The following is a 144,179-nucleotide window of genomic DNA, read 5'->3' as shown; positions in this document are numbered from 1 at the left end:
AAGAGCAGACAGTGCTTTTAACCACTGAGCCATCTCTCCAGTCCCTTGGGTCTTACTGTTTAACAAAAATGTTTAAAAGGTTTTTAAAAAACTAAGAATAGAAGTTTCTGGAGTAATGGCAGAGACAAAGATTCTGATTGGCCCATCTTGTCCGGTTGTTCAAAGACATGCTGTGAGTTACTAAGCTGTCTGGGAGAGGGTCTGTCCAGCTTAATCAGGAGTCGGCCTCCTGGGACACCAAGGTCAACAAGTCTAAAGCAATACAATGGCATCTGATTTGAGGACTGATCCTAACATCTCCCTGTAGGACTACTCCATATGGTCACAGTTACTCATGACATTCCTTAAATTACTCACGAGTTTCTGTATTATAGAGTACTACCTATCAGCCAATTTTCCTTCCAGAAAGGGGACAGATGGCTGTCTCTCTGGATGACACCAGATGAAGTAGAATGCTTGCCTTATGGGTCATGTTGTTTGAAAAATAGAGATCTGTCGACATAAGAGCCCCACTTCTCTTGAAGAGCTGCTCCCCATGTGAGAAGCATATGAGACCCACACGGAGTGCCTGGGAGACGCAGGGAGGCTCCCACCAGCCTCTGGGAGAGGTTTCCATGGCTTCTGTCCATAGACTGGGGCTTTCTCTCTTGGTGGAACTATAATCAGGGCCTTCTCTGAACTTCTTCTTCCTCTTTATTTCCCTCAGTCCCCTTCTGAACATGGCATTAAAAACCATCACCCCATTGCTCTCGTTGGGTTTACATACAGTTAGAGGGAGACTGGGTACAGGAAGAAAACTAATCTGGTCTCTTCAAGAACAAGAGGAAAGTGGTGTGGTGATCCCCATCATCCTGTTCCCTGAGCCTGATCCCTCCTGTGGGGAAGCCCTCAGGTAACTGGGGCATGCCCTTGAAGGGGACCGTGGGACCCCAGCCTTGCCCTCTCTGTCTTTTGCTTCCCTGCCATGGGGTGATTGAATCTGTTCAACCACAGGCTGATGAACTGCCTCCCTGAGGTCCAAAGCAATGAGACCTTTGAAACGGTCAACCTCGATGACACTTTCCTTTTGTAAGTTGATTGTCTCAGGTGTGGGTGATGGTTACAGAAAACAAACACATACACAGTTGCAAAACCCCCAAGGACCGAGTTTATGTTTCCTCCACCCAAGGTGGTGCACTCACTCACCTGTGTCCCACTTCCGAAGCCCCAGGGGGAGGGCCACTGGATGGACCTTGAAGTGGCTCCCTCTGCATCCCAGCCCCTTTGGTCCTGTGACTAATGTGGATGGGAGCATAGTGTTTCATGGGGACAGAGCCCACTCTGGGGAGTGGCAATGGGTTTGGGAATTCTCAGATAAAAGGGCAAAATGTGGAACATCCTTCAAAAGCTTCTATTTAGGGCTGTTTATGTCACTGTGTATTGTTCTAAACCCTTAGAACACACACCAGGGGGACCTGAATGTAATAGAAACTGAACTCAAATGCATTGGTGTGGGCTGTGCGTATAACAAATGGCCATTTCTGGGGCTGGAGGTTTATAGAGAGCATGCAGAGGGTCAGAGTTTAGGACAACCCTGTGCCTTCCTCTCTATTTTTCTATATAATAATTGGACAGGTTCCAGGTCTCCAAAGAGAGATGCAGCACCAAGAAGTCCCCGGGGAAGCATCTCTGTGCACGCTGTCTGGGGCCCTGCACTTTCTCTGAGGGATTTTATAATTATATGTAAATTCCGGAGGCTGGACAGAAATTACCTCCACTCGTGCCTGCAAATGAGGTGGAAGGTGTCCCTGTGCCCCCGGACTCAGGCTGAAAGGCTTGCTCAGCTGCACATGCTGCGGCAGCATCTCCACACAGCTTCTTCCTCATTTCAAGATACTATAATTATATATCACGTCCTGACATCGCTGAGCGGCTATGTAAAAACTTGGCCCACGAAGAATCGAAACACGATATGCACTTTCCATGATTTAATGTGGCCAAGATTTTGTCTAAAAAAAATAATAATAGTAATAATAATAAACTGCATGTTGTCAAAAGCAGCTCCAGGAGCAGAGCTGTCTCGGAAGACGCCCTCCATGGATCTCAGTGAGGGACCGACAGGGAAGGCTGGTGGGCAGCCAGCAGAAGGCACTTCCCAAAGACACCGCTGCTGGAGTGGCGGTTCATCGACCCGGGCTCCGCCACAGAGAGGAGACTCCAGCTTCTGGCTTCTGATGTTAAATAAACCCCAGAAGACAGGGATGCCTGCTTTGGCCTCTTCATAAAAACCAAGTGCAGCCGAGTTCCTCATCCGAACATCGTAGAAATCAGCTGCTGTCCAGATGAGGACCTTGCCAAGGTCGGGTGGTGGCCTTGTCCCTTCTCAGAGGCTCTGGTGAGTGCATGGCTTCTCTGTTTTCAAGCTGTACTCTGAAAGACAGGTTCTGGCATTCAGGGCCTGCCCTCTGACCCTAAACAAAGCAGCTTGAATTGGCTCTGGTTGATTTATCTCCCTAATTTAATTGTTGTTTGATTTGTTGTATCTTAAATATCGGTTAAATAACAGCTCTCTCCTAACCCAGCCCTTCAAGGGTCAGACTCAAGTGATTTACATGTGGCTGTTTATTTCTTTAACTCCAAATACTACGCTTCTATGACCTTTGGGGTCTTGAGGGTTTCCTCGGCTTACGGGGGCGGGGCACACACCACGATGCTTGTGTGGAGGTCAGAGGATGGATGACCTGTGGGAGCTATTCTCTCCTTCCACCACGAGAGTCTCAGGGATAGAACTCGGATGGCCAGGCCTGTCGACGGGCATCTGTGCCCACTGAGCCAGCTCGCCAGTCGGTGTGTTTACTTCTTGAGACAGGATCTTATGCCGATGGGGTTAATCTGAACTCACCAGGGAGCTAAGGATGACCTTGAATTCCTGATCCTCTTGCTCCCACATCCCAAGTGCTACAATCACAGGCTTGCACTCCCACCATTCCCGATAGACTATGGGTTTTCGTCTTGTTTCTAAGCCAGCATCTGATTCCTGACTTAATTTTTAAAAAATCATATATTCTGTCCCCGTCTACACTCCTGCTCCGACACACAAAGACATGATTCCCCTCCTAGCGACCCCAAAGAGTAAATATCATGGTGTTTAATTAAGTCAGCAGTGTTTATATTATGAACATAGAAAATGTCGCTAGACTCTGTCCATCATGGGACAAGTGAGGGATACAGGACAGATTTCCAGAAGAGGTAACAAAGAAAGCGACAAGGTTGTGATAGAAAGTCAGGGGACGAAAGGACAGAAGAAGAGACAGCAGCTGTCCGTTGGTGTGAATGAGAACGGTCCCCATAGGCGCAGACCCTGGGTAAGTTTAGGAGGCATGTCAGTAGGAGCAGGCTTTGCAGTTTCAAAGCCATGTGTCATTCCCAGCTTGGTCTCTCTGCTTGCAGTGTGAAGACGTGAGCCCTCAGCTTCCTGTTCCCGCCGCCATCACCATGCCTTCCCTCTACCATCAGGGACTCCATCCCTCCGGAACTGTGAGCCCAAATAAACCCCTTCTTCTCTAAGTTGCCTTGTTCCTGGTATTTTATCACTGTGATAGAAAAGGAACTAATAGCCGTGTGGTGGCGGCACATGCCTTTAATCCCAGCATTCAGAGGCAGAGCCAGGCAGACATCTGTGAGTTCGAGGCCAGCCTGGTCTACAGAGTGAGTTCCAGGAAAGGTGAAAAGCTACACAGAGAAACCCTGTCTGAAACAAAAAAAAAAAAAGAAAAGAAAAGGAAGAAAGACAGAAAGAAAGAAAGAAAGAAAGAAAGAAAGAAAGAAAGGAAGGAAGGAAGGAAGGAAGGAAGGAAGGAAGGAAGGAAGGAAGGAAGGAAGGAAGGAAGAAAGAAAGAAAAAGGAAAGGAACTAATATAAGGCACAAAGACCTAGAGAGTGACAGAGTTTGGTTCACAGGGACATCGTGAGTAGCTGGGAGCTGGTGTAGGGTGTGAGACAGAAGCGGTGTGGACAGCATCAGGGAACCGGCTGCATCCTGTGGACGGTGGGGTTCCGCGGTGCTGAATACAGACAGAGCTTTGTGTAGAGCTGTGATGTGAGGGTCACGGGGAAGCCGTTCTCAAGTATGCAATAAGGCCGGCCGGCCTGAAGGTGGCAGTCAGGCTCAACCCAGGAACCCAGGCCAGCGGGTCGCCAGTCAAGAAAGTGAAGGGAGGGGGTGGCAGGAGAGGGCTGTGACTCAGACGCTCAAGTTCAAAGTGCCTGTGGAGTATGTGGGCCGGAAGAGGGGAGTAGAAAATGGGGCTGGAACAAGGTGGGGAAATACTTTTTTGTGGTGATATATTGTGTATCAAATAAAGCTTGCCTGAAGATCAGAGGACAGAACAAGCCACTAGATTAAACATAGAGGCCAGGCAGTGGTGGCTCACACCTTTAATCCTAGCACTTGGGAGGCAGAGATCTGTCTGGATCTCTGTGAGTTCAAAGCCACCCTGGGCTATATGAGATTGAGTCAGTCTAGGAGAGAAAGAGTTAGGCAGTGGTGGCCCACACCTTTAATCCCAGTACTTGGGAATCACACACCTTTAATCCCAGCACATGAGATCTCATGCCTTGGCTTGGGAAAGGACACACACCCTTAATCCCAGGAAGTGATGGCTGGTCAGAGAAAGGTATAGAAGGCATGAGGAGAGAGGAACTAAAGGCGTTTCAGGCTGAGGAGTCCCAGAGGTAAGACGTGGCAGTGGCTTGTTCCTTTGTCTCTCTGGTCTTTCAGCATTTACCTCAGTATCTGGCCCTGGGTTTTTTATTATAAGACCTTTTAGAAATTCGAGAAACACTTTTTAAAAATAATACCTGGCTTCTGATTTTCTGTGAAGAAATTGGCTTTGTGTGGGAAAGTGTCATGCTAGAAGTTCACCCTAACTGTGAAACTCCCACTCCAGAAAGCCTCGGAGTTATCTCAAGATTCAAGGAGGAGAGATGCTTCGAGGACAGAGAGGATGTTAGAACTGTCATGGCAAGTTGTACGTGAAGGATGAGAAGCTAAGTGAGAATGAAAGAAATCCAGATGTTGGCTGGCCAAGGCCTCAGAGCCTCAAGCCTTGGAACACTCCCTGGCAGCACAGGCCAAGAACCCAGAGTGTGCCGGGCGAATGCCTTTAATCCCAGCACTCGGGAGGCAGAGGCAGGTGGATCTCTGTGAGTTCGAGGCCAGCCTGGGCTACAGAGTGAGTTCCATGTCTTGAGAAAAAAAAAAAAAAAAAACAACAGAGTGGAGGGGACCACATTCTTCAGGAGAACTGAAGCAGAGGTGAACTGTCCGTCCGTTCCCCAGGGCAGACGCACAGGATGGTAAGAAGAGATTGGGCCAGGGGACACAGGCATCAGAACACCAAGGAGACCTTGAGTTCTCCCAAATGCAAGACGGTTGGCTCCCTGGAATTCTCTACCTGAATTAGCCCAGGAAGATAAACACAGTCCCAAGACGGAAGTGGAATGAGGCGGTCAGCCTGAGGAGGGTGGGCACAGAGGGGAAGGACATTTCAAGGAAGCAGAGGTCCAGGTGGTGCCAGGAAGCCCAGAATGGTGAGACCTGAGGAGGGCTCTCAGGGGCCGTCTGCTTCAGGAGGTGAATGGATACCGGACAGGGGAGAGGAGAAACTGCATCATTGAGTGTGTGCCTCACCCCTGTGTTCGTATGTCCAAGTCCTGATTCCCTTGAGCCGGGCAAGTTGGCACAGTCCTATAGTCCTAGCACTTGAGAGTTAGAGGGGGGAGAATCAGGAGTAAGGTCATCCTTTGCTACATAGCACGTTTGAGACCAGCCTGTGCTATAGGAAACCTACAAAGTAAAATACCCCAAAAGAGGACCCGAGAGACAGCTGTAGCCATCAAGGCTGGCTGCCTAGATTTGGAGTTCCAGAACAGCCAGAGCTACACAGAGAAACCCTGTCCTGGGGGCGGGGGGGAGGAAGAGGAGGAGGAGAATACCAAAAGCCCTAAGTCCCACGGTGATAAGGTCATGAGGATGAAGCGCTCTTGAATGGGATTCCTGCCATTATGAAACAAACCCAGAGATGATCTGCCTCTCCTGTCTTCTCTACCATGTCGAGGACACAGTGATAGATCCGAGTTCTGCAACTCAGATCAGGACCCTACCGGAGCCAGACTATGTGCCAAACTGTTCTCATCTCCCACTGCTAGAGCTGTGAACAGAAACATCTGTGTTTGTTTATTTGGACAGAGTCTGACCATGTAGTCTAGTATACTGGCTAGTTTTATGTCCACTTGGCACAGGCTCGAGTCATCTGAGAGGAGGGAACCTCAATTAAGAAAATGCCTCCAGAAGACCAGGTTGTAAGAGGCATCTTCCTAATTAGTGACTGATGGAGGAGAGCCCAGTTCATTGTGGGTGATGCCATCCCTGGGCTGGTGGTCCTGGGTTCTATAAGAAAGCAAACTGAGGGGCTGGAGAGATGGCTCAGAGGTTAAGAGCACTGGCTGCTCTTTCAGAGGACCTGAGTTCAATTCCCAGCACCCACATGGTGGCTCACAACCATCTGTAATGAGATCTGGTGCCCTCTTCTGGCCTGCAGACATACATATATAATAAGTAAGTTTTTAAAAAACTAATGTGTAAAAAGAAAGAAAGAAAGGAGGAAAGAAAAAAGCAAACTGAACAAGCCATGAGGAGCAAGCCAGTAAGCAGCATCCCTCCATGGCCTCTGCATCAGCTCCTGCCTCCAGGATCTTGAAAGTTTGAGTTCTTGTCCTGGCTTCCTTCTATGATAAACAGTGATACAAAACTGAAAGCCAAATAAACCCTTTCCTCCCTAACTTGGTTTTGGTCATAGTGTTTCATCACAGCAGTAGTAACCCTCACATTTGGTTCTGAGTGGAAACACACACACACACACACACACACACACACACACACACACACACACACGGGCATAAAGTATAACACAAACACCCTCTTTAAAAAAGCCTTAGCGGGAGAGGTGAAGAGCCCAGGGCAGCCCCTCAGTGCTCTGTTCCCTTGCTCTGGCCCACAGTGGCTCTGGATTGCATTCTGCCGCTCCCTTCCACCTCTGCTTAGCGAGATCCTGGCGGGAGTGGGCAGCCTCGCGATGCAGACGGGGAACAGGCGACAGCGAAATACTGAAGGAACAAAGCGCGAAAAATAGAAAGGGATGAAAACTCTACTCTAGAGACATAATACAAGCATTAGCCGAGACAGGGGCTAACCCCTTCTGTCACAGAGTGTTAGCACACAGAGTGACAGCCTGTAGGACAAGGTCCAACTAAAGGGGGCGAGGGAAGGACTGACCCCTGCCAACTGTTTCTGACTAAGGTTTCGCCAATATTCAGGTGAGGGGAGCTGCCGCTTAACTCCAGGGCAGAGCTGTGTCCACACCGGGGAAGTCTCTCCAGAGCCGGCTGGTCCTTTACCAAAAAGCCATTCCAAAGTGTGGGTGGGTTTTTCCTCACAAGTCAGTGCTCAGATGGACCTCCCCACCAGGCTCACATTTGGACCAAGAAAATAAAAGGAAAGCCCTGATGGATTGTTGGACGTCTTGACGCGCTTTCTTGGGGACAGATGGGTGCGAGGCTGTTGGTTGACATTTAACTATAGCTCCAAATTGATCCAACATCTCCCTGCAGGCTGTCCAAGTCAGTTCGGACATGGGCTCCACTCCGCTGTCTGGCCTCCAGGCTGTCTGTGAGCGCTGGCCTCCCACTCACATGGGCACAGATCTCTAGTGCAGAGTATGGTCAGCTACCCGAGCTCCTGCCAAGGGCAATTCTTCGTTAAAGACTTTCCTGTCTCTTTGTTCTCACCACAGGCCACATGGTATTAGTCTTCTCGGATCACAAGAAGACATCATTACCCGGGCAACTGAAGTACCAGAAATTAATTTGAGGAGGTAGTGGTGTCCAAGATCAAGGTTCTGACGAGCTGTTTTATGCTGAGGCCTCTTCTTTCAGCATGTAGATGGCTGCCATCTTGCTTTGTGACCATGTGATCGTTCCTTTGTGAATTTCCACAGAGATTTCTGGCGTCAGTGTTCTTATAAGGCCCCACCCTTATGACCTCATTTAACTCTAATGCTTTACCAAGCTCTTATCTTCAAATACAGCCACACTGAAGGGTAAGGCTTCAACTTACAAAGTTTTTTAAAAAAAGGGGGTGGGGGCTGGAGAGATGGCTCAGAGGTTAAGAGCACTCTGCTTTTCCAGAGGTCCTGAGTTCAATTCCCAGCACCCACATGGTGGCTCACAACCATCTATAATGAGATCTGGCTCCCTCTTCTGTAGAGATAATAAATAAATAAATTATACATTTGTAATAGATAGAAATAAACCAGAAAACAAGAAGGAAAAAAAAAAGTGGTGGAGGAAAAGGTGAACACTGCAAGAATACTCAAAAGGGCTGAGAGTTGCAAACGCCAAGATTGGCTTTGCATATTAAATGGAATAGAACAGCTCTGAACTATAGCTTACTTTTCCTGGTTTGGTCTGACAGAATGATTGAATGCTTTTGTACAAAAATCAGAGCCTTAAAAACAAGGATTTGGTGAGATTGTAAAATGGTGTGCCACTTTGGCAAAACAGTCTGGTGGTTGGTCAAAATGCAAAACATTGTTACTCTGTTACTCAACAATTCTACCCTTAGGAATATAACCTCAAACTACTGAAAATGTGCACCTATGAAACATGTATGAAGGTTTACAGCAGTGTGTTGCTAATAGTAAAAAAGTTAAAACAACTCAAATAGCTATCAAATACTGGAGAGAAATAAAATGTGGCTTATTCATACAATAGAATATTATTAAGACATAAAAATGAATGAGAAACTGACAGATTAAATGACTTTGGTGAACCTTCATAATTTCATTTGTAGATCTTTCCATTTCTAATTTATAAATACATTTGGGGTTATAAATTATAAATGTACTGCCTTCTGTCAACATTGTATACTTCTATTTGATGATTTCTGTTGTCAAACATTATATGGAAATGTTTCCAAGTATTTTCTGTATTAACTGTGAATGAATAGAACAAAATAAATTGCCTGTGATGGAAAAAAAAAATAAAAATAAAAAAAATAAAAAAAGATGGTGATGATGATGATGACAGATAGATAGATAGGTAGATAGATGATAGATAGATAGATAGATAGATAGATAGATAGATAGATAGATAGATAGATAGATAGATAGACCATATGACTGTAATTTAGGAAGTTAATCCTATTTCTCATCCTGCCTTGGGGCTGCTACATGCTAGGAGTTTAGTGCTTAAAGAAGGTACTGAGATAGAACATAAGACATGCTGACCTCTACAGGAGCCTCTGTGATCTAACAAGCTACTCCCTACCCATTTATTTACTCCAACTTTGTGTGTGTGTGCGTGTGTGTGTGTGTGTGTGTGTGTGTGTGTGTGTGTGTGTGTATGCCATGTCTCACATGTGAAGGGAGGTCAGAGGTCAACCTGCAGGAGCCAGTCCTCTCCTCCCACCATATGGGTCCCAGGGATCAAACTCGGGTTGTCAGGTTTGGCAAATGAGTGCCTTTACCCACTGAGCCATCCTATCGGCCCCATGTTGTCTTCTTAAACAGAGAGGTCTCATGCTTTTTCATGTTTTCACCATATCGAGAGGGTGGCCTGGGGACCAGGTGTCACTTGGGCACTGGGGTCAGTTTGGGTTAGCGCCTGGTTTCTCAACCTCTGCCCTCCAGACATGTGAGCCCCGACCAGTGTAAGCAGCAGCAGCGGCCCTTCCCTCCCAACACTGGATGCCAGCTGCCCCTCCCCACTGTGACAACCAAAAATGTCCCAGACATTTCCCAATGCCCCTCAGATGGCAAAACCCTCCCTCATTAAAAACCGCTGGCTGTCCGCTGGGATTCTGGGAAGGCTTCCTGGAACGGGCCGAGGAAGAGCTAGCTCCTTGGGTGACGGTTTCATCGCTGTCTGGTCCATTTCCCTGGCTGTGTAATTGGGACAGCAGCTCCAGAGTTTACTAAGACATCACCGACGCTGTTTAACCTGCAATGAGACGCCTGTGAAAAGAGAGGCGTGGAGACTGTGCCGCCAGACCCAGCCCAGTGCTCAGAGGACAGACCACAGCTGACCCGGGGGACTCGCCGTCCCCAAGATTACTCAAACGCCTGAGTGTCCTCGGGCTTCTTTGTGCTGTTCAGCTTGTTTAATCTTCGGTTTTACTGTCACCGAGAGAAAGTCCCATTTAATTCGGACCAGATGCTGGCTGAGTCGCATGAATCAATACAGCATCACTAGAACCCACCAAATGAATCACAAGGACAGACCGTGTTTTTTCCTCTGTAAAACAGTCACTAAAATAGAGCCTTGCCATTTAGGGGGGGGGAAATTGTACAAGGTTAAGAAGAGGCCTGCAGGGCCTGCTGTGTGAGCCACGTGTTTGTGAGTGGGAAATAAACCGTGGGTCCTGAGAGAGACTCGCAGCTGAGCCAGGTGGGCGCCTGCTGGAAGAGAGAGGCCCACTGAGGAAGGTCGAGACCGAGGGTCCACCAATGCCCGAATTGTTTATGTGATCTGTTTTCATCTGGGTCTCAAGGGTGTCTGAGACTCAGACCTTTGCTCACCTCCTGCTGAGGGTTGCATGCCATTTGCCCCCGAAAAGGTCCCCTGTGAGAAGCTTGGTTCCCTGTGGGTTAATAGGCTGTGGGGACTGTTGAGTATGTGACAGAGGCCTGTAATGCCCACACTCCTGCAGAGGCAGGAGGAGCCTGAGTTAAAGGCTAGCCTGGCCGGAGCTGAATAGCTAGCTGGTCTCAGACTGAAAAGAAGAGGAGGAAGAGGAAGTAGTGGTGAAGGGGAAGGGGGAGGAGAAATGGGAGGGGGAGGAGGAAGAAGTGGGAGAGGAAGGAGAGGGGTAAAAAGAGAGAAGGGGGTGGAGGGGGGGAAGAAGTGGTGCCTGAAGATCATTGGTGCACTGCCCTCAGAAAGGGTTAACACTGATGGGCGTGAACTGGGAATTGAACCTGGGTCCTCTGGAAGAGCACCATGCTCTTAACTATTGAGCCATCTATCCAATCCCCATGTTTTTCTCTTTCCTTTCCTTTTTCTTTTTTCTTTTTTGAGACAGGGTTTCTCTGTAGCCCTGGGTGTCCTGGAAGTCACTCTGTAGACCAGGCTGGCCTGGAACTCACAGAGATCCGCCTGCCTCTGCCTCCTGAGTGCTGGGATTAAAGGTATGCGCCGCCACCACCCAGCTATTTTTCTCCAATTTTTTTTCTTTATAAAGTTACTCAGCTATTTCATTATAGTTTAATACATACATTTGGCTGCACATAATGGCACACGCCTTTAATCCTAGCACTTGGAAGGCAGAGACAGGTGGATCTGTGAGTTTGAGGCACACACACACACACACACACACACACACATACACACACACACACTCACACATTCGAATACGAAGGAAGACTCCTGGGAACTGGAGAGTACCTTCCAGAAGCTGATCACCCTAGACCTCTCCTGGTAAAGTTGACATGGCCCAGGAGCCTCCTGCATACTTGCTTTCTTGGCCTTGCTTCTCCTTCCCTGACTCTGGGAAGCGCACTTTGGTCATCTCGGGAGTCAGAAACAGTAGAGTGGACAGTGAAGAGGGGGCACCAGCCCATCTGGACACAAGGGCTGTGACCCTTGAAAGGAAGGGAAGCAAGATGTTGGGGCGGGTTAATCCCTGTAGGACCAGATAGGACACTGTCAGCTACTGGTGAGGGCAACGGGACCTCTCTCGTGCCTACTCTTCCCAGGCCCAGCTCTCCAATGCTCCTTTTCACTCTGAAAGGGACTCCACATCCTTGCGATCAGGGTCCACATCTGCTGCTTGCCACCTCAGCCCCAAGTAGCATGTCCCCTCCAAAGTCCCTGGAGGCTGCATCTCACACATTCCTCGCCCCTCACATTGGCAGGGACAGCTAGGAACACGCAGAGCCAAGTGAGTAGCAGCCTCAGCAAGGCCCCTAGGTGCTGTCTGTCTATACCTGGGCAGCCTTGTCATGTACTACAGACTTCTCTGTTCCTAGGATTATTGCGATCTTCCATTTGCTCAGGTACCCAAGGCCCTCCATCCGCCGGACTCCCAGGAGATGAGGCTCTTATACCACAAAAAAGTTCAGGCCATCTCAGGAGCCCCACTAGCTTCCTCAGACAGACTCCACACCCTCCTCCCCTCCTGCTGCCTCCAGCCTGCACACTGTAGGCTAGTTAGCAGCCTCGCTGCCCTTTCCACACTCGACAACCACACTAGTAGTACATCCTAGTCACGACCATCAAAAAACGTCTCCAGACAGCGGGGCATGGCGGTACACACTTGTAATCCCAGTGCTCCCAAGGCAGAGAGGCAAGAGGGCTGGTTAGCCTGGACTATATAGTGAGGCACTCTCAGACACACGAAGGGTGGCCTCATAGTTCACTTGCCTACTCTTCACACAGCCCTGGGTTCCATCCTCAGTACCACATACACCAGGCCTGCTGGAGCACACCGGTAATCCCAGCATTGGAGAAGTGGAAGCAGGAGGATCAGAAGTTCAAGGTCATCCTCAGCTTAATAGTGAGTTTGAGGCCAGCCTGGACTACGCGAGGGCCTGTCTCCAAAAAGGATTGAAAATCAAGTAAGAGGGAAGCATGTAGTTCAGTGACAGTGTACAGGAGGCAGGGCTTTAATCCCCGCACTCCATTGGGGTCCTATTACTGAATGTGGTGGTGATTATGAAAAACTTGTTAAAAGGTTGCTGGATATACAACCACAAACTAACCCAAAGTCAGACATAATGGACTCGAGATGCTTCCGGCAGTGCTCACCCGTACTGCATCACGCAGCTCCACAGCAGCCTCCAATCAGAACACAGGGCACACTTGGCCCTTTGCACGCTGGCACACCACGTAACACTTACCACAGTTAGTGGCCAAAAACACTCCGGCTTAGTGGCTTTACTGTGCACACAAAGCTTTCTGCTCAGATCGAAACCATAGCTTTGTTATAGAATGAAAAGGCCAGATGTGATGGCGCACGCCTTTAACTCCAATACTAGGAAGGCAGAGGCAGGTGGACCTCTGTGAGTGCGAGGCCAGCCTCTCTATAGAGAGTTCCAGGCCATCCAGACCACATGGTGAGACTCAACAACAAAAAGAGATAATATTTTCCTGTTGTCATTTCTCAGCATGTAAGTTTAAACTCAGTAAGTTTTTGGATTGTATTGTGTAGAATGCTTAATTTTAAAAACTGCTTTCTCGGGGCTGGGGCTGGAGAGGTGGCTTAGCAGTTAAGAGTACTTACTGCTCTTCCAGAGGACTTGGGATCAGTTCTCACCACCACATTGGGTGGCTCTCAATTGCCTATAATTCTGCCTACTTGGGGCCTAATGCCATCTTCTGATCTCTATGGGCATGCCCACACACGCGGCATAAAATAAAATATGCACACACACACCCACACACACTCGTAAAATAAAAAATAAAATAAATCTTTGAAGAATTGCTGTCTGAGGGGCTGAGGATGTGACTCGGTGGTTCAAATGCTTGTGACAGCGTGAGGACCAGAACTCATAAACCCACACCCACATAAATGCCACCATGCCTGCCCATAATCCTGCACTCGGTAGGTGGAGACAGGATCCCCCAAGCAAGCTGGCGAGCTGGACCAGCCAAATCTTAGGACCCTGGGTTCAAGCGGGACTCTGCATCAATAGGTAAGGGTGGAAAGCAGTCAAGGAAGACAACCGACTTTAAGCCCTGGCCTCCGCATGGCTGTGCACACATGTGAACCACACACATGAAACACGCATAAACACGTATACGTGCAAGACAATAAAAAGTGCTGTTTGAGTTGCTGGCTCGAGTTTAATAAAGAGTCGTTTTAATGAATCCTGGTTTGAGATCAGCACAGGATTCCCAACAGTTTTTGAGATGGCCTTAAACATACCTCTGCCATTTTGTACTGCATATTTATGTGAAGCAGCATTCTCAGCCTCGGCAATCATAAAATCAAAATGTCAATCAGCTCTGAAAAGTGTGGAAGATGCTCTTTGGCCTACAGCATCATTCAGCCCAGATTTTATTTTTTTTTTATGTAAAAATGAGCAGACACATCCCTCTCGTTAGTATGCAATTTTCTTTCATCTTTGATAAGTGGTAAAATGATACGTATGCCACAAATTTTAAAAATACAATGATTTATGATTTATTATCAATAAATGTTTGATTTGTATGGATATAGCTATAGACCAAGGTCCCACACAATTTTCTCAAGTACAATGGGGGCTATGAGTGGAAAAAGTTTAATTATTTTACTTTGTCTGTTTGTGGGGAGGGGGTTGCAGTCCATGTGAGGAGGCCGGAGTGACTTTTGCCACATAGATTCAAAGGATCAAACTTCGGTTGTCCCACTTAGTGGCAATGCCTTTCTCTCCTGAGCTGTCTCTCCAGCCCGGTTGGTGTCCCTATTTTATATATTTATATACCAGGGTCACATAAACATTTCTTGAGTTAAAAGGGGTTGTAAGTACAAAAATTGGAGACACCCTGCTCTAGACCAGCTTCTGGCCACGCCCTCTCACAACTGTGACCCCGGATCCATTTGCTCCATGCCCATATGATCATCCCTCTCAGAACACATCCCTGTGTCCCTGGCTCCAGGAGCCACTCTTCAGGTTCCCCCGGTGTCCCATGGGAGGCTAAAGCCAGTGCCAGAAAATCTTCTTCACCCTGAGGCCTCTCTGGGAAACCTCCCTCCTCTTCACAAGTTGGAAGTGGGTGATCAATGACTCAAACTCATTCTGGACATTTCTCTTCCAGGTCCTGTGTGGTGGTCTAGCATCCCATGACGGAAGTGGGGGGAGGGTAAGCCTCGCCGGGTGGGACCTCAGCCAGTTCTGAGCCCGAAAGACCAGCCAGTTAATGAGAACAGGCTCTGAGGGCTGTCTCTTTCTCCTGGGATTCTTCTCACTACTGGTCATTCCATCTTCCTTTCTAGCTGGAACCTTCCAACTGACCCTTAAATGCATTTAAATCACTAAAACAAACAAACAAAAAAGAAGACAAAAACAACAACTCCCCCCAAAAAACTGCCTTGACCCCAAATCATCACCCTAAGTTTCCACTCTCCCAAAGCTAAACTTAAAAAACAAAGCAAAACAAACACCCCCCTCCCAACCCCCCCTCCATCCACCTCGCTTCCCACCCTGGCCAGTCTGCCTTCCCACCCGGGCCAGTCTGCTTTCCCACCCTGGCCAGTCTGCCCCCCCCTCCCCCCGGGCTAGTCTGCCTTCCCACCCGGGGCCAGTCTGCCTTCCCACCCGGGGCCAGTCTGCCTTCCCACCCGGGGGCCAGTCTGCCTTCCCACCCAGGCCAGTCTGCCTTCCCACCCGGGCCAGTCTGCCTTCCCTGCCACTGCTCTTTTCAGGAAGCGGTCCGGTGACCTCCAGAGAGAGCAACTGAGCTGAGCTAAGGCTGGAGAGCAGAGACAGCAATGGCCCCATCAGGACCCTGCCCTGGGAAGGCGCCACCGGGCACCCACCAGAGGCATCAGTGGGAACTGCAGACAATAAAATTACACCCTCCTAGGGATTTCCAGAAAGAATTCGGGGCCTGGAGTCCTGAGAGTGTGTCAATGACTCTTCCCATTCATTCATCCATCCATCCATCCATCCATCCATCCATTCATTCATTCATTCATTCGTTGGTTCATTCATTCATTTACCCATTCACACACTCAAGCTATAGTGAGCCCAACTTGGCCAGACACTGAGGCCGGCTCTTGGTACTCTGCAGATGACCAAACACAGTCCATGAAGGACAGAGCTACCTAAGTTTTGGTCACAGAGTCATGAAACTATACAAAAACAAGGATAACATTTTCAGGAAGAAAAGTCCAGAGTGCACACAGAGGGGCCTGATGTGACCTGGAACACCGAGGGCTGAGAGATGGCTGCTGGTAGGAACAGCTGGTGCAGAGCACAGGGCCCAAGATTAGTGGGAAGGGATTCTGGGAGTGGGCAGGGGTGAGGCGAGCTGGATAGGAATTCCAGTTTTACCATGTTTGCAGCAGGCTGTTCTCCCTATTCAGAAGGGCCACAGCACTCCCCTCCCTCGCTCTCTGTGGTCAGCCCCTTTGATTCCCTTCTCCCTGGCCTACCTCTTGCATGCCCTGCTTTTAACATGAAGGCACGTGTCACAGAGGCCCCCCAGGCCTTCCTAGCTTCCTTAACTTTGTGTCTCACTTGGGGGGACTGTCACCATTTCTCCTTTGCTCCTCTTCTCCTGACTCGTCCTCTTCCTCTCTGTACCAGGTGCTGAACCCAGGGCCTCATGCTTGCTAGGCAAGGGCTAAGCTATGACCTTAGTCCTTCTTCCTTAAAAAAAAAGTCTTGGAGACAGAGTCTCACCAGGTTGCCCAGGCTGGGCCTTGAGCTAGCTCTGTAGCTCAAGCAGTTTTTTGTTTGTTTGTTTGTTTGTTTGTTTGTTTGTTTTTGAGACAGGGCTTCTCTGTGTAGCTTTTGGAGTCTGTCCTGGATCTCACGCTGTAGACCAGGCTGGCCTCGAACTCACAGAGATCAGCCTGCCTCTGCCTCCCGAGTGCTGGGACTAAAGGCATGTGCCGCTACTGCCCGGCTAGCTCAAGCAGTTCTTGAACTCTGGATACTCATGCTGCAGCCTCTCCAGAAGCTGGAATTGTAGGCCTGTGCTCCTGGCCTGGCTGTAGACTATCACTTCTAATAAATCATGGCCCTATTCATCATCTTAAACCCAACAGATTATAGAATTAGGAAAATCCCTTTAAAACAACTTTGTGTGTGTGTGTGTGTGTGTGTGTGTGTGTGTGTGTGTGTGTGTGTGAGAGAGAGAGAGAGAGAGAGAGAGAGAGAGAGAGAGAGAGAGAGAGAGAGAGAGAGATACTTTTTAAGAAAATGTTTATGTGTGTGTGGGTATGGGTGTGTGTGGGTGTGGTGTGTGCCCCATGTGTGTGGGGTCCCTGGAGGCCAGAAGAGGGTGTCAGATCCTTTGGAATTGGAGTGACAGGCAGATGTAAGTCACATGACAGGGGTGCTGGGATCCTGAACTCAGGTCCTCTGAGGAGCAGCAGGCACTCACTCCTAACTACAGCTACCTCTCCAGCCGAGATTAAATACTTCCTTTTAAAAGGTTTTGTGCTGAAAACCTAAGGGGGGGTGTTCAGGTCCCAAAGAGGATGTGTGGGAGTGGAGGGTTCAGGTATGTGGGGGTCAGGTCCCAGAGAGGATGCGTAGAGTCATTGGGAGGGTGGGGAGGACAGGGATATGAACTGAGAGCAAATCAGGATGGCTCCCAGCAGCCTTTAATTGAAGAAAGACCACACTTTTGTTTGTTTGTTTTGTTTTTGTTTTTCAAGACAGGGTTTCTCTGTGTAGCTTTGGAGCCTGTCCTGGAATTCACTCTGTAGCCCAGGCTGGCCTCGAACTCACAGAGATCCACCTGTCTCTGCCTCCCGAGTGCTGGATTAAAGGTGTGCGCCACCACCACCCGGTGAGACCACACTTTTTATACTGTTTAGTTGTACATAGAATTAAATGGGAGACGAGGGGCATGTGAGCTGGGGTGTGGCTTGACATCAGGAGTTGAGGAATCTAGCATTGGCCTTGACAATGGTCACCAGTCATATATTAATTGAAGGGCCACAAGTTCCTCTTGCCAGAAATAAGAATGACTGCTTTATCAAGCAGGAGCTTTCCTCAAGCCCCCAAGGGAATGGAGACCCTCACTCAAATATCTGACCTTGGGAAAAGAACTTCTGGGGAGCAGACACTGAAATACAATTTCTTAGTCTTACTATATCCTGTTTCCCTCACATGCTCCCCAAAGGGAAGGTCCTGATGTCTTCCTCTTTTCCCATTATACTGTACCATTCTAATTTCTCTACGTTTATTTAACTGAACTCTTGTCCTTAATGGCCTTAGGCTCTGGATCTGAATTATAGGCATTTTAACCTTAGGATCAGGTGTGTCTAGTAAATCTCTAATTCTCCTAATCTTAGTATAATAAGGAGAGCACAATGGAATTCCTGGTTCCACAGTAGCAGGGATTTTTTTTTCCTAAAGAATTATTTTGTTTAGAGAGGCTATCATTGTTGTATTTTAAAAATGGTGTGTGGTGGTCACAGCAGGTGGAAGCTGTGGAGAAAAATAAATCATGCAGACTGTACACATGGAGAGTTTTATTGGGGAGAAGGAAGAGAAAGGAGCTGAGGAGAGAAGAGGAAGAAGAAGAGGAGAAAAGAAAGACGGGGAAAGGGGGAGAGAGGAGGTGCAGACGTGACCTCGTGGGAATAGAGAGAGGGAGGGAGAAAGATAGGCAGAACCGGCTTCTTAAAGCAGGCTTAGCGAATGCACAATTGTGTTACCAGGATGATGTCAGGATCCTGACAGGTACTGCCTGATTACTGGCTAGGTCCCCAAGGGCCTGCCTGGTAATGTCTAAATGCTAACAATCATAGTACACAGTTTTTAGCCTTTACCAAAGCCTGCACAAAATTTCCCAAAGGGAAAGTGTTAGGATCCTGCCCTCATTCAGGCACATGTGCAGCTCGGGGTCTTGCCTCTTACGTCATCAATGTAAGACTACGTGTTGGTTAAATCACACTGCTGCTCCTCATGGCTGGCCACCGCCCCTCGGTGGCCATGCCAACGGAGGAGAGTGCTGGTTGGAAGAATCACAAGCCATAGTTACCTCTTTAGAGCTTTATTGGGGGGGGAGAGGGAGAGAGGGAGAGAGAGAGAGAGGGGAAAGAGAAGGAGGAGGTCCAGACGGAAGGAAGAGCGGAAAGGAAAGAGAGGGACACACAGAGGGCCCACCTGCTTTTTAGGCTGGGATGCCGTTCCAGGCTGATGATGTAATTAAGGACAGAATCCTTACATCCCAGACTTTCAGTTATTATAAAAAAGCAGGTAGATGGGAATAGGGGTGTTGTTCCTCTCAAAAACTGCTTCCAGCTGACAATTGGACGTTAGTTGGCTCTTGGGGGAGTCTTCCAAGGTAGACAGGCGTTGTGGGATGCTGTCTGTCATCCGTTTACTCTGGAGACATGTATCCCTCTTGGCTGTGGCTGGGAACTTTCTGTTTGACAAGATGTTGATGATCTCTGGACTCTGGTTCTGTGGTGGTCCTGTATCATTGGCTGAACAGTGAGTTAGAACAGGGAACCGGGAAGAGAAAAGCTTGTGGTGCATGAGAATTTATTTTTTGGAATTAGGGACAAGGCAAAGATCAGGGCCCTGTCTGTATGCACGTGAGAAACACAGACAGTTTGAGAATGAGTGGGTAGAGTTAAGGTGAGTTAGGGCAAGTTGTAGAAACCGCCCAAGCCCGCCCATTTGGACCCGCCCACTGCCAGCGAAGTCAGACAGAAAAGGTTGCATGTGGCAGACGCAGAAGTCGGGAGGGAGAAGAGTTTAGGGCTTTAGCAGAAAGCTTGGGGATAAAATAACTCTTATTTGCCCATTTGCTGGCAGAAGTTCCTGCGATGCTGTTATGTGGCCAGGTTTACACTGTGCCCGCCCCATCCGCCAATGTAGGTGGTAAATGTATCGTATCCGCCCCTTTGTCTCATGGCTGTAGCTGAGAGAAAAATAAAAAATTAAAATAACAAACTGGGATCAGACTCCAGTCTCGGGCATCCCCGAGAGTGAAGAGAGATCTAAGAATCAGCTCAAGTTCACCATCCTCTTCGTCAAGGGATGGGAAGGGCTGCAGCTGCACTGCAGTTGGTCCTCCTGGTAGACCCGAGACAGCATTGACCCCCTCGTCACAAGTGAAAATGTGCCTGCTGTTGCCAGTACAGCAAGGACAAACCCTGGGATGCCTATCACAAAGAATATAGCCCAGACTACAGCCGGGAGAACTGCGGACTCGCTGTGAAGAATCAAAAGCATCATGGCGGTAGCAGTAGTGGAAGCTGTGTAGGGGTCCAGCAGAGGCGAGGGATGTGCGCACGCTCTTGGTCTCGCAGTCTCACTGGATGGGGGAGGAGGTGGCAAGCGGCAGCAGTCAGCAGATCCTCCGTGGTCTATCTGAGTCACGGCACCAATGTTGGTTAAATTGCGCTGCTGTTCCTCATGGCTGGCCACCACCTGCGGTGCCTATGCCAATGGAGGACAGTGCTGGTTGGAAGAATCACAAGCCATAGTTACCTTTTCAGAGCTTTATTGGGGGGGAGAGGGAGAGAGGGAGAGAGAGAGAGAGAGAGAGAGAGAGAGAGAGAGAGAGAGAGAGAGAAGAGAAGGAGGAGGTCCAGATGGAAGGAAGGAGCAGAAAGGAAAGAGAGAGACGCACAGAGGGCCCACTTGCTTTTTAGGCTGGGACGCTGTCCCAGGTTGATGACATAATTAAGGACAGAATCCTTACACTATGTAGCCGCTGCGTGGTCACACAATCTGTACCTTAAAAAATCCTGACAGGGGCTGGAGAAATGGCTCAGCGGTTAAGAGCACTGGCTGCTCTTCCAGAGGTCCTGAGTTCAATTCCCAGCAACCACATAGTGACTCACAACCATCTGTAATGAGATCTGGTGCCCTCTTCTGGCCTGCAGGGATACAAACAGACAGAACACTGTATACATAATAAATAAATCTTTAAATTAAAAAAAAAAAAAGCCTGCCGGGGACCCCCACCCTCTCTCTCTGCGCTCTCTCTGTTCCCTCTCTCTCCCTGCTCCCTGCTCTGCTCCCGCCATCATCTCTCCCTCCCCCCAGGCCCGGCTCTCCCCCCTCCCATCCCCTCCTTCCTTCTAATGAAGCTCTTTGTAACTCTGGTAGTCGTGGCTGTGGCCCATGACTTTTTTGCTGGTAACCAGCGCCATCACCCTTGCTGTTTACCTATCAGAGAGGCATTAATAGTGAGACTCATTTAAAACTGAAAGTAAAAAGGGGCTGGAGAAGTGTGGTCTGCAATGTCGAAAATGCTGGAACATTGTCCAGCAGCAATGGTCGCCATGTGGTCCACACCAGGCCAGACTTGTTTATTTTTTACTTTATGTGTATGCGTGGGTGCTTACATGTATATGGGTGCACCACGTACATTCCCATATCCATGAAGAGGCTAGACGAGGGCATGTGATGCTCTGGAACTGTGGTTACAGGGGGTTGTGAGGCACCATGCGCCTCCTAGGCTAGAAGGGCTAGTGCTCTGAACCGCTAAGCTGTCTCTCCTGCCCAGAGTTAGAAACAATCTTGTCAGGTCTGCTATCATAGACCTGTAGTCCCAGCACTCTGGAGAAGGCAAAAGGATTAGGAGTCCAAGGCCATCTTCAGCCACATAACAAGTTTGACACCAGGCTAGACCATGTGAGACCTGTCTCAAAACAACACAAATGAGCTGGGCATGGTGATGCATGTTGCTACATGACCGCACATGCGCTGTCCAGTAGCCAAGCAAGAGGCTCAGTCATCCCTTATGTCCTACGTAATCTGTGCACTACGTGATCATGTAATATATGCACATGCGTGGCATAGTTACGTAAACCCATATGTGCATGTGGGGGTGGATCCATAAAAAGCGGGTCACAGACTCCTGCCCCTTCTTCTTCTCCCTCCCTCTTCTGAACATGTCTTCCAAATAGGCCTAAGCACCGCCTTCTGTCTCCTTCCCCTAATAAACTCTCATAGTGGGTTTTGTTGTACCTCATGGCTTTTCTCCCACAGTAAACAGCGCCACTTAATGAATAATATTGAGCCACATAATAACTAACAGTGCATGCCTTTAATCCCAGCAGAGGCAGGCAGATCTTGAGTTCAAGGCCAACCTGGTGGTCTACAGAGAGAGTCCCAAGACAGGATCCAAAGCTACACAGCGAAACTCTGTCCTGAAAAACAAACAACAACAACAAAAACAACCCAACACAAATAAAAATAGAATAAAACAGCTTGCTTTTCATGAAAAAAAAAAACTATAGAAAATAAAATAAAGCCTTCTTTTTATTCTTAATTAAAGAGGGACCACCCAAGCTGTACATAGTAACAAACAAATATCTATAATCCTAGCCCTATGAGGCTAACACAGGAGCATCAGGAGGCAAAACCAGCCCAGGCTACAAAACAAGACCGAGGAAAATCAAACATACCATCACCTAAGACCACAGAACTCCTCCACAGAAGCCTGAGAACTTGACCTACAGAGCCTACAGCACATGGCGACTTGTGAATAGCTTTCCTTTACACGATAAGGAAATTGAACTTAAACAAAGAGCTCTGCTTAGCCAGCTAATCAGGTTGACGCTGGCTCCCAACAAAGCCGTGCTCTAGCTCCCAAACTACAGACTTCCTCTTTTATAATTCTTTCCCACTGCATGGAATTGCATTGTTCAACATGGGTGATGGGTGTGGGAAGGGTTCCACACACTGTCCTCTTGTGTGAGTTTGAACTTTTTCAAAATAAAAACAAGTTAGAATTACCTTTTTTTCTTTTCAGTGTGTGTGTTGAAAGCGAAGGACAACTTGCAGGAATTGGTCCTCTCCGTCTATCATGGGAGTCTCGTGGACTGGCTCAGGTTTTTAGATTTGGTATACGGCTCCTTTCCCCACTAAAGCATCTCACCGGCTCCAACTTTTTTTTTTTTTAAAGGCAAACTGTCACTCTGTTGCCCAGGCTGGCCACTGATTCAGGACAATCCTCCTGCCTCAGCTTCTCCAGTGCTGAGGTCACAGGTATGAACCACTGCTCCTGAAAAAGAAATGTCTGTTTCTTCTCTCCCACATACCAGCCCCGGCTCACTAATTAGTTCTCACCTAAAATATAACCCTTGCTCTGAGAGTGTTCTCGATGAATTAGTTTTCGTTTTGCTCCTTTGTTCTAACCGTGTGTGTGTGTGTGTGTGTGTGTGTGTGTGTTCGCCCGCGCGCGTGTGTGCTGCTCTGAGAATTTCTGAGCAGGAGGAAGTGGTTCAGCCCGCACGTCTCTGAGCAGCTGTTGGCTTTTAGAAGGAGCGGCTCTGTGTTGTTTCCGATTCAGATGCAGCATGAGGCGTGCTTTCATCCACATATCTAAATTTAAACGCCTGTCTTCTCTCCCTGGAAAGCTCTGTCCTCTCCCTCCATAGTATAGCAAGGGGTGGGGGTGTGCACAGAATGCCTTTATGTGGTGCTTAGGTTAGACCGTCAAGGGGCGCTGGTATGGAGAAACCCCAAGGAAGGGCGTCGCGATGGCTCAGGAGGTGGAGGAATGTGCTGCTGAGACCTGAGCTCAGTCCCACACTGTGGAAGGAGAGAACCAATGTCCTCAGTTGTCCTATGACTCCCACACATGCCGTGTGGCAACTCCCTCTACCCTCCCCCCACTCCATTCCCCCCACAAAATAAGATACAGAAAAATGTAAAATAAACAAACAGATTCCAAGGGGAAAGCGCTAACTGGTGTGTGGGGAAACCCGAAGCAGGTCAGAACGCTCCAGGCGACAAAGACATGGCCCGTGTAGACATCGAGGTCAGCCGGAAAGTGTACTGGGACCACAACCAGCCAAGGTCATGTGCAGCTAAGGATTCATCCTTTCCTCCAATACAACTCCGTCCCTCAGGCACCCCTTCCCGCTCCTAGGGTCACATGAGCAGAAAAAGGCAACCTCTCTGCCTGGAAACTTGCGGCCTGTGTTAACATCGGTTTGCACATTTCTCCCACTTTGTTTAAATGTTTATTGTGATATAATTTCAAACATACAAAGATCTTGCAGTAGCAGTCTATAAGAGACAAATGGCCTTTTATGCTGACTAGGGTTTAGTTGAGTTTAGTTTTTGAGACAAGTTCCTGTTATGAAGCCTCAGGCTTGTAATTCCTCCGCCCGAGCCTCCTGGGTGTGGTGCCTTTTCTACACTCAGTTAGGTCCACTTCCTTTCCCCCACCTCAATCCCCCTGCCTCCTTTTGTAGACTCTTGCTGGAGTTTATGAACCTTACCAATCTCTTCAAAAAGTTAAATTGTAATTTTCTTTTGTTGGTTTCCTTTTTTTTTTTTTTTTTTTTTTTTTTTTTTTTTTTGAGACAGAGTCTCTATACATAGCCTTGCTTGTCCTGGAACTCACAATGTAGACCAGGCTGGCCTTGAAACTCAGAGACTTGCCAGCCTCTGCCTCCCTGAGATTAAAGGCGTGTGCCACCATGCCCGACTGTTGGTTTCCTGTTTTGCTGTTTCTGCTCATTTTTATTATTTGTGTTTTTCCTGTCACTTTGGATTAAAATTAGTTTGTTTTTCGAGACAGAATTTCTCTGTGTAACAGCCCTGGCTAACCTAGAATTTGCTCTGTAGACCAGACTGGCCTCAGACTCAGAGATCCTCCTGCTTCTGTCTCCTGAGTGCTGGGATCAAAGGTCTACACCACCTTCCTTCCTTCCTTCCTTCCTTCCTTCCTTCCTTCCTTCCTTCCTTCCTTCCTTCCTTCTTTCCTTCCTTCCTTCCTTCCTCCCCTCCCTCCCTCCCTCCCTCCTTCCTCCCTTCCTTCCCTCCTTTCTTTTTATGATCTAAGCCCAGAAAGCTACAAATTCTCCTCTGAAATGAGTCTCATCTACATCTCATAAATGTTGATGTGTGGTTAGTTGATCCCCTCCTCATCTTCATCATTTTACTCATTACTATATTTTTTTGAGACTTGGGCTCACTATGTAGCCCAGGCTAGCCTTGAACGCTCCTCCTACATTTACCTTAACCAGTATGGTTTTTTTTTCCTTTATCTATAAGTAATTTTATAGCAAGAGGTTTAACTCTCCAAATTAGGCTTCATTAGATTTCTGTGCTGTTATTTAAAATACTATTCTATGGTGGTGAGAGAATCTATCATCTATGTAATCTTTATAGATGTCAGCCTTTAGGCTTTCTTGACTTATTTTGTAGCCCAGCTTGTCAGGGGAAACCTCCCATGTAGCCTTGGGAAGAAAAGTTTGTTCTTCAGGTACTGGGCATAGAGTTTTAGAAATGTCAGGCAGAGCAACCTGGTGGATCATATACTGTTTTCCGTATCTGTGATGGCTTCTATAAATCAACTCGACAGGTTCTAGAATCATCTTGGAGACAAATTTCTAAGGATGCCTGTGAGGGTGTATCTACACTCTGTTCATTAGGGTGGGAAGAAGACCCACCCCAAATGTGGGTGGCGTTACTCCATATGCTGAGGCTTCGGACTACATACAAAGGAGAAAGCGGGCTGAGCATGAGCGTCCATCACCCTCTGCTTCTTGGCTGCAGATGCCATGTGACCAGCTGCCTCCAGCGTCTGTTGCTGTGATTTCTCTGCCATGATGGCCTGTGACCCCAAATAAATCCCCCCTTAGACTGCCTTTGTGGGTTTTCTGCCACAGCAACAGGACAAGTAACAAATACAACCTCATGGTAGGTTTTTATTTTCTTAGTCCTTCCATGATTGACAGATGCTAAAATCTTCATCAATAAACTGGTCTTGGTGGGTTATACCTGTAATTCCAGCGCTTGAGAGGCTGAGGCAGGAAGATTGTCCAGAGTTGAGGCCAGCCTGAGCTATAGAGTAAGTGCCTTGTACTGGACAGTTTTATGTCAACTTGACAGATGCTAAAGTCATTTGAGAGGAGGGAGCCTCAGGTGAGAAAATGCTTCCATAAGATGCATTAGATGTCAGCAAGCACATAGGTCATTTTCTTAGTGATTGATGGGGGGGGGGGCAGCCCATTGTGGGTGGGGCCATCCCTGGCCTGGTGGTCCTGGATTCTGTAAGAAAGCAGGCTGAGCAAGACAGGAGGAGCAGGCCAGTAAGCAGTCCCTCCATGGCCTCTGCATCAGCTCCTGCCTTCAGGTTCCTGCCCTGCTTGAGTTCCCACTCTAAGTGCTCTTGATGATTTGTGCTGTAGAAGTGTGAGCAAAATAAGCCCTTTCCTCCCCCAGTTGCTTTGGGTCATGATATTTCATCACAGCAATAGTAACCCTAACTGAGACAAACCCTACCTTACAAGGATAAAAATAGTCCAGCATTTAGGAGGCTGAGGTTGACGGATCTCTGTGAGTTCAAGGACAGCTTGATCTACATAGTGAGTTCCAGGTTAGCCGAGGTTACATAGTGAGACCCTGTCAAAAGACAGGAAGACAGACAGAAATGAAGATATCAAAATAACAAAAAAGTCTTCTAGCCTGTTCAGTTGGAAGCTCGGCCTCAGTCCCAAGACCCCATTCCAAACCCCAGCCCCCTCAGAAACCCTGCCAAGCGGTGGCTCCTCCCCCAGAGCAGCTCAAGACTGTGCCTACAGAGTATTTAAGCTCCAAGCCTTAGCCCTCCACAGGATTTCTCCTTCCCCTGCCTCACCTCTGAGGGGCTTGAGAGTCACCGAGAGTGCTCTGCTCAGGTCACACCTAGTCCTTTACTTTTTAATTCAGCTTGATCTGGCTTACTGTGTCATCGGAGAAACCCATCACTGGGGATTCAAAAACACCTATCATCTGGTGCTGAGCCCGAGTAGAACTGTGCCTCTCGCCGCCCTCACTGGCTACCAGCAGTGTGGGCACATTCCCTGCTGGTCCCCTGGCAACCTGGGAAGCCACTTTCCCTCCTACCCAGCCTGCCTCTGCCACACTGAACCAGTTTTTGGCTTGTTAAGTCACCCATTTCCAAACCAAAAGGCTATAAGGCATCCAGGATGTCTTCCGAGTCTTTGACCCTTTCTGGGTCACCTGCCAAAGCCACTGCAAGCGCTGGGCAATCCCTGACCATTTCCGAAGCAGGGACAATCCCTGCCACTTGGGTTCCTTTGTTCAGGAGGTGTTCTGCACAGAGGCAATCCCCACACCGCTCCCAGTCATAGGCTTATGGAACTGGACGTGGTTCTGTACCCTTTGGTCTCCAGAAAAAGGCTTGTGAATGAGTACCTGCAGGTCCAAGTTCCATCCCCAGACACCCTTGGGGTGTCTCCTACAAAATTTATCCAAACTGGGGCTATCAGACCGCACGATGGTTTGAGCTCCCTCATCCAGGGTTACAAGCTTTGCATCCCCAACCCTTCCCTGTTGGCATCTCTGCCCCTCCCCCACTCTCTGCTTCTGTCTGTTCCCCTACCCCGCGCTGGAACTCTACCCACCCACTTGCTCCACCTAACAAATCCATTCTCCTTGAATAAACTCTGCTACACCTTCCTCTCTCCTAAAACAATCTCTTCATCCAAGTCCGCCGCTGGCTGTTCCAGCTTGCTCATCCGGACTTGCTTTAGATCTCAGGCAGCCTGCACCGCTACTCCGTTTTCAATTTCCTCCACAGCGCCTTTTCTTCCGGTAACAGGTGCATGAGGTACCGCTGCTTGCGAGCCTGCGGCGACCCTCCTACCTCAGACGCTGCTGCCTGTGAGTCCGGGTACCACGAGTGGCAGCATCGGGCCACCAGCAGTGGGCTGGCCGGACAGGAGCCATGCTATGGCCAGGAAGAAGTGTCTTTCATTCCTATGGTTTCTTACATACTGCTCCCTCCACACCGTAAACTCTTATCTCAGCATTTGTAAGTTGCTCATCTGATGTGATTTTCTAAGAAAAGTCTTGTTTGTCTTTCTGTTAAAAATGGCCCATCTAGCGGTGGTGGCGCACACCTTTAATCCCAGCACTCGGGAGGCAGAGGCAGGCGGATCTCTGTGAGTTTGAGGCGAGCCTGGTCTCCAAAGCGAGTTCCAGGAAAGGCGCAAAGCTACACAGAGAAACCCTGTCTCGAAAAACAAAAAACAAAAACAAAAAAAAATGGCCCATCTATTTTGTGTATGAATGGAAATGTATGTGGCCACTGCATGCTTGTCTCTGACTGGTCTTGAATGCCTGAGTTTACATGTTCTGTGTGTTAGCTGTTGTTATTACAACTAGCTGCCTGGGCTCAGAATTTGCCTCTGGGATTTTATGGCCCTGATTCTGATGTAATGACAGAGAAAGTTATTTTATGCTGTTCTATCTCATCATTAACCAAAGAACAGCTAAGAAATTGGGTATGGTTGAAAATCTATAACAAAAAGTTAACTTAAAACTGGTAACTCCGGGGTTGGGGATTTAACTGAGTGGTAGAGCGCTTGCCTAGCAAGTGCAAGGCCCTGGGTTCTGTCCTCAGCTCCAGGAGGGGGGAAAAAAAAAAGACAAAATAACAAAAACTGGTAACTCCAAATTGGAACTGCTCTGGAAAACAACACATGGTCTGCCAGCACCTTAATTAAGTATAACCACATGGGCAGTCACCATCTGACTAAGAATGGAGAAAAAGGGGGTCATATGACTTCACTGCCATCTTGAATAAAGGTGACCACATGGAGTGGGTCCACCAAGAGACAATAGGTCTCCATGATTATTTTGGATTAGGATAGATTTCTGTATGATAATTCCTTTCCTGTCCTGTCCTAAAAACAAGGTTTATGAAAGATAGCATTTAAAAATAATGCTGGTTTACTGAAGTTATACCTCCATACATCCAAGTTCAGGGATGTATCTTGCTGGCAACCAGATTTTGTAACATAAGAGCAATCCCCTTGATATTGATTTTAGAAACACTAAATTGTTTACACTATGAAAACTGGGTTTTGCCTTCTAGAGACACTGAACTGCTTATGCCTGATAGATAACGATCCTCTGATTCTCAAACACTTTAGAGATCTGAGAATATGACATTTAATAAAAAAAAAAGCTTCTCATAACAGAGACATGCCATCTCCCGGCAGCATCCTGTATCTCCTCCATGGCCACAAAAGAACTTCCACCTGGAGCTTGTTTTAAATGTAGCAAAGCCCGCCATGGAGCAGAAAACTGCCTTGCACCTTAACTGCTGCTAAGACCCTGTTTAGACTGCGGACAAGCAGGACACTAGGGAATTGATTGCCCCACTTTGCCAAGACAAGATAGGCCAGTCTCCCCAAATTCCTACTCCACAGGAAAGTCTGTCAGATCTTCTGGGCCTGGCAGCTGAAGACTGATACTGCCTTGGGACCTGTGTCCCCAATGACCATGGAGAAACCTGGGATAGCTGCCTAGGTAGCCAGGAAGCTGTCTCACTTGTGTTTACTCAGGTGAAATTTATCCTTCTTGGATCTGATGGTGTTTGATGACTAGGGTATTGATAGATTTACTAATTTAACAGCTCTCTCCCAAGCACCTCAAGGCTACAACCACCTTGCTAGCTCATTAGTTAAGTTTCCTGTCAAAAATACACACAGGTTTGCCTTGTTCACAGACTTCATAGTAAAGGATAAACAGGATTCAGATGCAACTTCCCACGTAAGGCATGTAAAGCTGTTTCAGACTTCTGTCTCCTTTCTATGCTATTATTGCACTGGAAATTGGAGGTTCAGAGTTTTAGCACTGAGAAATGCAGTTTTGATAAACTGATAGAACACTGACTAAGTTCTTAAATTTCTGTGGATTTTACTAGTCCCGGCTTTTAGGACTGCACAGAGGCTTTTTCAGCATTACTGTATTGTCTCCAGCCACATATGGCAAAACTGCTAAAATGCCAGCTCCTTTTCCTCTGAAACAGGTTAGCATTAAAGAGGATATGGAAGCCTGCAGGCATATTCAACTCTGTTCCTCCTCCCCCACTCTCCCCCCCTCTTCCCTCCTCCTCCTTCGCTCACTCAACCTCTTTTGTTCAGTAAATTTCCTCTGGTTGTCTTCTAAGTATAGACTCAAAGGTATGTTTCATTGGGCTAAAACCAGGTCCTACGAAAAATGTTTTAACTCAAAGCCATAGCTTTTTAAAAAAAAAATTATTTATTTATTTTTCTATTATCAGCTTGATACAGTACAAATTCTTTTTTTACTTCATTATTTATTATTATTATTATTATTATTATTATTATTATTGTTGTTGTTGTTTTGGTCATTCGCCTCAGCAGAATGCCGAATGCCATTTATTGAAGGAGGGAGGAGGTCTTAAATACAGGCTTACAGCACAATGGGAGAACCCCAGAGGGCAGAAGTTTGCTACCGATGTTTTACAATCTTGCATCTAAACTGTTAATGCCCATTATGCACGATACACAGACAAGGAACTTCCTTAAGCATTCAGGAGGGTGGAACCCAGCAGAGAATTAGCATAGGGAGGATATCAAGGTCAAGGTCAGCAAGCAAGGAAATAGCTACCCAAAACGGGGATCAGGGCCCTGCAGGTCCCCCTTTTATTAAAAATGAGCTTCTGACTTAGGTTGCGTGGGACGTCAGCAGGTCACCTTACCCGTCATGGAGACACCTGCCCAGGCCACACAGGCGCTCTGTCTTAGGTTGATGAGCACCCCCCAGACATTACCTGTCTCTGAATTACAGTACAAATTCTTATCCTAATAGTGAAATGTTTCACTGAGCCTTGCCTAGTGATTGAGTAAAACCAAAACGTATTATAAGCCACAGTCATCCTAGGGTCCCCCCTGCTATGTAGCCTCCCTGGTTCTGTGGGTTGCAGTCTGATTGTTCTTTGCTTTATATCTAGAATCCACTTATGAGTGAGTACATACCATGTTTGTCATTCTGGGTTTGGGTTACCTCACTCAGGATGATTTTTTCTAGTTCCATCCATTTGCCTGCAAATTTCATACTGTCATTGTTTTTCTCTGCTGAGTAGTACTCCATAGTGTATATGTACCACATTTTCTTAATCCATTCTTCAGTTGACGAGCATCTAGGTTATTTCCAGGTTCTAAGCCATAGCCTTTTACTATGACACCATGATGTAAATCTGTTCCAGCTGTTTTACAGACACCTGCATGTCCCTGGGGAAAGAGTTCTGCTACTGTATCAAGGCATCTGGCCTGGTGGAAACTGGTATCAGTCTCCAGAGCCCCTCTTTGAGCCATCTTTGAGCCTATATTTTACAGGTCCATTCCTCCTGCCAGATGTGTGCCAAGGTCAACCCATAGGGCCCTCCAGACACCAGCCCCTGCATCAGTTCCGAGGACACCAGCTGGGCAAGTACTGGCAGGTTGACTTCACCCACACGCCCACTCATTAAAAAGCTCCATTATCTCTTAACTCTTGTTGACACCTTTACAGGATGGATGGAGGCACTCCTTACTTCCAGGGAAATGGTAGATGTGATGGCTCAGGTACTCCTGGAGCACATCATTCCCTGATTCAGTGTGACATCCCCCCAGGCTCCTGAGATATCAATGCTGGTACCACCTTTCCATGCTCAAATGGGAACCTATCCAGGATAAATGGTCCATAAAGCAACTGGGACCCTCCACCCTCTGGTTTTTCAAAATATCACAGCGAAGGGACTATCTGCTCTTCTGTCTTGCTCATTCACCTTGGCGTTTCCAGGATAACCAGGGCACATCTCTGTTCCATTCTTTCTGGTAGTCTTCAGCCTTCTCATGTCTAGATAGTTCATAGGGCCAGCTTTAATAATCTATCTTTTTTCTCCTAGCAGCTTGCCTTCTCTGCTTCAAGGAACAGATTTCTGAGGTCATGGCAGTTAACCAGATGCTTCTTCACCCACACCTCCCACTGAGCATGAGCCCACCGACTCCCAACTCCCCTCCTCATATCTTCCCATGCCAACAGGAAGTAGCCAGACTTGAACCAGCACCCATACATCCAAGAAGATCGGGATGTTCAATTGGAAGTTCCACCACAGCCCCATCCTCCCTCTCCAAACCCTGCCCCCTCAGAAAGACTGCCAAAAGGCCAGGCTGCTCCCCTGAAGCTCAAGATCACACCTAGACCTGCCCTGTGATTTCTCCTCCTCCCTCCCCTACCTCACTTCTGGGGGCTTGAGAGTCACCCGAGTGTGCTTGGCTCATTAAACCTGGACTTTGATTTGGCTTATTGCATTGGCAGAGAAACCGAGTATCAGGAATTCAAAAATGACTGTGGATTTGACAAATACAATTTTATTAATTTTTGCCTCTTCTGACTTCTATACCAGGCACTCATGTGGTGCACATGCAGGCAAAACACCCATATGCATAAAAGCTGTTTTGTTTTTAAAGAAGTTCAAGGTCATTCTCTACATGGCAAGTTTAGGCCAGACTGGGATACATGAAACTCAAGAACACCAAAAGAAAAAAAAAATCTCTTCTTATGTCTGGTAACAAGTCTTATCTTGAAGCTTACTTTATTTGGTCTTATCACCACACCGGCTTTCTTATTTGTTCTTATTCCTGTTTGTATTTCTTATGATTATCTTATTATATCTACATAATATACGTTTTCCCATTCTCTTTTACTTTATCTGTTCATTTGAAGTAAGTCACTTCAAACTGAATACATTTGAGTCCTTCTTATCTAGTTTGATAGTCTCTGCTTTTTAACTCAAGTGTTTAATCTACTCACAGTTAATGCAACCTTTGGCAAGACTGGGTTTAAATCCATGGCCTTGCTGTTTGTTTTCCATTGGCCCTACCATTTTTTCCAGTGTTCCTTTCCAGCCTTCAATTAACCACACAGTTAATCGCCTCTGTTATGTTTCCGCCATTTGTTTTGATTAGCTCAACCTTGTCACCAGGTTGTCATTTCCACACCAGGTGATCAGAATGCTCATCCTTTATTGATCATGTTTGGCTTGAAACTAATATATACCAATTTCCATAAAGATGTATATTCCCAAGAAAAGTTCCACTTACTCTCCTATCATTCTGCCATTATTCTCATGCATTTCACTTTCACAGATTTTTTTTAAAGCTTATAATAAATAGTGGTGTTTTTGCTGGAATTATTTTCCAAAAGAATTCCAAGAAAATAGCAAAAATACAGTGTTTCATATTTTTCCATTCCTTCCTGTATATATGAACATTATCATTTTTATTTTTTGAGATTGTATTTATTTTTTTTTTTAATTTTATTTATTTATTTTATTTTTTAAGATTTATTTATTTTATTTATGTATACAGTGTTCTGCTTGCATGTGTCCCTTCAGGCCAGAAGAGGGCACCAGACCTCATTACAGATGGTTGTGAGCCACCATGTGGTTGCTGGGAATTGAACTCAGGACCTCTGGAAGAGCAGTTGGTGATCTTAACCTCTGAGCCATCTCTCCAGCCCTTATTTTTATTTTATGTGTATAATGTTTGCCTGAATGCATGTCTGTATACCACATATGTGCACTGTCCTTGGAGGGCAGCAGAGGGCATTGGATCCCCTGGAACTAGAGTTAAAGATGGTTGTGAGTCACTGTATGGATGTTGGGAATTGAACTTGGACCCTAGCTTTATCATTTTATATTTATGTGTGCTAGTGTATGTATGGTGTGTGTGTGTGTATGTGTGTGTGTGTGTGTGTGTGTGTACAAGCCAGATTTTTCCTTAGTCTCTTCTCTACTTGGTGGGTGCTGGGAGTCTGAATTTAAGTCTTCAGGGCTGTCTCTTTACTAAAGGCACCACCTCCACAGCCCCAAGATCCAAGACTTTATTGGGTGCCCTTGTCTGATGAGGGTGAGCTCTTTGAGCTTTTTTTTTTTTTTTTTTTTTTTTTCTCCTGAAAATATCTAGGTTTCCAGGACCCATGGATCTGGTGTGACCGTAGCCAAGCAGGAAAGATGTACACATTCTTAACACGTGTGTATGTCAGTCAAAACAAAACACTGCTTTCTCTTTCTAGTGAGATAAATAGTGAGGAAATTATGAGTGCCTGGGGCTGGAGAGATGGCGCAATGATTTGGAGCACTGACTGCTCTTCCAGAGGACACAGGCTCGATTCCCAGTACCCATAAGGTAACTTACACCTTCTTCTGGCTTCCAAGGGACCAGGCACACATGTGCTACACAGACATACATGCAGTCAAAATACCCACACACATAAACTACCTTTTTAAAAAGTTATAGTAAGTGGCCAACATGTCAGGAGACATGGGTTCTTTACAAGCATGGTAAAAATCTCTTTGTTTTGTGGTTGAAAACTCTCTTCAACTGGGTAAGAAGTTAACAGTGATCCAGAACCACCCCATAGTGCTCAAGAAGAACACAGCCATACCAGTAGCCTCCCGTGACCTCCCTCACAAAACAGCCATGGCTCTGTGTGTGTGTGTGCGTGTGTACATACTCATGTGAATGCATGCTTATGTGTGTGTGTATGTGTGTGTTGTGTGTATGTACATGCTCCTGTGTGTGTGTGTGTGTGTGTGTGTGTGTGTGTGTGTGTGTGTGTTGGGTATATGTATGTGCATGTTTGTGTGTGTGTGTGTGTGAGTGTATGTGTGTGTAATCAAGTACCTGTAGGGGCCAGGCATCAATGGCAGATGTTTTCTCTATTACTCTCCACCTCAGTTTTTGTTTGTTTGTTTTTGTTTTGTTTTGTTTTAACAACAAGATCTCCCACTGAACCTGAAGCTCATCAACTTGGCAAGGCTAACTGGCTAGTGAGCCCCGGAGATGCCCCTTGGCTGCACCTCCCCAGAGCTAGGATGACAGGCATGTGCCATATGCCTGGCCTATTACATGGGTACAAGGGAATCCCAACCCAGGGCCTCGTGCTTACCCAAAAAGCCTTTCGCCTACTAAGCCGCCTCCTCGGCTCCTCGGTTCTTGGTTTTCGTTTTTAACTGTCAAGGGCCGAGCTGCTCTCGCCCACGCCCTCCCTCCAGCTGTACCAGAGCCGCAAGTCCTTGTGTAGTACTGGGTCAAAGATGCTCTGGCCACAGCTCCGCCAAGCTTCTTCAAGGTGAGCTTTGACGTGTACCTCTAGGCTGTACCCAGCAGCGGGGTTCATCTGGGAAGGTTTCTTTCTTTTCTTTTTTCCTTTAGGCTGGGGTCCTGAAAACAAATATTGAGACAGGGACTATGGGTAAGTGACTTAAGGAAGGCTCCCAGCAAGGACAGTGAAAGGAACGGGGACAGACATAAAAGGAAAAGAAAGTAGAAAGCAAGTGAGTGATGCTGGCCAGGCCCCAGCCTCAGCACCATGGAGGGAGCTCTGCCAGGTCAAGCACACTTCAGAGCTTGTCCAACTTCAGATAAGGGAGCTGGGCTTTCCCACTCCTGACTGTCAGAGACCACAGCCACAGCGAGGGAGACTCACAAACCCGTGGGTAGCACAGCCATGTCAGTGCGAAGCAGTCCAGGAGCCTAAGTGTGACCAAACAGAGGCACAGGGTAAAGCCATTCAAAACGGGGCTCAGCTGGATCCAACCCTCAGCACCAAAAGGAAAAGACAACTAAAAAGAGAAAACAGGGCTGTGTGTTGTAGCTCAGTGGTAAAGTACTTACTTAGCATGATCCAGGCTGTAGGTTCAATCCCCAAGATGGAAGGAAGGAAGGAACGGAGGAAAGGAGGGAGGGAGGGAGGGAGGGAGGGAGGGAGGGAGGGAGGGAGGGAGGGAGGGAGGGAGGGAGGGAGGGAACAGGTAAAGAAGGAAGGGGGAGAAGGGGAAGGGAAGGGAAGGAGAGACAGGGACAGAGAGGCGGGGGAGGCGAATGAGAGAGAGAGGCCCGGAGGTTAGAGGATGACAGCAGGAAGAACAGTAATGGAGGAACACACAGATGAAACCCCAAGCATTTGCCACCACAGGTTCCGGAGCGGAAGGCTGGACACACCTCTCAAAACGATATTTTGACTAAGTTAGGAGTCAGTCCTTTAAGACATGACTTAAGTGTGTTCTCCTGGAACCTACTGGGAAGTTTCCTGGGCCTGTCTACTCGTATTTCAAGATAATAGTCTTGTCTTTTTGATGGTGGTGACGCATCTCATATCGACAAGAACCCTGAGTGGCAACTAGGTGGTTGAGTCAGGTTTCTACACATATCTTGACCAATTTAGTTGTCCAAATCTTATTCTGTCTTTTATTTTCTGCTCTTATTGGCTGAATCTATCATGAAATGCTCCTCTGATTCAGACTTTACTTCTTGTTTGACTTAGATGTCCAGTTACAAAAAAAAAAAAAAAAAAGAACAGGGTGCTGTAGAGTAATTCTTCTGTACACTGTGAATATGTATTACTCTCATTGGTTAATAAAAAGCGGACAGGCCAGTAGCCAGGCAGGAAGTTTAGGCAGGACAGCCAGCCAGACACAGAGGACTCTGGGAAGAAGGGAGGAGTCAGAAGAGTCACCAGGAGCCACAGAGGACAATGGAGGACAGGTAAAGCCACGAGCCACATGACAGAATGTAGATAAGCCTAAGCTCTTGACCGAGCATTTATAATTAATATAAGCCTTGGTGTTTTTATTTGGGAGCTGCTGGCAGGACAGAAACTTCACCTACAACAAGGATGCTTCAAATATGAGAATGAGGGGGCCAGTAAGACTGCTCAGCAGGTAAAAGCACTTGCCTCACAAGCTACAACCCGTGTTCAGTCCCTGAAACCCACAGCAGAAGGAGGGAATGACCACTAAAATTTGTTAGTTTTTTTAGTGCAGCCTCCACACTTGCACCGTGGCATGTGTGCACCACCCAATAATAAACAGTCACCTGAGGTTTGGACAGTGAGGACTGTGTGGAGCGTCTTGGGAATCCAACATACAGGAAAAGACAGGATTGCCAGGGCTCATCCACGGAGCTGGTGGATAAGAAGGAGCTCTCCTCCTCCTCCTTCTCCTCCTTCTCCTTCTTCTCCTCTTCCTCCTCCTCCTTCCCTTTTTTTTTGGGGGGGGGGTTGAGACAAGGTTTCTCTGTGTAGTCCTGGTTTTCCTGGAACCCACTCTGTAGACCAGGCTGGCCTCGAACTCAGAGATCCACCTGCCTCTGCCTCTTGAGTGCTGAGATTAAAGGCTTGCACCACCACTGCCCGGCACCTCTCCATCTTCTTAATCTACTTGGCAAAAGCAGATCTTTCCTGAGGTCGAGAAGTCTGGCGAAGGCACAGAACCCAGGCTTCTCAGGAACAGAAGGAAAGCCGCAGCTAGGACAAAGCCAGTACGGTCTGTGTCAAGTAAACTCACCGCCTGACCTGGGAGTGGGAGGGTGGGTGGAAACCGCGAGTCTTCCAATGGTGATGTGTCTGTAAATCTTGAAACATGCATTTCTAGTCACGTGCTCAACATTTTTTCATCTGGGTGACATGGACAGAATAATGCCATTGTAGATTGTGTACCTTCCACTACAGGCTTAAAAAGGGGGCAGATGGAGGTGGTGATGGCACCAGGATAGCCAGGGCTACATAGAGAAACCCTGTGTGTGGTGTGTGTGTGGGGGTTCTGTGTGTATGTACAGTCCACTGTAGAACATACTGAAACACATCAGTACTATCTAATGACTTAATCAAAACTCTTATCTTGCCCCTTTATTCACCGGAGTCAGTCCAAGAATCCTGTGAACACAGCAAATACTCTGGAGCGCCACCAGGAGGCTGCCCGTGGCGCCTGGGGATAATAAGGTCAGGTGGTGTAAGCCATTCTACCTCAACAGTTTCCTCCCTGTATTTGGGGTCTGGTTTTGGAGTGTAGAAATGCTCAAGTCAGTTGTCAAAGAAGCCTGGCCGGTAGGTAAAAATAGAAATAAGCCATGGTCCAAGAAAGGAAAAAATTGCTGCAGTAGCCAGAACTTTCTTTTTTTTTTTTTTTTCCATCACAGGCAATTTATTTTAAAAAAAATTCTTTTTTTAAAGAATTTTTTTTTTTTGAGAAAAATGTGTTTCATAGCAAAATTAGGGTAAGGTACCAAGATATCTCATCTCCTGCCTACCCCACATGTGCACAGCATCCCGCACCAGCCGAGCAATATCCTCCGCTAGAGGTAGTTTTCTACAGTTGATGAGCCTTGCCTGGCATATCTTCCTCACCCACTCTCTAGGTAAGGGTTTGTTCAGGGGCCTGGAGAGATGCCTTGGTGACTAAGAGCACTCACTGCTCTTATAGAGGACCCAAGTTCGGTTCCCAGCACCCCAATTAGGCAGCTCACAATCACCTGCAACTTCAGCTCCAGAGTGATCTGATCCTCTCTTCTGGACACACACATTCACACACACACACACACACACACACACACACACACACACACACACAACTCCTAAACTGTCTTTTAGAATAAAGGTACCATTTTGCAGTCCTAGCAGCAATGAATGAACTCCATATTCTTGCTAGGATCTTGTACTGTCAATGTTTTAGATCTTGGTCATTCCAGTGTATGTAGTGGTATCTAATTATTGCTTAATTTGCATCTCCCTTGTCACATATAACGTAGAGCATCTTTTCATATACACAAAAGTGTGGCAGTGTGTGTAGGTGGTGCATGCCTGGATCCCATCAGTTGGAAAGTAGGAGGTGCTGGCAGAAGGATCAGAAATTCAAGGTCATCTGTGGCTACACAGTGAGTTTCAGACCAGCTTGGTCCACATGAGACCGTCTTTAAAAAAATAAAATAGAAAAGAGCCAGGAGATGGTGGCACACACCTCCTAGCACTCGGGAGGCAGAGGCAGGAGGATCTCTGAGTTTGAGGCCAGCCTGGTCTATAGAGTGAGTTCCGGGACAGCCAGGGCTACACAGAGGAACCCTGTCTCAAAAAAACAAAATGAGAGAGAGAGAGAGAGAGAGAGAGAGAGAGAGAGAGAGAGAGAGAGACCTAGTGGAAGGTAAATAGGCCTTTTTTTTTTATATATAAAGTGCTCAGCCTCAGTAGGTGTTATAGCAACAGAAAACAGACTGAGACATGTGACACCTGGCATCAGTGACAGCCTTAGTCAGTGTCGTAACCACTGAACAGTGGCCTGTCTGCCCACGTGCATCTGCTGCTGCTGGCTGCCATTGGCCAAATTCACCCCCTGATTGAGGAGAGAACTGGAAAGATGCGAACAGGGATGGGCAGGGGGAATCTTCCTACATTCAATTTCACACTCACTTAGTAAGATGCCCGAGGTCAGGTGACTTCACCTTCGCTATAGTCAGCAACATTGGAGAGGACCTGCAGTCTTGCATCCTTTCGCCCTAGTTTCCCCAGGCTAAACGCTTTCCTGGTCCTAGAAAGGCTATCGTGATAAACCAGCCTGCCTCCATCTTGGTCTTAAAAACCACCCGATAGTAAACTCAAACTAGATTAATTCCTGTTTATGGTTAGATTTGTTTTTCAAGGATTGACTATACCCCACCTGTACCATGAACCGTACATGGTTCTGTACTGCCTGTTCCAGGAACGGCAACCACGCCTTTGTTTCAGAAACTTGTTATGACCACCTTGTTATGACCACCTTGTTATGACTACTTTGTTATGACCACCTTGTTATGACCACCTTGCAACCAGGTCTTTGTTCAAGACATCCTTATGACCAACTTGTTAGGCTTATGTTTTGCTTTTGAAACAAGGCCTATTTGCCTGCCAACCACCCCCCACTTAGGAAACCCAGTTCTCCTGACTATTGAAGCCCTTATCTCACCTGGGCAGTGGTGGCATACATCTTTAATCCCAGCACTCAGGAGGCAGAGGCAGGTGGATCTCTGTGAATTCGAGGCCAGCCTGGGCTACAGAGTGAGTTCTGGGACAGCTAGGGCTGTTACACAGAGAAACTCTGTCTTCAAAACAAAACAAAACAAACAAAACCTGTTAACTCACCCATGTCCAGTGTTAATCTCTTGAACTCTACCTTTGGGGAGAGCCTATGAACAACAACAACAACAACAAAAGCTTGCTTTAATTGATTTGGCCACGATGATTTGGATCTGTGATCCTTCTCCGCACATCTGTTGGATTAACAGCTGTAGCTCCAGGTACCACATCAAGGCCCAACAATGATGATCAAAAGAGGATGACTCTTCCTGGGGATCCCTGTCTGGGAAACAGGAAACCTTTCTTGGACACCTCCATGTGACGTCTGAGTGTCTCATGGGTCAGAACCCTCCAACCCGACGATGCTGGACAATGCCCATCAAGGAACGGTGCCTATCTACTCCAGACTTGCCTGAGCAGGGCCGAGTATCAGCTAGGGTGGGCACACAGATGTACGCATGGGTATCAAGGCTTTTCTTAGCCAAAGTGGGGGGTGTGCTGTGGGGTTTTTAGTGTTTTGGAGTTAGCAGTAGAGAGACTGGGTTTCTTTAGAGACCTGTGTAAGGATGATGTGACCAGTGGAGATTAGTAAAATGGAAGCCAACTACTTGGAGAGCCGACTGCAATCGTCTTTGGGTGCTTTACAAATATTATTTATTATACTTTCTTTTCTTTTCTCTTTCTTTCTTTTTTTTAAAAATACAGATATCTGTATATGACCCTGAACTTCACATCCTCCTGCCTCAGCATTCTAAGTGCCGGGACTAGGGAGGACATACTCCATCACACTCGGCTTTGTATTTGGGTTCTTTAGACAGGACCAGACCTGAGGAGCACAGGCTGCTTTAGAAAGGGTCAGGAAGAAAAGGGAAGCAGCTCCACCAGGACAGAGGTCCCCCCACATCAGATGCCACACACGGTTAGGAGGGCTTCACTGGGCAGTAGACAGTTGCTCCATTAGTCTGGGCTTGCAGAATTACAGTGAAGTCTTTTCTTTCTTCCTTTCTTTGTTTCTTTCTTTTTTTTATGATGGAAGAGAGCAAAGTGCTTACTGTAATGGGGTACCTACCAGGACCTGTTTAAAGGCAGGGAAGCCTTTTAAGGTTTTGAGACCAAGGTAATTATTTAATGGTGTTACGTTGGGTTAGCTGTAATAGCGGCTTTGTATTGAAAGCATATTTTAACATTTCCTGCCAGCGAAGGCCAGACATGGGCTAGAAGGCACACATTAGTGAGACGGCAGTGGGTTCAGGTCCCCTGAGAACAGCTGCTTCTCCAGAACAGAGCGTGTCTGGTTCGTCCATACATTGTGTACACCCAATGAGCTGGGGCCAAGCATAATTGTAATTTATTTTAGCAGCCTCATGGCCCCTAAGGACACGGAAGAAAGGAAGATTAAGAAATCTTTTTTGAGGCCCTTTAATGAGGAGGAGGCTGACAGAAGGCCACTAACATATTAGATAAGAACACAGTTTCCAGGAAATGTTATCTAAATCATTTTTAAGAAGCGGGGAGTACCGCAGTCCTGGCCGACTTGCAAATTAAATATGCACATCTGAGTTCATTCCTTCCAAGCCCTGACCTGCTATAGGTAAACGATGTTTTAACTGCAACAAATCTACAAGGATGAGAACAGAATGGACAATGACAGCAACCTTGTGGAAGGTCAAAAGCAGAAGACAGAGACTGTTAGCAGTCAAGAAATGACAGTTCTGGGGCCACAGGCAGGGTGAGGGAGAGCTAGGTCATGAGATCACTGGGCTGATAAATTCATAATCTGTAAAGCCGCCTCGTGGTACAGCAGACATGGAGAGAATAAATATTCTGGTTTTTGTTTTTCTTTTCTTTTTTAAATTTACTTAGCTTTATTTTATGTGCATTGGCGTGAAGGTATCAGATTCCCTGAAACTTTAGTTACAGACAGCTGTAAGCTGCCATGTGGGACCTGGGAATTGAACCCTTTGGAAGAACAGCTAGTGCTCTTAACTGCTGAGCCATCTCTCCAGCTCCCTGGTTTTTGTTTGTTTTTTTATTATTTTGTTTTGTTTTAGATTTATTTTTATTTGTGTGCGAGTGTAAGTGCTTATATGAAGTGTGTACCATATGAGTTTATGGCACTGGGAATAAAACTAGGGTCCTCAGGGGAGCAGCCAGCACTCAGTCTTCAAGCCGTCTCTACAGCCAGTGCTCTGGTTTCAGGGCCCCCAGGAGGCTGGGGATGTAATTCAATTAGGAGAGTGCTTGCCTGGCTTGCATGAGGCCCTGGGTCACATCCCCAGTGTGGCAAAAACTAAGCATGGTAGCAAAAGCATCTCATCCCAGCACTCAGGAGGTAGGGCTGGAGGAATGGAAGTTCAAAGTCATCCTCTGCTACACAGAGAGTTTAAGACCAGCCTGGGATATAGGACCTCTTGTTTATAAGTAAGTAAGTAACTAGATACATAAATAAATGCCATCAGGAAGAAAGACCCAGGCTGGCTAGTAAAATCTAAGATGGTCTGTTGTAAAATTCCTCTTGTATGAGAGAAAAGCCAATCTTTGGTTCTTTTCTGGCTTTCAACTGCTTAGCCAAAGCCTGCTGGTGTTATAGAGGGTGTTATGACCCGGATGTTTATGTGCACCCCAAATTCATATGTTGAAGCCCCCACCCACAACATAATGGCATTTGCAGAAGGGTATGAGGGATGACTGAGTCCTGAGGGAGCCTTCAGGCTATTCATGTCATAAGAAGACACACAGACATGTAAAACCAGGTGTGGTAGTCTACTCCTATAATTCCTGTACCCAGGAAATGGACACAGGAGGATCAGAAGAAGTTCAGGGTCACTCTCAGTTACATAGAGAGTTTGAGGCTAGTCTGGGCTACATGAGACCTTTTCTCAAAAAAAAAATTTTTTTTGAAGTTAGGCATGGTCTTACATGACTTTAATCCTAACACTTCAGAGGCAGGCAAATTTCTATGAGTTCAAAGCCAGACTGATCTACATAGCAAGTTCCAGGCCAGCCAAAGCTATACAGTAAGACCTTGTCTCTAAAAATAAAAATTTTATATATATAAAATATATGATGTATCTATATTTCCATTTTGGACTAGGGGCTTGGGACTTGCCCTTTAGACCAGACTAAAAATCAAAACGGAGCCACAAATGGAACTCTACATCTGACCTTCCTAGAAATCCAGAGAAACAGCCAAGTCCCCTCAACCGGCAAGTTTGTGTTGGTATTGTAATGAACTTCCCTCTGCTTTAACTCTCTATCCTTTAATCCTCTAATCCTCATAAAGGAACCTGAAGAAACCCAACAGTGGCCACTCAGTTAACTCTTTTACTGCTCCCTTGTAGCTGGCCTTCTCTTTGGGCCGCCAACCAGCTCCCAAAGACAGGGAGACTTCTTATTTATTATGAAAGCTCGGCCTTAGCTTACGCTCGCTCATTTCTAGCTAGCTCTTATAACTTAAATTAACTTATTTCTCTTCATCTACTTTTTGCTTCGGGGCTTTTTACTTTTCTTTCATTCTCTATGTTCTACTTTCCCCCTTCCTCCGAGTCATGATTTGGGGGCTAGTGGTCTGAGAAAGCCTGATACACCTCCCAGTTTGTCCCTGTCTCACGGGGACATTAACTTGGAAGGGCCTTCTGTTTTTTGTTCTGTTCTCTTTCAACGCTTCCCTGTCTACACAAACCTCTCTCTGCCCTGCCCAGCAGAATACTCAGGCTCTTGTATGGACTGAAGCAACACCAGATTCTACAACCAAAAATATAAACTGAAGTGTGGTTGCTCATTTCTAGAATGCCAGTCCTTGAGAAACTGAAGCAGGAAGTTTGCCTTGAGCTTGGGGCTACCTTAGGCTACACAGAGATCTTGTCTTAAACAAACACACTAACTTTAATTAACGTGATAATTAAAGCCCATCTTGTATGTTTTTTGAGTCCGGGTCTTCTTACATAGGCCAAGCTTGTGATCTCTTTCTGACTCCACCTCCTAAGTGTGGGGGTTTCAGGCATGAGCCACCACACCCAGCTCCATCCCCCTCTTTCCAGGATTTCATGTAGTCCAGGCTGGCCCCAAACCTACTAAGTAGCTAAGGATGACCTTGAACTTCAGAATCTCCTGCCCTTACCTCCCATGTACTGGAATTACAGGCATGAGCCAACACAAGTGGTTTATGTGGTGCTAAGAATCAAACCCAGGGTTTAGTGTATGCCAGGCAAGCGCTGAGCACAATCCCCAGCCTCAACTTCCTCTGTAAAAATGTTAGGCTTGCCTAAATTCCCAATAGTATTTGTTTCCATTGCCCTAAAGCTATTCAGTGCGGAACTGGGATTGTAGCTCAATGATACACCATTGGCCTGTCATGAGCAAGGCCTTGGGTCCAATCCCTAGTGTTCAGGGGTTTGCCATATTGGGCACAGATTCTCCAATGCAATCAACACAATGCATAGTAAATTCGAATGTTTTATGTGAGAGAAACAGAGATCTCTCCTGTGAGGACCACAATCCTGTCAGAGTTGGGGCCTACATCCTCATGTAAGCTAGTCTACTCCCTAAAGTCCCAAACGTATAAAATCTCCAAATACAGTCACAGTAGAGGTAAGGACTTCAACACACTTGGGATTTTTGTTTGTTTGTTTGTTTGTTTGGGGGTTTGGCAGGAATGGGGTGGGGAGATGAGCATTCAGTCCATAGCAGGAATCTCCTTGTGGAAAAACTACAGTCTTAACGGTCTGGTTCCATTCTTTGGAGTTTCTCACACCCGCTACCCAGAGCTTTTAGAATTCTTGACTATGTGTCAACAGCAAGCACATAACTCACCTATTAGTGCTTTGCCCAGTGTGCTGTGTTCAGTGTCTGTTTCAATGCTTTGCTACCGTCTCTCAGGTGACACAATCCATCTTTTCCAGGCAGGGTGTTATTCATCAGCTTTGTTACTGTACACTCAAGATTTTTCTGCATCCACCCTTCTGGGTTCCTTTTTGGGTCCCTGCTATGGGACGGTCTGTATGTCAAATTGCTCTGATTGGTCAATAAATAAAACACTGATTGGCCAGTGGCCAGGCAGGAAGTAGGTGGGACAAGGAGAGAGGAGAGTTCTGGGAAGCAGAAGGCTGAGGCAGAGAGACACTGCAGCTGCCGCCATGACCAGCAGCATGTGAAGACGCCGGTAAGCCACCAGCCACGTGGCAAGGCATAGATTTACGGAAATGGATTAATTTAAGCTATAAGAACAGTTAGCAAGAAGCCTGCCATGGCCATACAGTTTGTAAGCAATATAAGTCTCTGTGTTTACTTGGTTGGGTCTGAGTGGCTGTGGGACTGGCGGGTGACAAAGATTTGTCCTGACTGTGAGCAAGGCAGGAAAACTCTAGCTACAGGTCCCATCTCTTAAATCATTTACAAATCAACAAGCCAGGCCCGGAGATACACAGCTGCAATCCCAGCACTTGGAAGGTGGAGGCAGAAGGATTAAAAGTTCAAGTTTATTGTTAGCTACATATCCAGTTCGATGCCAGCCTGGGATACATGGGACCCTGTGTCAAAAACACACACAGAGTTAACAGGCAATGCCATCAGTATCTTTAGAAACAGAAGAGGCTTTGGCAACTTCTGATCCTCCTTCAGTCTCAGACTACTTAGAGGCTTCTGATGTGAAAGACCCCATATTGTACATTCTTAAAATGGCCAGCAACTAGCTCCATTTCAGAGATTTCTAGGAAATAAGGGCTCTCATTGTCCCTGAGCCTGGGACCCTCTATACCTAGTTGCCAACTGTACTTTAGGTCATGAAAACTGTACCCCACAAGCTTGGCATTGTCATGAAGTCCTCTGAAATCAATATGGTGGACTGGGAATGTAGCCTAGTTGACAGAGCACTTGCCTGGCATGTGTGAGGCCCTGGATTTAGTCTCTAAACACTGCCTATGAAAACCAGGCATGATGGCCCACGCCTGTAATTCCAGCACTTAGAGGCTGAGGCAGGAGGATTATAGATCTTGAATTCAAGGCCCACCTGGGCTACCTAACAGGCCCCTGTCTCAACAAACAAACAAACAAAAAGCCAGTGTGGAGTCTACCCTGGGCTCTCTGCTATAGTCCACCTGTGTGGGGGGGTTCTCACTATCCTCAGCTCCTAGCACATGCTATGTCCCTAGACGAAGTCCACCTCTCAGCATCCAGTCTCCTCTCAAATCCTCCCAACAATGTCCACTGACCTCAAGATGGAATCCAAACTCCGATGAGGCCCCTTTCCCTTTCCCATGTTGTTTATCACTAACCTCCATTTTCTTGCATTTTATCAAAGGTGCCTTGTGGACTTTCTAGTTTACTGAGGCTTTTTTTGGGGAGTGGGGCTGCGCTGGAGATGGAATCCGGAGCCTCATCCACACGAAGCTTGTACCACTGAGCAGCAGCCACCCTCCCGTTTTCCTAGCCTTACCCTCCATCCTCAGCACACCTTCACTGCAGCCTCCCCTGGTCCTCCACATCTGCAGGCGCCTCTCTCCTGCGAAGCCGCCACCCCAGCTAGCACATGCATGACTTGGATTGTTACTGTTTGGTTTTGAGACAGGCTCTGGCTGTGTACCTCAGGCTGACCTCTAACTGGAGATCCTCCCGCCTCTGCTTCTCTGGTGTTTCAGTTACAAGCACGCACCACTGCAGTCAGCTTGCAGTGTTACTGTGAACATTAACTTACATCTCCTCCTCCTCCTCCTCTGAGTGGTATTTATTCTGGGCCTGTCTAGCACAGTGGCTTGACTGGGGGCAGTGATTGCAATGAAGATAAACACAAAGGAGAACTCAACACGCGGGCATTTCAGCTGAGCTCTCTTCATGACTTTGTGAGCACCACACTCACGTCTCGGCCTCTAGGGTTGTTGGTTTCATTCCTTTGGTAGATTGTTCTTATCTTCTCCTTACCTCTATTCTGCGTGTTTTACCATTTTGGTATTGAAGAACTGCTCAATTATTGGGGCCTGGTGATTCAGGCCTGCTTCTTGGAAGGCAAAGGCATTGAAATTTCAATGCATAGCTGGGTGGTGGTGGTGGTGGCGGCGGCGGCGGCGGCGGCGGCGGCGGCGGCGGCGGCGGCGGCGGCGGCGCACACCTTTAATCCCAGCACTCAGGAGGCAGAGGCAGGCAGGTCTCTGAGTTCAAGGCCAACCTGGTCTACAGAGCAAGTTCCAGGACAGCCAGGGTTACACCTGAGAAACCCTGTCTCAAAAACAAATAAGGACAACAATAACAAAAACCCCAAAGAAAGAAATTTCAAGGCATGCCTAAATATAGTGTGAATTCAAGTCTACTTTGGGCAACTTAGTGAGACCCTGTCTTAAACAAACAAACAAAAGTGTAAAGGGTTGGGAGGTGAGTGTAGTGGCATGTGTCTATAATCCTAGCAGTCAAGAAGTAAAGAAAGGAGGATCAGCAGTTCAAGGCCAGCCTGGGCTACATGAGACTCTCAAAAAAAGATAGTTCAGCAGGCATAGGCATTTGCTGCCAAACTGGATGACCTGAGTTTGACCCCTGGGTCGCACAGGGTAGGAGAGTTGTCCTCTGACCACTACATGCTTGATGTGCTATGCACACGCCCCTACACATATAAACAAAACAAACAAACAAACAAACAAACAAACGAATGAATGAATAAATGTAATAAAAATATCAAAACTGGTCGGGCGGTGGTGGCGCATGCCTTTAATCCCAGCACTTGGGAGGTAGAGCCAGGCGGATCTTTGTGAGTTCCAGGCCAGTCTATTCTACAGATCGAGATCCAGGAAAGGTGCAAAGCTACACAGAGAAACCCTGTCTCGAAAAACAAAACAAAACAAACAAAACAAAACAAAAATATCAAAACTGGGGGTGGGGAGAGGTGAGGTTGGAGATATATGTAGCTCACTGGTAGAGCATTTGTCTATCACACAGGAGGCTTTAGGTTCACGATGTGGTGCTGCCAAACAAAACCAAATTTCTTCTTAGTTTACTACAAAGAAGGGCCTCTAAGAGACTATTGTATGACTGGTTTTTAAAAAAATAATAATTTATTTAATTTTATTTTATATGGATTGGTGTGAGGGTGTCAGATCTCCTGGAATTAGAGTTACAGACAGTTGTGAGCTGCCATATGGGTGCTGGGAATTGAACCTGGGTCCTCTGGGAGAGCAGCCAGTGCTCTTAACCACTGAGCCATCTCTCCAGCCCAGATAGGCATAGTGTTTGTTTCTTTTTTTGGGGTGGGGTGTTCAAGACAGGGTTTCTCTGTGTAGCTTTGGAGCCTGTCCTGGAACTCACTCTGTAGCCCAGGCTGGCCTCGAACTCACAGAGATCTGCCTGTTTCTGCCTCCCAGTGATGGATTAAAGGCGTGCGCCACCATCGCCCGGCGGGTTTTGTTTTGAAACAGCAGTTTTGTTTATTCACTATTTAAAAATCAGCAGAAGCTGAGTGTGGTGGCGCATGCCTTTAATCCCTGCACTCAGGAGGCAGAGTCAAGGCAGATCTCTGCATGGGGCTAACCTGGCCTAGGTAAGTAAGTTCTAGGCCAGCCACAGCTACATAGTGAGACACTGCTAAAAAAAAAAAAAAAGTACTTTGTATCAGTTTGTCAGCATGATGCCTGCAGATGCAGACACGTATAGATAGCCAGGTTACTATAACAAAATAGATGAATTTAGTCATCATCTGCAGTCATCCTTTCTGGGTTCTTATAAAACCTAATCATCTAACAGACATGCAATATACAGGACCTGCATATTGTGTATTGGATCTCTAGATATTTTTTTCTTACGTGTCCTTTCACCGTCTCTCCACCAGTTTTCTTTAGATACGGATATTGGGATTTTGTAATGACTCCACATATAAAATCATGCAATGATTTTCTGTGCCTAGCTTGTTTCACTTAGCACAATGTCTCCCGAGCTCACCCATATTGTGGCAAATGGCAAGATCTGGTTCTTTTTACAGGGTGCATATTCTACTATGCATGTGCTAGAAACTCTTCCCACTCTCTCCCCCGACGGCTTCTTTTCACATCTTGGCTATCGTGTTTCATGAGGCGATGAACAAGGGAAAGCAGATGGCTCTAGGAAGGTGTGACTTATTAATTTTGAGGAGTATATGTCAGAAGAGATATTGTGGGGTCATGCGGTGGCTTAATTTTTAGTATCTTTGAAATCCTCTGTACTGTTTTCCATATGGCTGAAACGATTTGAATTTACTCCCTTTTTCCTTTTCTTTGGTTTAGTGAGACAGGGTTTCTTTGTGTAGCCTTGACTGTCCTGGAACTAGCTCTGTAGCCCAGGCTGGCCTCAAACTCAGAGATCCACCTGCCTCTGCCTCCCAAGTGCTGGGATTAAAGGCAGAATGTACTCTTTTTTTTTTTTTTTTTTCCATCACAGGCAATTTATTTTGTTCTATTCATTCACAGTTAATACAGAAAATACTTGGAAACATTTCCATATAATGTTTGACACAGAAATCATCAAATAGAAACATGCAATGTTGACAGGAGGCAGTACATTTATAATTTATAATCCCAAATGTATTTATATATTAGAAATGGAAAGATCTACAAATGAAATTATGAAGGTTCACCAAAGTCATTTAATCTGTCAGTTTCTCATTCATTTTTATGTCTTAGTAATATTCTATTGTATGAATAAGCCACATTTTATTTCTCTCCAGTATTTGATAGCTATTTGAGTTGTTTTAACTTTTTTACTATTAGCAACATACTGCTATAAACTTTCATGTACATGTTTCATAGGTGCACATTTTCAGTAGTTTGAGGATATATTCCTAAGGGTAGAATTGTTGAGTAACAGAGTAACAATGTTTTGCATTTTGACCAACCACCAAACTGTTTTGCCAAAGTGGCACACCATTTTACAATCTCACCAAATCCTTGTTTTTAAGGCTCTGATTTTTGTACAAAAGCATTCAATCATTCTGTCAGACCAAACCAGGAAAAGTAAGCTATAGTTCAGAGCTGTTCTATTCCATTTACTATGCAAAGCCATTCTTGGCGTTTGAAACTCTCAGCCCTTTTGAGTATTCTTGCAGTGTTCACCTTTTCCTCCACCACTTTTTTTTCTTCTTTCTTTCTGGTTTATTTCTATCTATTACAAATGTATAAAAAATCCTCCATCAACGCTGCTGTTAGCAGCAGAACCTTGAGAAATATACCTTTGGTTTGCCTCAGAAAAGGAACACATATTGCACTGTAAAGTTTATAAAATTGGCGCAAAACATTGTGATAATGTTACAATACCAGTTTTAAGAGTTCAGTCACTAATGGGGAGCCGATGGGATACATGCAGAACTGTGAAAGCGATCTCACTTAGCCAGCTGTACACGTAGACTGTAAATCTACATTCAGATCATTTCTGAACTAAAACTATCAGCTCAGTTTATCTGTTGAGGTCAACCAGGAAACCCAAGAATATACCTTGATTTTTGCAAAAAACAAAATAGGGGGAGGGGTTTCTTCAGCATTTCAGTCCACGAGTAACAGTATCCTAACAGGCAAAGTGTTCTCTCGCTGTCAACATAGAATGAACTGCTGCTGGAGGTCAACTTGGGTTTTAATTTGCATTAGCACTTACAAGCATAGTAGTCCAAGTTGTTGACCTCATGACTTTAAAAAGTAACTCTAAAAAAGTAAAATGGCCCTTCTTGGAAGACTAAAGAAAGACATCCAGCCACAGTTGTAAAAAGTCTCATCAAAACAATTTTTTTTAATTGAGGCGTAATTCATAAAAGGGTATATTGTTTTGATGAGACTTTTTACAGAATGTACTCTTTATAAGACGGTAAGGACAGAAGAAAGGGTGGGAAGACAGTTTTAGAAGAGCACAGCATGGTGGAACAAGGCTGTAATCTCAGTCCTTGGGAAGTGGAGGTAGGTGGATCAGGAGTTCAAGTCTTCTGTTATACAGTTAGTGGGAGATTTGAGGTCAACCTGGTCCCGTCTCAAAAACACTGAACATTACAAAACTAGAATATCAGGCATCACCCAGGGCCGCGTCTCTTTTATTAATATCGTATTGGTGTTTTGCCTGTATGTCTGTCTGTGTAAGGGCGATGGATGCTGGAGTTGGAGACAGTTGTGAGCTACCATGTGGGGGCTGGGAACTGAATCCTGTCCTCTGGCAGAGCAGTCAGTGCTCTTAGCCACTGAGCCATCTTTCCAGCCCCAAGGGCCACATTCTTAGTGGCACCCACCTATCCGCTAGAACCGAAGCTTCGCACTCAGGCACTGTGCATTTCCCTTGAAGCATCGGAGCTCGAGACCCCAGTTCCTCATCAGTCACAGCAGTGGAAGACCGCCGAAATCTCACAAGAACGGAGCATCAGATCCAAGAGAAGGAACACAGACACTTCGCTTGCCTTATGGGAACTGGCAAGTCTCAGGTGCCTCCAAGCACCAGAAAATTCCTATCATGTCAGAGATTGAGCTCCAGGTGCTTTTCCCCCAACACTAGAAAAAAAAAATACCAAACAAACCCACAAAAACAAAGCCTTACTAGCGCCGGAAGCCCGGTAGGTTTGCCACAGTCACCTGACCCACCAGCTGGATTCTAATTGGGCTTTGGGAGTCTGTGCTCGGGTGATCCCGCCCCAGCGGCTCTAAAGGGCGGGGCCAGCTGCCAGAGGCCACGGTATTGGTCAGTCCCTTCAGGGCTCGCCCAATCAGAACCATCCTTCTTGCGGCGCGAAGCGAGCGGAGCGGGGCGCCGGAGGGCCCTGGCGGCGCGCGGAGTTTGGATGGTGATTCAGCCTGGCGCGGCGTGAGCCCGAGTGAGGTGAGTTCCGCGGAGTCGGGGCTGCGGTGGCTCCGCCGGGTAACCCGCTCCCCCCGGCCCGGCCCGGCCCGGAGCCGGAGGCCTCGGCCATTCCCCTAGTCCGCCCCAGTTCCACGTAGCCTCGCTGGTGGCGAGAAGCCCAGTGGGGAGAAGAACCCCGGAGCCCCAGAAAAGGCCGTGTCAGGCGGCCGAGGCTTGAGCCTTGCTGTCCACACGTTCCTTAAGGTCCAGGATCTTGCTTTTTGTCTGTCACACGCCAGAAATGATCTCACCCCGGAGTGTGCCTAAGGCTGCAACGACCCCTCATCAACACGTTTTCCCGAGACTTTAGAGGAGGGGAAATTGAATTGCCCCGGTTTTAGACGTCGAGAATCCGAAGCTCAGACCTGGTGGGCTTGGATGCCAGAAATAAGATTTGAATAAGACCTGCACAGCTCGGAAGTACATCCTGCCTCAGGCTTTCCCACTCCCGCAACCTGCTCACAGGTCGCTTGATGGCTGAGATGGTCCGGCCTCCCACCTGACAGTTCCTGGCGCCATCCTCAGCTACACAGCGCTCCTGGGCCTACCACTTTAAGGGGCAGGGGTAGGAAAGACTGACTGAGGGATCCCAAGATGGAGCAGCGGAGAGGCAGAAGCCTGGGGAGTAGAAAATCAATTGGTTCTGTAATGGAACTTGAAAGGCGCTGCTTGCTAGTCTGAACATCACACCTAGCTTGAATCAGCATTTTGTTACTTTGTCTGAAGGTCGCTTCAAATCGACTTGAAGGAAATGAAATTTCTAGGTGTCAAATCACTTTGGGTAAGGGGGGACAGTTTTGAGATAGGGTTTCTCTGTGTAGCCCTGGCTGTCCTGGAACTCACTCTTGTAGGCCAGGCTGGCCTCGAACTCAGAGATCCACCTGCCTCTGCTTCTCGTGTGTGTGTGTGTGTGTGTGTGTGTGTGTGTGTGTGTGTGTGTGTTTAAAGATGTGTGCCACCACCACTGCCAGGTCACTTTCAATGCTAGTTCCCAAGATAGGGAATGGATACCAATTTTTTGTTGTTTTGGCTCTTGTAGTCCAGGCTGGCCTCAGACTTATGCGGCTGAGGATGACCTTAGACTTCTGATCTTACTGCCTCAGCCTCTCAAGTGCTCGGGTTACAGGCCCACGCCACCAGCCCAGATATTTTAAATGATATGTTTTGAAATGTTTACCTTTAAAAGAGAATAGCACAGATTGTAGCATCTTAAACTTGGTTGATGGTTATATTGGTGTCACTCTGTTTTCTGTACTTTTCCTTTTGTCTTTGGTGGGGAGCGGGGATGAGTGTGTCCTTGTTCGTGTTTGTGCAGGGGTGTGTGTGTGTGTGTGTGTGTGTGTGTGTGTGAGCAGGCAGATATGTCTTCTTTAGTTGTTTTCCATCTTAGTGTTTGGGACAGCCTCTCTCTGAACCTGGAACTTACCGATTAAATTGGCAAGCCTTCCAGCACTGGCATTATCGAGGCATGTCACCATACCTAACTGTTCAGGTGAGTTCTGGAACTCTGAAATCAGGTCCTCATGTTTGCACCACTGGCGCTTTACTGACTGAGCCATTTCACAGGCCTTTTCTGTCTTATTGGGTCCAATAAATAATCTGTACAATTAGTGTCTAAAAGCCTCTGAGTGTTCGGGCTACCTGTAGAGTTAAGATCAGCTCCCACCAGGAGTGGTGGCTCACACCTATAGAACTCCAGCACTTGATTGAGCAAGACAGGAAAATGGAGAGTGCGCAGCTGCGTGGAGACTACATCTCAAAAACAGAGACAAGCTACCTGCGGCAGCGCAAGCCTCTAATCACACACATGGAAGGGGAGGCAGAAGGATCAGGAGTCTTCCTTAGGGACATACTGAAGTGGAGGCCAGTCTGGACTACGTGATGAGACCCTATTCCCAAAACCCAAAACAAACATCAAAATGCTGGTTACATTTATAACATCTTTCCATCTCTTTAGCTATTTTCTTCCTTCCTTCCTTCCTTCCTTCCTTCCTTCCTTCCTTCCTTCCTTCCTTCCTTCCTTCCTTCCTTTCCTTCCTTTCCTTCCTTCCCTTCCTTCCCTTCCTTCCCTTCCTTCCTTCCTTCCTTCCTTCCTTCCTTCCTTCCTTCCTTCCTTCCTTTCTTTCTTTGTTTTTTTTTTTGGGGGGGGGTGTCTTTTTTTGGTCTTTTTGGTTTTGTTTGAGACAGGGTTTCTCTGTGTACCCCTGGTTGCCTGGAATTCACTCTATAGATCAGGTTGGCATCCAACTCAGAGATCTTCCTGCCTCTGCCTCCCAAGTGCTGGGATTAAAGGCATGTACCACCACTGGTACATGCTCATTAAAATATTTTTCATGATAGTTTTTATTTGTATGTGCATGGGCTTGTACCATGCTGTTGGCGTCAGAGAACAACTCACAGGAGTCAGGGGATTTGACTCAGGTGATCAGGGTTGGCAAACACTCTTTTTTTTCTCCCCAGACAGGATTTCTCTCCATAAAAGCCCTGGCTGTTCTGGAACTCTTGATCTGTAGACCAGGCTGGCCTTGAACTCAGAGATCCTCCTGCCTCTGCCTCCCAAGTGCCGGGATTAAAGGCGTGTGCCACCACTACCACCACTGCCTGGCTTGGCAAGCACTCTTACTGGCTCGGCCGTTTCACTGGTCGTATTTTCATTTTTCACAAGTTCTTCCCACATTTTCATTATAAAATAAGCTATATTGACTTTCTAAGGTAACTGTGATTATAATGTACTCATAGTTGACTGGTTCAAATATTTTTGAGTATTATTCTATGTAGCATACAAGGTCTCTAACTATGAACTATACTACTGGCTCTTGGTTTTTGAGACAAAGTCTTGTTATATAGCTCAGGCTGGCCATGAACTGGCTATCCTTGACTCTGCCTTCTGAGTGCTGGGATTATAGTTGTATGTCACCATGATCAGCTCTTTTTTGTGTTTTATTAATATTTGTTGTTAATTTTCTTTCCTTTTTTGCTTTGTGTGGTGCTAGGAATTGAACCTAGGGCCTGGCAAACCCCAGGCAAGTGTTTGACCACTACTGAGCTGCACTCTAGCAGTTGATAATGTTTCTAAGATGCCTCTGGGTGAGAGGGGTGGTTCTTTTGGTAAAGCGCTTTTTACACAAGCATGAAGACCTAAGTTCAGACCCCCAGAGCCCACAAAGAAAAGCCAGTTCCAGTGCCACAAACCTGTAATCTCACCACAGAGGTGAGACGGAAGCGTGCTGGCCAGCCATACCAGCCAAATTGGTGAACTCCACGGTCAGTGAAAAGACACTTAATGTTGACTTCTGGCCTCCACACTCGAACTCCCATGCATGCACTTGTGAATACACACACACACACACACACACACACACACACACACACACACACACACAGTGGTGGCGCACGCCTTTAATCCCAGCACTCGGGAGGCAGAGCCAGGCGGATCTCTGTGAGTTGGAGGCCAGCCTGGGCTACCAAGTGAGTTCCAGGAAAGGCGCAAAACTATACAGAGAAACCCTGTCTCAAAAAAACAAAACAAAAAAAACCACACACACACACTTTGTCTTAAAAATTACATTATTCATAAATTGTTAATAAGTGGTAAATTTTACTTACATCTCAGAGTTTATTACATTTTTTTTATTGTGTTTTATGTATGTTTTACCTGCATGTGTGGATGTGCACCACATCCATGCTTGGTGCCCAGAGGTCAGAAGAAGGTCTTGAATCATCTAGAACTAGAGCTATAGATGGTTGTGAACCACTTTGTGGGGGCTAGGAATCAAACATGGATCCTCTGTAAAGGCAACAAGTTCTCTTTACCTCTGAGCATCTCTCCAGCCCCTTTTTTTTTATAATTAAAAAAAAAAATGTATGTTTATGGGTGTTTTGCCTGCATGCATATCTGTGTACCCCTTGTGTGCCTGGTGTCCTTGAGTGACAGAATAGGGCATCAGATCCCCTGGAACTAGAGTTATAAATGGTTGTAAGCTGCCAGGCCTCGCCCCTCAGAAAGCCCACCAAGGGTTGGCTCCTTCCCTGGAGATGCTCCAGGCCACACCTACAGGGTATTTAAGACAGTCCCTAGACTGGCCACATGATTTCTCTCCTGCTTTCTTCCCCTGAGAATCACCTGGGTGTGCTTTGCTCATTAAACCTGGACTTTTAATTCGGCCTGATCTGATTCATTGTATCTGCAGAGAAACCCACAATCTGGGTATGGAAACCTTTCAGTAATCTAGTGTTGTGGTGAGTTATTGTAGTTGATTTTCTAATGCTGAACTAGCCTTGCATTCCTGGGACAATAGAATATGGCCATGGTTTTATATAGAGCTAGGTTTTGTCTGCTTTCATTTGGAATTTGGACACCTCTGTCTATGAATGAGAATTAGCCTGGGTGTTTTCAGTGTTGAACTGGCCTGCAGTATTCTTTGTCAGGATGAAGATGTAGAGTAAGAGAAGCGAGAAGCTGATCTTTGCTTCATACTTTGGGGTTGTCTGTGTGAAATTGGAGTGCTCTTACTATAAATGTTCAGAACACTCTTTGTTTTCACCTTCTTTTTTTTCCTCTAAAGACAGGGTCTTATGTGGTAGTCCAGACTACCTAGAACTCACTGTGTAGTTCAGGCAAAGCAGGCCTGAAACTCACAGCAGTAGTCCTGATTTAACTGCCTAAGACGTTAGCCATCATACCAGCACTTCCAGTTGTTCTGAGACAGGATCTCATACACCCCAGGTTGACCCTGAACTTTTACATAGCTGAGACTTGCCTTGAATTCCTGCTTTCAATGCCTTACCAATTCCAGTTATTTAATATTGTATTGGCAACTTAAGACGGTGAAATAAGGTAAGAGAAATTATTCAGAGGCACAAAGTTTGGAAAATAAAAAAAGTACACTGTTATTAGCTGCAGATGATAATGGAATGTATTTAGAACACATAAATAATAATCAAAATAACTAAAATAAAAAAGAGTTTAGCCTGGCCTTATGGTACATGCCTACAATCCCAGCACTCAGATGTGGCTGCCTAAGAATTGGATTCAAATTTGTCCTAGCTACATGGTGAGTTTGAGGCCAATCTGAACTATGTGAGACCGTCTCCAAAGCAGCACACACAGAGGACAGAATTTAGTAAGATAACAGTGTACAGTTGACATGCAAAACCAATTGTTTGACAAATAGATTATATAAGGAAGGGGATAGTGTCATTTATAGTAAAAATTAAAAGATTAAAATATTTAGGAATTTTAAAGCATAATTTTTTTTCCCCGAGACAGGGTCTCAGTTTAACAGTCCTGGTTGTCTGGATCTTGATTTGTAGACCTGGATGGCCTTGATCTCACTGAGATCCGCCTGCCTCTGCCTCCTGAGTGCTGGGATTAAAGGCGTGTGCCACCACCACTGGCTAAAACATAATCTTTAAGACACTAAATGTTATAAAAGTTTACTTCATCAAATGCAAAGTCCTTTTCCCAGGATAGAATAACTTAACATCCTGAAAGCATTGGATTTACATAAGTTAACACAAATTTAATGTAGTTTCAGTAAAGATATCAGCAAGGCTTTCTTTCTGGTGCTAGACATGTTGATTCTAAAGTTTACACAGAACAAACAAAATACAGAACCATAAAGCCGGTATGGTGTCACACACCTGTAGTTCTAGCACCTAAACCCATAACTCGCAGAAGGAAGGAAGTAATAAAGATCACAGCAGAGACACACAGCTGGGATTAAAGGCGTGTGCCACCATGTAATATAGAAAATAGAGCAAGTATGAAGTGGACAAAATCAAGAGTTGGTTCTTTGAAAAGATGTGGAGTTCAGAGGACAACTTGAGGAAATCGTTCTTTCCTTCCACCATGTGGGTTCTGAGAATCTAAGGTCATCAGACTTGATGACAAGTACCTTTAATCACTGAGCCATCGTTATAGGCCCCTGGAAAGATATATTTAAATTGATTGTCTTTTAGCTAGATGAACAAGAAAAGTATCTTAGTTACTTTTCTATTGCTGTGACAAAACATCATGACCAAGGCAACTTATAAAAGAAAACATTCGGTGTGGGGGTCCATGATCCCATAGAGTAGTAGAGTGCATGACCATCATGGCACGGAGCATGGCAGCAGGCACGCAGGCAGGCGTGAGCTGGAGCCGTAGCTAAGAGCTCACATCTGATGGCAAGTTGGGGCAGAGAGAAGGAGCCAGCTGGAATGATAGGGACTTTTGAAATCTCAGAGACCCCCAGTGACGCATCTCCAACAATGCCACATCTCTTCCAACAAGGCCACGTCTCCTACTTCTTCTCAAACAGTTGTACCAACTGTGAACCAAGAATTCAAATAGATGAGCCTGTGGGGGCCACACTCATTCAAACCCCACAGAGAGAAATCTCAGAGATTCAGATAACTGAGGAATGAAAGAAGGACTGTTATAACAATTGTAGGAGTAAAGGACTTTTATCCTGGTCTGTAGTACAGTCCCATAAATTCAACCTCTCAGGAGATTGATGCAGGAAAATTGTAGGTGCAAGGCCAGCCTGGGCTACAGGGTAAGTTTAAGATAAGCCTGAGTAACTTAATGAGACCTGTCTCAAGATGAAAAGTGAAAAGCTAGTTGTAGTTCAGTGGCAATGCTGTGGGTTCTGTTCCCAGTATAAGGTGGGACACAGGGAATAAAGTGCTTTTTATGAAAAAGCTGTGAACAATTGCGTGTTGACAACTGTGATTTGAGCGTGTCCCCTAAAGAGTTCAGATGGGGGCTGGAGAGATGGCTCAGTGGTTAAGAGCACTGACAGCCTCTCCAGGACCCGGTTCAGTTCCTAGCACCCACGGGATAGCTCACAACAACCTGTAACTCCAGTTCCAGAGGATCTACTGCCCTTTTCTGGCTTCTTTGGGCACCAGGCATGCACATGGTGCACAGACATACATGTAGACAAAATACTCATATGCAGAAAAGCTTTGAAGAAATCTTTTTAAAGAGGGCCCAGGTGTAGACACTTTAGTTCCTCAGTACGATTGCTGAGAGGTGGGGCCTACTGGGAAGGAGTAGAGTCATGGCAAGGGAGACTTCATGACTCATGACTGTCTTTGTCATGGGAGTCTCCTCTCTTCTCCATGAGCGCCTTTTCATCATGAGAGGCCCACCAGAAGTGGACAGATCTTTTCTCCATGAGCGCCTTTTCATCATGAGAGGCCCACCAGAAGTGGACAGATTTGGAGTCATGCTCTTTGATGTTCTGCTTTTTATAATTGTAAGCTAAAATCAACCTTTCTTTTATAAGTTACCCAGTTTTAGGTATTCTGTCACAACAGAAAAGCTGTAACACATTTGATAATATAGATCAACTGTATAAGTTCTAGAAATGTATAACCACTGAATCATGAAAAAAGTGAAATGATCGAACAGACTTAGAATTAGTAAGTAGATTGAATCCTTAATCAGGAGTGTTCTTAGACACACACACACACACACACACACACACACACACACACACACACAAACACATCTCAGGACTAGATGGCAGCTGGTGATCTGTGCTGTAAGTTTAAAGAATCAACCCTAGGCATAGTCAATTAAGCTGGTCAGGTTCCTTTCCCCGTGAGAGCCTAGTGTGCAGTGGCTCCGAGCTGCTGCCCCTCTTTGTAGTGTGCAGCCTGTTGTTTGTATGTGTTGCCCTAAGGGACCTTGGAGACAGTTTTCTGGTGGATATTGATGTGTCTGATCTAATTCTGTCTCTGACCTAGGATTCAGACACATGCAGGTTGCCTTTGGGCACAGTGGCCAGGATTCACATTGGTCAGGTCTTCATGTACATCCTTACCAAGTTGTGGAATAAGGAATGTGTGATTGAGACCTTACATGAGCCAAATTCAAGTTTCCTGGCCACCAGAAGATCCACAGTGCAAATAAGTGAGGCTTTACCAAGTTTAATACAGATTAATTTGAAGGCATGGTAGTTCAGAAGCCCCTTATCCTTAGTGACTTTGGGATCAGAAATGTCCCCAGCTGTGGTACCCTGGATAAGTGGTGGGCCCTGTATTCCTGAGGGTCTCCACTGCATTGAGTCCACACCCTACCAAGCTATGTTCACTAATTAATCTCACATTCAGTTAAAAGATTAACACTAGGCTGGGCGGTGGTGGCGCACACCTTTAATCCCAGCACTCGGGAGGCAGAGCCAGGCAGATCTTTGTGAGTTCGAAGCCATCCTGGTCTACAGAGCGAGATCCAGGAAAGGCACAAAGCTACACAGAGAAACCCTGTCTTGAAAAACAAAACAAAAAGAAAAAAAGATTAACACTAAAATTCAAACTGTATGAACAAATCATATATAAAGAACTACAGCTCAGCAGATTAGAAACCCCAGTTTGAAAGGGCATAGGTGAGTTGAGAATTCAACCTAGTGGTTGCAACTTGAAAGGCCCTGAGTTTGTTTCTAGCACCAAAACACAGCACAGCATGGGCAAAGGATTTTTCTTTTTTTTTCCTTTTTGGTTTTTTTCGAGACAGGATTTTTCTAGAGAGGATACACAGTGGCTAATAAACACATGAAAAAGGTACACATTTTTATAAATCATTAGAGAAATGCAAATAAAAATCAGGATGAAAGAAAACCTCACATCCATTAGGATGGCTGTCATATTAAAAAAAAAATGAAGTCCAGAAAGTAGCAAGTGTTGCTAAGGATGCTTAAAAATTGGAAGCCTTGTTCACTGTTGATAGCAGTGTAAAAACGGTATCATGAAGGAAAACAGTATGTTAGTTCCTCAAGTGATAAAAAAGAAAATTGCCATATGCTCCATTAAGTCTGCTTGCGGGATGTATCCAAGACAACTGAAATCAAGACCTTGAATGTAATGGTTAATCATTTAAAATTTGTTTTATATTTATACATTTCATGTGTATGAGTGTTTTGCCTGAATGTATGTGCACCATGTACATGCCTGGTGTCTAAGAAGGTATCAGATCCCTTGAACTGGAGTAATAAATGGTTGTAAGCCACCATGTGGGTCCTGGGAACCAAACTCGGGTCCTCTGCAAGAGCAACAAGTGCTCTTAAGAGCGAAGCCATCCCTCCAGCCCTGTCCGTGGTGGTTAATTTAATTGTTAGTTAGATTGGATTGAGGAAGGTCTAGGATAAAACACACTCCAGATGTGTCTGTAATGGTGTTTCCTGAGATCCCGAGGGCTCTGGCCTAGTCAGTGGATTAGCCCTTAGATGAATTCCTAAGGCGATGGCCTGTTGGGAGGTGGCATCCAGTTGAAGGAGGTCGGTCACTGGTGGCTATATCTTCCTCCATTCCCTCATATTTTCTCAGCTCCTCAGCCTGAACGATGTGAACTGTTCTGCCCCATTATGCCTTCCCCACCATGATGGGCAGACACTTTAAAAACCATAAACCAAACAAATTACTGCTTTTAAGTTGTTAAGGCATTTATTTGGACACAGTAACAGGTAAGTTAGCTGATTTATCAAATATTTCTCTCACCATGTTCATAGCAGTGTTAGAATATCTGTGATACAATCCTTGGCTGTCAACTTGACTGGAATTAAGTAAAACCCAAATGGCTGGGCACACCTGTGAGGGATTTTTTTTTTTTTTTTAAATAAATGACTTGGAGTGGGAAGACTGACTTTTAATCGAGGTTTTGATGTGGGAAGATACACCTTAGATCTGGGTCAAACCTTCTGGAAGCCTAGAAGCCTATGTAAAGGTCGTGGAAGAAGGAATTTTTTGCTCTTTACCCGCTTGCTCTCAATGGCAAGCCCATTCCTTCACTGGCATTAGAACCTACTTTGGGATTCTGGCACACACTGAAGCTCCCCTGGGACATCGAGCCTTGTGGACTAAACAAGTGCTGGGTTCTTGGACCTTCTGCTGGTAGACAGCCATTGTCGGATTAGCTGGACCACAGCCTGTAAGTCATTCTAATCTCCTTTACAGACACATCTAAGTGCTGTTCCTCTAGAGAACTCTGACACAGTAGCCAAATGTCCATCAAAAGATAAATGAGCAGAATGTAGTATATACGTATTATAGAACATTGCTCGGCTTTAAAAATGAAGGGCGTTCTTACTCATGCTACTGGAGTGAAGATGTTATTTTCAGTAAACTAGGCAGTTGGAAAAGGAAGGTTCTCTGTGATTCCACTTATACAAAGAATGCAGACAAGTGAGACTGCAGCGCAGTGGGTGCTGGTGTCTAGGAGGGAGAAATCAGAAGAAGGTGTTAATTAGTGGAGAAGTGCCAGTGGTCAACAATTTAAGACTGGAGTTTGATGGTACAGCAGCGCCACTCTCCTGAACACTAACCTTCTAATTCATTGTTCTTTTTGGTGTCATAGTGCACATGTGACGGTCAGAGGACCACTTCCAGAGTTGGTTTTCTCCTAGCTTGGGTTCCAGGGGTTGAATTCAAGGTGGTAGGCTTGATCAGCAAGGGCTTTTAGCTCTTGCCTGTCTTTGCTGCCCTACAGAACATTCTAAAATGATAATGATGGCAAGTCATTTGTCATATGTAGTTTCATGCAATAAACAACTTTAAAAAGACAGCTTGAAGCAGTACCTCTCCCATTGGCCAACTGTGAAATAATTTGTGTGTCAAAATACAGTTATCCCTCAATGTCTATGAGGGATTGTTTTTAAGACACTCAGTGGGTGCCAGTGTGGGGACTTTTTTTAGTTTTTGATTTTTGGAGACAGTTTTTCTGTGTGGCCCTGACTGTACTAAAACTCACTCTGTAGGCCATCCACCTGCCTCTTTTGTCAAGTGCTGGAGTTAAAGTGCCACCTGGCAGGGGCACCTTTTTGTTTTTAAAGTAACAGCTTTATTGAGACTATATTTCACATAAAATCCAGTTGTTTAATACGTACAGTTCATTGACTTTTAGTGTACTCATAGAGGTGTGCACCTATCACCACAGTCAAGGTTAGACCATTTTCATAAGCCCAAAGAGAAACCAAGGCCCTTTGCTATTATCCCTAAGTCCTGCCATCCTTCCAGACTCTACACAGTCTGATTTGGGGTTTGGGGTCAGAGACTTTCTGTTCAGCTCTGGGTGTGCTGGTACTTGTTCTGTATAATCCAGGCTGTTCTTAAATTTGTGGTAATTTTCCCAAGTGCTGGGATTATAGGCATGTACCACAATACCTGGCGAGTATCCTTGATTTTAGTTATTTTTGTTGTCAAAGCAGGTAGAGGTTCTTCGTATTGAAGATACTATGTTTTTGTTTTTGTTGAGACAAAGTTTTGCTATAACTTGGGCTGGACTTGAACTCTCAACCTTCCAATCCCAGGCTCCTCCTGAATTACAGAAATGCACCATTGCTACCCACTCTATTGGCTTATTGTCCAGTTTACATTTTTTTGTGTGTTGCAGATACTGCCAAGTATGCCTTTTATTCTTAAAATAGTGTGTCTGGTTATCTTTTCACACGTCTGATAGTGCTGTCTATCAGGCTCTGTTTACTAGTTCTTATTCCCCAAGCTTTGTTTATGTGTGTGTGGCTATTGCTATGCCTGTCCTGGTAAGTTGTTTTGGGAATTATTTAAGGTCTAGAATAAAGGCGTATTTTTGCAGACAGGGTTTTGTGTTTGCTAAGTGCCTTGGTGTTAGACTTTAAATGCATACTTTAAAGATGATTAATTTCCTTAGGTAGTGGAAGCTGCTCTGATTTGTGGTTTAAGCCTTTACTCATCCTTTAGAAACAAGGAACTTTACTTTCCTGTAGATTCTTGGGAAGTTGGCTTGATTTTTGTTTGTTTGTTTGTTTGTTTTTTGTTTTGTTTCCTCTTCCCCAAAGAACACAGTTTGTGGGAATGCTGGTTTCTAGAAGACTCCATACCTTCATGGACCTTCACCTTGACTTCCTCCAGTCTTTTCCTCCAAGGCACAAATTGGTGATCCAGTTCTCAAGACTAGACATTCTCTGTGCTCTCATCACTTTTCTGGGTTCCCAGTGTTGTTGAGATCATGGCTCCAGGATTTTTCAGAGAATCCATAAAAGATTGGATAGATGTACTTCAGGATTGTTTGGTTTTATCCAGCAGTAATCTGGGGCAATGGCCAGTAAGCCATTTCTGCAAAGGACCAGATGGTGAATATTTTAGGCTTTACAGGAGAGGTGGTTTCTGCGGTGGTTCTCCTGTGCAGTACAGAAGCAGCCATAGGTAATGTGTGAGCATGAAAGACCATATTTACGAAACGGGCCTCAGCTCAGATTGAGCCATGGCTTCCCCATTGTTAGGTTTCTCTCTTTATGTATTGCACATTATATGGTAGGTGCTGGAGGTTTCTGTTTTGAGGATGAGTACGATAACATTTAAATTGATCATTATGGGAGGGTGGTATTGGGGCTTAAACCTAGAGCCTCTTTCATGCCAGGCTAGTGCTCTCCTGCTGACCGTATCCTTAGTCCTGCTCTGGTGTTACTTAGTACCTTTATCTTATGCTTTTGTTAACTGAATTTTATTTTGGATTTGAGTTTCTTTTAAATTTTTAGTTAAAATAGAATTACATCCTTTTCTCCCATCCCTTTCCTCCCTCCAGCTTCTCAAATTGATAACTTTTTTCTCTGATTATTATTATATAAATATGAACAATTTTATTACAGTTTATTATGTGTGCACACGTGCACATACACATGTGGAAGTCACAGAACAACTTGCAGGACGTGTCTCTCTTCTTTCACATGTAGTGTCCTAGGGTCACATTAAGTCCTCAGGTGTGGCAGCAAATGCCTTTATCTGCTGACCCATCTCACCTGGACCTCAGCTGAATTTTAAAGGCATCTGGTCAAGTTTTGTAAAATATTCTTGTAGTATTTTAGTTAGAATTTTGTTAACCCATATATTAATTTATAAGGAACTATTATCTTTATATCTAGACTTTTCATTTAAGAGCATAAATGTTTCTGTACTCTTGTTTTTCTCAATGGTATCTAGTCATTTTCTTATATCACTTACATGTCTTTTGATGAGTTAATTGCTAGTTTACTACTGCTACTGCAGTTGAATGCCTTTTTAAAACTGTATTTTCTAGTGAGTTATTATTACTACATGAGAATGCCTTTGACTTCTGAGAATTTATATTTCTCTTTTATTTTATTTTTCTGAGTTTTAATTACCTATTGTTATGACTGATTTTCCTTGGATTGTGTTAGTGTGTAATCAAGTTATCTCCATGTAAGAATAAACTCATCTCTTCTAGTATTTCCTTTTTTGCCATGACAGGAATGGCCAGTACCAGAGTGGAAATGAGAGAACAGTCTTGATTTTGCCTTTATTTTTAATAGACTCACTGCTAGTATAAAATGTGACATTAGATCAGTTTTAGATTTTTTAAAATACTTCTGGTTTGGTGTTTTGTGTTTTTTTTTAAGATTTATTTTATGTATGTGAATGTTTGCTTGCATATATGTCTGTGCACCATGCCTACAGAGGACTGAAGAGGTCGTTGGATTCTCTGGAATTGGAGTGATAGGCAGTTGTGAGCCAGCTTGTAAATGTTTCGAACCAAATTGGGTCCTCTGTAAGACCAGCAAGAGCTTGTAACCTGAGTCAATTCTACAACCTAATGATTCTGTTTTAATGCACCTGTTTCAAATGGTTTGTGTTTAGGGCTGGAGAAAGGGCTCAGTGGTTGAGAGTAGCATGTAGTGTTCTTGCAGAGGACCTAAATTTGGTTCCCAGCACCCATAATGGGTGGCTCATAACTGCCTGTAACTCCAGCTCCAGGGCAATCCAAAGACTCTGGTGGCCATAGGCACCATACACTTAGACACACACACACACACACACACACACACGCACACACACACACACACACACGATTAAAAGTAAAATAAAATAATGATTTGAATTTATCAGACATCTTTTTTAGAAGACATTAATAACAATTAATGTGTGAACCAATAAGTTCAAGGAGCTGAGTATAATGGCCACTACTATATAATCCTGCACTTAGGAGCTAGAGTCAGGAGAATTGTGAGTTTCAAGCTAGCCTGAGCTACATAGTGAGACCCTGCCTCAAAAAGAAAACAAAACAGTGGGCTGGAAAGATGGCTCAGTAGCTAAGAACACTGACTGCTCTTACAGAGGACTTGGATTCAATTCCCACCACTCATGTGGTGCTTACAACCATCTGTAGCCACATTTCCAGGGGCCCCAACACCCTCTCTGCCCTTTGTGGGCACCAGGCATGCAACTGTTGCACATATATACATAGAGACAATACATTCACAACATTTTAAAAAATCTAAGAAAAAGGAAACAAGCCAGAAAAGAATAGCAAAACAAATCCAAGTGGGAAAGGGCACAAGAACATTCCCAACACACGAGAATGTTCTATACCTTGAGTGTTGTTCAGTTGTGTATGTAAGTAAGACTGATTTGGGGGGGGGTGTTAATCTTGTATCCAGCTACTTTGCTGAAGGTGTTTATGAGCTGTAGGAGTTCCCTGATAGAATTTTAGAGTCACTTATATATACTATCATATCATCTACAAATAGCAATACTTTGACTTCTTCCTTTCAAATTTGTATCCCCTTCATCTCTTTCAGTTGTCTTATTGCTCTGGCTAAAACTTCAAGTATTATTATTGAATAGATATGGAGAGAGTGGACAACTTTCCTTGTTCTGATTTTAGTGGAATTGCTTTGAGTTTCTCTCCATTTATTGTGATGTTGGCTGTAGACTTGCTGTAAATTGCCTTTATTTTGTTTAGGTATGTCCCTTGTATCCCTGATCTCTCCAATACTTTTGTCATGAAGGGGTGTTGGATTTTGTCAAAGGCTTTTTCAGCATCTAATGAAATGATCATGTGGTAGTTTTTTTTTTTTTTTTTTTTTTTTTTTAATGAGACAAACCTATTTTTTTAAAACAGTAAATGAGAAGATTCTTGGAAAAATGGGCTTTAAGGCTCTGATACCCGTAATTAATTCAGGAATACATTTGGACAGCTGTTTTTCTACTTTAAGTTACAGAGTGTTGCGTGTCTTGTCCTAGTTTCCTTTGCTGTCGCTATGATAAAGTACCCTGACAAAGCACCTTCAGGGAGCAAGGGTTTATTTTAACTTGTAGTTCAGTGTACAGCCCATCATGTCAGGGAGGTCAAGGCAGCAGGAGTTTGAACTGGTCACGTGGTATCCACAGTCAGAAAGCAGAGGGATGGATGAGTGCATGCAGCTGCTCTGCTCCCTGCTGTGATATGGTCTTTCTGTACGCTGTGAATATGTATTGCTACTGTTGGTTAGTAAATAAGGCTGCTTTGGCCTATGGTAAGGCAGGATAAGAGCCAGGTGGGAAATCCAAGCAGAGACTGGGAGAAAAAGGGTGGAGTCAGGGCAGACGCCATCCAGCCTCCCAAACAACAAGATGCCAGCAAACTGGTAACACCACGGCCACGTGGCAAAATATAGATGAATAGGAATGGGTTAATTTAAGATGTAATAGCTAGGTAGCAATAAGCCTGAACCAGAGATCAAACAGTTTGTACTGAAATTAAGCCTCTGAGTGATTATTTTATAAGCTGCTGCAGGCCGGGTGGGACATAGGAAAACTTCCAGCTATGGCTCCCCTCTCCACTCATCATCCTGCATCCCCAGCCCAGGGAATGTCCTACACATAATTACGATTATCTTTCCATTTCAAGTAATGTAATCTGTATTTTCTCACAGGCACACCTACAGGCTCATTTCCCAACTGATTCAAGATTCTTCAAGTTGATAATTAAAACTAACCCTCACATCACTTTTTCCAGAAGATAAACTATATATATGCATATATATTAAAGAGAACATATAACATTAATGAGGGTCCTGTCTAAAATTTCTGTTGAGAAATTCTTTGATGTTTGGTTTGATAGAGAGCCCCTTGTTTCTGGGGTCCCAGTTGAGCTTTATATTTGAGGCTTACCACTTTTGCCCCAGGGAAGACAAGTCAGCTGGTGGGACTTGCAGAGCTTGGCTGTATTTACAGGAACAACTCCTAAAGCCTCCCCTTTCAGCAGAGACTAGAGTGAGTGTCTTGGCACCAAGTGTCTTAGAATAGCCTTTTTGGCAGTCCATCTCTCGATATTCTGAGATAGCTGTCTTGTTATAACACAGAATAAAGGGAAAAGTTTGACCTAGAAAGAGAACTTGTCCTAAGTTTGAATCTAAACTGTTTCATTTATTTGAAAGAAATGGAATCTCACCCACCCCAAAAAAACCTTGTTTTCTCTCTCATATCTCTGCGTTATTAAAGAGGTTTATCTGTCTGTCTGTCTATCTATCTATCTATCTATCTATCTATCTATCTATCTATCTATCTATCTATCTACCATTTATGATTTGATTTGATTTGAAGACAGTCTACGTAACCTGGCCTGGCTGTGTAGACTGGCCTTAAAGTCACAGAGATCTGCCTGTCTCTGCCTGAGTGCTGCTGTGCCACCATGCTTGGCTCATTGTTTATTTTGTTCTGTTTTTCAAGTTAGAGTTTCTCTGTGTAGTCCTAGCTGTCCTGGAACTCATTGTGTAGATCAAGCTGGCCTCAAACCCAGAGATCCACCTACTTCTGTCTCCTTAGTGCTGGGAATAAAGGTGTGTGTCACCACTGCCTGCTTATTGCAATTCTTATTGTTTAGCTGGAATTCTGCTTCAGCCCCCCTCTCTCTCTAGACCCTGTCCTTAGAAAACCCGCCAAACTGCCGCCAACGGCCCTCCACCCCCCTTACCCCCCACCCCCGCGACAGCTACTCAAGACCATGCCTACAGGATATTTAAACCCTCCTGGAGAATGCCCATGTGGTTTTTCCTGGTCTCCTTTCCCGGTCACATCTCTGAGGGCCAGGAAGATCACCCAGGAATGTTTTGCCCAATGAACTTGGGAACTTGGTCTTTTATTCTTCTTCTTCTTTTTTTTTTTTAATATTTATTTTATGTATATGAGTGCTCTATTGACTTTATGCCAGAAGAGGGCATCAGATCCCACTATAGATGGTTGTGAGCCACCATGTGGTTGCTGGGAATTGAACTCAGGACCTCTGGAAGAGCAACTGGTGCTCTTTTTTTTTTTTTTTTTTTTTTTTTTTTTTGGTTTTTCGAGACAGGGTTTCTCTGTGTAGCTTTGCGCCTTTCCTGGAACTCACTTGGTAGCCCAGGCTGGCCTCGAACTCACAGAGATCCGCCTGCCTCTGCCTCCCGAGTGCTGGGATTAAAGGCGTGCGCCACCACCGCCCGGCCGCAACTGGTGCTCTTAACCAAGAGTCTTAATATCAGGGTACGGAAACCTTTCACTTATTAAAAAAATTTTTTTTAGTATCTTTCTTTTGTTGTATAGTTATATATTTTCTAGCAATAGTCCATTCCTCATTAGTATTCTTTTGTTATTGTTTATAAGTTTGCATTATGAATGTAAATGTGGTATACATGTATAGTGTACGGTCACATGTGTATACATACATGAGCCTGTGTGTGCACACATGTATGGGAGCCAGAAGAAATTAGATGTTCTGCTGTATGTCACTCTGTGTCTTAATCCTTTGAGGCAGGGTCTCTCACTGACCCTGGAGGTAGGCTGGTAGCCAGCAAGCCCCGTGATGTTTCTGTCTCTCCTTGCTCCCCAGCACAGGGTTGGAGGCATATAGCCACACTTGCTTTGTGTGGGTGTTGGGATCTGAACTCGGGGCCTCATGCACACAGTGCCCTTGCACACTGAGCCATCTTCTGCAGCCCTATCTTAGTATTTTTAGGATACTTAATGTACTTGGCTAACTTAGGTAGTCAGTTCCTTCTGTTTTTATTTATTTTTTAAGGTCATTGTTACTATTTGGATAATTTTAAATAGCTAGTTTTAAAGATAAGCCTTGAAGTTTATTATGACCAATGGTGAAAGTCATTTTCTATTACTTTAAAACTCCATAAACAGGGCTCATGAGATGACTTGGTGGGTAAAGGCACCGGCTGCCAAAAGTGACAACTTGAATTTGATTCTCAGAACTCGTGTGGTGGAAGGAGGGAACTGATTTTTATAAATCATCTTTTGAGCTACACATACACAATAAACAAACAAATAAATACTAAAAAGGCAAAAGGGATGTGATGGCACAGGTCTTTAATCCCAGGAGCATGTAATCCCAGCACTTGTGAGGCAGAGGTAGGAAGATCTCTGTGAGTTCAAAGACAGCCAGGGGTACATAGAGAGACCCTGTCTCAGCCCTTTACTCTGAGGTAGTGTCTGTCTTTGAAATTAAGGTGATTTTCTTGTATGCAGCAGATGGATGGATCCTGTTTTCTTATCCATTCTGTTAGTCTGTGTCTTTTTATAGGTAAGTTGAGACCATTGATATTGATGGATATTAATGACCAGTGATTGTTAATTCCTGTTATTTTTTGTGGTCATGTTATGTTGTCCTTCTTTGGTGTTTGTTAGTGTGGGATTATCTATTACCTGAGTTTTCATGGGTGTGTTTAGTTTCTTTGGGTTGGATTTTTCCTTCTAGTGTTTTCTGTAGGGCTGGGTTTGTGGACAGGTATTGATTAAATCTGGTTTTATCCTGGAATATTTTATTTACTTCGCCTATGGTGATTGAGAGTTTTGCTGGGTATAATAGTCTGAGTTGGCATCCGTGGTCTCTTAGTGTCTGCATAAGATTTGTCCATGATCTTCTAGCTTTCATAGTCTCTATTGAGAAGTCTGGTGTTATTCTGATGGGTTTGCCTTATATGTTACTTGGTCTTTTTCCTTTGCGGTTCTTAATGTTTTTTTCTTTGTTCTGTATGTTTAGTGTTTTGATTATTATGTGGCTAGGGGACTTTTTTTTGGATCCAGCCTATTCGGTGTTCTGTAAGCTTCTTGTATCTTCATAGGTATTTCTTTCTTTAGGTTAGGAAAGTTTTCTTTTTTTTTTTTTTTGGTTTTTCGAGACAGGGTTTCTCTGTGTAGCTTTGCGCCTTTCCTGGAACTCACTTGGTAGCCCAGGCTGGCCTCGAACTCACAGAGATCCGCCTGTCTCTGCCTCCCGAGTGCTGGGATTAAAGGCGTGCGCCACCACCGCCCGGCTAGGAAAGTTTTCTTCTGTGATTTTGTTAAATATATTTTCTGTGCCTTTGAGTTGGTATTCTTCTTCTATCCCTATTATTCTTAGGTTTGGTCTTTTCATGGTGTCCCATATTTCTTGGACGTTTTGTGTTACAGCTTTTTTGTCTTTAGTGTTTTCTTTGACTGACGAATCTATTTTCTCTATTGTGTCTTCAGTGTCAGAGATTCTCTGTTCCATCTCTTGTACTCGGTTGGTTATGCTTGTTTCTGTAGTTCCTGTTCGTTTAGTCAGGGATTTCTATTTCCAGCATTCCCTCAGCATGTGTTTTCTTTATTGTCTCAAATTCATTTTTCAGATCTTGGAATGTTTCTTTCATCTGTTTAATTACTTTTTCTTGGCTTTCTTTGATTTCTTCCAATTTTTTGTTTTTTTTCTTCCATTTCTTTAAGGGAATTTTTTATTTCCTCTTTAAGGGAGTTTTTCATTTCCTCTTTGAGGGAATGTTTTATTTCTTCTTTAAGGGCCTCTATCATCTTCTTAAAGTCATTTTTTAGGGTAGATTTCTTCTGTTTCTTCTGTCTTGGTATGTTCAGGTCTTGCAGGTGTAGAATCACTACGTTCTGATGTTACCATATAGGTCTTTATGTTGTTGCCTGTATTTTTGCACTGGTGTCTACTCATCTCTTCCTCTGCTCGGTGTCTGTGTCTGAAGGTGCCTCTCTTGTTCTAATTTTTAGTCTTGGTTCACTAGGAGTTCTTGGTTAAATTGTTGCTGTTGGGCTCTGTTTCTTCAGGAGCAGCTTAGTCCAATCAGTGTTAGTGGGTTGGGTCTCTGGGAGCAGTTGTGCCCAGTTGGTGCAGGGTGAGCTTATGGTTTCAGTGGTTGTTAGGTTCGTAGGGGTTAGTTTTTTGTTTTGTTTTGTTTTTTGTTTTTTTTTGGGGGGGGGAGTTGGTGGGGGAGCAGGGAAAGGTAGCTGTCTGGTCGCTGGGACTCCGATGGGTAGGGCCTAGGGCTTAGAGACCTGATCTGTCAGTCTAGAGATGGGAGCTTTCCTGTTCTCAGTCAGTGAAGTGTATACTTATGATTCTGGTGATCTGGTTCTCTGGCTGGGCTGTGCCTTCTTTTGTGTTCTCAGGTCACGTTTTGCTCATTCGTCAACTCCTCAGCTGATCTTTTTCCTCAGATTTCAAACTGTAAGGTTCTGAATCCTCTCCCGGATGGATTTCAGCTGAGCAGGGTAGTCTCACCAACACCTCCAAGTTGTTGGGTTTCGCAGGATCAGCAGCTGGGCTCTGGGTTGGCCTTAGACAGAGTGTTCAGATCCATTCTGGTCTCATCCCACGGAGACGGCTCCTTCACTGGGTGTTGGGATTAAAGGCGTCCCTGTTCCAAGCTCTTGATTAAGAGCTTGTTTTCACTAACTCTTCACCGGGTGATAGCTCAGTTTCTGGTCTTTATTACAACTGCGTCTCGGCCTCTGCCTGCCTGCCTCTGCAGCCTGCCGAGACCCTGTCTCAAAAAAACAAAACAAACAAAAAGTTAAAGAGAGGAGAGAAAATCCTTAGAAAATATTTCCCTTTTTTTTTTTTGAAAGATTTATTTATTTATTATGTATACAGTGTTCTGCCTGCATGTATGCCTACCCACTAGAAGAGGGCACCAGATCTCATTACAGATGGTCGTGAGCCCACCATGCGGTTGCTGGGAACTGAGCTCAGGACCTCTTCAGGACCTCTGGAAGAGCAACCAGTGCTCTTAACCTCTGACCCATCTCTCCAACCAAAAATATTTCCCTTATCATATGTAAATGAAAGTTGCTTGTTGTTTTTCTTGGTAGTCCTAAGAATGGTCTCCATATTTCTCAAAAAAAAAAAAAAAAAAGGTTTTCTTGTTACTTTTCATTTCATTGACTTTCTTTTTGCTTTTTTCATTTTGCTTATCGACCTGGAAAATTTAGACATTCTTTTTTAATTGGCCTAATTTTTTAAGATTACCTCTTAGAGCCCTGGCTGGTAGCATAGGCCTGTAATCCAGCTACTAGGGAGGCTTAAGGCAGGAGGATCTTGGTTTCCAGGTCTATCTGGAAAACTTAGTGGGACCCTGTCTCAAAGTTAAAGTTTTTAAAGGGGTAAGAATGTAGCTTAGTGATAGAGCACTTGCTTAGAGTGTGTGAAGTCCTAAATTCATTCCTCAGTACCATCAAAAATTTAAAAAAGGGCTAGAGAGATGGCTCAGTGGTTAAAAGCATTGGTTGCTCTTCCAGAGGACTGGGTTCAAGTCCCAGCATCCACATGGCAGCTCACAACTGTCTGTATGTAACTCAGGTTCCAGGGGATCTGATGCCCTCATACAGACAGACCTGCAGGCAAAACGCCAATGTATACAAAGTAAAAATAAACAAATTATTTAAAAAAAAAAAAAAAGCTACCCCTGAATATCATGATCTGGTTGTTAACTAATATACGCTCCTTCGATTTCTGAAATCATATTAAGTCAAGACATAGTTCAAATTAGAGTCCTTTAATCATCTATTCTTTTCATCACTTGTTTTTTGAGATAGGTGTAGACCATGCTGACTTTGAGCTTACTGTGTACCTTAGGCTGGCCTCAAACTCTGATCCTCCAGGCTCAGTCTCCCAAGTGCTGGAATTACAGATGTGAGCCACCATGCCCCTTGAGTATAGTTCTCCAGTTTGTTTGGCTCACTACTTTTACGTTGTTTCCTTTGGAAATGGTGTCTCTCACTATGTAGCATAAGTTGCCATAACTTTTCTTTTTCCGTGTAAAAGACATTTTAAATCATTTTCTAAATTGTATTTGTGATGGCTGTAAGTATTCATCTGAAATGGATTCCACTGACCAAGCTTGAAACACATTGACATTCATAAGGTTTCTGAAATGCCATACTGTATTGGACTGAAACATAATGAGTATGTTTAATTTATGCCTTCATACTGACTCGTACTTGGAAAAAAGTAGTCACTCAGAGAGGTAAAGATGATTCATTGTTTAGAATCCTCCACCCCTTGAATGTATGTGTGCTGGTATGTGCATACATGTGCACGTGCAGGTGTATGTCACAGTGCACGTGGCAGCCAGAGAACACGTTTGGATGTCAGTCTTTGCCTTCTACCTTGTTTGAGACAGTCTCTTCTTTGTCATCTGCTGCATATGCCAGGCCAGCTGGCTCTCAAGGATCTAGAGACCCTCCTGTCTTTGCTCACTATAGAAGCATCAAGATTACAGATAGATACTGTGTATGTATTTTAGTGTCAAACTTAGGTCCTCAAAAGTGTGTGGCAAATATTTTACCCATTAAACTGTCTCCCTAGCCCTGACTTATTATTTTGAAACTAATAAGACAATTCCAGTTACTGAATTAAGAAAGTATGACTCAGTTTAAATATCACCATTTTCAAAAGTGAACTTCTAGAGCAGTGTAGTGTGGCCTATCCAATATTGTTAATCCTTCCACCAAAATATGGCATATGTATGGTATAAAATTGAAGTGTATTATAAAAATAGAATGTAAAACTGGGTATGGTAGCATGTGCATGTATTCCCAGCACTGGATGCAGGAGGTTCATGAGTTTTGGGTCAGCCTACACTGTATAGTGAGACCTTGTGTATTAGTCAGGGTTTTCTAGAGGAAAAGAACTTATAGAATGAATATAAGAGGGGGGGGTTATTTATTAGAATGACTTACAGGCTGTGATCCAGCTAATCCAACAATGGCTATCTACCAGCAAATGGTCCAAAAATTCAGTAGTTGTTCTGTCCACAAGGCTGGATGTCTGAGCTGGTCTTGAGTAAATACCAGAATCTTGAAGAAGTAGTGAATGCCAGTGAAGGAACGGGCTTGCCAGTGAGAACAAGCAAGCAAAGAGCAAACGCTTCCTTCCTTCATGTCCTTATAGAGGCATCCAGCAGAAGGTGTAGTCCAGATTAAAAATGATCTTCCCACTTCAAATGATTTAATTAAAGAAAAAAATCCTTCACAGGTGTGCCCAGCCATTTGGGTTTGTTTAGTTCATTCCAGATGTAGCCAAGTAGACAACCAAGAATAGCCATCACAAGTCTACCCCTTGTCAACTTGACACATTATACCTCCTTATGGCATGCTTAATTTCCAAATGAAAACAGTAACTAGGTCATAACTACACCTAACATGATAGAACTATCCCACAAACAATCACAAAATGCATTATATATTTAATCAGGTTATTATTACACCTAACATGATAGAACTATCCCACAAACAATCACAGAATGCATTATATATTTAATCAGGTTATTATTACACCTAACATGCTAGAACTGTTCCTCATAAAACCACAAACACTTCTGTCTTAGTCATTGTTCTGTTGCTACGAAGAGACTCCATAACCACAGCAGCTCTTATAAAAGGTAAGCATTATTTGGGGGCTTGCTTAGGTTTCAGAGACTTAGTTCATTGTCGTCATGGTGAGGAGCATGGCAGCACACAGGTAGACGTGATGTTGGAGAGGTAGCCGAGAATTCTGTCCGGATCGGCAGGCAGCAGGGAGAGAGAGAGACTGGGCCTGGCTTGAGCGTCTGAAACCTCAAAGCCCACCCCCAGTGACACACTTCCTCTAAAAAGGTCATGCCTCCCAATTCTTCTAATCCTACCAAAGAGATCCCCTGCCTGATGACTAAGCATTCAAATATAAGAGCCCTGAGAGCCATTCTTAGTAAAAACACCACACCTTAGCCAGGGCACGCCTTTAATCCCAGCACTCAGGAGGCAGAGCTAGGCAGATCTCTGTGAGTTCAAGGCCAGCCTGGGCTACAGAGTGACAGAGTGAGTTCCAGGACAGGCTCCAAAACTACACAGAAACTCTGTTTCAAAAAACAAAAACAAAAAAACCCCACCCCACCTTGTATCAGGAAGAAACAGAGGACCCCTGGAACCCACTAAAGGTGGAAGGAAAGAAGCAGCTGCACAGTTGACCTCTGACCTCCTCCCAAGTTCAGTGTGGCAAGTGTGCCCCTCCATCATGCACACGTGCACCGGCACACATACACACTAATAGTAAATGCTGTGTTACATCCAGATAGAGTGGGAAAGGGGGTGTAACGTATCTGAAATAACTGTTTTTTAAACTCTTCATAGATCACTGCTGTCTGTCTTTAGCTCAGTGATTTCCAGGTGCTTGAGCTGTGTGCTTTATCTGGGTGAAAGCAAAGCAGTGCAACAACTTGTTACTCCCGGGCTCTAAATGGATGCGGCACACTCTCTGGAGCCAGATGGCTATGCTGCACGCTCTCTTGCTGGGCAGCCTCTGCACTCGCTGCAGAGTCTCTTCTGTCTTTACCAGAGTTTCACCTTTGGACAGAGAATTCGCTTACTGGGTGTTCTCTGGATTTCTAGTTGGCTTTGGTCATTCCTCCCCCTCACTTCCTGTCCTCTTCCCGCTTATCCTCCAGGCCTAGGCCAGGTCCCATGTTCCTACCAGCCCTTTCCTAGTCATTGCTTCTTTAGTCTCTATTGTGCTGAGTTTAGCATCTGTTGAGGAAGGGGAAACCAGGCCATTTTGTTATTCATGTGAATCTTCAGCTAGTTAAAAATTATGTGTTTTAAATGTCACCAGATGTAAATGTTAAAGCAATCTGTTGACCAAGAGAGGTGGGGGAATAAAAGAAGCAATAAAAGCACGTTACTCTGGTCACATTTGCAACAGTGGCTGTTGGATTCAAGTCCTTTACCTCCTCAATAAATATGCCGAATGATACAAATTACCTAACTCCATTAATGGTTGCCCTCTTCCTTTTTAGATCATGGCTGCTGTTCCTCTGAACAATCTACAAGAGCAACTGCAGCGTCACTCAGCCAGAAAACTTGATAATAAATTCAACCTTACAAAACCAAAATCTTCGTAAGTATACTCATTAGCGTGGAGAGGATAACTCGGGTGTCATACAATCGGAGCTCTTGTCCTTCAGCTCTAAGATAGGATCCCATCTGTAGCTCACACTGGCCTAGAGCAGAATCCCACCTAACGTGATCTAACTATCCCACATACAGTCACAGCCACTTGCTGTGTTCAGGCCAGCTAGCCTCCCTTGCAGGAGTCCTGCCTCAGCCTCGTATGTGCTAGGATTATCACCACCCTGCTTCCAGCTTCTTCGTTTTACAGAGGAAATGAGGGGCTCAGTGGTTTTCCCACTTTGCAGATTAATAGTAGAGCATGTTCTAGCAGATCTGGGTCGGATTGCCCTGCAGCTTTACACAGTTCAGGCACATAATTACTTGTTTGGCAAAGTTGGATAGACAAGTAATGAAGTTTCTTGTAAATTTGCACAGATATTATACTTTAATATGATCTCATATGCTCTGTCAAACTTTGTAGGCAAACGACCACTGTAGTTCTGTTGTCTCCTGCAAGCTATACCCCAAGTTCCTAATGGCGCCTAATAATAATTTGTATTTGGTTGTTTCAGGCACTGCTCCAGGCACTTGGCTTTCAAGTTGCTTTACAGTCACTATTGACATTCATGCCATTAATTTCAGCAGATAGCCAGGACTCCCGCCTCCTTTTTGTCCTTCAGATCTCAGCTGTTTCTCTTCCTCCCTCCCTCCCTCTCTTCCTTCCTTCCTTTCTCTCTTCAACTATTTTCTCCCTTAAAATTTTTTACCAGAGTGGCGAAAGCCACGTTAGAGTCCTTCTTTTATACATGCTGTGTCTTCCTTCTGAAGGTGCTATTAAGGACTGCCAGCCTGAGAAATAAAATGTGGGACTGGCCCAAGAACTCTCAAACCTGGTCATTAGCCTCTGAATGGGAAGGATCAGAGCAACCAGATGTATTTGTTACCTGGTAAATTTTCAAAGCCACAGAGGGAGATGGAATCTGTGCTCATTTGTAATAAAATTAATATAACTTGCATTTGAAAATAGGTTTTATAGGTGAGTGAGTTTGTTAAAATGGAAATGGATCTATCGGGGCTGAGATTGTAGCTTATGTTAGAACGCTGGCTTAGCGTAAATGAGGCCCTGGGTTCAGTCCTCAGCATCAGAGTCAAATGAATTCATCTGATTTTAGTTTTTCCATTATTTTTCAGAGGTTTTACTTTTAAGAAGAAAACATCAGAGGGCGATGTGTCTGTAACTAGTGTGTCAGTGGTGAAAACACCTGCATTAAGTGATAAAGATGTGAATGTGTCTGAGGCCTTTTCATTCACGGAGCCTCCGCTCCGCACACCCAAACAGCAGCCTGGGAATGATGGCTTCTTTAAACATTCTCCGGGAGGACAGCAAACCAAGGGGACCTCTTCCCAACAGTCATTGCTGGACTTGGTGGAGATTCCTCCAGAAGTTTTGTGTACTACCCCAAAAACCCCAGCTGTAAAGAAACGCCATGTTGCTGTTTTCAAGAAATTAGAATTTAGTTCTTCGCCAGATTCCCTCAATGACTGGGCCGATATGGATGACTTTGATATTTCAGCATCAGATGCATTGGTCTCGATGACCAAATATCCTGTCACAAGAGTAAGCACCGCTCAGAAATCCAAGAAGACTAAGAAAAACTTTTTTAAAGCTCCACCTCCTAAAACAAGTCCCAGAAAGACTGACTTGATGCCTCCTTCCCCGAAAATCCCACAAGTGGATTTGACTGAGGAGCAGAAGGATGAGTCGGAATGTTTAAGCAGTGATGTGATTTGCATCGACAGCGACCCTGGTTCTGAAGAGCTCAAGAGGAAAACTAGTCAGCAGAGTCAGTGTTTGCAAACTGATTTGGGAGTTGAAAGAGGTAGCCATTGTCTCATCTTCCTTTCAGTATGTTTACCATCCTTTTTCACTGAAAGTCAAGCATTGGGAATAGTGGCAAACAATTTTTGTCCTTGATAGTCTTAATATCTGCTATGCCGGGGTTAGCTCTGTGATTGTACATGAAGAAAGTGAGGTCTGCAGAGGTTAAAATGGCGGCTAGGGTAGGATTGGAAAGTGAGGTGAGCCTCTGTATGTGTAATTCTTAATGGCTTACCACCATAAATTATACACCAAGTATTGATGGTAATGTGTAATCATTCTGTTTAATATAGTCATGTATCACTTAGTGACAAGGATATGTTCTGAAAACAATGCATCATTAGGCCATGTTGTCCTGCAGATACCATCCATGGTGCACTTACTTTAACCTGGATGGCAGAGCCTGCTGCACACCTCGGTATGTGGTTTGCCTCGTGCTCAGAGGCTCCAAAACCAACATCTGTGAATACTGTGGGTGGTTGTAACACAGTGGAATATATCTGTATATCCAAACGTTTCTAAATATACAAAAGGTGCAGTAAATATAAATACTAACTTTTTTTCAAGAATTTTGTGTACTAAATAGAGTACATACCATGAATGGAGCTGAGAACGAGGAGCTTCTCTGACCGAGTGGAAAGTGGATGTGGAGGCCATTTCAGTACATTATAAACACTGTGCTTAGCTCTAGCAAATTTGTTCAAAATTAACACTTCCTCAATGATTACTTTTAGTTCATTGTAATATTTAATTCTTTTTGTTTTGTTTTGTTTTGTTTTGTTTTTTGAGACAGGGTTTCTCTGTGTAGCTTTGTGCCTTTCCTGGAACTCGCTTTGTAGACCAGACTGGCCTCGAACTCACAGAGATCCGCCTGCCTCTGCCTCCTGAGTGCTGGGATTAAAGGCGTGCACCACCACCACCCAGCTGTAATTTTTAATTCTTGTAGTCACACTTAGCTTAAACCATAAAAAAAATTGATTATAGAGCTGTGTAAAATGTTTTCTTTCCTTATGTTTTCTTTTTTCTTTTCCTTTTCTATTTTACATGCATTGGTGTTTTTTGCCATGGGTGTCGGATCCCCTAGAACTGGAGCTACAGACAGTTGTGAGCTGCCATGTGGGTGCTGGGAATTGAACCTGGGTCTTCTGGAAGAGCAGTCAGTGCTCTTAACCACTGAGCCATCATTCCATCCCCATGTTTTCTTTTCTTATTTTATGTTGTACTGGTTAGTTTTATGTCAGCTTACACAAACTAGAGTTATTGGAAGAGGGACTCTCAATTGAGAAAATGTCCCCCACCGATCGGCCTGTAGGCAGGTCAGTAGTCTGTCTTCTTGATTGATGTTTGATGTAGGAGGGCCTAGCTCACCAGGCAGTGCCATCCCTGGGCTGATGGTCCTGGGTGCTATGAGAAAACAGGATGAGCCGGGCAGTGGTAGTGCAGGCCTTTAATCCCAGCACTCGGGAGGCAGAAGCAGGAGGATCTCTGTGAGTTCGAGGCCAGCCTCGGCTACAGAGTGAGTTCCAGGAAAGGCACCAAAGCTACACAGAGAAACCCTGTTTCGAAAAACCAAACAAACAAACAAACAAACAAACAAAAAAAAAAACGAAAGAAAGAAAACAGGATGAGCAAACTAGTAAACAGTATTCCATGGCCTCTGCAACAATTCTTGCCTCCAGGTTCCTTCCCTGATTTCCTGCTCTGACTACCTGAATGATGGAGAACAAGTTGTAAGATGAAAAAAACACTCCTCCCAAAGTTGCTTTTGGTCATGATGTTTCATCAACGCACGCATATGTGTGCTTTGTGCCTTCAAAGACCAGAAGAAGGCATTAGATCCCTTGGGATTGGAATTAGAGATGGTTATAAGCCATCTCATGGGTGCTGGACCCAACCCAGGTCCTCTGCATAAGTAGCAAGTGCTTTTCAAGTACTAAGCCATCTCTCCAGCCCCTGCTCTTAAATTTTTGGTACTCCTGCCTCAGTCCTGAGTTTTGAAATTAAGGTTATAAGCTACCAGACCCAGTTCACCCTTTTCCTTCCTTCCTTCCTTCCTTCCTTCCTTCCTTCCTTCCTTCCTTCCTTCCTTCCTTCCTTCCTTCCTTCCTTCCTTCCTCCCTCCCTCCCTCCCTCCCTCCCTCCCTCCCTCCCTCCCTCCCTCTCTCTCTCCCTTCCCCTTTCCTTCTTTTCCTCCTTCACCCTTCCCCTCCCTCTCTCTGTAGTTTTGGTGCCTTTCCTGGAACTCGCTTTGTAGACCAGGCTGGCCTCGAACTCACAGAGATCTTCCTGGCTCTGCCTCCCGAGTGCTGGGATTAAAGGCATGCGCCACCACCGCCCGGCTCCTGTGCATTCTTATAGAATACCATTTGTTCTTCTGTTTTGTTTGAGACAGGTCTCACTATATTGCCCTGTCTGTCCAGGAACTCAGAAGGATCCACTTGCCTCTCTCTCCTAGATGCCACTACACGCGGTTTAGAATACCTCTTGAAAGGCCTGTATGAGATTGTTGTACAGTAGATGGAATGCATTAGTAAATATATACACCAGTGTCACTAGGTTGAGTGTACTATACTGTAAGTAGTTGTACTATCAGAAACAGAAGAGTAAGGCATTATACTATGATATGAGTATTTCAGCTTTATCTTAACTTCGGAGACCATTGTCCTGTAGGTGGTTGGTTGTTGGCAGGAATGTCACGTGGTATGTGACTATATTATAAATCATATTCAATATGTTTTCTGGGGGCTGCAGAGATGGCTAATCAGTTAAAGGCATTTGTTGTTTTTGCAGAGGACCTGGGTTTAGTACCCCGCACCCACATGGTGGCTCACAACCATCCTTAATTCCAGTTCCAGGAAATCTCATGACCTCTTCTGACCTCTAAGGGCACTAGCCATGCACATGGCACATATACATACCTGCAGACAGAATACTCTATTTATTTATTTATTTATTTTTGAGGCCAGGTCTTTCTGCATAGTCCTGGCTGTCCTGGAACTCCCTATGTAGACCAGGCTGGTCTTGAACTCACAAAAATATGATTGCCTTTGCCTCCCAAGTACTGGGATTTAGGGTGTGCACCACCGCCTGGCTTTAAAATTTTTTAAGAATTGGGTCTTGCTTATGTTCAGAATTATCCTGATCTCCTGGACTCAAAGCATTACCACCGCCACCCTTCCCTTGTATTTTAGACTTGAACCTGGGGAGGTGCACACTAGATAAACACTATCAATGACATTGTCTCAGCTTTTTATTTGCTGTTTATTTTGTGACAGGATCTCACCAGATTACCTCACGTATGCCTTAAGCTTACAGCCTTCCTAGCTTAGCCTTCTGGGTAGCTGGAATTACAGGCCATTCTTCTGCCTCTGCCTCCTTAGTAGCTCAGACCATAGATAGGTACATGCCACATCCTGAGACTAAAATTTTAAACAACCAGTTCTATTAAAATTGCTACACAATGAGAGAGGCTGAAAAGTAATTGATTAAAAAAACAAAAACAGCAAAACTATAGTTTAATCCATTTCGTTGTTGTTTCTCCAGAGAATACTGGGTAGATGATAAAGGCAAAACAGAGCACCAGCGAGATACTACATCGCTAGGCCAGCTCTGTGATAGAGATGGTTTATCTGTTTAGCAGCAGTGTGTACGTCAGCTCTGGGGCACACCTGGGATCTTGGCTCAGGAGGTGGAGGCAGGAGGATAAAGAGTTCAAAAGTCTAGGCTGTGTGGCACGTCCCTGTCTCAAGACAAGCAAACAGAAACAAACAGACCCACAGCGTGTGTTACCTGTGGCCCATTGCTCTTATTTAAATATGAGTAGAAAAGAGAAAAAACAAAGCACGAGTTTGGACTTCTTCCAGTTGATTGACTTCTTCGTGAAGAAGTCAGCCAACATGAACCTGCGGGAGACTCCCATACAGATGTTCTGAGTGGTTACGACTTGCCCCAAAAGCACTCACTTATAAGAGCTCATGCCTGCTCTGTCTCATTAATTGTTAAAAGAACCTGTGTTTGCCAACTGTTTTCCTTTAGATAATAGTGAAAAGGAGAACCACATAGATGAAGTTCAATTACAGTCTACTGAGAAAGCTCTATACTTCCAACCTGATGATGATGATTATGATATAGATTTTGTTCCACCTTCTCCAGAAGAAGAAATGATTTCTCCAGCTTCTTCCTCTTTGGAATACTCTAGGTAAAATGGTTAATAATAAATATTCTTGTTTGTTTCTAAGATGCCTTAAGTAATGTAGTTTAGTTACATAATGTCATTTCTCTATAAGTATTCTTTGTGCTTCTGCAGTTTATTTTGTATTTAAATGAAAACATCCAGAACATTGTTATTTATTTATTTGGTTGTTTAGAAACCATTCTTAGCTGGGCTTGGTGGCTCATGCCTTTAATCCCAGCACTGGGGAGGCAGTACAGACAGATTTCTGTATTTGAGGCTAGCCTGGTCTACATAGTGAGACTCTTTTTCAAAGACAACAACAACAACAACAAAAACCCAAAACTCTTACTGTGTAATTAAGAATGCCTTTGAATTCAAGATTCTCCTGCCTTAGTCTCCAAGTGCCAGGATTACAGGTAGGAACTACCATAGTTGGAGGGAAAAGGGGATTACTATTTTATTTTACTGGTCATATTTTAAAGACCTACATTGATGTTTTGCCTGCCTGTATGTCTGTGTGAGGGAACCAGATCCCTTGGAACTAGAATTGCAGACAGTTGTGAGCTGCCATGTGTGTGCAGGAAATTGAACCTGGATTCTCTGGAAGAACAGCCAGTGCTTTTAACAGCTGAGCCATCTCTCCAGCCCCATTTAAGTCACTGTTTTGACAGAAATAGATCCTTGCAGTGTATCATTTGGATTAGGAAGAGAAGTGTTTTATATGTAACCTTGTGCAATTCCTTCTGGTTTGTGCTTTAAAAATTTTATAATTAGATCTATTCATTTATGATGCTGTTTTGCCTGCGTTTATGTATGTGCGCCATCACATATGCTTGATGCCCAAGGAGGTCAGAATGGGGTGTCAGATCTTCTGGAGCTGGAGTTAGGAGTGGTTGTAAACCATCATGTGGGTGCTAGGAACTCAACCAGGGTCCTTGTTAGCAAGAGCAAGAAATGCCCTTAACCTCTGAGCCATCTCCAGCGCCTGGTTTGTGCTATACCAGCTGTATTGTGATCTCTGAAGAAGTAGTGAAGGTTGAAGTATGATTGCTGTTTGTTACAGAACTGAAGAACCGTACGAGCTCACCCATCTCCTCCTTTCCTTACTGACAGAAAACCAGACAACCATAGAAAGTTAAAAGCTGGAGTGCAAGGTTATGTGCCACCAAGACTAAGTCAGCGTCCTCATCTAACCTGTGAAACAGCTGAGGCCAGGGAGGATCAGGAAATCACCCAGAATGAAACAGTTAATAGCACGTGGGCTAAGATCCAGTGTGGCGCTCTCTCCACACCCTACTGTTTCCATGTTGAATGCCTAGCTTTATTCCTTATTAAATATGTATATTACACAAATGACATTGTAGCCACCTTAGCTAGGATTCTAAATAAGAGGGAAGAAATATTTTGAATTCCAAAATCTAACCAACTATTTTCTTGTCCTTATTGGTTTTGATCTTCTCTCTGTCTGTTTGATTTTCATGTTGTAACTGATATAACTGTAATTTCAGACTCTGATTCTTTCCTCTTAACACTATTCTCCATATTGCCACATTTAAACTTTATACTTTCCTAATTGATTGAGTTCTTCTCCCATGAGTACCTTTGTTTAGCATGTTACTTTTCTAATCTCTGGGACAAACAATGTACGAGAAGAAGGATTTTTTTTGGCTTACAGTTTCAGAGGGTGTGGTCTCTCACCGTAGGAAGGGCATGTGGAGCAGGAGCTTATTACAGTGGTTACTGTGGTGGCCTCTAGTGGCCTCTATCTGCCAGCCAGGCCCTATGTCCCAAAGATTTCTACAACCTCTCAAAATGGCATCACCAGGTATTCATATCCAAAGCATAATATTTAGATTTTTAGCAGTTGGAAATGATTATTTACAAGGTTGATTATTTTTCCACTACAGCCTAATGTGAATAACTGTATATATTGTGTCTTAGTTAGGGTTTTACTGCTCTGAAGAGACACCATGACCACGGCAACGCTTTAAAGGAAAACATTTAACTGGGGCTGGCTTACAGTTCAGAGGTTCAGTCCATTATCATCATAGTGGAGAGCATGGCAGCGTGCAGGCAGACATGGTGCTGGAGAGGAGCTGAGAGCTCTACAGCTGGATCAGCAGGCAGCAGGAAGAGAGAGAAAGACTGGGCCTGGCTTGAGCTTCTGAAACCTCAAAGCCAACCCCCAGTGACACACTTCCTCCAACAAGGCCACACCTCCTAATGGTACCACCGCTGTGAGCCTGTGGGGGCCATTTTCATTCAAACCACCACATATTGTAAAATTGAAATGGAAGTTTCTCGGATACATTATAATATATGTATAATATATGCTTGGGTCTTATGATATTTTATTTCTTATTATGGTTTTTATTTATTGTATTTTATTTTTTTGTTTATTTTTGAGATAGGCTCTCTCACCAGTTTGGCTAGGCTCACTGGCAGCAACCCCCTGTGGGTCCACCTTTCTTTGCTCTTCAGTGTGTGAGGTGGATATAAACTCAGGGCCTCACGTTTGCACTGCAGGTGCTTTATGGACTGAGCCACCTCCTGGCCCTGTGTTGGCTTTATAGGAAGGATCTCAACTTACTCTCTTTTTGTAGTCAAGAACGGCACTGAATTCCTTATTCTGCTACCCCACCCCCGAGTGCTGAGATTACAGGTGTGAACCACATTTAACTTAAAAATACTTTTCTGTCCAATCAAACAGATGGTTTTAATTAATTAATGTATTCTATAGAATCTAATACACACACACACACACACACACACACACACACATACACACACACTAATACACATTGGCCTGATATGAGAAGTTCAGGTAAAGCTGCTTGGAATCTCAGAAAACAGTGTCATTAATAACTACTCTCTGGGGAAAGCAGCAAAGTAATGCTTGAGACTCTAAGAACATGTATAGTTTGGGTACAGAGAGCTTGGGACAGTGGGTTTTCCAAATTGAGAGGACAGAATCCACTACCCTAGACAACACAGAGCTCATAAGGAATGTCAGTTGTGTAGTTTGACTGGAGCCTAGTGTAACTGAAAGGATATACTTGGAGATAGGACTTGAAAGGGTCTCTTGGGACCAGAAGAAGGAAGACTTGAGGGTCACTAAAGAGAGATACAAAGGCGTTTCTCAGCTGGACATGGTGTAAGACTTGAATCTCAGCACTTGGAAGGGGAGGCCGTTAGCAGTGTAGCAAGCCCGGGCCATCCTGTGCTATTTGGCCCTTCTCAAAACCAAATAAAACCTTCCTTATCTGTTACACGTTTATTGAAAAAGAGTGGGAGGCAGAGTTTGCATTCTTTTCATCTCATTTTTTTTCTTGTAGTATGCTAAAGGCTCTTGATGACTCTGACAAAGAGAAAGACATTCTCAGTACCTCAAAAGATCTTTTGTCAAAACCAGAGAAAACGACGACAGAGGAGCCTGATCCAGGAACCACTGCAGACTGTGGCGGTATAAAAACCCTATGTTTTTATAAAATAAAATAAATCATGGTGTTTGCATACTGTAGCTGCATAGTATAAAATGGTGTATGTGCTGTATCCTTTGTTCTGACACCATAAACCACCTACTTCATTTCTCAGCTAGTGTTTTCTTGAACATCTCCTGAACCCAACATCTCCCAAGGCTCATTCTGTCTTGAAAATGCCTCTTGTTGACTCATTTCACAGGAAGAGCCAAAATTTGCCTCCCTGTGAATCTAATCCTTGTTAGATGAATTGAAAACCCTAGAAATTTTGTGAGTTTTGTTTGTTCGTTTGTTTTGTTTTGAGATAGGGTCTTGTTATGTAGCTCAGGCAGGCCTTGAACTCACGGGCAGTCCTCCTGCTTTGGCTTCTTGAGTACAGAAATGGGAGAAAGTTCCTGTAAGTTTTACACACACACACACACACACACACACACACACACACACACACACACACACACACACACACACACACCTTTTGAGTCCTCTTTACAGCCGCATTGATTTTTGTAGATCATGCAGCTTCTCCCTTGTGTATCTTCTGATCTGGGTGTCCATTGTGTGTATGTTAATCCCTTGTTTGCCTGTTAAGTCGTTCCTTTCTTCTCTTCCTTTAATGCTGGGCTTGAACCCAGGGCCTCTGTGCTCTACTGTTTGTCTGTATCTCCAGCCCTGTTCCAGTTCTTATTCTCTTTTTGTTTTTTCCTTCTGCCCAGTATCTAGTATAAATTAGCCAATAAATAGCTTTGGAAGACTTTGAAAAACAACAGTCCTTTGATGGAACACTTTTGATTTCAGCTTCCTAAACACACAGGCCAGAAATGTATGCTTTTATTTGGGGAGTTTTTCTGGTGGTATTTTTTGTTTCTTTCCTCTCTTGCTCTATCTAGAACCTCTGCTATTTGGATGTTAGATACACACACACACACACACACACACACACACACACACACACACACACCCTTAATCTTCTCCTGTCTCTTACTTTTCTGCGAAATAGGAAAATTTTCTCAGGTTGTTTGGAGACTGGGTCTCACTATGTAGACCAGGCTGGCCTCACACTCAGAGCTGCCTGCCTCTACCTCCTGAGTGCTGGGATAAACTGCCAGCACCACCACAACCAGCCACAGTTTCTCAGTTTTATCACTAATTTTTTAAAATGTATTGTTTGTATCTGTTCAGCTCCTGGAAGCCAGGAGCTCTTCCCAGTCCTCCGAGTATTTATGTAGGTCATGAGAGTCCTCTTAGATGCATCCATACTCTTCTTGTGGGGCACGCGCCGTCCTGTGTGTAGTCTGCTCTGTTTTTGTTTTCTCCAAGTTTACTGTATTTCAATTTGGTCTCTGCTTTTCTTGCTGGAAATGTTGCTGAAATGTCTGCTTTTCACTCTTCTAAGCCCTACAATGCAGACTGTTTAATCCCCACTCCATTCTCTTAAGGTAGTTGTGCTGTCTTTACTATAGAAATCAGGAAACTAAGTATGGACAAATGAATAATTCAATGGTTGCAGAACTAAGGCAGCAGCGGAGCTAGAATTTGAACCAGCAGCTCGGAGGCTCCTGAATCCACCCTGATAACCATGGTATTAGCCTGTTTCTCCATCTGTACGTTTCCCTATTATAATGGCTCCAAGTCTAAGGATGTGGACAGAGGCCTTCAGTGTCATGAGAGACTTCGTCTTAGCTGACATCAGTTAATTCGTTACCTAGTTATGAACCTTTCTTCAAGATATTTCTCTTCCTTCTCCATGGAATTACGAAAGACTAGGTTATTGGACTCCAGAAATATCATGGTCTGAGGCAGGAAGAGTGAAGGGATGGGGTGTTAGCTCTAAGTGGTGCAGACCATCGGACCCGAAGATCTCCTGCTCCTGACAGTGTGTCAGCACTTGAACTAAATCTCTTTGCACCTTACTTAGTTTTGGGTTTTTGTTGAATTAGGGTCTCACACTATAGCCTAAGTAGCTTTTAACTCATAATCCTTCTTCTACTTAATTCTACATAATCCTGAGACTGGGATCATAGGCATGGGGCACCACTCTGTTCTCAGGCTTTCTTGGAGAGAGTGAAGGGAATAATACCTGCCTTGCTGGATAGTTGTTAGATTTCAAGGTGGACTGTAGGCCATCAGGAAATGGCAGTTCTTATTATCTGCTCATCTAGTAATCCTTCCAAAGAGGAGCATTAAGATGGCTGTTCTGTTTTTATGAACTCTCCCTAACTCCTTAATTGTTTCCTCTTGTTGAGGTTACAAAGCAGCATTTTGATAATGTGTTCTAGAGCTTTGCCTTGAGTCTACACCAAGGTCACTAGTTTGTAGCTTTTGGCAGTCACTTTTTTTTTTTTTTTTTTTTTTATTAGAACAATGCTTGTCTGTCTTCACTTTCCTTTGAGGCCTTGGCCAGGGTTTCCCTTGTAGTCTCAGGTGGGATGTGTTCTTCCTAGTAGGGTGATCTGAACTCTTCGCCAATGTGTAGTACTGGTATTTCTCGGAGCCTTCTTTGGCTTTCAGTTTTTCAGACCGTTGTGAGATCTCTTCTCTCCAGTCTGAGACTCCTTACATAGAGAACCAGAGTGACCTAGGAATTCAGCAGCTCTCCATTTCAACCCCTCACGGCCATGTCTTTTCCCCATAGTTGTCAGCAGACATCCGTGCTTCCTGGGTCTTTCTCATGGAGAGGGTTGTCCCCGCACTGTTTTTGTATGGCCCTGTTCTTTCGTCTTACCTCCTTCCTGCCCCTTCAACCCCTCAGCTGACTGTTTTTCATCTGCAGCCATGTAGTCTCATTTGTCTTCTCTGAGCATTTTTTGTCCTTTCTTATCTCCTTACCTCCAGAGAATACTGTCTCCCTGGAGCCCATGTAAACTGACATTTTCTCCTTCAGATCATGTGAAGTTGAGTGGGCATTTTCTTTGCTTATATTCTTCCCTAAGTCATTTATTTTCTTCCCTTCATCAGAAACATCAGTTCCTTTGATATTGTGTCTCTTAGTTGTGGGGCTTCATAAAGAAGTGGGGCAGGGGTGGCCTGTGAGACAGTAGAGTTCTTGTTGGGTGTGTGGGGTTCTGGGCTCCAACCTCATTCTTTCTTTACAATTGCTTCATAGACAAGCAGATGAGCACCCAGCAGCAGCTTATTCGTGTGATGGAGCACATCTGTAAATTAGTTGATACTGTTCCTGTTGATGAACTGAAAGCTTTGAATTGTGGGAACGAGCTGCTCCAACAGCGAAACATAAGGTATCTTGATTGTCCTCTTCTGGAAGCTATTCTACTACTCCAGGTAGAGAAACAGGCAGAATGTCCAGGCCTTCTGGCGTAGACATAAGGATCATAGTCACATCACTAAGTTTTACATTTATTTAATTTTCAAACCATTTGTTTAAGATTTGTATTCAAATTTTTGAGACTGGAAAAAAAATGATATATTTTTTTCTATAATTTCTGTTGGGTTAAAAATATGAAAGTAAACTTTGTGGCTACTGTAGTAAACTATTCACATTTAATATGTTCTCTTTCTTCAGAAGGAAGCTCCTGGCTGAAGCTGATTTTAATGGAAAAGATGTCAATCTTCTGGGTTCACTGTGGAGATGCAGGCCTGACTCACATAGTAACACTGTGCGGGGTGATTCCTGCCCCGTGGGGCATCCCAGTAAGGAGTTAAATTCTCCATCCTTTCCCTCACATTCCCTTTCCACTGAGGAGTGTTTACCAACCACCACTCCAGGAAAGACGGGATTCTCAGCCCCCACGAAGAAGCTCCTTGAAAGGCCGTTACTGAATTCCCATTTACAGAAGTCCTTTGTAAGTAGCAGCTGGGCTGGAACACCGAGGGCGGAAGGAAGAAACGGAAGCACTTCTTTCCCAGGAAACGTGCTCACCAGCACTGCTGTGAAAGATCAGAATAAACACGCTGCTCCAGGAGATAACTTAGAGAGAGGAGGCCAGGCCTTCTGTGATATTGATAATTTTAACATTGATGACTTTGATGATGATGATGATGATGACTGGGAAGACATAATGCACAGTTTTTCAGCCAGCAAATCTTCCACAGCTGCCTACCCACCTATCAAGGAAGGTGGCCCAATTAAATCTCTATCAGAGAGGATTTCTTCAGCTAAGACAAAGTCTCTTCCGGTGGCATCAACTGCTCAAAATAAAGACCTCTCAGAGTCAGTTCGGAATTACACTGGTAAGTCCAAAATAAATTGGATGTTTAAATATTATAGGAAAACAAAACTGTCCAAAAATAAAAATTGTATAATAAAAGGCATAGCAGCACATCATTGCCTGAACACCACATTGTTTCTATGCAAATTTCTACTGATAATATGAATTACAAATCACAATTTCAGAAGCAAGTTGTTCTTTTGTCTCTGTGGCAGCTGTAGGTTTATAAATGTGTTAATTACAACCTATTGTAGTAAAGCTCGAAAGTCATCGCAAATGCGCTTTGCCTTTAAGCTAACATTTTCTAGTCCCTGAAACAATAAAGCTCATGAGTGCCACATTTCTAGTGATTTGGAGGAAGGCAAAATAAAAAGGCAAATTGAGATGCTCAAAATATGTATATTTTTAGAATTCTGGATGATGATAAGTAATTCATTTATAAAGTAGAGAACTGTTTCATGTCTCACAACGTTAAAATGTGAGGCAACATAAGAAGGATATGAAATCAGAAATTCAGTAAATACTAAATTAATCATGGTGGCTCACACCTGTAGTACCAGTACTTGGGAGGATGACAGTGAGTTTGAGGCTAGCCTGGACTACAGAGCCTTGTCTCAAAACAAACATCCCTTAAATGCTCCGTAAAGGCTCACGGTGCGCCATGTCCTGAGTTGGGCTCTGGGGAGAGTTCAGAGGAGCCATATTGGAGCTTGCAGTTTAATGAGGAATGAACTAAGCTACTGCAGAAGCCTCAGTAAAGCCTAAATAAATTTAAAGCCTTACGTCAGCCTATAAAGTTATCTCAAAGTGCTTTTACTGAAACAAGAATACATGTGCAAAGTTTTATGAGTACAGCCCTCCCTATTTTTGCCATTGATGACTTAATAGCTCCGAGTTTGTTCTTACAGTGATGCTGTTGACCTTTGAAATAGCCACTAATGGATTTATTTTGGTGTGTTAGAATGTGTCATACTCGATGTCTGCAATTATCTTTGAGACAGTTGAGTGTTGGAGTGAGAGGAGCCGCCAGAGCTGATGTGTGAGAACCTCTTGTTCTCTTGAAGCAGAGCTGCCCCGTGAGAACGCAGAGCAGGGAGAGAGGTGAGAGAGAGGGAGAGAGAGGAGCATCTGAGAAGTTCAGGTGACACCGAGGTTTCAGACCTGGGTGACTGGGACACCATTCACAGAAATAGGCAAGTCAGAAGGCAGGTTCCATTCAGAGAACAGCGGAGAAGGGCTGTTTTCAGACTTGAACTTGAAATTGTTGGAAAGTCATTCAAGCAGACGTGTGTGTGTGTGTGTGTGTGTGTGTGTGTGTGTGTGTGTGTGTGTGTGTGTGTGTGTGTGTGTGTGTGTGTGTGTAGAGATGGCTTATCCGTTAAGAGCACTGCCTGTTCTCCCGAGAACCTGGGTTAGATTCTCAGCACTCTCATGGCAGATCACAACTGTCTGTAACTCCAGCTCTAGGGGATCTGACACCCTCTTTTGGCCTCCTCAGGCACCAGGTATGGCAATGCAGTACACAGACATGCATGCAGACAAGACTCATACCCACAGAACAAAAATTAAATGAACGAATAAATAAATAAACGTTTTAAGAAGAAAGCAGTTGTTGTACAGACAGTTGGATGTGTGTAGGATGGGACATCAGGAAATAGCTCGTCTTTCCCTGCACACGGATTACGTTTACGATTTTAGGACTAGAAAAACTCCAAATAAGAGTGTGGCAAGAGCCCAGTCCTCGGTATTTGACAGACTCCCAAAGTGAAGGAGCAGGAGAAGTGGAGCCAAGGAGGGGATTGGAAGCAGGAGAGTGGCTGGGGTGTGTAGCTCACCATGTGCTCTCCACTGTGCTGGGTCCTGGTGACAGTCCAGTGCAGCCCAGCACGAACACATCGTAGGTGTGCTTGCTAGCACAGAAGAAATGAAATAAAGCACATAGGAAGGGGAGGACTGTCTTGAAACCAAGGGAGAAGAGGACGGGTGGATAAGTTGTATTGACAGGACTGCAGAAACATCAAGGAGAGACTAGATTTAGGCTCTTGGGAATGTCTGAGACTAATTGGGAAGGAAGCCATGTAAACAGTTCAAGTGTGCCGTAGGAAAAGTGTGCCCTAGATGCTGCGGGAAGGTGAATGCTAAACTGTGTTACTATGTTTATGCACTGATGTTTTTTAAACATTGATTGTTTTTGTAGATAAGGTGGAACAAAATTTATCATCAAAAAATCTGAAACATGAACATTTTCAAAGTCTTGATTTTCCTCATACAAAAGAAATGATGAAGATTTTTCATAAGAAATTTGGCTTACATAATTTTAGAACTAATCAGCTCGAGGCGATCAATGCTGCACTGCTTGGTGAAGACTGTTTTATCCTAATGCCCACTGGTATGTATTTTTAGATCTGAATTGGCAGGAGTCCATTGGCAGATGTTAAATGAAAGCTCTTTAATAGAAATAAAATGAACACCTCACATTATTCCTATTGTTTAGGGGCCTTTAAACACCCCAAAACCACAGTAAGAAAGTCTGTCAGCTCGGCCTCTGTTCTAGTTGATGTGATAATGTTTCTAACTCCTTAAGGGTGTGAACTCACAGCTCATTGGGTTGACCTGATGTAGAGCTTTTCTTTGAGAAATTTTCTTTTTTCTAATCTAAATAAGCCTAGAAGGGAACAGAAGACGGATGTGAGAGCCCATGACCATTTCTGGCTAACGTTTAGTGCCGCCTGGCAGTTGTGGTCATCATTCTGGAGTGAAGGCCCAGGCTTCCAGTGTAGCTCTGCTCCTTGCCAGGGAGGGGTGTACCCATGGACAAGCCACTCCACTCTTTGTGGGTATGTTCAGGACAGTGTGCAGTACAGTGCCCACCTCACAGGGGAGACTCAGGTGGAAAGGATGCAGCATGGGTCTTCCTTAGCCTCAGTTTTGAAGAGATCGGGACTGTGTAAGGTTTGGGCAGTGGTGGCGCACACCTTTAATCCCAGCATTCGGGAGGCAGAGTAATTGGATCTCTGTGAGTTCAAGGCCAGCCTGATCTACAGAGTGAGTTCCAGGACAGGCTCCAAAGCTACACAGAGAAACCCTGTCGCGAAAACAAAACAAACAAACAAACAAAAAAGTCTGTAAGAGCTGCTCAGTGATTTGAAATCAAACACATAAGGTTGTTAGCTAAGTGGTTGGTTAGGCTCGGAAGCGGGTTCCGTGCCTCCAGGTAGAGCTGTGTGCTACTTGCCTTGTTACAGCCTCAGCAAGCCCCAGTTGTTGCTGCTGTTATTGTCACGTGCTCTTGGCTTGACATCTGACCTCTTCCAAAGCGGTTTATTTATTTATTTATTTTTATTATCATCACATAGTTGTAGATACGATGAGTGTTGGGAGGCACACATGTGAAGGTCAGAGGATAGCTTTGGGAAGTCAGTTCTCTGCTTCCACCTTTCCATGCATTCCATGGGTCTCACTCTCCTCGTCGTCGTCGTCGTCGTCGTCGTCGTCGTCGTCAGACTTGTACAGCGAGTTTTTATCCAGGCCCTCCAGCTGATTTAAAGATGAGACAATGTTGACTTACCCACATTTCAGACTTTATTGACTTAGTGACACTGTGCCTCCGTTTCAACCCTGGTTTGGTCCTTGAAAGCTCTGACACTGGAAAGGAGTTTGCTAGTCATCTAGTCAGGCTTTCAGTGGCTCTTCCCAGCTTCAGGAGTGATCTTCAGATCCTTCCTACCCTGGTTTCAATCTCTTGACATAGAAAATAAAAAGATTTCAATAAAGTTTCTCTTGGACAACTCTTTTTTGCTTTGTTTTGTTTTGTTTGAGACAGCAGTTCTCTGTGTATCCTTGGCTGTCCTGGAACTCAGAGATTCACCTGCCTCTGCCTCCTGAGTGCTGGGATTAGAGGTGTGTGCCCCCACTGGCCTTGGACAGTTCTTTAAGCCAGTGGCCTCATGCATTTTACATTGAGGCCTGTCTGAGCTCATGCAGCTAATTAAGTGGGAGAGCACGTCTATCCTCAGCGTCCCACTCTTGCCTTGACATGTCCATGTATATGCCAAATTGAAATTTACTCTCTATTCGGAAAGGACAGAATGTAGTATATACTTTTAGAATAAATGGAAGTCCTAAAAACTACCTAGGCCAGCTTTTGCCATTAGTAGATGGGTAAAATTGTAAATTAACTAGAGCATAATCATGTAGTTATTTTAAAATGTGTTCTTGGGGGCTGGAGGCATCGCTCAGTGGTAGAACACTTGCCTACCATGCTTAGAGCCCTGGGTTTGAGCCCCAACATGGGGCAGGGCAGAGAGAGAGAAATAAATATGTATTTACTATCTCGCTGTTTTTATATTAGAGTAAATAGCAAAATTGTGTTAGATTTTCAGATTTTCTTTTTCACTATCTCCTATTAATATGGACACATGTAATTTTATTCTGTTTTCAGAGGAAAATTGGTACTGTTAGCTTAGAAATCAGAATACTGGAAGTTAAAGCAGTATTAGAAGGCTCGGCCTAATGGTTTTTAAGTCGTGAGGTCTGTGCTGGGTATGTAGCTTGGTGGGAAAGCTCTTGCCAGTGTGTGCAGGACCCTCAGCAGGGCTTGAGGGTAGGGAGGTAGGACTGAGGGGTGTCTTAGTACTGAGCCAGAATCTTTGTTTTTATTGTTTATATTTTATTTCATTATATAAAAAGCAGTTATGTTAGTACTAGACTTAGGATTTTTAGAGACCTCTTACATTGCCAGAAACAAAAAAAGTTTATTCTATTTGGGTTTCCCTGGTAGACTTTTAAACAGTTCTGTTGATTTAAGTATTATATTTGGTTTCCTTTTACCTTCACACTCAAGATGGAAGCTGACATTTTTTTGTTATTTGTCTTTCAGGAGGTGGTAAAAGCCTGTGCTACCAGCTGCCGGCCTGTGTCTCTCCGGGGGTCACTATTGTCATATCTCCCTTGAGGTCACTAATAGTAGATCAAGTTCAAAAGCTGACTTCCTTTGATGTAAGTTCTTACTAAACTATTCATGAGAATGTGCCTTAGAAACACATTTCAGTATGCTAGGAAATCTCATTAACTATTGTTTGAATTATAAGAGTGATTCCTAAATTACTCTGGCTATATAGCTCCATGGCAGAGAGCTTGCCTAGCATACTGAAAAAAATAAAAAAATAAGTAAGATTAAATAAATAAAGCATATAGTTAAATTAAGCTGTAGAGTTAGGCACATGTGTTAAAACATTTTGATTCAAATAACCATCTGTAATTCAATCTGATTTTTTTTTTCTTCTACAAGAATGTACTTTAGTGAGAGCTCTTAACCTATATTTTGCTGATGTATTTTTTTTTTACTAATATAAAGGGGTTTCTTTTTTTGGCCAGTGTGAGATCATCATAGTTTTCCCCCTATGTTCATGCGTGCTTGTATACCTGTCTTTTTCCTCATTGCTGAATTAAAGGAATTATGACTGCATTCTATTAATTTCTTCACTTTGCAGAAGAATTGGTTACAGTGTTATGAGTCATATCATCTTAATGTGACAAATGGTTTGATTTTTCTTCCAAAGAATATCCATGCAGTGATGGTAACCATTGCCCAGCTGTTCACAATGTTACAGCTATCACCCACCATCACTACACATTGAAACATTGAAGATACATCAAGACCTTTAAGGTAGCCAGACCAGCCATGCACACCTTTTTTTTGGGGGGGTGGTGTTCAAGACAGGTTTTGTTTCTCTGTGTAGTATTGGTGCCTGTCTTGCACTGTAGACCAGGCTGGCCTCTAACTCACAGAGATCTGTCTGGCTCTGCCCCGAGTACTGGGATCAAAGGCGTGCGCCACCACCGCCCAGCATAGTGCACGCCTTTGATCCCAGCACTTAGGAGGCAGAAACAGTACCCTCTGGGTCAGTTAGAAGCAAGCATGACCTACTAGCAAGTTTCGGGCTAGCCAGGGTTACATTGAGACTTTGTCACACACAAAGACACACACATCCACCATGGATTTGTTCACAGATAGAAGAGATAAAGCAATATAGAAAATGAAAGGACAGCGGGGAGGCTTTTGCAGTTTTTCTTGATACAGAAGCATCTTGCCGTATCACAGGCTAACTTCAGATTTGCTATGCGGCGAAAGCTGGCCTTGGACTCTTGATCCTCCTTCCTCAGCCTCCTGAGTGCTAGGCCTCCTCATGTGCCACCACACTGAGGTGGGAGGACTATTTTGAGTTGTGTTTAATATGAATTTTTAAAAATGTGTGCACTAGCTAAATATGGCACACACCTCTAATCAGCACTTTGGAAGCTGGTGATGCAAGAGAATCACAAGTTTGAGTCCCAAAGTGAAATTCTGACTTACAAAACAAAACTTAAAAATAAAAGTTTGTACATTGACTGTTATTATGGTGAGATATTTGTTTCTTTTGGCAGATGTGATATGTGACATATTTATAAAACCTAAAAAACATAATCATGTCTGACTAATATATAAATAAAAGGAAATTTAAATTATTACTTTTAATTTAGATTCCTGCTACATACCTGACGGGGGATAAGACTGACTCCGAAGCTGCAAATATTTACCTCCAATTATCAAAAAAAGATCCAATTATCAAGCTTTTGTATGTTACTCCAGAGAAGGTTTGTATTAACCTCACTGTTTACAGTGTAATATTACAACACACTAAAACACATCTGTGTTAAGAACTTGGTCATAACTTTTTATATACAAGAATGAGACCTTCACCCCAGACCATAAATAGTAAAATTTTCTCCATCTCCTTTGTGATTCCTTCTTTCTCCAGTTAGTTCTGAAACATTTGAGAGTGAGTTGCAGACTTACCATTTTAATCCTAATTTACTTCACTGTGCATTTCCTGACCATATAGCATTCCCTTAGTAACTACAGTGTAACTTACCCATCAGGAAATGTATAGTGACACATACTGTTACTTAACCTGTTAACCTCCGCTAATGACCTTTGCAAAAAAGAGAAAAATCCCAGTTTTGTAGCTGGAGGTTTTCCTGTGTCCCACCTGGTCCTGCAGCCACTGAGACCCACATAAACACACAGAGGCTTATATTATTTACAAACTGTAAGGCCTAATGGCTCAAGCTTCTCCCTAGCTAGCTCTTACATCTTAAATTAACCCATTTCTATAAATCTGTACTTCGCCACATGGCTTGTGGCTTACCGGTACTTTTACATCTTGCTTCTCCTGGTGGTGGCTCCTTCCTCTCCTTTCTCCTCCCACTATCCCTCTTGGATTTTCCCACCTGGCTCCATCCTGCCCTGCCATAGGCCAGTGCAGCTTTATTTATCAACCAATCAGAGCAACACATGTTCACAGCATACAGAAAGACATCCCACAGCACAGTTTGATCTCCTTTTATCTAAATAGTTTCTTGATTTTGACATTTTAGAAACATAAGGGCCAGTTGGAAGACTGTGCCTCAATTTGATTTGTCTTATTTCCTGCTGATTAAATTCACGTTACTCAATCAGCAGGGATGTTGCAGAAGTGGTATTCCCATAAATGCTATCAGAAGACACTTGGTATTAACTCATCCCATTACCAGTAGTGTTCATTAACCAATCACTTGATTAAAATAGTACTGCCGGCCACTTCTCCTTTGTACTTTTTTATTCCCTTTGTCTTTGTAATTAGTAGATACTCTTGTTGTAGGAGGTCCTGAGACTAGAGAAATACCCAGTTAGACATCAGAGCCTCCCTCCAAGTTTCAGTATCCATTGATGATTCTTTGCCAGTTATTACTATACTGAATGCCAAGTTTTGATTCTACTAATACAGTCCATCCGGGCATAATGAGAGCTACGTATTTATCAGTGTGAACTTGTGGGTTCTTAATTTATTTAGTGAGTTTCAATCAATTATCACTATATATTTTAATTGCCTAGATTTGACCAGTGAGGAAGTTTCATCAACGTGGCTTCAGCATCCTTTACATATGTCCCTGTCAAGACATGCTTGGAGTGTTTGCTTCTGGACAAAGCTAGAGTACACACATATAACTATCTATATGTGTAATAATACAGTTTTCCCCAAATATACATATACCGAACACATCTAAAGTCCTGTTATAAGGCTGACTGGGTGGCCCAGCTAGTAACGGTCCCTGTCATAGAACCCATTGACCTGAGTTTGATCCTGGGGACTCACATGATAGAACCAAACACAATAAGTCTTCTGACCTCCACACATGGATGCACACAAAATTAATAAATATATGTTAAAAAAATAAATTCTACTACCAAAATAAACATGTGGTTACTCTCAGATACGCTGAGGCAGAAAAAAAAATTGAGCCACTAACCTGATAAGTAAAACTGTTGGATGTGAGTGAACATACTGAAGTGTCTCATTTGTTATTTGACTCCTGTTCTCTTCATAGATATGGGCTAGTTCTAACAGGGAGTAATTGCAATGGTAGTGAGCGTGTCATCCAGGTGATGTGCTTAGAGCTCTCCCATGTCTCTGGTCTAGGTCTGTGCAAGTAACAGGCTGATTTCTACTCTGGAGAATCTGTATGAGCGGAAGCTCCTGGCACGCTTTGTCATTGATGAAGCCCATTGTGTGAGTCAGGTAAGTTTGTCTCGGAGCATGAGTAAGTTCACGCCACCAGTAGTACTCAGAACCACAGCACTGAAGTGCAGCACACGCTGCGTGAATAGTCTGCTGCCTCATGGGAGAGTAAAGTGCTTCCTTTCTATTGACCAGTGTTGGCCTTCACAGAAGAGAGATACAGATAACCTAGAGCAGTATTTTTTTCCAATTAGTGGGGTCATGATTTTCGTCAAGATTACAAAAGGATGAATATGCTTCGCCAGAAGTTTCCTTCCGTTCCAGTGATGGCTCTCACAGCCACAGCGAACCCCAGGGTACAGAAGGACATCCTCACGCAGCTGAAGATCCTCAAACCTCAAGTGTAAGTTGTTAGAGGACGTGGTTTTGGCTCTCAGCTTCTGTTGGGTTTTAACATTGCAAGTGTCCAGATTGTACCCAGGACAGCTAATCAGAATGTTTGAAGTTGGAAGACTTTTTTTTTTTTTAATCCTCAAGTGATTCCAGGTACAGTAAAATTTGGGGAAAGAATCTGGGGTCTTTGTTAACAGAATTAAAACTCCAGAGCAGCTGAAAAGGCACAGCACATAAAGGCACCTGTGGCCAGGCCTGAGTGCCTGAGCTCAACCCCTGGTATCTTTGTGGTAGGAGGATAGCACTGGCACCTTCCTGCCTTTTGCCTTTTGACCTCCACAAGCAAATAAATATAAACAAACAAATAAATATAAACAAAAGTAAAATTATCCCACCTTGTACTTTAGGAAGGGAACAAATCAAATTTGGTACTGGGTGACCCTGGTATAATCCTCTCTTCGGGGGGTTTGGGGGGGGGTTCGAGACAGGGTTTCTCCGTGTAGCTTTTGCGCCTTTCCTGGATCTCTCTCTGTAGACCAGGCTGGCTTCGAACTCACAGAGATCTACCTGGCTCTGCCTCCCGAGTGCTGGGATTAAAGGCGTGCACCACCTCGGTCGGCTATAATCCTCTTAAAAGATTAGCTTTTATGTATTTTATTTTGGCTTCCCACACTCCCACAGTATACTTCATGAAATGAACAAATGACCCTGCTGTCATTTTTCTTCTTAAAGTTTCAGTTATATTTATATACGTGATTTGAGAAGAGCCGAGAGCCCTCTTAGAAAGGCCTTTCGCTTGGACTTCATTGTTTTATCTTCGGCACAGTGGCTGCGCCTTAATCTACTGCTATTCAGCCAGCAGTTGGGACTCAGAAGTTACCAGCTTGCTTCTCTGGCAGCAGCCCGAGCGCAGCCTAGCGGGATTCCTGCAGGCACTGGCGCTGCCTGAAGTTTTAACTAAATCTCTATCGGTCTATTTATAAGTAAGACTTGAGATTCCAAGGCTGGGGTGAAACCTGCTAGCTAACCTTTCTTTCCTGGCATCTCAAAAAAAGCCTCGCCAGCAGTGCCACCCAGTCCCTCCCTACTACCTCCAGTGCATCTCTCTTCCAGATGGCCTCTGATGCGCTATGATGACTTCCTGTCAGCGAGTTGCTAACTCAGCCTCCTGACCCAGGGTTCATTTTACTTAATGCAAATGCAAACATGGGGTTCACAGTGTGATCAAATATCCTCCACCCCTTCATCTCAGCAGCATGCTTCTCCCTACCACCAGTTCGTAACTAATTGGTAGCAAAAGCCACTAGAAAATATTCTGCTGTATATATTTATTTAGGTTGTACTGGGCTATTGTGCCTCTTCCTGAGTTTGTTGAGACAGAGGCATTCTTTGCTACATTCATTTACTCAGCAAATACTTAACATAGGGTTGTGTACTTAGGTAGTTTTGAGGTTGAGGTAGAATGCCTGGAGAAATAATGGTTGAACAGAATATTTAGGTGGATTTTTATTTATTTTTTAAATGATTTATTTTTATCTTATGTGTATGAGTATTTGTCTGCTTGTATGTCTGGTACATGTATGCCTTGTACCCGTAGAAGCCTGAAGACATCAGATCCCTGGGATGGGAATTACAGATGGTTGTAAGCCACCATATGGGTATTGGGAACTGAACCTGGATCCTCTGAAAAAGCAGCAGGGTTCTTACTTTAATGCTGAGCCATTTCTCCAGCCCAAGGTGGATTTTTATTATTTATTTATTTATTTAATTTATTTATTTAGGTTTTTTGAGACAGGGTTTCTCTGTGTAGTTTTGGTACCTGTCCTGGACCTTTGTCTGTAGACCAGACTGGCCTCAAACTCACAGAGATCCGCCTGGCTCTGCCTCCCGAGTGCTGGGATTAAGGCATGTGCCACCACTGCCTGGCTCAAGGTGGATTTTTAAAGCACAGCTTTTGTTCATTTGAAAATAACAAACATATGGTGGTGCATGCATGTAGACCAGCTCTTCAAGAGGCTGAAATGAGAGGATGGCTTAAGCGTTATGAGTGTAAGGATGGCCTAGGCACCATAGTAAGACCCAGCCTTTAAAAAGAAGGAAACGAGAAACTGCCTGTGTAAAGATGTAAACATAGCTCAGCATAGTAGTGCATTCCTTTAATCCCAGCACTTGGTAGGCCAGAAGCAGGCCAGCCTGATCTACATAGCAAGTTCTAGACCAGCCAACATTACATATTGAGACCTTGTCTTCCCCCTCCAATACTATAAGCATAAAAATAATAAAAGGCACACACATGGTACACATACATGCATGCAGGCAAAACACTCATCCACATAAAATTAATAAATCTAAATTAAAAATAACAAAACTATCTCTCAGAGAGTTGTGCCCTGAATGGAAAGTCTTGTGAGGGCTCTGGGGTCACGTGCTAGCAGAGGTGCATGCAGAGCCTCTGGGGTCATGCGCTAGCAGAGGTGCATGCAGAGCCTCTGGGGTCACATGCTAGCAGAGGTGCATGCAGAGCCTCTGGGGTCACGCGCTAGCAGAGGTGCATGCAGAGCCTCTGGGGTCACATGCTAGCAGAGGTGCATGCAGAGCCTCTGGGGTCACGTGCTAGCAGAGGTGCATGCAGAGCCTCTGGGGTCACGCACTAGCAGAGGTGCATGCAGAGCCTCTGGGGTCACGCGCTAGCAGAGGTGCATGCAGAGCCTCTGGGGTCACATGCTAGCAGAGGTGCATGCAGAGCCTCTGGGGTCACATGCTAGCAGAGGTGCATGCAGAGCCTCTGGGGTCACATGCTAGCAGAGGTGCATGCAGAGCCTCTGGGGTCACATGCTAGCAGAGGTGCATGCAGAGCCTCTGGGGTCACATGCTAGCAGAGGTGCATGCAGAGCCTCTGGGGTCACGCGCTAGCAGAGGTGCATGCAGAGCCTCTGGGGTCACATGCTAGCAGAGGTGCATACAGAGCCTCTGGGGTCACATGCTAGCAGAGGTGCATGCAGAGCCTCTGGGGTCACATGCTAGCAGAGGTGCATACAGAGCCTCTGGGGTCACATGCTAGCAGAGGTGCATACAGAGCCTCTGGGGTCACATGCTAGCAGAGGTGCATACAGAGCCTCTGGGGTCACATGCTAGCAGAGGTGCATGCAGAGCCTCTGGGGTCACGCACTAGCAGAGGTGCATGCAGAACCTTTGCAGATCAGAATAGCAGCTGCCAGAATCTCAGACCTAAGCAAGCAGTTCATTCAGCACTCTGGTTCCTTCCAGCCTTTAAGTTGCTTGTACCCGTCTACAATATTTAGTTGCTTTTAGCTCTTTTACCACTAGTGACCATACTTGAGTGCAAAATTTTAGAGTTTTGTGTGTATAATCACAAAATGTGTAATGGAATGTTTTAATTTCATGTCACTTGCAATGAAGAATATTTATATAAATTTGGAATAAGAGATATATTTCGCTTCCATATTAGATATGTGCTTTAACACTATTTAAAATGTTATACTTTAGGTTTTAATAAATGCTGAATGCTAGAAATTTGTTTCTACAAATGCTATACTTTCTATAAAACGTTTTCTTTCTGTCCCCCTCCACGTGCTGCCCTCCCCTCCCCTTTGTGGTTTTCATTGAGATGTTGTACAGAGTCTTGATATGAAGCCCTAGCTGGCTTGGAACTTACAATATAGACCCGGCTGCCTCATCTTCCTACATGCTATGATTGTAGATGTGCACCACCATGCTGGGTTATGTATGGCGTGTGTGTGTGTGCGTGTGTGTGTGTGTGTGTGTGTGTGTGTGTGTGTGTGTGTGTGTGTGTGTGTGCCTCTGGAGGCCCGAGATCAACATCAGGTGTTGTTCCTTAGGGGACATCCACCTTGTTTTTTGGAGACAGGATTTCCTTGACCTGGAGTTCACCATGTTGGCTAGACTGACTGGCCAGAAAGGTCCAGGGATCCACCTGTCTCTGCCTTCCCAGTGCTGGGATTACAAGTGGTGAGAGCTGTCAGTATGTTATATTAATTGGCAACAGCCCACGGTTAGAAGAAGTCATGTAAATCCCCTTGCATTTGAATGACTTTCTGGAAATACAGGGTTTACGTTTTATGTTTGAATGAACAGTACATGTATTTATCTAGAGGCAGAAACCTTGAATCTCCTTCCTGGAACTGTGGGAAAGCAATGTGCCTGAGAAAGCAAAATTACACATATCCGGATGTTGTGCATATCTGATACTCAGTAAGAATGAATAAGTGAAACATATGGAATGATTTGGTAAATGTGGATAAAATATAACTCTGTTGGTTTCTTTTTTTCTTTTCTTCTCTTTTTTTTTTTTTTTTTTGGTTTTTCGAGACAGGGTTTCTCTGTGTAGCTTTGCACCTTTTCCTGGAACTCGCTCTGTAGCCCAGGCTGGCCTCGAACTCACAGAGATCCGCCTGGCTCTGCCTCCCAAGTGCTGGGATTAAAGCACCACCGCCCGGCTTGTTGATTTCTTAATGTATTTGCTGTTTCTGCTTTAGAAACTTAGAACTCCCGTAGTAGAAGTAGACTTTAAAAAGCACTTTCTGATCCACTGTCTCCTGATCTTTTCCTGCCAGTAGGTCCGGTGTGAATTGATTTGCCAGCTGCTGCCGTGTCGTGGTGTAGGCTTAGAGTAGCAGCCCCAGTTGCCTTTCTGCCCATAATTCTGGGATAATATTCTTCCTCCTGAGCTTGTGAAAATAAATTCTACTTTGTGAAGTACAAGAATGGCTAATTATTAAACACAAGATTTCATGCCATTCTCTTAGGACCCTAGCAGATGAACTAGGAGAGAACAGAGTTAGACATACAGGTTTAACTGTTGCACAGCTTCAGTGATAGCGAACACACACCTTGCCCCACAGTGTGTCGGCTGCTGCTCCTAGCATTATATATCACATTTTATGTGTCTACCATCACAAAAATCCTGCATGATATATAATCCTCCATTTCCTCATTCTCTAGATAAAGAAACTGAGCCACAGTCAAGTGACAGACTTGAGTCATAGCATGCATGATAGAAAATGCCTGAAATCCAGCTCTTGGTTTGTTTGATTTGTAGTTTTGAGACAAGATCTCACTATGTAGCCTGGAACTGACTATGTAGACCGGCTGACCTCTCACTTACAGAGATCCACCTGCTTCTGTTTCCGCTTTGGCTTCTGCTTCCTAGGTGCTGGGATAAAGACATATGCCACCATACCAACATCTCAGCACTTGGGAAGCAGAGGCAGGGGGATCAGAAGTTCAAAGTCATCTTCAATATATAGCAAGTTAGAGGCCACCCTGTAGTACATGAGGTGATGTTGGGGTTGTGGGGGTGGAGAGATGGCTCAGTGGTTAAGAGCACTGGCTGCTCTTCCCCAGGGCCTGGATTTGATACCCAGCATTCACATGGTGGTTAACAACCATCTGTAACTCTAGTTCCAAGGGATCTAACGCCCTCTTCTGGCCACAGAGGACACTACATGCATCTGGTGCACAGACATCCATGTTATACATCCATACACATAAAATATAAAAATAAGTTTTAAAAATTAAATTTTATAAGATTGACAAAATGACTCAGTAGGTAAAGGTACTTGCTATCAGCTTTGACAATCTGAGTTCAGTACCCAAACCACATTGGTGGAGGGAACCAGCTCTCTCAAGCTGTGATCTGCAGTCTACATGCCAGCACAGCACATGCATACACATGCATATGCACCATACGCAATAAGGAAAGTACATAACATTTTGAAAGTCAGAAATTGCCAGTACATATCTGTGGGTGGAAAAGTACAAACAATAACCCTTCAGGAATACACAGTCCAACTGACTAGCATCCGTACACACCCAAAATCTGTGGTTACTACTTGATTAGAGACATTCAAAAGCAAATGGATGCATATTAGAAGAGACTTTTTTTTTTCTGGTGAAGATAAGGTCAAGTCCCTGAGCGGTGCAAGGACTCACAGGAGCTCATCTTGGCCTACAGGGAGCTGGGTGACGACCACCGAGAGACCAAAGAGCAAAGAGTGAAACAACCAACAATGGAGGGGAGGGAGAGGGAGAGGAAGAGAGAGAGACATCATGGCCATAAAAGGCCCTGGATTCTGTCCTCAGTTCTGAAAAAAAAAAAAAGAAAGAAAGAAAAGAAAAAGGAAAAAAAAATTCTTTCAGTCATGAAGTATGTCTTAATAAAGTATTTTTCCACGAGAGAGAGAGAGAGAGAGAGAGAGAGAGAGAGAGAGAGAGAGAGAGAGAAAGTACATCTAATTGAAATTTGTTTTTATGTAGAAGTTGGTCCTGGGAACTGAACTCCTGTTGTCAGGGTTATCAGCAAGTGCATTTACCCACTAAACTATCTCGCCAGGCTTTTAAATTTATTTTTAAAAAGATAAACAGTCACACAGAAATTAAGTAACTTGCAAAGTTCATAACCCTAGCAAATGGAGGAGTGAGGACTCCAACCCCAGCAGTCTGGCTACAGAGCCCTTTAAATAGTACTCTAAATGCACAGAGGAAGTCATGACCAAAGATGTAATTGTAGACTGGGTAACCAGGAAGTCTGCATTATAGCCCAGCACGGCAGCTAACTGCAGAGCTCAGATGACTTAAAGGATGCAGGTCTTGTAGCAGGAGTGGCTTGCTAAAATGTTTGCGTGGCTGCTGTGCTGACTTCTGCCTTTCCTACAGTAAAACTCACCCATTTAAAGTACAGGACTCGGTGCGGTGTTCTCCGTTTTTCATGGAGTTACACAGTCATCACCACCGTCTGCTTTTAGCACATTTTGTCTCCCTTAAGAGCTTTGTTCTCGTTAACAGCTAATCTCTTTTCCCCTCTGCCCCAGGCAATCACTCATTGACTTTCCGACTTCACAGATTTTTGCTATTCTGGACGATTCACATACAGGTTAATTATCCCCAATGCTTGGGGCCAGAAGTGTTTTAAATTTGAAGTTTTTCTAGATTTGGAATATTTGCATATACATAAAGAGGTATTCTAGGAACATGAGATTCATTGTTTCATATATAATTTATACATGTTGTTGGAAAGTTTTTTTAATTTTTTATTTATTTGTATTTTATGTATGAGTGTGCTGCATGTATACCTGCACACCAGAAGACAGCATCATATCCTGTTATAGATGGTTTTGAGCCACCATGTGGTTGCTGGGAATTGAACTCAGGACCTCTGGAAGAGCAGCCAGTGCTCTTAACCACTGAGCCATCTCTCCAGCCCGGTATTTTTATTTTTTCTTCAGTTATTTAAATTTTTTTACATTTATTGTATGTGTGTATTTGAGCATGCATGTGCTGTGTGTGGAAGTCAGAGGACAGCTTGTAGAAAGTGCTTCCCTCCTGCCATGTGGGTCCCTGGGATTGAACTCAGGTCATCAGGCTTAGTGGCAAGCACCTTTGACTGCAGCAGACACATCTTACTAGCTTCCCTTTACTTGTTTTGAAGCAGTGTCATTTCATGTGATCCAGTTGGTTTAGAACTCACTAGGTAACTTAGCCTTACCTCAGATTTCATCCTCTTACCTTGGCATTAGGAATTCAGATGTGCACCATCCCATCCAGCTCAAGAGGATTATTATATTTTATTATTTTCATCTTCTTTTTCTTGTCTTAGTTCATCTTTTGAGATGGGAATCTCATGCATGTCAGACTATCCTCAATCTTTGTGTGACAGATGATGACTGTGAACTTCTGATCCTGTGTTTACCTTCCAGTTCTGAGATTACAGGCATGTGTCATCACATCCAGTTCATGTGGTTGTGGAGATCCAGACCAGGGCTTTGTCTGCCTTAGGCAAGCACTGTACCAACTGAGCTCTATCTCCAGCCCAGGAAGGTGATTTTAAAAGTATTTTTAGTGTATCTGTGTTTTGACTCCAACCCATCTGTCAGAGGTCGGGTGTGAATTTTCCCAGCCAGTGGATAATATGCCCTCCTTGCACACCCCAGGTCTTTAGATTGAACTCCCCAGGACTCAACAACAACTAAACACATACAAGTGGTCTTTTGTAAACAACAACAGTCTCCATATGTATGACTGTTTTTGCCTATATGTGTGTATGTCCACCATGTACATGCCTGGTACCTGTGGAAGTCAGAAGAGGGCATCGGAACCCTAGGAACAGGAGCTATAGATGGTTTTGAGCCTCTAAGTGACTGCTGGGAATGGAACTTGGGTTCTTTACAGGAACAAGTACTTTTAACTAATGAGCTACCTCTCCAGCCCCCTAAACAGATACTATCACCATTTTATGGTCATTAAATGAAATTCACAAAACACATTGCAAAAGTGTAATTTGGAGCTGGAGAGATGCTCAGTGATTAAAAGTGATTGCTGCTTTTCCAGAGGACCTAAGTTCAGTTCTCAGTACCTGCTCTGGGCAGCTCACAACTGTGTATATCCAGGTCCAGGAGATCTCATGCTGCCGTCTGGCCTTGGAGTGTACCCACACACACAGCATATACACACAGACACCTAAATAAAAAATGAAATTAATTTTTTAACATTTATCACTTAGGCTGTGAATATTCCGGTAGTATTAGCCTAGAATACATTTAAGCCCTAGGTAAGTTCCCTAGCACCGGGGGGGGGGGGGGGGGGGGGGGGGGGGGGTGAGGGGGGGGCGGAGATAGAAAAATGTTTCAATTCTTACAGAATTTATATACAGAGAGAGAATATTTATTTTGAGGCAAGGTCTCTATGTAGTCCTGGCTGTCTGGATCTCACTATGTAGACTAGGCTGACTTTGAACTCCCAAAGATCCAGCTGCCTCTAAGTGCTGGGATTAAGGGCATGTATCACCATACGCAGCCGTGAAGTGTGTGTGTGTGTGTGTGTGTGTGTGTGTGTGTGTGTGTGTGTGTGTGTGTGTGTGTGTGTGTTGTTTTTGGGTTTTTTTTTCGAGACAGGGTTTCTCTGTGTAGTTTTTGTGCCTGTCTTGGATCTTGCTCTGTAGACCAGGCTGGCCTCGAACTCACAAAGATCTGCCTGGCTCTACTTCCCGAGCGCTGGGATTAAAGACATATGCCACCACCGCCTGGCTATATATATTTTTTTATATGTGAATTTTTTTGTTTGGTTGGTTTGGTTTTTCGAGACACGGTTTCTCTGTGTAGCCCTGGCTGTCCAGGAACTCACTCTGTAGACCAGGCTGGCCTTGAACTCAGAGATCTGCCTGCTTCTGCCTCTCAAATGCTGGGATCCCCCCCCCCCAGACAAGGTTGCCTCCCAAGTGCTGGGATTAAAGGCATGCACCACCACCACCACCTGTTGTGTGAAATAGTTTTGCTTACTCTATCACATTTATGTGCAAATAAATTAAATAAATAAATAATGGTTTTTAAATCTCCTGCACCAAAATTTCCATCCAATTGAATTATTAAAATTACTAGTTTATAGGCCAGAGGAACTACTCAGTAAATGAAGGCACTTGGCTACCAAGCCTAATGACCTGAGTTTGATCCCTAGGACCTACATGTTGGAGGGAGAGAACTGACTCCCACAAGTGTGCACGGAGCACACACACACACACAAATAAATAAATGAAATCATTAGTCATCATTACTAGAGTAGTTACATACATGTCTATGTTACTTTCTTTAAATGCATGCTTCATTTAGAATAGCTAAACAAAGTCTTGCTGTGTTGCCAGGGTCAGTCTCCAATGCATGGGCTCTAGCTATCTTCCCATCTCAGCTTCTCAAGTAACTGAAACTTCAGGAATTATACCACCACATCCAGCTTAAATATGTTTCACAAATAATTTTAGGCACAAGCTTTTTATTGAGATTATATCTGTTAATGAGTTAAGAATTTTTGTTTTACAGTTCACATATCTACAGATGAATTGACTCAGTTCGTACATTTTTACTTTTATGGATATAAGCCCTAAGAAATGTTGCTGACATAAACATGTAGATGGCAATGAAATGCATTTTATTACAGTAATAACACTCAATTATTTGAATTCCTTCTGAAGCATATGCCAAAATTACATCATGATCTGTCATCAAAAATTATTTTTAATGATCTGTCAACTGGTATCTCAGTTAAGTACTCTAAATTTTGTGGGAGGTAAAAAAAATTGGAAAGTATTTGTCTAACAAGCAATATTACTATTTAGTCTTTTTTCTAAACCATATACTATTAAAAACTTTACTAGGTTTTATCTAGTGAATGTGAGGCATTCTTTTTACATTTTCAAAAGGAACCCCTACCCTGAATCTGATGTATTTGAAATATCTTGGCAATATTTTCTATTCACCTTTCAAAAAAGAAAAAAAAAAACTAGACAGGTTCTTGCTGTGTAGCCCTGGCTATCCTGTAACCCACCATAAACCTGCCTAACGTTGAATTTAGATCCACCTTCCTCTCCCTCCTGAGCTCTTGACTTCTGAGTACCACAATGTCTGGCTTGTTTTTGTTGGTTGGAGGCTTGTAGCCTAGGGTAGCCTCAAATTTGCTTTATAATTGAACTCCTGATCCTCCTGCTTCTGCCTCCCAAGTACTTGGAATTGCAGACATGTATTAACATGCCTGGCAAATTTATACAATTATACAAATTTATAAAATTTATACAAATTTTAATACAACCTTAGTCAAGAGACAGTGGAATCTAGTTTAGTTTTGTGTGTGTGTGGGCGGGGTGTTGTTTGTTTGTTTGTTTTTCAAGTGTTTGCTGAGATAATTCATGTACCATAAAACTCAGCTATTTATAAGTTACAGTTGTGTGTGGCTTTTACATTTGCTTAGAACTATGTACCTGTCCCTACAGCCTAAGTCTAGAATAAACTTCCATTATCCCCCAGAAAGGAGTTGAGTTTTATTAAAACTTACTCCCTGTTTTTCTCTCTCTGTCACTGGGCATGTTTGCAAGAATCACCTAGGTTATAGTGTGTGTGTGTGTGTGTGTGTGTGTGTGTGTGTGTGTGTGTGTGTGTGTGTACTCCATGGCTTCACCAGTGCTGGGTGAGGATTTTTTTTTTTTTTTTCTTCTTTTCGAGACAGGGTTTCTCTGTGTAGCTTTGCGCCTTTCCTGGAGCTCACTTGGTAGCCCAGGCTGGCCTCGAACTCACAGAGATCCGCCTGACTCTGCCTCCCAAGTGCTGGGATTAAAGGCGTGCGCCACCAACGCCCGGCTGCTGGGTGAGGATTTTACTACTGAGCTGTACATGGCAGCCTTCAGCCTTTATTTTTATGGTTGAATAATATCCATTTGTATAGGTGCCCCAAGTTGTCTTTTTTCCGTTTATTTAATTTTTTGGTAGGCACTGTCTCTAGCTGGTGTCTAGTGATCCCTGACGTCCTGTTTTCCAACAGGCAATAGACTCTGAGTGTTACTTTTCCATCTTAATAAACAGATGAATGTTGCTCTCCATTAGTGGCCTGCAGACCCTTTGTGGTAGAATGATTTATTTGTTTTGATTTTAATTGGATTTGTGATCTACAAGTTTATGTTCAAATCTCATTTCATTTTATTCTTTCTAGTTAAGGTTTATTTGACCAAATTAAGTAGTAAATAGTTCTGTTTTTCCAATTATGCCACAAATCAAACAAAATTTCAGATTATGTTCCAGATGTTTTTAATAAGATACATCCACATCATCCAACTTCCATTTTTAACATGTGATCCAGTGGTTTATGGTGTGTTCTCATTTGTACACCACCACCACAGTTGGAGCTTTTGCCACCCTCTAAAACAGTTCACCTGTTATCAGTAGTCCCTTTTCTCCACTTACCGCACCAGCCCTAGGCAACCACTAATCTACTTTCTGTACCTAGGTTTGCCTACACTGGGTGTCTCCTATAAACATTCATTCTACGTGTAGATGATTTTTTTTTCTTTTTTGGCTTTTTCGAGACAGGTTTTCTCTGTGTAGATTTGTGCCTGTCCTGGAACTCGCTTTGTAGACCAGGCTGGCCTCGAACTCACAGAGATCCGCCTGGCTCTGCCTCCGGAGTGCTGGGATTAAAGGCGTGTACCACCACCGCCCGGATCATATGATCTTTTTTTTTTTTTTTTTTTTTTTTTCCAGACAGAGTTTCTCTGTGTAGCTTTGCGCCTTTCCTGGGACTCACTTGGTAGTCCAGGCTGGCCTCGAACTCACAGAGATCCTCCTGCCTCTGCCTCCCAAGTGCTGGGATTAAAGGCGTGCGACACCACCGCCCGGCCATATGATCTTTTATGAATGATTACTTCTTAGATTTTGTGTATGTGTGTGTGTGTGTGTGTGTCTACCCCGCGGCAAGCATGTGGAGGTCTGAGGACATCTCACTGGAGCTGCTCTCTTCCACATGTAGATAGATCCTCAGGACCAAACTTGGGTCATCAGATTTGGCAGCAAATGCTTGTACCCACTAAGCCATCTCACTGCCCCCTTGACTACTTTTTAGCAAAATATTTTCAAGATTTGTTGCCAGAGGGGCTGGAGAGATGGCTCAGTTGTTAAGAGCACTGGCTGCTCTTCCAGAGGACCTGGGTTCAATTCCCAGCACCCACAAGATGGCTTACTACTGTCTTAACTCCAGCTCCAGAGGATCTGGCACCTTCACACCAATGCACATAAAATAAAGTGAAATAAATTATTTTTTTTTAAAAATACTTGTTGCTGGAAAAAGTATTCCATTGTGTTGTTTTAGTACCTTCTTTAGCCACTCACCTAATACTAGGATCATTTTCATTTTGTTGGTTGTTTTGAATAATGCTCTTATAAGCATATCCAAGTTTCTGTGTGGGCACGTCTTTTCATTTCTCGTTGGTGTATTCCTAGCAGTTAGATTATCAGGTCACATAATAACTCTACCTCACCTTTTAAAGATATATTATTTTTATTTATGGTGTGTTTGTGTGTGCCAGCCTGTATGTATGTGCAGAAAATGATTCGGGTGCTTGCGAAGTGAGTTGGATCCCCTGGAACTAGTGTAGACTGAAGCTTCTCAGTCCCACCCGGTCCCACCCAGTCAGCAGCCGTTTGTTTTGTTTTTTTGTTTTGTTTTGTTTTGTTTTGGGGGGCGGTTGTTTGACTTTATTTATTGTGGGGGAAGGTGTGCGCCTTGGCACGTGTGGAGGTCAGAGGAAAACTTGTAGGCGTCAGAAGTTGGCTCCCTCCTGCATGTGGAGTCTGAGGAACAAACTCAGGGTGTCAAGTTTGGCAGGAAGAGCCTTGCCCACACTCTCTGGCCCCTTGCCTGGGTTCTTGATATTCCAGCAATGCTTAGCAAGTCTTCCCTACCATCTGAGTTTCCCTCACAGTGGCTTCCAAGCATTCTTCCCCAAAACTCCAAACTCCCAGGCCCATTAGTCTTTATCTTATCAAAATAGTTACTATGAAAAACACTGGAGTTTCTTCAGAATATTAAATGTGTGTTTTACCTTTTAATTTTTTTTCACTTTTAATCATTTATTTTTCTATTATCAGCTTGATACAGTATAAATTCTTATCCTAATAGTGAAATGTTTCATTGAGGCTTGCCCAGTAATTGAGTAAAACCAAAACTTATTCTAAGCCACAGTCATCCTAGGGTCCCCCCTGCTATGTAGACTCCCTGGATCTGTGGGTTGCAGTCTGATTGTTCTTTGCTTTATACCTAGTATCCCCTTATGAGTGAGTACATACCATGTTTGTCCTTCTGGGTTTGGGTTGCCTCACTAAGGAGGGTATTTTCTAGTTCCATCCATTTGCCTACAAATTTTATGCTGTCATTGTTTTTTTCTTCAGCAGCCGTTTTTTATAAAATAATCACTCAAAGGCTTAATATTTATTATAAACTGTTTGGTCTATGGCTCGGACTTATTGCTAGCTAGCTTGTACATCTTAAATTAACCCATTTCTTCTATTAATCTATGTTTTGCTGTGGCATTACCAGTCTGCTGGCATGTTGTTCCTTGAGCGGCTAGATGGCGTCTGCCCCTTACTCTGTTCTTTTTCTCCCTGTCTCTGCTTGGATTTCACACCTGGATCTTATCCTGCCTTACCATAGGCCAAAGCAGCTTTATTTACTAACCAATGGTGACAACATGTAGTCACAGCATACAGAAAGACCATACCGCAGCAAACTAGTTGCAATTTTGAGTTGCCTGGTTTGGTTGCCAGGTACCAAACTCAGGACTTCTGCTAGACTTACATGCTCTTAACCTCTGAGCCGTCTCTCCAGCCCCTGCTTCACTCTTTAAAGAACTATCAAGCTATCTTCCAAAGAGGCTGCACCATTTTGCATTTCCAACATCCATCTGTGCGGACTCTGACTCCTCCATGTGCATCCCAGTGTTTGGAGCCCATGATCCAAAGCATTTGTTGTTGTAAATGAATGAAACACTTTTCTGAACATAAAATGTAGTTTAAAATGGGGAGTGGGTATGCATAAAGTCATTCCTGCACACAGTTCCCCTGGCTTTCCTTCATCAGTAGGAAACCTACATCAGCTCACATAACTCTACAAATTTGTCATTCATGTTGCTAGGCAGCTTTTTTGGACAGGATCTCACTGGTTAGCTCTGTCTAGCTCTAAACTCCATACCCTCTTGCCTGGTGGTAAGTAGTTGTTAATGTATCACAAGACCCAGTCCTGCATCCTGTGGCTGTTTCAGGGTCAGCCCTTCTGAGGTGAGAGTCATCACACCCACCACACTGATGACATTACTTCTGAAATCAGAACCCCCAGTAAGGCCGGAGTTCTCTGTTCCCAGTGACACTCTTTACCCTTTACAAAAACACGCACCACACACAAACACAGGCAGCCCTGCCGAGGCTTCTGATCTTTGAGAAGAGAGGTTTCACCTGTACCCAGGCCACAATGTGCTCTTCGTGTTTGACAGCCTGAGCCAATGTGTGGTGGTGACGTTCGGGGGGGGGGGGGGGGGTAAGGTCTCCTTGTTTGTGTTTAGAAAGGAGAAAGAGACTTACAAAGGGGAGAGAGGAAAGGAGTAACCAGCAGCATAACTAGAGTACAGGGCCCTTCTCATGCCTGTTTTAGGGAAAAGAATATTAAAGCTGAGGCTTGGGAGCCGGACGGTGGTGGCGCACCCCTTTAATCCCAGCACTCGGGAGGCAGAGGCAAGTGTATCTCTGTGAGTTCCAGGTCAGCCTGGGCTACAGAGTGAGTTCCAGGAAAGGCACAGAGCTACACAGAGAAACCCTGTCTCAAAAAACAAAAACAAAAACAAAAACAAAACAAAAACAAAGCTGAGGCTTTGGGTTCCCTTAGAGCAGTGGTTCTCACCCTTCCTAACACTGTGACCCTTTAATACAGCTCCTCATGTTATGGTGACCCCCCAAACATAAATTAATTTTCCTTGCTACTTCATAACTGTAATTTTGCTACTGTTAGGAATCATAATGTGAATATTGTGTTTCTTAGGTGACCCCTGTGAAAGGGTCTTTCAGTGGCCAAGGGGTCACAGCCCACAGGTTGAAAACTGCTGCCTTAGACGCCTCTCAGCTCATACGCTCTTAGAAAGTCTTGATGAAGCCCTGGGCCATGCTTACTCCAGTTTTAGACCACTGGTCTGAACACATGTTGGAATGTGGTTCAGAATTCTGAAAAACAACTAAGCTGAGGAGCAGTTGAGAAGAAGGCGAGAGGACCTCCAGACATTTGGGGGTGCTTCTCGTTTAAGGAGTAGGCTAAGGAAGAAGAGAAGTCAGGTGTAGGGGAAGGCCCACCAACATGTAAAGTTCTGAGACTGGGTAGAGCTGATGGCCAGCCGGCAGCGTGGAGTGGGATCATTGGGACCTCGGAAAGACCACTGCTGTGCACACTCTAATCACCACTGTTGCTGCATACGCTGCCCATCTGCCCAGGTTTAGAATCCAGTACAGCAAGCCAGTGGTGGATCCTCCTCACCTTTGTTCCCCAGCCCCTGTGTGCAGGCAACCTGAGGTTGACGACTGTTTGCTCTGTCGATTCAGGCACAGATACGCCTGTGCTCTATAGGAACTTGTTCCTAAGTATTCTTCCCATGAACTGGACAGAGCTAACACCTGGACCGGTAGAGAGCCCCTGGGCTGGGGACCCTGAGTTACCCCTCTACCTTGCTTTAGTTTTAAAAATAATCGGGAGCCCATCAAGATGGTACAGTGAGTAAGGTGCTTGTCAGGAAGACTGGCAACTTGAGTTTGAGCTGAAAAACTGGTGGAAAGGGAGAACCCACTCAGACCTCTGCACATGGCCGCGGGCACTCCCATAATTAATAAGTATACTTTTTTAAGCAACGGGAAATAAAACCTAAGAGCAAATATTTGGTCAAATGGTGCAGCAGAACTAGAAGGAAAATGGTGAGCATTCAAATGGGGTACGGGATGTGACAGACCTGGATCTTCTGAGAAACTGGCCATAAAGGGAAGGGTAAAGGATAAGCTTCTAGTGCCCTTGGAGTTATGCTCCTACAAGATAGCCTGAGACAGAAGAGTCTAGAAATACAGAAGGTAATCAGAGAATGAACTATGGAAACATGAAGGAGTAAGTGGGAGCCAAGAGTAGTCACCTAGAGGAAGAGGAGCATGCGTGTCAGAGTCCCTGCATTCCCTTTGCGGCCCAGAGCAGAAGCAGAGTGCTCCGTGTGTGTGTGTGTGTGTGTGTGTGTGTGTGTGTGTGTGTGTGTGTGTGTGTGTGTGTGTGTGTGTTACACTTACTGTGTGATTTCCCTTAATCGTTTAAATCTTTTAGCCATCTCTGCTTTTGTTTGTTCTTAGACACTGTCTATTGTTGCCATCTCTACTTTTAAAATAGAAACTGTGTGTCTGTGTGTGTTGATGCATCTGTGTATGCAAGTAGATGTGCTAATGTGTGCATAAACCAGAGGTCAGCATCTGGTATCTTTCTTTCCACCATAATTGAGACAGGGTGTCTTCATGAAGTTGAAGCTTACCAGTTAAGCTAGACTGATACTAATTACCTGGCTAGTGAGGTGAGTCCCTGGTATCCTCCTGTCTTCACCTGCCAGTGGCAAGATTACTGAGCATGCCACTGTGCAGAGCATGGGTGCAGGATTACTGAGCATGCCACTGTGCAGAGCATGGGTGCAGGATTACTGAGCATGCCACTGTGCAGAGCATGGGTGCAGGATTACTGAGCATGCCACTGTGCAGAGCATGGGGGCCGGGGATTCAGACTCAGGTTTGGTGGCTGCACAGCAAGCACTGGACTCGCTGAGCCAGCTGCCCCGACACCACCTCTGCAGTCCCATCATCTTTAAGACTGTACTCGTGGTTTGCCTTTCCTTATCTCATTCCAGATCTCCATCATCTAGTCTGTAGATGTATCTTCTTTACCACCATTCTTTAAAATCCTTAATTCTTAACCCAATGTCCATTTCAGTGTTCCGTTATGTCACCTAGCAAGGATAATGGTCAAGGTCAGTGTAAGGCAGCTTAGTATGGAGGTTTGCATGGTAGAAACACCAGTGTTTAGCATTTGAGCTGCTGTCACAGTGTCATAGACTGGTTGACCCAGACGACAGAAATTTATTTCTTGTGGTTCTGGATTACGAGAAAACAAGATCAAAGTTCCAACTTATCCTTTGTCTGGTGGGGTCCCTCTCCCTGTTTTGTACTTGGTGGTATTCCCATTGGAGCCATAAGTACTAGGGAGGGAGGGTCAGTGAGGTCTCTGTTTGGGTGGGGTTTTTTTGTTCTTTGTTTTTTTTCTCTTTAAGATTTATTTTACTATGTCTGTGTGTGTACACACATCCTTGTGTTTGTGTGGGTGCCTATGGAGACTGAAACAAGATGTTGATTCTATTGAAGCTGGAGGTACAGATGTTTCTGAGATGTCTATTGTGGGTGTGGGATCCAAATTTCAGTCCTCTGATAGAGCAGTGACTGCTCTTAACGGGTGATGGATCTCTCCAGCCCTTCTGTTTTTTATAAGGACCCTAATCTTCCTGGTGACTCTACCCAAAGGGCCCACCCACCTCCTCATGCTATGACATTGGGGGAAGTACTTTGGGTAAAAAACATTCAGTCTATGATAATGGGTGCAACTGTATTTTCTCATAATACTTAAATTTTATGTTTGGATCTTTTAGGTTTAGCATGAGCTTTAACAGACACAATCTGAAATACTATGTGTTACCAAAGAAGCCAAAAAAAGTGGCATTTGATTGCCTAGAATGGATCAGAAAGCATCACCCATGTGAGTACAGTCATGTTATTAATTATGTCTAAAAGTAATAAATTTAAAAGGTCCTTTCTATATTTACTGTACTACAATAGAATATGTAAAATTGCATATTAAACATTTCTTTTTACATTAGTATAGCACCAACTTGCTATTTGTGGGGAATATTATAATTTTGAAATCTCATTTGGTTCGATAACAATAAACCTTAACAAAAATATATTAGATCTGCCTCCTACACAGCTGCATTATAATTCTTGGTTTCAGTCTTTTTTCTGGCGTCTATCAGTGCATGAATATCACAGCCCTTTGTTTTAGCGCCTTCTCCCAAGTGTGTTTGCCTTTGAGTTATGTTAACTAAAATGAGATTCTGATGTTCATAACAGTTGGCCACGTAACCCATTTCCAACATCTTGATCGTTTCCCATGACTTTTATAAACTTAGGGAGAAGCACTTTTAATAACGATAGTGTGTTTGTTTCAGAATTCTTTATCTTAATTTTCCCCATATGTTGCCTATTGAGCTTTCATACCAAAACTTTTGGCTTCAGTCCTTGTACCCTTTTATTTCCTAGGTTAGTTTCCTGGGAGGAAACCGAGTCAAAGCGTAATTTTGCCATGTGTTCCTACAAAATTTATGTCAAGGTAGCTCCCCACTGTTGAGGTGGTGTGAGACAACCCAGTGTTAGTCTAGGCTGCCCTTGCAGGAGCAGGGTTACAAGTCCAGTCTTAGTCCTGTGTTCGTGAATCCCTTGCTTGAGCTCTTCTGTGCGACATCTTGTATCCTAAGAAGGCTGCAAAGCTCTGTTTACTGGGTCCTGTGTTTTTGGTTTTTGGTTTGGTTTTTTGTTGTTGTTGGTTTTGGTTTTGGTTTTGGTTTGGTTTTTCGAGACAGGGTTTCTCTGTGTAGCTTTGGAGCCTGTCTTGGATCTTGCTCTATAGACCAGGCTGGCCTCGAACTCACAGAGATCTGCCTGGCTCTGCCTCCCGAGTATTGGGATTAAAGGTATGCGCCGCCGCCGCCACCACCACCGCCACCACCACCACCACCACCGCCACCACCACCACCACCACCACCACCGCCTGGGTTTTTAGACCGCACTGTAGATGTGTTGTTGACATGAAAAGCCCTGGTCCTCAGTCCTCTTTGGCTTCTTTGGCAGACGACTCAGGGATAATTTACTGCCTCTCCAGGAGGGAGTGCGATACAATGGCTGACACCCTACAGAGAGATGGCCTTGCTGCGCTGGCTTACCATGCGGGCCTCAGTGACGCTGCCAGAGATGAGGTGCAGAACAAGTGGATCAACCAGGATGGCTGCCAGGTAGGCTGCAGGCAGCAGACCCGTGGGGGACCAGCAGCTTGCCTGTGGAGGAGACGACGGTTTTTGTTTGAGTTCTTGAAACGGGGTCTTGATATGTAATTGAGACCAGTCTTGAAGTCAGGGCAATTCTCCTGCCTCCACCTCTTATCTAGCTTTGCTTTCTGTGTGTTTGTTTTTATAAGGGGTGCGTGCGTGCGTGCGTGCGTGCGTGCGTGCGTGCGTGTGTGCGTGCGTGCGTGCGTGCGTGCGTGGTGGGGAATGTGCCATGCTACATGTTGTGTGAAGGTCAACTTTCAGGAGACTGTTCTCTCCTCCCACTATGTGGGTCCTAGGAAGGGAACTTCAGGCTCGACGACTCTCTGTGAGCTTGTTTTTATCTTCTAGGTAGTAAACATCGACGTAAGACTGGCAGTGAATCCATGATGCAGTGAATAACTTAAGAATGTTATGGGCAAAGGAGATGAATTGAGGCGAGGGCTAAAATGCTGTTTTTAGAAATAAGAAAAATAATGGCATCCAAGGAAGACTGCAGCAGGATGGTGGCATGTGCCACCACTGCCCAGCCCATGTTAGATTCTTACACTAAAATAAGATACACAGAGCTGAAGAAGTGGCCCAGTGAGGAAAGGTGCTTGCCACCGAAACTGACCCGCACGGTGAGAGGAAAGCATCAATTCTCACAAGTTATACTTTAACTCTCACATGTGTAGTATGGTGCATACACGTGTATGCACATGTGTGCATTCACACACAGACTTGACACGTAATAAATAAATGTAGTGTTTTATTTTAAAATAAAACATAGAGCTGGGTCCGGTGGTACATGACTATGAGTCAGGAAGCTTGCCATGAGTTCCAGGCCAGCCTGATCTGTAGTGAGTGCCTGACCAATCAAGGCTACATAGAGAAATAAATACTTTTTAACAAGGGCATGGGAAGGTGGTTCAGTGGTTAAAGCACTTACTGTTCATGCGTAAGGACTGGCGTTCCGAGTCCCAGAACCTATGTAATTGTCCCACCTCTAATTCCAGAGCCAGGAAGGTAGACATGAGGTCACCAGGACAAGCTGTCAAACCAGACTGACTGTGTATAGGTAAATCCTGGGTTCAGCAAACCAAGGAGAGAGCGGTCAAGAAAGACTCAGCTTCCGGCCTCCATACACAAGCACTCTCTGTGCACATAAACACGAGAGGAAGAAAATCAAGGCAGGCGTGCTGCGCATGCCTGGAACAGCACTGGATAGAGACAGGCAGATTCCAAGAGCACTGGCTGACCAGCCTAGCTAGCTTCCTTTCCAGTGAAGGACGTTGTCTCAAGGCGGGAAAGCAGAGAGCAATGGAAAGGACCCAGTGTGCTGTTCTGGTCTCTGCATGCACCACATATGCACACCACATTGTACACACAGACACAGATATGCATACGTGTGCGTGTGCATCACAGCCACACACTACAGACAGCACAACAGTGTGCACACACGCAATATATTTTTAAATACAGGTTAAGTGGAAAGTATTAATTGTGATTGGTGTTTTATTATGTGTATGCTCTTGAATAACTGAGAAACTAAGCTTTCAAATGCCCTGGAAGAAAAGAATTGCTAACAGTGACTTCCAACTAAGCATTTGCACTTGTATCTTCAGCCTGTAAAATGTGAGAGTTTACGTTTTTGTTTTTGTTTTTTTTTTTTTTGTTAAAGTGCATGCATACGTATATGTGCATATATGAACCAGGTGGTGTGTGCACACCTTTAATCCCAGCTCTCGGTAGACAGGCAGGAGGACAGCTGAGTTCAAAACTGTCCGGTCTACATAGCCAGTTTCAGGACAGCCAGGACTACATAGAAAGAGACCCTGTCTCAAAAAACCAATAAAATACTAATTAATTAAAAGAATAAGTGTAGCATCAAGTTTTAAAAATAACAGAAGTAAGGAAGGTAAACTTGAACAAAGCCCTTTTCCCCAGTTATATAAAGAGTGTTCATAATTGGGCATGGTAGCTTATGCTTGTGATCCCATCACTTGGGAGGCTGAGGCCAGAGGCTCATGAGTTTGAACCTACTTGGGCTACATGGAGCCTGCCACAAATGAAAACAAAAGGAAGAAGAACTGGCAGAAGAATTGGCATTGATTGGCCTCTTGGTAACCTGTACCATGTGCCTCACAGCCATGGACTCACTGAACACCGCGAGGGCACCTGGCCTGCCAGAAGCCTGCAGGTGACTGGTGGAGCTGTGGTCTAGCATCTCTCATTTGCCCAGCCTCTTGCCAGCTCTCCGTCATTAAAGGCTGCAGTGAACTTTCTCTTTCGGGGCACTTCCTTTTAATCAAAGAGCCTTAAGTTTAGAGGGATGAGTAACCTTGAGTACAGGCCAGCGTCCCGTGCTGATAATAGACTGATTTGCGGACCCTGTGCATGTGGTGTGTAGTCCTCTTCTAGTCATGGTGGCAGAGTCCTGTCATTAGCCTTAGTATGACTGCTAGGTATTTCTGTCACTTTGAAATGCTGTTCTTGCAATAGCGAGTCATTTTTTAAGTGCTAAAAAAAGACAGCTTTATTTGTATAATGTAATTTTGCCTGAACATACAGTATTTTTGGCCTTGGTCAAATAAGTCTTCGATTTTCAACTGAAATAGTCTTTTTTTTTTTCTTCAAAGATTTATGTTTTATTTTTAACTGTGTATGTAGGGTGGGGTAGGGAACAGAATGTGCACATGTGAACACAGATGCCTTCAGTCCAGAAGAGGTATTGGATATCCCCTGAAGCTAGAGTTACAGGGAATTATAGAGCTGCTTGCAAAGCCCAGCTTATTTTATTTTTAATTCTGTGTACATGAGTGCAGGTGCCCACAAAAGCCAGGAGAGGGCATTGGATCACTTGCAGTTTATAGGCAATGGCGAACTGCTCAGCATGGGTGCTGGAAACTGAACTCAGGTTCTCTGCAAGAGCAGTGTATACTCTTTAGTTTTTCGAGACAGGGTATCTCTGGGTAGCTTTGGCACCTTTTCTGGAACTCACTCTGTAGCCCAGGCTGGCCTTGAACTCACAGAGATCCTCCTGCCTCTGCCTCCCAAGTGCTGGGATTAAAGGCGTGCGCCACCACTGCCCAGCTCACAGTATATACTCTTAACAACTGAACCATCTCTTCAGACCTTGAAATAGATAGTTTTGAAAACAAATTTATCACACTCCTAAAGATTAACTATTGCCTAGCTGCCACTAAATAATTTGTGTAGGCCAAGGAGGACAGTCCCTGGCCTTTCTGTCTTATTTTTATGGTTTTTGTTATTTTGTTTTTATATAAGCAACTTGGGCTTTTATCTAAGTTAAATTAGATTTAAAAAAAAGTTAAATTTTCTAAGCTTTTACTTTGAAATCAGCTGTTGAAAAATAAGTTAGTGTATGATCACTTGGTACCCTGTGGAAGACTTGATGATAAGCATAGAGCAGATGAGAATGTCTGGTCCTAAGTCATGGGAAGAACTAGCAGCAATTAGCTGTGAGGACTCAGGATGACCCTGGAGCTCAAGAAATTTCTTATGTACCTTAACTTGGATGTTATGGCTGTGTGAGCAACACCACCCCACCCCTACCCACCCCCACCACCTCCCGACACCCCCCACCCCCCCACCCCCACCCCACCCCCGCACATCCCAATTAGAAACAGAGGGAAAACAGTCAGCACACAAAGGGCTGGTTGCGGTTGATTCTGCATCCTTCTGATGGGAATACCAAGTCACACAGGCAGATCCTGAACTTCTCTTTACTTTCTTGGATCTGAGTAGAATTGCAAGTTATCAATAGGAAAATCTCGCTGGGCGGTGGTGGCGCATGCCTTTAATCCCAGCACTTGGGAGGCAGAGGCAGGCGGTTCTCTGTGAGTTCCAGACCAGCCTGGGCTACAGAGTGAGTTCCAGGAAAGGCTCCAAAGCCACACAGAGAAACCCTGTTTAAGAAGAAAGAAAATCTCACTTTGTTCATGCTAAATACGGGGACCAAGTTCAGATTCTATGTTGTGTGCAGTTATTGTAAATTTTTGCTTAAGATCAGGGATAGAGTTTTTGGAGGTATCTATTATTTTAAAAGGGTTCCTTTAAATGTATTATGAGTCTAACAGACTTTTATTTCCTGCCAGGTTATCTGTGCAACCATTGCATTTGGAATGGGAATTGACAAACCTGATGTGCGATTTGTGATCCATGCATCTCTCCCTAAGTCTGTGGAGGGTTACTACCAAGAGTCCGGCCGAGCTGGAAGGGACGGGGAAGTATCTCACTGCGTGCTCTTCTATGCCTATCACGATGTGACCAGACTGAAGAGACTTATAATGAGTAAGCTGAGCACCTCTGGTGACATTCTGTCATGTTCTGGCTCATGAGAACAGTCTGCCTCTGCTGTCATAGTATTTGGGTCCTGTTGTCATTAAATAGTCATAGAAAAATGGAGGCTCTTCATCTATATTGTAAAGCTTATTTTAGTTTACTATGAAGGTACTACATACTTGTTTGGTAAAGTCAAGTGATATTGGCATGCACAAAACAGAGCGTTTCCAGACCAGGCTGGCTGAGTCTCCAGAGAGTGGCTTCCTGTATACCTTTCCAGATCCAACACCATTTCCAATGGGGGAAAAAAGACAAAGAGGAAATAATGAACTCTTGTACTCTTGTTCCACAATCCAGTTTAAGGGGGACTGGGGAAAGGTAAGTGTAGCAGCATATGGCTGAGTTTTGCTTCCTGGGAAGGCTGAGGTAGGACTGTTGCTTGACCTAGGAGCTGAGTTGAGTAGGAAACTGGTCCAGGCAATGTAACCAACCCAGCTCAGGAGAAGCAAGGGAGGATGGTGAGACCCAGTCTCGGGGAGGAGAGAGAGAGGGGCAGTAGAGGCAACCCCTGTGCAGCATCTTGTGTCTGATATTCCCTGTTCCCAAATGCAAGCATTTTCAGATGTAAATGCTGGTCTTCGAGATGGCTCAGTGGTTAGGTGCTTGCCACCAAGCCTGATAACCTGAGTTCAGTTCCCCCAAACGTTGTCCTCTGGCCTTCACACCTATATGAGCGAGCACACGTACGTACATGCACATTTTCATATGCATGTGTGCATTTATACACATAAATAAAAAATGTAATTTTAAAAATAAAATGTAAATGCAGTTGTAATAGGCTGATATATGTATATATGTAGGTATAATGTATAATTACATAGTGTTAGACAAAATTGCATAGTATTGTTATTTGGGGCTTACTAAAGCAATCCCCTCTTAATAGATATTTAAGTTATTAACTTTCAGTGTTCTCACACATAGTACTGGACAGCCTTGTACAGATAGATGTCTTTCAGCATTTATACAATTGTGTATATAGGATAAATTTCAACTGTCTCAATAGGTCAAGTAAATCTGTATTTTAGAATTTGTTTTTATCACTTGTACACTTTTGTTTTCCTGTTGTGATAGTTAAATATGTTTTGTAATTGTGTTTCTGTGTTTTTGAGACTACTGTCTCATTTACTCTGGTACTGAGCATGGGAAACGGTACTGACCATGCTGGGACTGTCACCTTTATTACCTTTCTGATTCATAAAAGCTAGCTTTGGAAGTACAGTCACTCCTGGGAAAACGGTGAGCTACAGATAGATTTATAACTTGCCCCCGAGATACTTGAGGGACAGCAACAGAGGATGGCCTGATGTGGTGTAGCCATTGGTGCAGACCTGCTTCATTTACACTTCACAGATGCACTTCCCATGCTTGTTTGCTTGCTTTTTTGTTGGTCTTCTTTTGAGATAGTCTCATTTTGTAGCCCAGGTTGGCCTTGAACTTGTGATCCTCCTGCCTCAGCCTCTTCAGTGCAGGATTTCAGCAGTGAGCCGCCGAGCCAGCTTTCCATGCTGTTGTAAATGCTTTATTGCCTAGTCACTCATTTTATCTTTACCACAACTCTAAAAGATGAGACTATCACTCACCTCATTGCAGAAAAGAAAATGAGACCTAGAGCTGGTGAACAGCAATCCCTGAACGGATGCAAGTTCATCTACTGCAAGCCCGTGCATGATTCTTTCACAGTACCAGAATGATCTCAGCACAAAGCAATGAATTGTTTACATTTGTTTTGCTGACTTGTGTTTTTAAACAAAACCTGGAGAAGCATCTTCCGTTCATGGTGGCTTAACTCATTGCAGCCTTATGATAGGTTTATACATTCAGTTGAGCCACACTTTGAATTTTTAATGTTGATATGAGGAGCCTTGGAGGGGGTTCTCATGTTTACTTTATGTGTATGTGTAAATGCCCGAATGTACATGTGCACCACCTGTGTGCCTGGTGCCTGTGGAAATCAGAAGAGGGCACCAGATTCCCTGGAACTAGAGTTATAGCCGATTACGGTCTGCCATGTGGGGCCTGAGAACCAAACCCACATCCTCTGCAAGAGCAGTGAGTGCTCTTAACCGCGGGGCCTTCACCCAAGCCCCTAATGCCGAAGTTTTTATGAGCTGGTTATGTGGGGCATTAGCAACCTCAGCTTGACGTCAGCCTTGCAACCACATGGGTCAGTAACCAGCAGTTTATAGTCTGCTGTGTTGCTAACCTAGGACCTTCAGTAGTTTAGGTGCATTAAGTACAGTGTCCTGTGTATGATATTTTCACCTCAAAATAGGTTTATCAAGATATGACCTTTCATAACTCTAAAAGCATTTGTATTGTTAAGTGAAAATAATTTAGTAAGTATTTAAATCCTGGTATCCTAGCAACCATTGAAAAAATAAAAACTCAAAAACTGGAAGGAAAATAATAATTTTATTCTTAAGTAACCATGATTGCCTATTAATGAGAAATATGCACGGTTGGGTTTTTTGCATTTTAATTGATTTTCTGTGTGTGTGCATATATGTGCATGCACACATGCATGCCACAGTGCATGTGCAGTGATAGAGAACAAATACGAGTTGATTCTTTGTTTTCTCCAGTGGGTTCCAGGAGTAGAGCCCAGGTCATCAGGGTAAACAACAAGTACCCTTAACCTGCTCGGCTGTCTCACCAGCCCCATTCTTGTTTGTAGACCTTGGAATCAACAGGACACTACCACTCCTAGTCGGTCTTCTGTGAGCTCATGTAGGGCATGCTAGGGATGAAACCCAGGGCCCTGCATGTGCGTGCTAGGCAAGAGCTCTACCACAGAACTACATCCCTAGGCCGGGGAAGTGGTTGTTGGATATGGTGGTTATTGGAGACAGGGTCTCACTGTGTAGTCCTGGTTGACCTAGAACTCACTATGTAGACCAGGCTGGCCTTGAACTTACAGAAATCTATCTGCCTCTGCCACCTGAGTGCTGGAACTAAGATGTGTGCCAATGCGCCTGGCCAGTTCTGGTTTTTTTGTTTGTTTGAGACAGGCTCTCACTATGTAACCTAAGCTTGTATCAAACTCGTGATCCTCCTGCCTCCCACGTGCTGGGATTGCAGGTGGGTACCTCCATAGTTGCCATATTTGTTTTTATTGAATGACTCATTTTATCACAGCACCTGCAAAAATTCCAACTTCACAAAGCTGTGACTTCACCAGAAATGTAATATAATATAATGTTAAAATCATGAACTACTCAAATAGTTAGTTTGGATGGTATGCAACAGATGTAGGTATTGCTATTTCCCTTAAATTGAGGACATCCTGTCACTGAGCTAGCTCCCTAGGGTCCCCTGGATTCTTGACCACAGTTTTAGAAGCCCTAGTTTTACTAGGTTTTTAGCTATGGGGAGGGACTGTCTGCTTCCTCTAGACACGCGGCTCAGCACATACCTACCTAGAGAGAAAGTAAAACACAAATCTCTATCATTGGCATGATAAAGACATAAAGAAAATTCTATTTTAAAAAGGAAAATTAAACATTTTAGGGTAAAATAGCTTATGCCAGTAATCTCAGTGTTTTAGAGGCTGAGACAGGAGAATTTCACAATTTCAAAGCCATCTTGGGGTACAGTGGGAGACTTTGCCTCAAAAAGGAAGAAATCCAGCATTCCTATAAAATTAAAACCCTAACGTGTGATCTCAAACGTCCAGTGAACTGCAGTATGAAAGGATGTCATGGACACTGTGTTGTTAATAGTGATTTTCGTATTTAGTATTTCAATCTAGCAGAACACAGCGGCTCATGTCTGCTGTCCTAGCACACAAAAAACTGAGGTAGCAGAGTTATCTAAAGCTCATCTAACCAAAGCAAGAGCTTATCTCTAAAACCAAACAAAAACAGAAAAGGAAGACAGATGAATCTACTCTAAATACTATTTTTAATATTTCTTCTGGTTTTCTACTGTAAAAATTTTACATTGGGCCAGGTAGTGGTGGCACACACTTAATCCCAACACTTGGAGGCAAAGGCAAGCAGATCTCTGGGTTCAAGGCCAACCTGGTCTGCAGAGTGAGTTCCAGGACAGCCTGGGCTATATAGAGAAACCTGTCTTGAAAACCCAGTAAAAAAAAAAATTTTTTTTTGTTCTGTTCTTTATCTCTTTTAGTGGAAAAAGATGGAAACTATCATACAAAGGAGACTCACTTCAATAATTTATATAGCATGGTACATTACTGTGAAAATATAACGGAATGCAGAAGAATACAGCTTTTAGCTTACTTTGGTGAAAAAGGATTTAACCCTGATTTTTGTAAGAAATACCCAGATGTTTCTTGTGACAATTGCTGTAAAACAAAGGTAAAATATGTCATTTAAAATTACTTAATAATTGCCGGGTGGTGGTGGTGGTGGTGGTGGTGGTGGTGGTGCACACCTTTAATCTCAGCACTCAGGAGTCAGGCAGGCAGATCTCTGAGTTCAAGGCCAGCCTGTCTACAGAGCAAGTTCTAGGACAGCAAGGGCTACACAGAGAAACCCTGTCTTAAGAAACAAAAACAAAAAGCAACAACAACAAAAGAAAACTTTAATAATTAAGAAAATTGCTGACATGGTTTTTTAACTTTAAAAAAAAAAAGTAGGCCAGGTGTGGTGGTGAACACAGCAAGCAGATCTCTCTGAGTTTAAGGCAGCCTGGTCTACATAGTGAACTCCAGGACAGCCAAGGCTACATTGTGCAATCCAGTCTCCAAAAAATAAATAAATAAATAAACGTAGGCCAGGCTTAGTGGAATGTGTACTTAGAAGGCAGTAGAGGAAGATCAGGGATTCAAGGTGGTCCTTCACTACTTAGTGCGTCCATGCCAACCGGGGCCACTTGAAACCTGGTTTCTAAAAGTAACAAAAAAACAAAATAGTAAACATCCAAAAAGATCCAGCATGGAGAACAGGGTATTTTAAATTCAACTATAACTTAGAGATCTCATTCTCAAAACAGTGGTAATAAGAGTAATGTGTTTGAACATTATTTAACTGTAAAGAATAATGAAAGGGAAGTGATGATACAACCCCAGCAGCAGTTCAGAGGCTGAGACAAGAAACGGGGAGTTAAGGCCAACCTGGGCTACATAGTGAGATCATGTCTTTAAAAAAAAAATAGTAGTGGCTGGGCGGTGGTGGTGCAGGCCTTTAATCCCAGCACTTGGGAGGCAGAGGCAGGCGGATCTCTGAGTTCAAAGCCAGCCTGGTCTCCAAAGCGAGTTCCAGGAAAGGTGCAAAGCTACACAGAGAAACCCTGTCTCGAAAAACAAAAAAATAGTAACGATGATGATGACATGACTTGTGGATAAGTTTAATATTGTCTGGCCTGAAATAACCCTGGAGACTGTTAAATTCATTCATTAGGTATTATGACTCTCTCTCTCTCTCTCTCTCTCTCTCTCTCTCTCTCTCTCTCTCTCTTCTCTCTCTCTCTCTCTCTCTCTCTCTCTCTCACACGCACATGCACACGCGCACACACACACACACACACCCTCCGGTACTAGGAATTGATCCTAGGACCTCAAGCCCACTAGACAAGTACTCTACCGAAGAACTTTATTCCCAAGTGTCCACCCTGTTTATGTTACATTTTAAAAGACAAGATCTTGCCGGGCGTTGGTGGCGCACGCCTTTAATCCCAGCACTCGGGAGGCAGAGCCAGGCGGATCTCTGTGAGTTCGAGGCCAGCCTGGGCTACCAAGTGAGTCCCAGGAAAGGCGCAAAGCTACACAGAGAAACCCTGTCTCAAAAAACCAAAAAAAAAAAAAAAAGACAAGATCTTTATAGTTGTCCTGGATTGCTCTAACTGTCACCCTGGCACAGCCTCTAGCCATCTGAGAAGAAAGTCTCAATTGAGAGATTGATTGCCCAGATCAGATTAGCCTGTGATGCCTACTGTGGGCAGCACCATTCCCTGGGCAGATGATCCTGAGCTATGGGAAAGGTAGCTGAGTGTGAGCCAGCAAGCAGTGTTCTTCCGTGGCTTCTGCTTCAAGCTCCTGCCCCGACTTCTCTCAGGAATAGACATACCTATAAACTTTAATAAATCCTTTCCCCTAAGTTGTGTTTGGCTATAATGTTTGATCACAGCAACAGAAATCAAGAGTAGTAGCCCAGGCTGTCCTAGAATTCACAATGTCGCCCAGGCTGGCCTCAAATCTGCAGTGATCCTTCTGCCTCAGACTCCCAAGTCTTGGTATTGCAGACATTGAGCCACTGCACCTGGCTTACAGTCTCATGTTCTAATATTTATGAGGACTTTTGCACACTTTCTATATTATTTAACTGCTTGTGGTATGCTAGGAACACCCACTGAAGGGAGGCAGCCATGTGATGCAGCGTACTAAGTAGTACAGAAATGTGCAGGGCTAGACAGAGCAGAGTGATTTACTCTGGGGGATCGGCAGGTTCATTGCCCTTTCCACCGCCGCACCCTAGAAAGGCTGCTGTCAGCCGCTTACTGCAGAGAACCTCCTCTGTAACAGCCCTGATCCAGGAGTTTGGGGTACATGCCAGGATGGAGACAGGGTAGATGAGGGCAGAAGGAGCACCTAGTAATGAGGACTTCAAAGGTGGGAAACACTAAGGAAATGAGAAGAGGAACTGAAAGGAATGGTTCAGGAAAGGAGATTGTCATGTTTGGTGGCCCATAGAGTTTATCCCAGCACTTGGGAGGTGGGTCTGAGTTCAGTGCTAGCCTGGTCTACATAGTGAATTCCAAACCAGCCAAAGTTACATAGCGAGACGTTGTCAAAAAAATAAAAATAAAAAATACAGTAGCACCAAAGACTGAAAAGAGATTAGAATCTGTGACTTGCACTTACGGCCATCGTCTCATGAGGGACAGACAGAGCACTGTTCCAGGAGTTGTGAAGGGTGAAGGACAAGACATATGTCTGAAGCGACCATAACAAAGCCACAGTAGAGGCCTGATTATTCTAGAATTGAAGAACGAACATTTGAAACTCTCTTAGTTTTTAATCTTCATTTGAATGTGAAAATGAATTATAAGTTTTACCACAATTAATATTAAGCTCTAGTAACCTGGATCTCCTTATCTTAATTACAGCAGAAAGTAATTTTTTTTATTCATAGGATTATAAAACAAAAGATGTGACTGATGACGTGAAAAATATTGTAAGATTTGTTCAAGAACACAGTTCATCACCAGGAACGAGAAATGTAGGTCCTTCTGGAAGATTCACTCTGAACATGCTGGTTGACATTTTCTTGGGTGAGTCATCTGCTGTATTGTTTGAATTATATCAGTTAAAATTAAACATCTAAAGAAGTGATTACAAGTGCATTAAAAAGTCATGAAGATGAGTTTTCACATAGAAAAAACAAATAAAAGAACTAGCAAGATAACACAAAGACCTGAATTTGATCCCCAGAACCTACATAAGGAAATCCAGACTGGCCAGGCTTGGAAGCTTACACCTTTAATCTCAGACCATAGGAGACAGGTTGTTTACACAGAGAAAACCTGTCTCAGAGACAGACAGACAGACAGACAGACTTGGGCTAGGGAGGCAACTCAGTGGATAAAGTACTTGCTGCAGTAATCATGAGGATGTGGGTTTGAATCCCACCACCCATGTAGAATCTGGCCCAGCAGTACGACCTATACCCCTGGTGATAGGCAGGTCCCAGGAGCTTGCCAGCCAGTCTAGTCAAGATGGAGAGCTTCAGATAGAGGCTGAACTTTAACCTCTACTGCACACGTACATACACTCATCCATGTGTACCACCACACACACAAGGCCAGGGGTGGGTAGCACATCCTTGGAATCCAGTGTGAGTAAGCAAGCAGGGATCCCTGAGCACCACAGTCCAGCAAGCCTAGCCTACTGGGTGAGTTCCAGGGCATTGAAAGACCCTGTCTCAAAAAGGAAAAGGTGGGCAGTACCTGGAGTGCAGAACCCATGATTGTCCCCTGGCCTCCACACACATACACAAACATGCACACATACCTGCACACCCATGAGTGTATTCACACACAGAAGAACCGTAGTAAAGCTGATGCACGTTCATTTGAATGAATAGAATGTGACTTGCTTGGAGAACTACCTGTAAATTGGCTTCCAATTTAGATTTTTTTTACTTCTTAAATTTTATGTGTGTATTTTGCCTACATATATGGTTGTGCATGATTTGCATTCCTGGTGCCCATAGAGGCCAGAGATTGGATCTCCTAGAACTAGAGTCACTGACAATTGTAAAGCCACTATGTGGATGCTGGAATTGGAACCCAGGTCCTCTGGTGGAATAGCCACTACTCATAACTGCCAAGCCATCTCTGCTGCCCCCTCCCCTGTTTTTTTAGAGTGTGTGAGTGTGTGTGTGTGTGTGTGTGTGTGTGTGTGTGTGTGTGTGTGTGTGTGTGTAGAGAGAGAGAGAGAGAGAGAGAGAGAGAGAGAGAGAGAGAGAGAGAGTTGGTGTATGAACGTACACATGTGTGGAGACCAGAAAAGGGAGACAGATCCCCTTGAGCTGAAGTTCCTGGCCAGAGACAATCTTGAATGCTTTAGAAAGATAAAACAGGTGCTAAAACTGGCATTAGGTGCCTGTCAGCAACCCTGAAGACTAAAAAACTAAGAAAGTAAGTGCATATTAGTGGAGTGCACAGACACTGACCTGAGGGCCCAGTAAAGAGTACCAGTGGACCTCTGTGAGTTCGAGACCAGCCAGGGCTACAGTAAGAGACCCTGTCTATGAATGAATGATTGAATGAATGAATAAATGTACAATAATAAGAATAAAAGAAGCATGAGGCTGCTTCCAGTGGTCATACTACATACATACACTAGTAGGAAGGAAGGTGGCCAAGAGTTGTGTCTGAAGGTTCAGAAACAGATGAGCAGTAGTCTGTCTTTCATAGCATGGGTTGTGCTACTTGATAGATGTCAGGTGGTAACTGCCATGATGGAAGAACTAAGAGTTCGTGTTCTATGTGCAGGTGACCACCAGAAGCACTCAAATTAGGAAAAAGGTGATTGCTTGACTGAGGTGTAGTTGAGTTGTAGAGCATTTGCCTGGCATGCCCCAGGCCCTGAGCTTGACCCTAGCACAACATACAAGTTAAAGGTGATGGACTTGGAGAGCAGGCTGAGAAGAGGAAGGGTAGCATAAGATTGTGACTTGTCTGTCCACCCTCATTTCTATCCCTCCCTCCCTTGACAAGGTGTCATTTCCTATATTGCCCATATGATTTATATCATTTGTGTATGACAAGATACAGTCAGGCTCCTAATTTTAAGGTAGTTTTATTTAAGGACATATATTCTATTATAAAAATGGAATGGTAAAATAGTCTTTCAAACAAATCTTTGACCACTTCTCTGTTACACTTTCATGTAGATTTATACAAGATTAGTAGCCAGGAGGTGGTGGCGCACTCTTTTAACCCCAGCACTCAGGAGACAGAGGCAGGCAGATCTCTGAGTTTGAGGCCAGCCTGGCCTACATAAGAAATTCCAGGATAGCCAGGGCTACACAGAGAAACCCTGTCTTGAAAAACCAAAACATAAAAAAAAAATTATTGGATTAGAGATTAAAGATTACTGGAGTAAACTTTTTGTTTGTTTGTTTTTTCATTGGTTCAAGAAAAGCAAACATTTTTGTCACACAGTCTTCAGCTTCTTATTGGCTCTTCTGTGTGCATGCAGGGTGCACATCTGACATTCCATCACTTAGGATGCCGAAGCAGGAGAATTGTCACAGCTTTTGAGTCCAGCTAAGATTAATTGGCAAAAGCCTGTATCCGAAACGAATAAATAAAAATTTGTCTCCATCCTCGAGCTTTCTTAGTATGCCCTCCGACGGAGTCGCTACATCTCTCAAAGCCTGTTAGCAGAACAGTGGTCCTGTTCTAGAATGTTAGGGAAGGCAGATCATTGAAAGAGTTTAAATAGTACAAGATATATGACCAAAAGCCATCTGAAATGTCAAACGATGTAATTATTTGGCCCTCTTAAAGTCTTCCAAAGTAGCTGCTAATTCTGGTTATGTCACAGGCTTTTTAAGTAGATAAGAGTTGTGATAAAATTGTGAAAGCCAGGCATAGTGGGACACGCTTGTAATCCCAGCACTTGGGAGGCAGAGACAGGAGGATTCCACAGTTTCAAAGCTAATCTTGTCTACCGATTGAGTTTTAAGCCAGCCAAGGTTGTATAACGGACGGTCTCAAAAAGTTTTTTAAGCACATGAGACACAGAAGCAAGCACGTCTCTTTGAGTTCAAGGCCATCCTGTTCTACATAGCATTTTCCAGACCAATAAGAACTACATAATGAAACCCTGTCTTTTAAAAAAAAAAAACAATTTTTTTGTTTTATTTTTGTTTTGTTTTTCAAGACAGGTTTTTTTCTGTATAACAGCCCTGGCTGTCCTGGAACTTGCTCTGTAGCCCAGGCTGGCCTCGAACTCACAGAGATTCCCCTCCCTCTGCCTCCCGAGTGCTGGGATTAAGGGCATGTGCCACCACTGCCCAGCCAGAAAAAGAAAAAGAAAGAAAAAAAACCTTTTTTTTTCAAAACTTAACCTGTCTTTAAAAAACAAACTAAAACATTTTTTAATTTAATTTTTAATTTAACATTTAAAATTGTGTTAGATGAAAAGGTCGCTGCTCTTCTTGGGTGACGGGGAAGGACAGTGCACGCACTTCCCATCTCTCCTCTTTTGAGATCTGGGGAAATGCTACATTTTGATTTTGGAATTTGTGTCTGCTTTATCAGAGTGTAACAAAATATAGACTTAAATACGTACTTTATCATCGAATAGATATTTAAATAAGTAGGACCAGAGATGGTGTTTAGATTCAAAGGCCTTACCTAGCATGTGGAAGATCCTTGGTTCAGCCCCAGCAATGGGGAAAAATGTCAAAAGTTCTCTGAGGGCCAGCAAGGTGGCTCAGCAGGCCAAGCTAGCTGCCTGCTGCCCAGACTGACAACTGGAGTTCAGTCCCTAGGTCCCGTGTGGTTGGGAGAGAGAACTGACTCCTGCAAGGTTGTCCTCAGCTTCTACAACACAGGCTGTGGCGCATGTGCACATACAGTGAATAATGAAGTGAAAATACTCTTTCAAAGCTCTGTGAGCTGGTGTGATGGCACACCTGTAATTCTAAGCACTTGGACCGTGGAAATGGGAGGGTCGGGAGTTCAGGTGACTTTGAGGGCAGCCTGGGCTGCATGGGACCCTGTCTCAGAAAACAAACAACAACAAAAGTGTTGTGTGACTTTATCAATAATACACAGAAATATAAAGTTTAACAGAGAAGTATAAAGCTGTTAGCACTTATATGAGGTCTTTATTTTTTTTTTTGCTCTATTTTTCTAATACAGTTTTATAAGCTGTGAATGTAACATTTTGAAATAACAAGCTTGATATTGCTGTGGTTTTGGTCAACATGTTATAAACAAAGGGGAGTAGAAGCAGCGGGTCCAGGATGGGGCGCAAGCTCAGTGTGCACGAGGTGCTGGCTCCTGCCCCATCACTAAAAGAAAGTACATGCAACCACAGAAACCTTGGAACTCTCCTCAGCCAGGCTCATAATTCAGAAATGAGGGTCTGTCTGTGCTGTGGGGTTGCCTGTGGAACAGATGATGTCTTCTATTTGTCCAAAAATGTCCTTGAATGACTTGTTAGCCTCTTCTGTATGAATAATTATGAATAATAAGACATCTATAGTTACTCATCTAACTTTTTGGACCTTATTAGGGAGCAAGAGTGCAAAGATTCAGTCAGGAATATTTGGAAAGGGATCTTCTTATTCACGACACAATGCCGAAAGACTTTTTAAAAAGCTGATACTCGACAAAATTTTAGATGAAGACTTATATATCAATGCCAATGACCAACCAATCGCCTATATGATGCTGGGGACTAAAGCCCAAAATGTGCTCAATGGCCACTTAAAGGTAAGGTATTTTAAGTGAGCATTTTACTGTCTCTCAGTGAATATACCAGAATATGTCATGACAAAGTTTGGTATCCTTCCCAAAGCTTAGGTACTAAATTTACATATGCATTCCCTTAGGAATGTATTATGATCTTAATTGGAAAGAGATCTTGAAATTGAACCAATTTATATGACATTTGTCAAAATGAATTTAATAGATATTCAAGCTACTAAATCTTCCTGTATTCATTAAATAAGCATCGATGGGCCAGCAGGTGGGTAAAGGCACTTGCTACCAGGTTTCATGACCTGAGTTAAATCTCTGGGACATGCGTGAATGAAGGAGAGAACAGATTTACATACACACCATAGCATGCATGTATATATGTGTGCATGTGCATGCACATACACATAAATAAATAAAAGAAAAACTAAATAAGCATTTATCGAAAGGTGCTCTCATGTGCCAGGCCCTGGAAGATGAGAATACACAGCCCTTGTTCCTCGGGGTTTTTACTACCTTTCGGCAGGAAAGAAATACGAAGGTAGGCACCGTGGCTCACTAGGTAAAGATACTGCCATTCAAGCCTGGGAACCCAAATCCGATCCCCAGAACCCAGTAAAAGGAAAGCACTGACTCCACAATGTCCTCTAGCCTCTACATATTCACCATGACATGCTTATATGCACACTCATGTGTGCGCGCACAGTATTATTGAATAGAATTTCAAAAGAAATTTTTAAAAAGTCAAACACTGAAAAAAGCCATTCCTTGGGAACGAGTGTGCCTCTGTCCATTCCTCTGATTTCTTTCCTTCTCACTCAGGTGGACTTCATGGAAACAGAAAATTCCAGCAGTATAAAAAAACAAAAAGCTTTAGTGGCCAAAGTATCCCAGAGAGAAGAGGTAGTTAAGAAATGTCTTGGAGAACTTACAGAGGTCTGCAAGTTGCTGGGGAAGGTCTTTGGTGTTCATTACTTCAATATTTTTAATACAGCTACTCTCAAGAAGCTTGCAGGTAAGTGCCTGTGCACCTTACTCCTCGGGCCCAGATCAGTGGCCACAAGGTCTTACTAAAGGACTCTATTGTTTCTTTTAATTAATTTGTTGCTATTGAGACAGGATTTCACCATGTCACCCTGACTGGCCTGGATCTCACTATGTAGACCAGGCTGGCCTTGAACTCACAAAGGTCTGCCTGCCTTTGTCTCTACCTCCCAAGTGCTGGGATTAAAGGCCTGTGCCACCATGTCGTGATGAGACAGGATCTTATTATATAGTTTAGGATGGCCGCAAATGGCTAATCCTCTGGCCTCAGCCTCCTGAGTACTAGGCTTAGAAGCATGAGCTGCTGCTAAGGGACTTTATAAGTCTTGGTCTATTTTAATTATTTTTGGTTTAATCTTTGGGTTTTCAACCCAGCAGTACCACTTAAGCTCTTTCTTGAAGTAAAAATATTTAGGATATATACAGTTCAGATGTGTGCTATAATTTTAATCTTATACTTTTCTGTAAGACTGAATGTTAGGATATGAATAATTACCATCTATAAAGCCAGATGTCAATTATTTTTGCCTTCTTTCATGATGCTCAGCTATTTCTGTGCAAGTACTTTGCAGCGAGGATCTAAACATGAAAGAAACTGTCTTAGGCTTCTTTGAATCTGGATCTATAACACTGCTCTGTCTTCAGTTGAGAAATATTTGCTGATCTGAGTTCTTTGCATGGGCTGAGATAGCTTAACCCAGAATTTCAGCGGTAAGACCTCTGGAAAATAAGCTGTTGTTGTAATTGACTGCTGTGTGTCCGTCCTGCGCTCCTCCCTCATGAAACCTCATAATCATCCCTCTGCACCGCCCCATCCCACCAGTACAGCACTCTCCTGTCGAGTAGCCACCTCTGTTTTCCCTCTGTCATCACTGGCATCCCCGCTCTGGTTTGGGGATCTGGTTTTGGTTTCTAGTGCTGTTGTGCTGGGAATTTAACCTGGGGCCCCAAGTCCTCCAGACTGCAGCCCCACCTGCCCCTTCTGCTCCAATACGGGTGCTTTTCTGATGATAGCAGAGATGTCAACAGACAGTTACACATCTCAGTGACAAAAATGTCATACTGTTCCATCAACTCTGAACATCTTTTTTAGGTCATGTAAAGTACATGGTGTTGCTTGCAAGAAAACTACAAACTATGGTCCTTTCTCAAGGACAGCACTTCATTAGATCCAAATTTATTACCTATTACTCGGTCTCACTGCCTTTTTATGTTGACAACATTTTCATGCTAATACGTCTTGTGTGCATGTGTACAAGTGTATGGAAACCAGAAGACAGTCTCATATGTTATTCCTCTTCAAGCACAATCCACTTTTATTTTTCCAACAGGAGTCTTTCACTGGTACCTGGGGCTAGACAATTCTAATTGTCCAGCTGTGCAGTGAGCCCAGGATGTCCCTGTGTCTACCTCCCCAGCACTAGCATTCTATGTCCAGCTTTTCCACTGGTGCTGGCAACCAGACTTCCTCCTTGTGCATGTGCAACAAGTATGGTGCTGACCGAGCCACCCCTCAGCCCCTGATGGTCTTTCCGAAGACATTTCATGTCAGTGAACTAACTCACTCGGTGAGGTAGCAGCAGCAGGGAGTTGGTGGACCTGCCGCCAGTATTGATTCTTAGTAGGTGTACTTAAGCCCTCACGTGCACAAGCAGGGGTGAGCACAGGACAGGTGCAGTCTTTCCAGCAGCATTCATAAGACACGCCTCCACTTCAGAAACCGTGTGAGGTAGAATTGGTTAAAAATGGTGGTGCTTCCTTGGCTATGAATGTAGTTTCCTATCTGGTCTCCTTAATGCCAGATGTGAGCATGGCATGCTTTTGGTTTTTGCAAAACCACTAAAGCTACAAGAGCTCACTAGATACCATGCAGTTTGTCCAAAGGGTCAAAGGGTCTGCATGCGCTTGCCTCTCCCCCTTCATCTCGCACTAGCCCTCTTCATGACCTTCTGCTCGACCCCACAGTCCGTCGCATTTCCTCTACATAGGAATGAGGTGGAAATCACAGATGGGAAAGGATCAGAAATCCACCCTCTGCTCCAGTCAGAAGTGTAAGGATTAGCACCCGCTCACTCTCCAGAGCCAGCACTCTTGGCCTCCAGACCAAATCCAAGCCTTCTTGGTCTCTGGCACCGCATCTGGCTCGCTTCATCCTTCTCCCTTCAGAGCCGCCAAGCGCCCTTGCCGCTCTTCCCATGCAGCCCCCAGGGGACTTGGCCCCCAGGGGACTTGCCCAGCCATGAGCTGTATGTGCTCTCGGCAGAGAACCCCAGGGTCCACTTGTTGCTTCACCCTATGTGGGACTGACCAGATGAACAAGCCAGGGCCGGGCAGCATCAACGTAGTGTGTCTCTTGAGGTGGAGTGTGTATGTCTGCAGTGCAGGGGAAGAGTCAGAGCTAGAAATAGAATGTGGGTGTTCGCCACAAATACAGGGACGTCAGTCTTACAGCTAGACAAGTCTTGGCAATGGGGACAGGCAGGAGCCGAGTATGCTGAAAGTGAGCACACAGCACAGACCCCACCCTCTAGCTTCCCCCAGGCACTTGGCTGTCTCCCACTCACTACCTTGGTGTCTATGCCTCTGCTGCTGAAACTGGATGGTGGGTTCGGCCCCTAGCCTGTCTGCTGCATTTCCAGTCTAACTTTGCCTTTTAGAAAACTCCGCATGTCCCTGGTGCCCAGCAGTAGTTGGCTCTTAACAAATATGAGCTAAATGAGTAAATGCACTTGAATTTAGTGGGTTTTCTATGAGTGGTAATTTAAATTCTTAATTTTATGTCCACACACAGAATCTTTATCTTCTGATCCTGAGGTTTTGCTTCAGATTGATGGTGTTACTGAAGACAAGCTGGAAAAATATGGTGCTGAAGTGATTCCAGTATTAAAGAAATACTCAGAATGGACACTGCCAGGTTCAGTATCCCACCAAACTTGTTTTCTAAAAGCCTATTTTAATGTTAAGCAATGTCTCTCACTGAATTGGAGTTATGTGGTTAATACATCCTACACCTGTCACACTGAAGTCCCAGGAGCAGCCCTTCGTGGTGTGGCAGACACCCCGAGAGGACATGGTGTTGAGGGCCCCGGGGAAGCCAGTCATTAATCCTGCTAATGGAGTGCAGGTGGGAACCTCTGGCCCATGGGCCTGCACATTGTTCTGGTAAGGCAAGTGCCCAAGGAGTCCCAAGCCCTGGGCCCCATTCCAGATCTACCGTCATCTCGGTGATCTCTGGCAGGGCACCAGCGACCTCTGTGTGCTTCAGTGTCCTTATCTGAGGAAGGAACATGCTATCTAACAAGCGTGTCCAAGACAACCTAGAAGAGCAGAGCTGCAGTGCTCTGGGGAATGAGTGTGCCATCGGGACGCTCGTTACTAGTCACTGGAAAAGCCTGGCTCGGTGAGGGCATCAAAGCAGAGGCCCCCAAAGAGCAAAGGGGGGTAGTAAAGGGGCAGACTGTGCCCTCCACTGATGTGCCGTGCAATAAGTTGTCACCCTCAGCACACCAACCTGGTGTCCTGGGCAGGTCTCTATTGCTGGGGTAAGCACCAGGACCAAAAGCCGCTTGGGGAGCAAAGGGTTCGTGTGGCTTATACATCCCCAGTCATAGTCTGCTAAGGGAGGCCACGGCGGGACCGAAGCAGAGGCTATGAAGGAACACGGCTTACTGGCTTGTTCCCCACTTGGCTTGCTCAGCCTGCCCTCCCATTCACCCCACCCTCCCATACACATACACCCTAGGACTGCCTTCCCAAGGACAGCTTGGCCAAAGGTAGGCTGAGCGCCTTCCTCCTCTTCAAGAGAGTTGGGCGGTGGTGGTACATGTCTTTAATCCCAGCACTCAGGAGGCAGAAACTGGGAGATCTCTGTGAGTTCAAGGCCAGCCTGATCTACAGAGCGAGTTCCAGAACAGCCAGGACTACACAGAGAAACCCTGTCTTGAAAAACAAGACAAAACAAAAAGATACAAATACCCATGGAAATTACTTTCTCCCTTGCAAATGTATGTTCACTCAGGCCAGGTTCCTGCTTGATAATGTGAGCTGTTCATGACAACTATGCAAAGAAATGGCTTCTGTCTGCAAAGAGTAAAATATGGCACTAAATTTTCTGGTGCATTTATTATTAAGAGACTATTGCTTAAAGATGAGGGAGAACATAATTTATTGCCTTTTTATATTGGACTTATTTTCTCAGCATGTTTAAAATGATAAATAAAATCAGCTAATACTTTTGGCATCCTTCATTTCAACTCACAAAGATTAGTTACACAATGTAAAATGGACATAGGCCTCATGCAGCATTGTGAACTAAACCTGACTTCTCCAGTTGAGTTAAAAATGATCACAACTCTTTTAAGCAATGCATTTTGATTCTTTCATTAAATATAAATTGCCGTTGAACACACTTGAGCTTTTCAAAATAGAAAGGTTTGATTTCTGCCGAGTTGTTGAATCCATACAGCAGGGAAGCCCCGGGAAAGCAGCTAGTCTTGGGCTCCACACACGGAGTCACCTGTAATGTCCTCATTTCCTGTTTTAGCTGAGGACAGTTCCCCCGGCATAAGCAACAGAGGCACCGGGAGGAGCACCCCGGAGGAGTCTGATGAGGAGGAGCCTGTATCTTCTCACTACTTCGCAAATCAAACTAGAAATGAAAGAAAGAGGAAGAAAATACCAGCCTTCCAACGGTCCAAGAGGAGGAGGACCAGTAACGGCGGCGGCTTCAAGGCAAAGGGGTACAGTCTTTGTCTCCTGCAGCATCGGGTGGAGGGACAGAGGTGCACACAGGTGCTCTAGCTTGCTTTAAAGCGCTTATTGAAATTAGACGGTGTCAGTTCATAGGCTGATGGTTAAGATCTGAACCAGAATAAAAGCATGGCTTCAGATTTTTAAAACAACCTATTTTAAAGTTTGCAAAACTTCCCCAACTTTGACCTTACCTTGGATTTTTGTTTGTTTTGAGGTAATTGCTCTTCTTAAGGTACTTTTCCACCAGAAATACAACTCATACACTGATTAAATAACAGGGCTTTTGTGAGTTTGCCAGTGTTTGCCACACTTCCTCTGTGGCTGAGGATTCTCTTGGCCTCTCTGCTGCTTTTTGAGACAGGGTTTCATGTATCACAGTCTGGCCTTGAACTTGGTTTATAACCAAGGGTGACCCTGAATTTATACTCCTCCTGCCTCTACCTCCCAAGTGCTGAGGTTACCAGCATGGTCCATCACACATGTTTATGCAATGCTGAGATCATACCCGTCGCCTCCTGCATGCGAAACAAGCCTGCCAGCCCAGCTACGTCCCCAGCCTTCCCCTGCTTTGATGCTTCCTAGCCTAGCAGGGTAGCTGAGAAGATCCCACAACTGGGAAGTCCAAAGGCAGGCAAGCCAGGTTTCTTTAGGGCTGGGTAAGTGGATCTGTCTTCCCTTCCCTTCCCTTCCCTTTGCTTGGCTTTGGGCGGCAACATGTCTTCACAAGGAGAAGCCGAGGTGGAGGAGCCAGGTCTTGGCAGCAGGCTTGTTCCTGCCATTGCACTGTGACACCAGCCCCTCTGCCAGCCTCTGCCAGGTCCCTTCCACCTTCTGCAGCTTTGCCTTCCATCCGGACGTGGTGGTCCCCCAAGAACTGCATATTAGAGCAGAAATGCTTAGACAGTGGGAGACAGCGTCAGGGACTTGTGCAAGCTGTTGGGTTTGCTTTTGCAGTTTTTCTGCCTCTTCTCCTTCTGGGTGATAAAAACAAGATGAGGTGGGGGAAGAGAAAGGCAGACAATGTCACCAAATTGTCATTTCTTGTTCAATCCATAAACGGACTTCTTAAATGTGCTCACCCTTCTGCCAGAGTACAGAATTAAAGGCATTCATAAATGGTGGCTTAATTTTGTGGTTTTGAGTGCGCAAGTGCCCATCAGATATTCCTCAGTGAGGACATTTTCTCATTTCCTTCATTTATTCCTCTCCCTTGGGAGACACATTTCCTTAGTCGCTCACAGAGCATGAGACCTTAAAAAGCTTCTGGTCCAACCCCCTCGGGTGTAGGGTGGGAAAACTGGCCTGGCCTGCATGGAAAGGGCTGCCTGAGGCCAGCCTCCCTGCTCGGTTTCAGAGGTGGATTGGACCCTGGCCTGGCACCACTGCTCGGAGCAAGTTCACTGCTGCGTGTCTGTGGACACTCCTTGAAAATGTGGCCATCTGTCATCTGGCTTCTGCTTGTTAGAAGCAAGGAGACTAACACTGGTCGTTGCTGCCGACTCCTTTCTTTAATTCCCCAGCATTTATTTGTGAGGAAGAAGCTCTTGCTGTGTCGCCTGGAGTCTAGTTTAAGAAGTAGAACTCAACTTAAACCAGGCACGAAGGGCCATGCCTGTAATAACCCTAGCACTCTGGAGGTAGGAGGCGGGAAGATGAGAGATCAAGGTAATATGAGTTCAAAGCCAGCCTGGGCTCTGTGACACCCATCTCAGAGAACAAACCAACATCACAGCGTCCTGCAGCGGCACCAGCTTCCAGGCCAGGTGTAATGAGTCTGTGGAAGAAGGGATTTTCCTCTCCTACCGACCAGCTTCTTTGCATCTGCTCTGGTCCTCTGGCTTCCACAGCCCACCCTGAGGGCTTTCCAGCCCCCACGCTGCTCACCTGTGCAGTGGGAGAACACTTGGGGCTCCTTGCCAGAGCCCGTCACCCGTCAGACTGCTGGGGCTCCCATCTCAGGATGACACAATGAGCCAGGTGTGTTCTGGGCTCCCTGAGTGGGAGGAGAATGGATGAGCGTTGAAATGGAGGCCGATGTTGGCAGATTCATTCTGTAAATCAACATAAACAGCAGGTTTTTGCTCCGGGCTTCATTTCTCAGCAGGAAACCAGCATAGGGAAACTTCAGGCTGCCTCTCTGCCAGATCCGCAGTGAAATTGCTTTCCCTCCAGCAAGAGGTTTAAAGTGTTGAAAAACTCTTTACCTAGCCCAGCAGAGTGTCCTGAGATGCCACTGACTACCCCGGGTTCTGGAACTGATGGAGGACTTGAGTGGGTTTGCAGCCTCTGAGCGGCTGCCCACTGTCACTGTATTGGTTTGCGCTTTGGTTTTATTAGGGGAAAGAAAATTGCTATCCTCGGATCAGCAAAGAAGTGACGTACACTCCTCAGCTCAGGCTGTGGCAGGGCCTCTTCCCTGTGTGCACGAGGCGGTGAGCGGGAAGAGCTGGCAGGTCTTTGGGGGGAGCTGGGGGAGCTGCAAGCTACGTGGCCCTGACACATGCCAGACCAATGCATAAGGCAGCTTGGGCCTCCTCCCTAGGGAGCCAGATCTGCAGCCCTCTTAGAACTAGTGTGGCCAGGAAGAGGCCACCCAGAGGCTCTGCCCCATCTCCACTTCCCACAAAGCTGTTATCAGTGCGGTAATTCTAGGGCGTCTGATGGCCAGAGATCTGGAGTATCCAAGACATGGCTTCTCTTCCTCTTTTGTCAGAGTAGATCCAGAAGATTCTGACTGTAGGCTGTGGAAGGCGTGACTGGAGAGAGGGTCTGTGTGGGTTGGTCACAGGCCCCAGAGTTGAGATACTTCAGACAGGGAAACTCACCCTCCCCTTGGAATTTCCAGACAGAAAATGTAGACAAACACGAGACCAAAGAAAATCATGCTTGTTCTCCTAGCAAGTTAGCAGACAAAGACCATTAACTTGGCCTCGTTTAACATTTTAATTGTCTTTTCTTTGCCACATTTCAGGGGCTCCACTACAGGCAGGAAAACGTCTTCTAAGAGTAAATTCTCTGGTGTAACTGGATCCAGCTCGGCCTCCTGTGCTTCTCAAGCAACAGCAGCAGCAAGTAGAAGATTGGGGATTATGGCTCCTCCGAAGCCCGTAAATAGAACATTCCTCAGGCCTTCGTATGCATTCTCCTAACAGCACTTCTCTTGTTTGTCGGCATCTGACCATCTGGGAAGAGAAAGCTGTTAGTCTTGTTACACCATGTGAAGTTTTCACTCCTATCTATTAATATTTAAATGTATCTCGTGTGAGAGTTCTTATTTTTAAATAAACACTTTCTTTGCTGCCACTGCAAGTGTGGTGGCCATTGTTTCTCAAGCATCTGCAGCAATGGCTGAATCATCTACCCCAGAGAAAGTCCGAGTGTAACCTGACGCGGAAGCCAGAAGAAAAGGCACATGGGACACTGTGAAACTGTAGAACTTCTTGTGTGAACCAACCTCAACCAAGGACAAAGGACAAAGAAAACAGAAGATCTATTACACAGTCACTCCTATAATATGCAAAAAGTACCTATAAATCATTAAGGAAAAGTCAGCACAGAGACAGCAGAACAAAGGCTGTGAATAGGCTAGTCTCCCCCAAAAATTCAAATGGCCACAAATATATGAAAATACCCTGTCTCCCTAATTAAAAGTACAGATTAAAACATGAGGTACCCTATGGCTGGGTATAGTGTCACATAGCTAAAATTCCCAGTGACTCCAGAGGCAGAGCCAAAGGGTCACCTGAGCCCAGGAGTTCGGGGCCAACCTGGGCAGACACATTCTTCTTTTAAAAAAAAAAAAAGAAAGAAAGGATAATGGCACGTGCCTTTAGTCCCAGCACTCCAGGAACCAGAGACAGGCAGATTTCAGTTTGAGGCCAGCATGATCCAGGACGGCCAGGACTACACAGAGAA

General features: G+C 44.4%; 1 protein-coding gene and 1 non-coding gene across 4 annotated transcripts; both read left to right on the top strand.

The window, feature by feature from the left end:
- Positions 1 to 51,053: 51,053 nt before the first annotated feature.
- Blm (BLM RecQ like helicase) lies at positions 51,054 to 143,567 on the top strand. 3 transcript variants are annotated; one of them, XM_006969992.4, is made up of 22 exons: positions 51,054 to 51,164; positions 76,001 to 76,101; positions 77,286 to 77,974; positions 82,009 to 82,171; positions 85,483 to 85,610; positions 88,730 to 88,862; positions 89,147 to 89,814; positions 91,990 to 92,181; positions 94,672 to 94,790; positions 96,315 to 96,428; positions 98,294 to 98,392; positions 98,587 to 98,735; positions 116,772 to 116,878; positions 118,027 to 118,187; positions 122,321 to 122,516; positions 126,696 to 126,886; positions 129,662 to 129,800; positions 134,284 to 134,483; positions 135,291 to 135,483; positions 138,304 to 138,426; positions 140,056 to 140,251; positions 143,236 to 143,567. In XM_006969992.4, the coding sequence occupies exons 2-22, from the start codon at positions 76,004 to 76,006 to the stop codon at positions 143,411 to 143,413; spliced, it is 4,236 nt and encodes a 1,411-aa protein (XP_006970054.2). In that variant the 5' UTR covers positions 51,054 to 51,164; positions 76,001 to 76,003; the 3' UTR covers positions 143,414 to 143,567. The 3 variants fall into 3 exon arrangements, with proteins under 3 accessions (XP_006970054.2, XP_076401925.1, XP_076401933.1); XM_076545810.1 differs by lacking the exon at positions 51,054 to 51,164 and adding an exon at positions 58,312 to 58,429; XM_076545818.1 differs by lacking the exons at positions 51,054 to 51,164; positions 76,001 to 76,101; positions 77,286 to 77,974; positions 82,009 to 82,171 and adding an exon at positions 83,852 to 83,972.
- On the top strand, positions 58,740 to 58,875 carry LOC121826991 (small nucleolar RNA SNORA70). The gene has a single exon (XR_006069142.2). It is a non-coding gene; the product is annotated as a small nucleolar RNA SNORA70 (small nucleolar RNA).
- Positions 143,568 to 144,179: the final 612 nt, after the last annotated feature.

This window comes from Peromyscus maniculatus, chromosome 1 (genome assembly GCF_049852395.1).
Source record: "Peromyscus maniculatus bairdii isolate BWxNUB_F1_BW_parent chromosome 1, HU_Pman_BW_mat_3.1, whole genome shotgun sequence".
Taxonomy (NCBI): Eukaryota; Metazoa; Chordata; class Mammalia; order Rodentia; family Cricetidae; genus Peromyscus; species Peromyscus maniculatus.
The sequence above is the reverse complement of the archived record's forward strand: the minus strand, read 5'-3'. Positions and strand labels throughout refer to the sequence as shown.

Excerpts from the sequence above, each read along its gene's own strand:
- Blm (XM_076545810.1), top strand. The coding sequence starts at position 58,364 with ATGAGAGGCCCACCAGAAGTGGACAGATTTGGAGTCATGCTCTTTGAT. Across the intron at positions 89,815-91,989 it reads GTCAGTTCGGAATTACACTG|ATAAGGTGGAACAAAATTTA; the intron begins GTAAGTCCAAAA and ends TTGTTTTTGTAG. Across the intron at positions 122,517-126,695 it reads ACTGAAGAGACTTATAATGA|TGGAAAAAGATGGAAACTAT; the intron begins GTAAGCTGAGCA and ends TATCTCTTTTAG.